Raw genomic sequence first — 144,179 nt, 5'->3', positions numbered from 1 at the left:
TCTTATCTTCAATCTTACTGAACCAATCTTAAAACATTATCACTCATCTCTTCTAATTTAGTCAGTTCAATTGCAGAAATTTGGTTATTACAACATGTTTTCTACTTACCTTTGTTAATTGTGGCCACTGGGAGATGAAGAACAATGTTTTGGACCGGATCGTCCTAGGTTGTTGTTGCTGTTCACAGCCGCTGTCGTGAGTTGACGATCCTTTGTCTCCCCCTCTCACCACATTGGGCGCCAAAAACTGAAGCAAAGTCTTTTCAAAGATCCTTTATTCTGTGGGTTCTTGTTATTGAGGTAAAGTAGGAGACTTAGCCGATCGTCATAAGTTTAAAAATTTAATTCCTGACAACAAGTCTAATACAGATACGCTCTCTCCTCCCTGACTGCCGGTACTACACAGGTCTTACGTCAGACGCAGCTGAAGAAGAGCAAATTCTATCTTGGCCTGGTCAAATTTAAACAATTCAGAATAGGAATATGCATGAGGGGTGTCTTCTGATCCAATCAGATCGTGACAGGTTTTTAGTCACATCTTCTCGGCGTAGTTTCCGTTTCCGGTCTCATCCTGTAAGCCATCCTGCCTACATCCTGATCACCCCATAAGTATGAAAACTTCCATAAATGGAATTGCTACCTTGGGTGTGTTTGTGTGTCTGTGTGTGTCAGACTAGAGAGAACTGAGACCGCCGTCTATGTCCTATGTGTGTGTGTATGTGAACGTGTTTATGCGTCAAATTAGATGAGTTCAAGTGTGTGGAAATTTACTGGGACAGAGTGATGGAAAAGTTTATTGCATGATTAACACAAAATGCATTGACTAAATACATTGACTGATCTCTCTGTGCATGGCTTCACCGTAGCTCATGTTGATTTCCTTAGATTTTCTTCAGCTTGTCTCTATTTCGGTCTATTGAAGGTTACTTGGTGAACTTGTTTGTTTTGTTTTGTTGCGCAAATGCGGTGCATTTGACCAGACAGAGCTGAAAACTGCTCGTGTTGCTTCACCTCCACTCTAGTCGCTTTTTTTTTACCTGCTTGCTCTTAGTTTGACACGTTCTCACTTCAGTTCACACTAATAATTTACCGTATTGGCCCGAATAGAATACGGTGTTTTTTGCATTGAAATAAGACTGAAAAAGTGGGGGTCTTCTTACATTCGGGGTCTAGACTTTATATCAATTCACAACTCTAGATGACGCCAGTAATCTTTAAAGCGAATGCTGAACTTAACTCCCAGGCCAAAGCGAACCCCTGTCACGAAGAAAAAAAATAAAAATAATGGTAGCAAGAAGAAGAAAAATAAAAAATAGCAGTAAGAAAGAAGAGAGAATAAAATAAGAGAAGAGATAACAGAAAATGGAGTCTCTTATAATCAGGGTTGTCTTATATTTGGGCCAATACGGTATATACTGTATAGATATTATAACTGTTACATAGCGCACGCACACACGCACGCACAGACACACACACACACACATTCTCCATCTTTCTCTTGTTCCCTCTCGCAGTCACTCAGTCACACACGCATGCACAGACAAACACAAAAACACACGCACACACACCTTAACACTCGGCCTCCCGGAATTATGCAACTACTAAAACTCCCATAGACGGTGATTTTGACAGCTCGAGCAATATTTGTATATAATTTGGATTGCCATTGAAAATATCTAAGAATAAATTGGTGGAATAGATAAAAACAAATCAGGACACTAAATTAAAACTAATGATTGAATGGTTTATTTAATTGACGCAACATAACTTCTTTGCAATTACACATTCAAACACAAATTGTGAAATAACAAATGTATCTCTGTGAAATTAAAACAACTGTGTCCTGCTAGATTGGTGTGATCATGAGACCTTAACAATAAAAATTATTAACTATTATGAACATTGAATAATGCTGTGATGGCTGCCAGCCAGCTGGAGACACTGTTGTCACACGCCAAGTTGTTGCTTATGCCACACAAACACTCAGTCAACACAGGTAACTTGTGTTGAGGGGGGGAATATCATCACTGATAACTTATTTACTTCTCTTGAACTTTCCAAGGCACTAGAGGCCCAGAAAACCAGCCTGATTGGTCCAGTAAATAAGAGTACACAAGAGCTTCATCCATCTGCAGAGGAGCAAAGGGCCCTGCACACTAAAATGTAACAGTACAACCCTAACAATCTATCAATGCTAACCAAGGAAAAATGTCTTCATTCTAATTACAATCCACATAGCTGTCAACATCACAAGTGGCCATGAAGCTAAACTGGAGACTGTTACATACGGTAACACAACACAACCAACGTTGGAGTAGATGTGCTTGATCAAATGGGGAAGAAATATTCAGCTCCTACATATGGCCATTGGTGGTGTTGTGGTGGAAAGTTTTTAATACAATAAAATAATAATATAATAAAATAATAGCATTTCTTGACCCAAAAATCTAGAGTGTGTGTGTCAAATCTTTCAGCACTTGGGAGAAACTGCCCCAGGAAGTCTCGAGGTCATGAAAGATTCTGCAAGAATCTAATCTGTTTTTAGAAGAGTTTGCGTAAATGTCAGTATCTGTTAATAATTTTGTCTGCTCTAAATGTCTGTGTGACTGATGATGTTATTGGACTCAAACTCAACCTATTGATGATATTATTGTACTGCTACTCAACCTATACATGATTTGAATTGACAAATAAATATCTTGTATTTTACACTGTCTCCTGTCCTTAAGAAAAACGAAATCCCCACCACAGTGTTTAATATTTTTAACCTGGCTGCCATAAATGCTTTGATCCTGTTCAAGAAGAGCACCAATAAGATGATGTCACAGAGGAACCTCATAATGTGACCCGCAAAGGAACTTTGCGAAATGTAAAGGAAAGGATAATTGTGTCAAATGTCATAAGGTAGTGGGAGCTGCACAAGGAAGGTACAAGTTACCTGTGTTGATTTCCTATTGCATGTGTATTCATCAATGCACTTCATGTTCTGAGTTGATAAAAAATTGTTCTGTATATAGTTCTACTTTTCTGATCAAAAACATTTTGAGGCTGTTCTGTAAGTAGTTTTACAATAAACAATTACTATAGCAACTTCTGATCAATCCATATCAATTTCAGACTTAAAATAATGTAGCAATTTAAGCCCCACCCTTTCCAGTCAAACCACACCCACTTCCGGTTTAAGCTCCGCCCATTGAGCACAGATACGGATACAGGTAATTTAGATGGTTGAACAGATACAGATAGAGGTGTACTCGCTCATCCCTAGTTCCACTATCACCGTACAGGTAACATAGGACAATCACTGGGTAGCTTACCCAAACAATTAGTTCTTATCTGGAAGGAAGAGTTACTGAGTTTGACTGTGCCAATTCTGTCTGGTGATGCTTCACCCCTCCAACGTGATGTACTTGCCATCAAATCCAAAAACTACTCACACTCAGGAGACACTGACAGATTGCAACTGGAAATAAGCCACCAATAGTCATCACTGGTTTTCAACTGCCGCATGAAAAACTTGGTCACGTTTCTGCCAATGATAAAATCATCTCGCTGACCTGGCACAACAAGGACTGGAACGATGCAAAGCTGCCCATAAACTTAGTTTAACATTGTACATACATTTTGGTTTTGTAAGTTTCCCTCCACATCCTACTAAAACTACATCCTGTGTTACCTGTGTCATGCACTCCAGAGAGGAAATTCTGTCCATGAAGGTTAGAGGAGAACCTGGGATTCGCAATCTCATCCCCACCGAGATTCAGCGGAGGTACAGAGGGAGCTGGGGTGGTAACAAAAGCAGGCTAGGATAGCGGCTAGAGCTAACAGCCGCCGGTGGGTCAGACCCTCGGTTCCCTTGGTTCCCAGGGCGGCAGTGGCTCAGTGGTAAAGCAGGCGGTAGAGCAGGTCGTCCTATGATTTAAGATCGGCGGTTCGATTCCCGCTCCCGCCCCCCCAAAAATACCCAGAGGTGAGCTGACAGTGGGAGGTGTCAACTCATCTCCGGAGCACTGCCGAGGCACCCTTGAGCAAGGTGCCGTCCCCTTTACAAATTGCTCATTTGAGGCGCACCAAGAAGGAGCTGCCTGCCACTCTACCTCCCCTGCATGCCTACAGGCCCCCTTGTGTGTGTGTGTGAGATACAGGGGCCTGTACTCACAAACATATATGCATGCATGCGTTTGTATTCAGTAGCTAGAGTGTGCGTTCTTAATTTCCCTTCGGGGATCAAACCAGTATATAAAATTAAAAATTAAAAAAAAATCATGGGGAATGTGGACTCGCTGCCCAACAAGGATGACTAACTGATGGCGCTGTACAGGACTGAACAGCGCTACAGGGAAACCAGCTTGTTGGTGTTCTGAGACGTGGCTAACGGACTTCATCCCTGCTAACGTTGGACTGATCAGCTTTTCCTCGGTGCAAGCGGACCGGGACACGAACACCGCTGGCAAGAAAGGAGGTGGTCTGATCATTTACACAAACAACAGATGGTGTCATCCAGGACATGTGACTGTGAAAACGACTCTGTGAAAGCGGGATCTGGAGCCAACAGCTGTTAGCATCAGGCCCTACTACCTGGCACGCGAGTTTTCACACGTCATTGTCCCCCCACATGTAGACCCAGAGACGGCCCGAGAGACCATCTGTACGACCACCTCTGCTCTTCGGACCCGCCACCCAGAGGCGCTTATCATCACGGGGGACTTTAACCAGTCACCCTGGACTCATCCCTCCCCACAATGTCCCAGTGTGTGAAATGCCCCACATGGAAGAACAGAACCATCGATCTGTTTTACACAAATGCCATGGAGGCATACACTGCCATCAGGGGGCACAACCACTCTCTCAGAAGGAGGGGGGTCGAAAAGGAAGCCGCAGGGTCATCAAGGTCGGCCGAGAAGGGATAGACTAGGGGGGCCTGGGATGCATTGGGGATGCACTGTGGGATACTTTGTGGGGGTCCTTAGTGTCAGTTTTACAGCTCGGTTCATCCACGTGTTCTGATCCCAGGTTCCTATGCTTCCTTTTTTATGTTAGGTTCTTCTGTTTTTCTGTTGTTGTAATTATGTCATTATGTTATGTAATTTATGCAACGTGTTTTTGTCTGTGTCAATCACTGTTATGTGTATTTATTTTATCTTTTGTGAGCAGATGTCACCCTGAATTTCCCTTGGGATTATTAAAGTATATATCTATCGGCTTGGGTATCGATAACACATTTACTTTGAACATTCTTTTCTCCGCTTCTTCACTGAAAGTACACACCATGGGGCCTGAATCAAGAATTCCTCTCATCTGATATACTTACTGGAGCATAGAACAGTTCATCGTAAGGCTCAATTCTCTGCATGTTCTGTACCATAACCTTAGCACCAACTGGAACTGCCTTACACATATGCAAATATCGCTGTTCAAGCTCACTTTCGAGGGTTTGCTTATCGTCACCCACATGTCCCCTCCTCAAATGTGGGCCAATTAGTTTAAACCCTGCTGCTCTTGTGATGAATGCTACGCCTGGTGGCCTCGTCTGGAATCAATACGTGGCGAGTTTCTCTTAGTATGACCAGGCTTAAAAGCAAGACAAGCACAGATACTCCTGTCTGCAGTATGTGAGAGTAGAGTGCTCTACAGATTTGCAAACCCTGCAGGGTTTCCTCTGCACCTGGCCAGGTGGGTGCTGTCTACTTTCTGGTTGGTTGTTTTGACCAAGTGTGTGGTCAAGCAAGTTAATCAGGGCCTTGATGCAGTTATCGTCAGACTAAAGAAGGGGACAAACACTCACCATTACTTGAGCTGTAGGGGGCATAATATGGCTATGAGGAATTGACTCTTCAGATGCAGCTGTTTGAACGTGAGCCTTCACCTGTCTGGGGCAACTTTGTTTTGTGAGTAACTGCTCCTTCATTTCAACCTGGTAATGGTCAACATGCTCCTGCATTTCACTTGCTGTCCACTTGTCTGGCGCTTTGAACCACAACACTGAAGCAAGAGAGGAATCTGGACAATATTTAACAAACACCATGGCTACCTCTCGACTGGGATCATTAATGTGCTGTCCTTGTCTGTTCAAGCCTTCCCCAGCTGTGTTAATAGCCTTATTAAGATGGAGCCAATACTCAACAGGATTTTCTGCGACTACAGGCACAGTGTTATAGAAGTCAGCTTAAAGCATGGTTGAACATGCCACTTCATTGAAATGTTGTGTCAAAATGTCCGTAATGATTTTTGGGTTCTCATGGGGTTTCAGCGACGAATTGCTGCGGAGTGTTATTTTCACTATGTCTCTGGCTCTACCCATTAACTTCTTCCTTCTTCCTCAAGTAAGTTTCCATAAGCTCCTCCCACTCAAAGCACTGAAAACTTGTTTGACCCATCACCCTAAACACAAGAGGTTCTTTCACATCGAGCTGCATGACTCATTTTACACCAGTCAAATTACTGTAAGTGTGGAGTCAGTTAGCGACAGGCCTGCACCTGGATTATGGACACATGCACCTTTGCCTTCATCTGCTTTAACCTCTCCTATTAATGGAGATGATATGGTTTGTCCCAGCTGCTGGGCAATGTGTGATGAGGTGACTTAAAGCCGGATCATTCACATCAGGAGTGATTGAGAACATATCAGACAATCTATGGGTTGGAGGTGGACACATAAGTATACAGGTGGAGCTAAAACGTGGTGAGCCAACATTGCCTGAAGCTCTAGCTGGGGTTTCACACACCGCCTTCAAAAACCTTCCCCTTCCAAACCAAAGCTGTTACTAGCATGAGAAACATCCTCTCCCTTTCCAAAATTGGATGCCATGTTTTACTGTTATTCACTTGAGTCAATGTTACACAATCAAAATAGAAATTCCCTTTTCACAGTGAAGAAATTCTTGAAAGAAAAGTGTCCTTTGACAACAAGCATAAAGGAAAAACTAAATTCAAATAGTAATCACTTATAAAACAGTGAACTTTAAAACGAAACTAAAATCACTATCCAACTGAGTGAAAATGTCACTTTGACATGACTCACTGAAGAAACCCTTGCATTGATACCCAGCAACCTCCGGTGATCAAGCTGATGTCAATCCACGAGGAATCCAGGCCACGGCACCAATGTAGCCGGTTTGACCTAACTTGTCCATTAAATATCTCTGCGTTGTGTAATGAAGGACCCTGGACGTGATGGTTTGAGCCGTAGAGCTGAGTATATATTCTCTGCACAAAGCGGAGTGACCCGGTCACAGATTGCTGTGCTCTGTCCAGCATTGTGTGCACAATCTTCTTCCGTCACTACGAGAGCGTGACTGAGGAAGCGATGCACATCCCCAGAAGCGACGTCAAGGGTTGAAAATAACAGAAACTCCAAAATAAAAGCTTAATATTCTCAAACAAATTTGAAATAAAATGAATACCAAACCACTGCGTGAAACAAAAGAATGAAGATTAATAAAACAATAAGCGGAGGACTTTTGGTGGACTGCAACACTGCCTCAGGACAGGTTCAGATCGTAATTGGTGTCTTTCAGGATCATGAACACTTGAATCCTGTGACACATTACATGCTTTAATTTAGGAGATTTACATCCCAAGACGTCTTAATAACTGACACCAGCTGGCCAAACGGAAAATAACTATGTAATTCACTGGACAAATATAACTATTTCTTCCATTTTTGTCTTTTATGATGGCAGGTAAGGCCGTGCCTCACCTACCTTCCCTGTCCGCAAGTCACTGCTGTGTTGCTACTCCTTTCTCCACCACCTCGCCAACCCGTGCTTTTCCAGAAACATGACGATCGCTCCATTCATTCGGGCGGTGGACTTCACGCTGCTGTGCCCGATCACTTCTCCCACTGCCAGCCCCGCTTCCTCCACGGAGCACTGCACGGCCAGCACGAGTTTGATGGCATGACTTTCAAAGTCGGCCAGAGCGGCCTCCATATGGGGTGTGCGCACGCGCACCCAACCCCACACACACGCACACACACACACAACTATTTACACACCACTATGTACAGAAACCCAACATTCACAGAGAAAAAAGATAGAAAAATGTTAGAAAAAGTACAACTCAAAAACAAAAATTCACTACGCTCTCAGCTCCACACTGTCTGCCATTCTCACAGATAAAGCGAGACACAAAAAGACAGAGATTTTGATTTTTCAAAAAACATGTACATATTTACAAAAAAGTGCAACTTCTCCTGTTTTGATCAAATTTTTAAAATCAACCAGTAAAAACATATAAATTCTAGCTGATTTCCAACAACAGAACAGATAATCTCTTTGTCGCACCAAAGCTGTTCATAGGCATCCACATTGTTTAAAATAACTATCCTACTTTCAGTCTGGATGATGTTGCAGTGAAAGACTGAGCTGGCCTTGTGTCCCAGTCTGATCTCCACGTGTTTTTTTTTTCTTTTGTAGCCAACTCCCATGATAACAACACTATCAGTAAAAACTACACCAAACAGACTTAGTGAAGAATGAATAACTCAGTGAGTCTCCGGCTCTCTGTAAAAACATGAAAGTTTCCCTGAGGTCACAAACGAGACACTTGTAAAAAACAGCAGGATTAAGAACAGACTGTACGGTGTTACCCCAACAATAAACTGTAGATCACCCCTGACATTAAGGCTCTCCTTAAGGAGAAGGGGGCCTTTAAATCAGGAAACAAGGTTGAGTTAAAGGCTGTCCAGAGGGAAGATTACTTTTTTGTTTTACATACTGTTATCATCCCCAAAGGGAAATTAATAGCACACTCTAGTAATTAGTGAGTCAAACGCATGCCTATGTACTGTATATTTGTGTGTACAGGCCCCAGTAACACACACGCAAGGGGGCCTGTAGGCATGCAGTGGGAGGTAGATTGGCGAGCAGCTCCTCCTTGCTCAGGGGTGTCTCGGCTGACACCTCACACTTTGAGGTGGCTGGGCAGGAGCGGGAATTGAACTGTCGATCCTGTGATTATTGGACACGGACGGACGGACGGACGGACGGACGGACGGACGGACGGACACACACACACACACACACACACACACACACACACACACACACGTTGCCAGCAGGTGGCACATTGACACTGAATTTCAAAGCGCCATTTGTGATGTTTTTCTATAGACTGTGGTGCAGTGGGATCTTGTCACAAATAGCGGAGGGAGAGGATGTCATACCAGCTTTGAACAGGGTCAGTGATCTTCTAATGTCAGATGGTATGTAAATGAAGACACTTTTTTTTCACTAAAAAAACGGATGCACTTCTTCAGGAACATTCATGCTAGTGTCTAAATGGAAATATCTGTAAATCGTGCATATGCAGCTTCAATATTGATGTAAACAGTTGATCCAGAACAAGATTAATACAGATTTTATCGTTAGCCATTTAATGATAAAAATTTATTTCAAATTCTTTACACAAAAACGATCAAAATAGTGAAATACTGCATTCATTTATAGTGTTATTCTGGAAAAAAAATATGTCAAGTTGGGTCTGGAATTTTCAAGACTCATATGGATTGATTTGTCTACACTGCAAAAAGCAGCTTCAGTAAAAAGAGTGCATGACATGTTTGATTTTCTTTTGCATGGATTGAAAAGACTTCCTTTCCTTGTTAACAGTAGTTTATAGAAAAAAGTGGGTCAAAAGCATCATGAGGGACCAGTTCATCCTAAAACAAATCTTCAGTTTTCATTTGCTCAAATTATTACAAATTATTTCTGGAGTCTCACAGATAAACAGTGCTGTAGTGTTCTACAGAACTGAATAAAAAAATTAAAACACTTTGTGACTCTATGGTGTCACTATGTAACAAGCCAAATATCTGGAAGACTCAAGTTCCCAAATCTGTTCGATATGCCAATTTTTATACTCTTTCCAAAGAGAAATCTTTATCAGAACCTATTAGATAACACCTGCTAGCTACAAAAATTTGTACATGGAATTTTTTGGTAAGTAAATTTGGAAGGGCTGGACTTCTGTACACATAGATTACTTCTAACAAAAGATATGGTGTCATTTAGTGGAAGACCAAGGCTGGTTTGCTCTGATGCTGCAGAAACATTTTGGGGGCTAAAATTTTAGAGGGCTAGAACAAGGAAGATCTTTGCACACTTCTGTTATCTGTCAAGTCTGGGTTGATTTAGTGTGATGGGGCGTGGCTATCCTGCTTTTGCACTCAAAGCCAGCTTTAAACAGAAATGCCTTTTAAATTGGCCATTTAATGTGTAAAAGCTTGATTTGAAATTGATTGAAAAATGAGCATTTTAGAAAACAAAAAACAAAGCAAAAAAACAGGCGTGTGATTGGCTATCTCTGGCTAAGTCTGAGCAGAAACGTTCGGATCTCCATTGGCTTCAAGGTCACCTCCCACACAGAGAAGTCTTGAAAGTCTTTCAATGAGGTTCTCTCATCTGGAATAGGTGTGACAAAGTAGAGGTGAAATAAGCAACATCAATAATGTGGGTGACAATAATACGTAGGGGTGTGGAAGAAATATTACAATCCAACCATTGCTTGCATCATTTAGTAGCATTAGGGCAAAACAAAATTAAAGATTATGATTTGTTTTTATTTTTTCCCTTGCTGGCAGATAATAGTACCATCCAGAGGTCATTATGGGAAATACTCACTGGAAAGCTTATGAACAGAATGGACAGTAATCCCATCTGCTTTCTATATCAGCTGTTTCTTCCACAAAGAGCACAAGTCTTAATGAAGAACACCAATTACGCAATGTTTATGAAATTTAAACTATTACGGTACTTCACAGACAACAAATGAAACGGTAATGGTTGTGGGCATATGTCCAAACTAAACACTAAGCCACATTGTTCTAAAACACAAACACAATTGACATCAGCTGTCATCAGTTTACATTTAATTTCATGTTCAGATGTGTTGCAGTAAATTTAAAGACAGTTGTAGGTGTCCTGTACCTGTCTGTGGTGTCCAATTAAAACGCGTCATCTCGTCTTTCCACTGATTGGCTGAAAGGTTCAGTTCAGAAACGCCCAGGATGTTCAGAGTGGAAAACAGCTTCTACAGGAACAAAAACCATGTTAAAATTTACATTTACCATACATTCTACGTATGTTCTCTATATTTGGATTTTCCAGGTAAAAACAAGAAAACTAATTATGCTTTCTTGGCTTAAACTACAAAATTAGTTTAATAAAACATCAGCTATGTCAAGATGTATGCTAAACAACTAGTAAGAAGTGTGACTGAATATTCAACCTGTAAGTTGACAGTGACTGGCTGTGAGTTCAGCTGAGTTTCCCAGCTCTGAAACTGGTGCTCCAGTCTCAGAAGCACAGAGTCTTCATCCCACTCTGCCAGCGTGAGCAGGTGGATAGCAGGGGGGAGCGCAGCCTGCAGCCCAGAGAACTACACACACACACACACACAATTTACACCATCACCTGGAGAAAGACCTTTCACATGTTACCAGTTCTTTCGTTGATTGACACGTTTGAGGACATTTACATAAATGTCTTTTTGTAAATGTTTACTACATGAGGACAAATTTTATTCTTCTCTACAGAGGCATTAAAATAAAACTAAGAAGTGTTATTTTTCTCTAATATGAATATTAGACAAAGAAATATAAGACATTTAGACATTATCTGCAACTTTTTCAATTTCCTTAATGCCAACAAATGTTCCTTCTTTGTAATCTGGACATTGAATTATTGTATTTGCTATGCTGTTTTATTATACAATGCTATTTTATACCAGAACTCTGAACACACCTGCAGTTGAGTTTTTGGTGGCAGATACCCATCAGTAAACGTCAAGAGTGGCTGCAGCACCACCTCTTGTGCCAGGGGGCGGTGTGTGTCAGCCGCACTGGATGGGTGGTCAAGGGAAAGCAAGAAGCGACCGCGAACAACCAGCCCCTCTGGGAAGATACCAGATGTCTCATTGAGAGGCTCACCAACACCACGGACATCATCGTACAACAGCCGGCGGTGGAGCTGCCAGGGGCGGGGGGCATCAAATTCATTATATTTTATGAGATTATATATACTGTGTGTATATATATATATATATATACATACTGTATACTGTACTGTATACTGTATTATAGAGAGAGCAAGAGCAAGTTATGGTCATAATAGCATTGTGTCTAAAAATGTGAGTAAACCTCAATTCTTCCAATCATTTTTATTTTATGTACACAATTGCATTGGGACACTACATATCCTATTTCAAAGTAAGAAAAGTAGAAAAAGTCAATAAATATGATATTTTACAGAAAATCAACAATGTTCAAAACAATAGCAGTGCTGAGTTTATTTAGCGACGTCATTGATTATGTGAAAAAAATAGGTGTTAAACAGGTGGCCCTTAGTTAAGGATCAAGGCAACTGACGCTGTATATGCTGGCTGTGCATTTGTCCTTGCAAATCAGTAAAATGGGTCGTTCAAGGCATTGTTCAGATGAAGAGCGTTCTTTAATTGAGAAGTTAATAAAAGTGGGGAAACCTATAAAGAAGTGCAAAAAATGGTAGGTGTTCAGCTAAAATTATATCAAACACTTTAAAATGGTAGCCAAATCCAGAAAGGTGAGTAAGAAAAACGACGACTCAAATGGATTAGAGAATAATTAAACTGGCAAAGGCTCAGCCAACAAACAAGAGGATCAGAGAAGATCTAAGGTGGTCTCTGAGTACTGTACCAATCAGATGACATCTATGTGAGGCCAAGCTACCAGCGAGAAGCCCCTGCAAAGTCCCATTGTTAAAAAAAAAAAAAAAAGACATCTGCTGAGGCAGTTAATATTTACTAAAGACCAAATCCACTGGCCCCAGGAGAATTGGTGTAAAATTTTGTAGACTTATGAAATTCAGATTGATCTTTGTGGGTCTACGGGCCACAGTCTGTCAGAAGTCCACCAAACAGTGAATTCATGCCACAGTACAAAGTGAAGACAGTGACACATGGTGGTGCAAGCATCATGATATGGGGATGTTTCTCATACTATTGAATTGGTCTTATTTATCAAATACCAGGGATCATGGATGCCATATGCTGAAGAGGAAATGCCTTTGAAATGTGTGTTTCAACAAGACAATGACCCCAAACAGCATCCAAATAATTTAGCGCCATCTAGCGTTGTGAATGGGTATAATGTCTAGCCTCCAAATGTGAGATGACCCCCACTTTTTCAGTCTTATTTCAATGCAAAAACACCGTCTTTTATTCGGGCCAGTACGGTAGTTGTCTTATGGTCAGATTGTCCCACCTCAGCTGTGTATGTCTGCAGGTCATCCAGCGTGATCATGGGCCTCTTGGTTGCTTCTCTGCTTAGTTTCCTCCTTGTTTGGGCTGAAAGTTTATAGGGATGGTCAGGTTTTAGAAGGTTTGCAGTGGTTTTATGCTCCCTCCATTTTGATATTATTGCTCGCACAGTGCTACAGGAGACGTTTAGATATTGTGAAATCTTGTTGTATCCCATTCCTGCTTTGAACATTTCCACAACTTTATCCCAGAACTGCCTGGTGTGTTCTTCGGTTTTCATGATGCTGTTTTTTCTCCAGTGTTCCTTTCATAGACCTCTGAGACCATCACAGAACAGGTGCATTTAAACGGAGACCAAATGACATACAGGTGGACTGTCTGTCATTGTTAGTCATTTAGGTCAACATCGGATCATTCAGAAGTCATCAGGAAACTTCTGGAGTTACCGGAGTATTGGCCCCCTGAGAACAGGGGGCCAATACTTTTGCACGTCCTACTTTTCAGTTTTTTATTTGTAAACACAATATAAAATGTTTAATAAATTTGGTTCCACTTCACGATTGTGTCTCACATGTTGTTGATTCTTGAAAAATATTTTCAGTTTGTTATCTAAGTGCAAAGCCTAAAATGTAGCAAAATGTCAAAAAGTTCTTGGGGGGCCAATACTTTCACAAGGCACTGTAGGTCTAATCCTCCTCTCCAGTACCCTGGAATGGACTTTCCCCTGGAGGCTGAGGAGTGGGATCACCCTATGGTTGGAACACACCCTCCGGTCCCCCTTTTTGAAAAGAGGGACCACCATCCCGGTCTGTCAATCCAGAGGTACTGTTCCAGGCTGCCATGCGATGTATTTTGTGGATCTGGAGAAGGCATTCGATCGTGTCCCTCGTGGTATCTTGTGGGGAGAGCTTTAGAGGTGTGGGGTCCAGGGCCCTTTGCTGAGGGCTGCCCGGTTCCTGTATGACCAAAGCCAGAGCTTGGTTCGCATTGCCGGGAGTAAGTCAGACCGGATCCAGGTGCATTTCGGACTCCGGCAGGGCTACCCTCTATCACCGGTTCTGTTCATAATCTTTATAGACAGAATTTCAAGGCGCAGCCAGCCTCCGGAGGGAGTCAGGTTTGGGGATCAAAGGATTTCATCTCTGGTTTTTGCAGACGATGTTGTCCTGTTGGCCTCATCAAACTTGGACCCTCAGCGTGCACTGGGACGGTTTGCTGCCGAGTATGACGCGAGTGGGATGAGGATCAACACCTCTAAATCCGAGGCCATGGTTCTTGACCGGAAGAGGGAGCTGTGCCCTCTTCATGTCGGTGGAGAGTCCTTGCCCCTAATGGAGGAGTTTAAGTATCTTGGAGTCTTGTTTGTGAGTGAGGGAGATATGGAAGGTGAGATTTACAGACCAATCAGTGCAGTTTCCGCAGTGATGCAGTCGCAGTATAGGTCGTGGTGAAGAAGCGCTGAGTCACAAGACGAAGCTCTCAATTTACCGGTCAATCTACGTTCCTACTTTCACCTTTGGTCATGAACTTTGGGTCATGACCGAAAGGACAAGACCCCGGATACAAGCAGCTGGAATGAGTTTCCTCTGTAGATTGGCTGGGTGCACCCTCAGAGATAGGGTGAGGAGCTCAGTCACAAGGGAGGAGCTCGGAATAGAGCTGCTGCTCCTTCGCTTCCAGCGAAGCCAGCTGAGGTGGCTCGGGTACCTGTTCCAGATGCCTCCTGGACACGTCCCTGGGGGGTATTCCATGCATGTCCTACCGGGAGGAGACCTCGAGGAAGTCCTAGAACACGCTGGAGGGACTATGTCTCTCAGCTGGCCTGGGAACACCTCGGGCTCCCCCCGGAGGAGCTGGAGGAGATGACTGTGGAGAGGGGAGTATGTGCTCCCCTCCTGACACCGTTACCCCCGCAACCCGGTCCCGGATAAGTGGTAGATGGATGGATGAACATATTCAATAACTTTTTCCACTTTTCTTGCTTTGAAATAGAATGAAGTGTCCCCAATGCATTTGTGTGCATTAAAATAAAAATTATTTGAAGAATTTTGAGGTTTACTCACATTTTTAGACACATTACTATCATTAAGCATAACTGTACTGTATGTATATATTTTATAGACAGTACGCCCTCGGTCTTTCTGGTTAATGCATATCAGGAACCACACACGATTGAAGAATCCACCATCAAGATCGCGATCTATTTATCAAAGTATTTACGGTAATTTAAACGTTTATGAACCCTCCTCATACTAATATTAAACCACCTTCTGTTTAATGCACTTTTGTGTCTCATAAATGACTGAACAGAGCGCAGATGCTGTCAGCCAACAGAATACGTATACGGTATCACGTGACTGCCTACCAAAAATCTGCGATGAGGTGGAGTCGTATGGTGGAAAGTTTTTAATAAAATACTATAATAAAATATAGTATCATTTAATTGAACCAAAAATCTAGATTGTTGTTTGTGTGTCAAATCTTTCAGCACTTGGGAGTAACGGCCCCAGGAAGTCTCAAGGTCATGAAAGATTCTACAAGAATCTAATCTGTTTTTAGAAGTATTTGAGTAAATATCAGTATCTTTTATTAATTTTTGTCTGCACTAAATGTCCGTGTGACTGATTAGGTTATGTCATCAGCCATGTAAAACTGTCGACTAGATGTCTCTGCTAACTTCTTGAGGTCATGATGTGCCTACTGAAACTGGAGGACAGATTAGTGGAGAGCAGAGGGGCCGAAGTTAAAACATCTGATTCGCACCTCCCCTAGTCACGCCTTCAGGGTATAAAAAGAGAGGTGATCCATTTCCTGGTTTGTACTTGAAGTTTTTTTCCTGTACCCAGAATATTCTGTAACAACACATCGAAGGACTTTTTCATTGTCTCCAGAGCTCTCATCATGCTTAGATAAGTATTTGTTGAAATTGTCATTATCATCGATGATGTTATCAGACTCATACTCAACCTAGTGATATTACTGTACTGCTACTCAACTTTGATTTGAATTGACAAAATATCTTGTGTTTAATACACTGTGTCTTGTCTTAAGAGAAAGGAAACCCCCACCACAGTCGCAAGCGTAGATGCGCAAATGCGCACTGTATAATGAGTTATTGATCTAGAACAGTGATTCTTAACCTTGTTGGAGGTACTGAACCCTGCCGGTTTCATATGCTCACTCACCGAACCCTTCTTTAGTAAAAAAAAATGTTTTCTTTCTTCAAAATTTAAGACAAGTATATGTTTTACTGGTATATTTAATGAATTGTGCATTGTCACCTTTTTCAAAGAAAAAAACCAAGACAGTGCATGAACTTCATTGAAATGATCTAACTGCAAATCAGTGTGACTTCTGCTGTTGTTATTGAGAGACCAGTTCAGATATGCGTGGCTTCCCCTTGACAAGTGCTACACTTACGTCATCTTCACAGCAAAGTCTGTTTCTTTTGTTTTCCATGCAGCTTAAGGAAGTGTTTTTATTTTTGCCAGACTAGAGTTGCTCAAATTGACATTGCAAATCATGCAGAAAGCTGACTCCCATCACGTTGTTATACAGTACATGTAAATTCACGTTGCACATATTCATCCGACCACTTTCTTTTTTTGCTCAACATAGTTACTATGAATTAAAATATTAAGAAAGCAATCAGATGATGTACCATCATGACAGGCATAAATCGACTACTGAGTGCGCAAAAATCCCCTGTAGCACAGGTAGGCTAATCGATGTAGCGTGATCACCTGCAGCCAGTGATGGCTAAGGGGGGCATGTCATCACGAATTGACACGATGTGTTAAAAGTACACAGTGATTCGTGTTTGGCAAAAGCACCTGACACGTTTCGGGTGTTTTGTCTTGATCTCAGTCTTCGCCGAACCCGAGACCGACTCACCAAACCCCTAAGGTTCGATCAAACCCAGGTTCACTGATCCAAAACATTTCCTTCTGTGACGATCAGTACAACTTTACTTAAGAGAGTAATGGTAATTCATGAAGCTCAGACAAACATGACAGGAAGATTAAAATAAAACTAAAAAAATGTGACAATGAGAAGCACACAAAAATTTACTCTGGCATCACCAATTTTGGCATCATCACTTCACCTGATCATGATTCTCGAGGCGTGACGAAGCCGAAGAACCCGGAGAGAACCCATGCAGACACGGGAAGAACTTGCAAACTTTTAATCTGACCCAAATTGTCAGCAGTCTCGAAATTCACAAACATTCCCATGCACATAAATATATTGTCCGTTTGTTCCCTGCTCAGAAATTTGCAGAGATATGAATAAAAGGACGAAACGCTGCACATGACGTGCGAACAGGAAATCTAAAAAGACTGGTCTGACATCAAAGCAAACTGGTCACCTAGTCTTATGTTTGCTGAGCTATTTTGACATGACCTGAAATCTGAATCAATGGGGTGTTTATCTTACTGTACGTTTCACAGAAGACCATTCGCATTAAGCTAAATCCTCTTGCCATGTTGGTGTGATCAGCCCTTATCCATGGTCCTGAAGCCTAATTAGGTCATCCTCCACATTATGGTCATCACAGAAAATAAAATGTCTCATGTCTTTTTCTAAGTTTGTATAAAACATGAATGTTAAACCTATTGGAATTTAGGCTCATAGGGCCTAACATTAACCTCAAAAAGAATTAGGCCTGCCAATTGCTTATGTTTTTATGATTAAAACTAAAAACACCACTTTGTTTTTTTCACAACTCACACCCCGTCTACACATAAGACACCACATTTGATTGCCTTAAACCAGATTTGTAACAGCTTGTATTTTATTCAAAATTTTCACATATAACTTTTATCTATTTATTTTACATACTTGTTTTTGCATGTTGTGTTACCATACTTCAATGAAGAAAGTGGAAAAAAAACTCAACTCAGCAATTAGTTGCTTGTTCTTTCTAAAGCTTTCAGCAGTTTTCAAAAATATAGCTGTTTTTTGTTGATTTCTTTACTTTTGCTCCTTTTATTTCCTCACTTTCTTCGGTTGGAGTTTTTATTAACCAAAAGTGTGTGTGAGAGTGTGTGTGTGTCACCATAATCTCCAGTGAGCCGTTGTGGATGCTACCTCCCCCTTGAGAGCGATCTGTCACCACAGTGAGTTGGTTCAAGTCATCCTGAAAAGATAAAGATACATGCGTGCACACAAAATGAAACACACTCAATGAATGTTCTTTGGATGACCAATGGAAATTTGTTTGAAGCTTTCTACACCAAAAAAAACAACCCTTGTTCCATAAAACTGAAGTCACACACACATGCACACACCCTGATGAAAGCACGGGAGTTGATGGGGTAGTAGTTTCCAGCAATGGGCTCTGACTGTTTAAGATGCCAAGTGGGTCGGAAATCTGTCCTTTGAGAAAAAAAAAACATAATTAACTACATTTCCAGATATCCCAGAAGGGCAGATCTTACTGATACTGCTAAACATATTGGGCAAATTTTATGTGTTATTCTGCATTTTTGAAAATATATTTATTGTTTACTTTCTCTGAAGAACCTCTCTGCCATTGGAATCTGTGTAGAAATACTGAGAGGTTTGGATGCTGGTATCCAGACGTGTGATCACCTCTTTCCCAAGGTCATCACTAAAGGATGCAGAGAGTGAATGAGAGGGTGTGAAGCATTTTGGGCTAAGTTCTGCAAATGACTATAAATAAGAGAATGAAATGTTTAAACAATGTAAGCAAAAATAAGACGATTCTGAAAAATGCAGCCTCTTTCATACATTGTTTTACCACTTATATTGGCATGAACCCACACACACACACTTACTCAATGGGCAGTGGTCCAACTGTCCACTCGAGCTCCAGAGCTCTGCTGTGACAGTATATACGAACCACTTGAGAAACCCAAGGGGCAAACCACTGCCGAACCTCCGTCACAGTGGGGGTCTGCATGGAGGGAGTGGAGGGGAGGGATGGGGAGTGGAAAACAAAAAAGTTCAATCATTAAGTCTTGGGTGGGTTTTGGTTGTTTGGATTTTGCTTTATGAATTCATTTTCATACACCGTGGTATAAAAAAGTTTGAGCAGCCCTGATAATTTTTCCATTTTTCCTTTACAAATCACTGACATGTGCGCAGAAAAGTCTTCTTCCGCATTCTTCTCCCATAGAGCATCCCCTTGTGCAGGGCTTTGAACCGGTTCATGGAACAAAAATGAAAACCGGAAACTTTTGGTATTTTGGCAGGAACGAAAACAAAACCGAAAACATTTTTTAATTGTAAAATTACCAGGTTTTTTTCATTCATGAAAAAAATATTTGACCTCATGTTTCACTTCCTGTCATTCACTGGACGCGGGATGAGAGCAGAGGGAAGTAGCGGCTATCAGCAGCAGTTAAGAAAAGGACAGTCTCCCAGTCATAATTTAATCATAACAGGTAAACACTGCAGTGTGTCAATCTTAAAAATGTATGGATTAGACATTAACTCATTGGCTGCAGTCATTTTCAGAGCAGTGTGTTCCCGTACTGCGAGCGCTTTGTAGCAATACTGAGCTATGGGAGAAGCACAATGAAGATCTGTTGTTCAGCACAAATGACACGGCGGAAATTATTCTAGTCTTATTTCATGTAGTGTCTAACTAGGAGGCATAACCCTTAACTACAGTGATACAACTGTCATAAAGCAGAGGTGTAGTGCTGTGGTAGTGTTTACTGTAGGGTAGGGACGTATCTATAATTATAGTCTATAGTATGTAAACTAATTGCTTCAATTGCCAATTTAAAAGTCCTTAAGTTACCGTATTTTGCGCACCATTCAGCTCATTGTATAAAGAGGCGCAGTCTAAATAACGGAGTTTATTTCTGTACTTTAACCGGACACATGGCGCACCTTATTGTCCGGTACATGCTTGCTGACGGAAGCAAAAAGGGGACTGTGGTTGAACTGTGTTGTACAACGTATTTAAATTTAAAAAAAATACACCGACATTCATTTTTAAATATGTTTATATTTCTTTATTTTTTGATAAATCTGTGCTAAATCCTTCAAAGTCATCATCTTCGGTCTGCATTGAATAGCTTTAGCGAAACATCGGACAAAAGTCGAAGCAGACACGTTAGGGCATCCGCAATCCACCACATATTGTGGGGGTGTAACCTGCGGTGTAACTCGCTCGGCACTGCCTCCAGTCCTGGTAAACATGCATTCACAACTCTCATCCATCACTCCACGATGCACGCAGCTTAACTTTAAAGGCTCTGTTTACACCGATGTTCAGCAGTTGGAGTTCTTTCGTTAATCCTCTAGGATGATCACAAGCTCCGAATTCAGCCGCTTGACGTGGTTTTTGACAGAAGTGGTGGCATGGAGTCACAGATCAAGAGAGATGGCGAAGCGTGAAAAAAGACACCCAGTCTCTTTACGTGAACTGGAACTGATAGCCTGGAGTTTACATGTTGCGTCGTAAGCGTGTCTCTTCGCTGACGTCCTTGTCCGGGGTCTTTAGCCAAACAAATATGGTTAACAGCATACCTGCGGTACAGTACCGGCATACTGTACACCGGTACCGACCGGAGGCGTGCTGAGCGTAGTTTCGCGTCATGTTCTCTAATTGGTCCATCGCTGTTGGCGTACGTAGTGACGTAATACGTCCTGTATCGGTGGACAATGGCCGATCTGGCGGAGTGCTGACTAATGTCACACAAAAACATTTTTACAGATTTTGGAACTCAGTGTACACATAAGACGCAGCGTTGATTTTTGAGAAATTTTAAGGCTTTTAAGTCTTATGGTGCGGAAAATACGGCACCTACATATTTATATTTACAAGGAACGTTATTAGCTTAGCAAAAAGACTCGACTGTCAAATAAATTCACTGTGGAATAACAACTAGAGTTGTTATTAATTCCACACAGTACAATAATAATAAACGGCGGTTAGCTCAATGCTAAAATAATATGGACAATCCCATTGACGGCTAGCGCGATACCTTCCCAGAAGGTATTCTAAAGAACGACAGGTCCTTGTCTTCGCATCTTTTTGCTGTTCTGTTGACACAACCGTTCACCGCATAGGTAACCATGATACTGTACATTTGGTGTTAATCGTGTCTAGAATTGCATTGTTTCTTATGGCTGCTAAGCTATGTTTGGCCCCAGTATGACGCCCACGTGACCACTGAAAGCGAAGCTGCTGCGGCGCAGATTTTAAGCTTTTTTGACCAAACAGATGATACTACACACATAAAATTTATTTTTTCTTATATTTTTCATAATGATGAATACCATATATGTCACTTAAAATTAACTTTACTGTCCCTTTAAGAATTGTTGCAAAAGGTTGTAAATGAGCAAAACAGCTGACATGGTGTCCTGACATAAACTACCAAATTTAACTAAGAGCATGGCTCAGCTTTGTGTTACAGACCCTGGTCAGTTTCACACCTATAATTGTGGATCATATGAAGCTGAATGGTGCTCACTCTCTACCTGAATGCTCTCCGTCTTGGCCGTCTTGCTGATGGTGAAAGGTGTGGAAGAGTTAGGCCTGAATATGTAAGCACCTGAAGGCTGGTTACTCCTATTGTTGTTCCCATTGCTAGCATTGTACCTGGAATTTACAATGCACAAATACAAAAAAACCGTCAGTCTGACATGTCATCTGTTACTGGTTTGGTGTGTATTTCTGTAACTCTAACCAGTAGAAGTTCTGCGTCAGTTTAATGGTCTGCTTGGTCTCTAGGTTGCTGAGGCTGCTCAAGAGGCCGGTGTCTGGGTCAAAGGTCACTCTTAGGAACTGGAGCAAGAAGACATACAAATACTCAAGAGACCAGAGAAATGTTGCTACTTGTTCACATACAAAATTACACAACATATATACGTATTTTAAAAGGTAAGCTCCATATTAGCCCCAAAGTTAGATGCTGTAAAGTAAATGCACCAAGCAGTGATTTCCAATCATAACTTCATTATGTGACAGTCTTATATGCTTTAAACTTGCTAATTGTTGCTTATTGTTAAAAAGCCATTGCACTCAGTGGTAGAGCAGGCGGTAGAGCGGGTCGGCCAATGTTCCAAGATCGGCAGTTCGATTCCCACTCCCGCCCAAAAACACCCTGAATGTGAGCTGACAGTGGGAGGTGTCAGCTCACCTCCGGGGCACTGCCCGCCCTTGAGCAAGGTGCCATCCCCTTTACAAGTTGCTCATTGGAGGCGCACCACAAAGGAGCTGCCTGCCACTCTACCTCCCCCTCACCTTCATGCCCACAGGCCTTGTATGTGTGTGTTATGGGCCTGTACACACTATAGAGACGCATGTAAAACAACTAACCTGTGTGTAGAGTGGAGTCTTAATTTCCCCTTGGGGATTAATACAGTTAATAAAATTAAATTGAAATTTAAAAAAAATAAGAATAAAACAAAGGGATTTTATTAAACCCTTTTCCATTTTAATTTGAACCAGTCTTGTTAATTTGAACCACTCTTGAAATAATTTGGTTTTCCTGACTACAGTTTATTGACCATGGTGCGGCAGAGTGGGTGTATGTTACAGACCTTATTCTGGATGGCTGTGGGTGTGCGGAGCAGTCTGGAGGCAGGCAGAGGTCCATCTCGAAGTAGCGATACGGAATAGGTGGTGAAGCCCAGAGGAGGAGCCTGCACCTCGAACACCAGCTCATTGACAGCAAAGCCTCGGCTTCTCCTCACATTTTGAGTGGCTGCAGACACTGGAACCACCTGGAAAAAAGGCACAGAGGAACTGCTGTCTTGAGTTTTTTTCTCCTTTAACATTTCCAGGTTATACAGTAAAGGCATCCCTAACATCTTATTTCAGTCAGAAAAAAACCACACCATAAGTAGTACAGCAAGAGGCTCATTTAAAATCCATGGAATCAGATCCTTTTACAAATTCCTGTAATCCCAACATTAATTTTGATCAGTATTGATGGGTATCTTAAGACATGCTTTTTTTATATCTCAGTCTTTTAGCCACAGCAACTATCCAAATAAAATTAGTTTTCAATGCTTCCGATTCAAATGTTGAAAGCTGTATCAGTTTAGAAGGATAAGTTATACTATGGTCACAGATGTCTTACAGTTGCAAGTAATTATTATTGTAACCCTGATAAAAACTAAAAGAATAAAAATTTTCCCTGAAACTGTTCAAACAAATATAATACAGTAGTTCATATTGACTGGAACATCATTATTATTGTTGTTAATACGACAGGTTCAAAAGGTTGCTGTGGATAATCTCATACTTGACCTGGCATTCCACGGATCTGTTACTGGCATCCAAAATGACATATGCCGTCCCGTTCACCGGCAGCCTGACTGGCCACGTGACAGGGCGAGCCAAAGGGTTGTACACATTGACTGAGAACTGAGGGAAAGAAGCACGACTGTAAATCATTTAATAAATAAATACTGATTTATGTCTAAATAAAAAGTTAATATTCTTTCAATGCATAACTGGTTTTTTAAAGTGAATTTGTTTTGATGAGAGTTGCAGTTCTCAGGAAAAACTGATTATAAAATGAATTTGATTTTGAAAAACAACAGTAATCTCTAATCTCTCCTTTCCTAAATCACGAACTGTTTAGTCCTCATAACATCTTGCAATAAGTTTTATCCAATAAACCATTGTCTTTCTGTATCACTCCACAGGGGGAAGCAAACACTATAGCTCAGCCTTATTATTTCATCTGACTCCCTCGAGAGAAAGAAAGCTCTTTCTTCCTTTGCTGCACATTTCCTTCTGAAGTAAACAACAGAAAGAAAATAGTTTCTGAAAGGAGACATTGCTTTTGAGTTGTTCAAGTAAGTACCTTTATATGTAGTGTGTGTGTGTGTGTGTGTGTGTGTGTGTGTGTGTGTGTGTGTGTGTGTGTGTGCGTGCATACGTGTGAGAAAGTTACATTTTTACTGGACTCTGTGAGAGGACATATACTGATGTTGAGGCTGTCACAGAAGATCCGCTCAACAGATGAACCACTCAACGCAGCCAGACTATTACTGACCAAAACCTGAGAGAGATATGAAACAGATGTTATGTCCTGACAATCATATCTAAGAAAACACAAAACATAATAAAGGTAAATTCAGTCAAACAACCATCAAACTGCTTGGAATAAGTTATTGTCTGTGGTAGTTATACAAAGTGCTTTACAGCCGAAATTAATACATAAAACAAATTATATGTTCACTTCCTGGTGTTTTGTGAATTATTTGTTGTCTTTATCAGGGAAGTTCACTCAGTTAGTCAGTCATCTTCCGATTACCACCGCTATATCCGCCGCAGCGGGTCATGGGGAGCCGGAACCTATCTCGGCAGCATAGGGCGTGAGGCAGGGGACACTCAGGGCACGACGCCAGTGCACCGCGGAGCCACACACAAAGACATACAACCATGCACACACAAGCTCATTCCTACGGGCAATTTGGAAGGGCCAATCAACCTGAAGCGCATGCTTTTGGAGGTGGGAGGAAGCCAGAGTACCCGGAGAGAACCCACGCAGACACGGGGAGAGCATGAAGTTCACTCTGGACTACATCAAAACTTCCAGCTTGCTGCAAATAAACACTCCTCTCTTCTGACTCTGTGTGCTTGACATTACCTGACAATGTTGCCACCCATTTGCCAGTCTCCTGGCATAATCATTCGCTACATGTTGCTTCTCCGTGCCAGACACTGCATCATGGTGCTGAGCCACAGCCATGGCTTTCTCTGAAAAGAGAACAGCAGCAGCCAGTGAGTCTTTTGTTTTGTGTGGAATGACAATTGGTATCAGTATTCTTTTTATTTTTGTTAGATTTAAAAATAGGAATTTGGATTTAGGTTTCATTTACTTAATTGGTGGTGATATGTGTTCTACTGAGTGTCCTTCTAGGTTGGCTCAAATATTTGTGGGCTGTAATGGTGAGAAAGTCAACGGATTCCCCTCTAACCAGATGCCATTAATGGTGTTTCACATAGAGAAGTAATAAAAGCCAACTCTCACTCAAGGTCTGGCTGTCACCCTCTCCAAAGGGTCCTTTCCTGGAGTCAGGACCACCAAACACCTCCAACTGGTTGCATGTCTAGAAAAAAAATATTCACACATGCTTAAATTTAGCATGTTAATGATTGTAACAATGCTTAAGACCAAAAGCTTGGAATATATGAATCAAAGAAAATTCTGAAGCTGTTACTAGAAATCATTTTACAAACGTTTTACATTTTTTAAGATTATGGCACTTCCTGCACATTAACTTAAACCAGGAAAAACAGCTTCTCAGATGTGGTACATTAGCTCCTGTCAACCTTGATGAGTTAAATAACCTGGAGGTTGCTGTTGCTGATTCTCTCATATCGTTTCAGCGCTGGTCGGCTGGTAAAATAGCCAGTCCAAAAATCATGAGCATCATCGGCATAAGGAAAGAAATCATCCATCTTCAAAACCCTAAATTGAAAAAAGGACAGTGGATCAATATACTACACTCTCTCTTTAAGCTGTCATTACAGGTATAATTCTGACACTGGCATTTGAAGAAGCACATCTAAAGTCTATCCTACCAAGTGAGGTTTGCTCTGTGAAGCTCCTGCAGGTAACATGATGGGGTGGAATACAGAACATTAATATTGCTGCCATTTGCCTGCCGTGCATTGACATTGTGGATAAGCTTGTCGAGGTTTTTGTACCACAGGTTGGCATTCTCATACTGAAAGTCTGAGCCCATAGTCATAATGATGTGATTGGTCTTATAGACAGAAGCCTGAGAGTAAAAAAGAGAATACATCGTTACAATGAGGAAGAAACATGAGAATGTGCAGTGCAATTTTTAAAAACGTCAAATGACTCAAAATTAGTTGGGGTAAAATATTCTTTAAAAACACTGCACCTATGCAGTATGCTATGGGCAAGTTCGTGCCATGCATTCGAAGTAAACACAAATGTCCTAATGTGCTATATCAACAGTAAACATTGGGTTTTATTCAGTTGTAGAAATGAAGCTAGACAAATTCTATTTTGTCCTTTTCTTTACACTTTTTTTTTAAGTCAAGCAGGTTTTAAAAGTAACTTACACAGTTAAGCAAGCAACATTAACCACTGGTGGTGCAGTGGATTAGTTTTCCTAAATTTTACAAAGGAATAAAAAGGCAAAGGGAAAAATGTTTCAATATAAGTGAATACAGTTTTGTAGATACTTTGTTACTCTTGTGCTGCACCTAAAATAACTTTTGTTTCATTTGTTTTGGAAGAGACTTTTTGTCTTTGTTGGTATTCATAGCAAGCACACTGTTGGACAGATATTTTCAAGCTGCCTGCGAGCCTATATGGGCATTTGAGAATGGAGAAATGTGTGAATTCTGGATTTTGTCTTGTCGATACAAACCTTTCAGATGAATGAAATAGTTTGTCTTGTGTTTTCTCTGTTGATATCATCTAAAAATGTGATTTCTGGATTTATCCTCTTAGTAAAAACGTTTCAGCTGAATAGAACGGTACCTTTAAGTTTTCTGGGGGTTTTACTGGTACTTTCAACAAATATACTCATTGTTTCCTTTTACTTGTGCAATTTCCTCCGGGATTAATAAAGTATCTATCTATCTACTATTATGCACAATTGGAAAATCTGAGTTCTGTTTTGCTGTGCACAATGATAGATTGTGATGATACATTGTATAAATGTCACAATCAGCCATACTATCCAGGACATGCTGGTATGCTTTAGCCCGATTCCCTCTTTAGGGCTTGAAATTAAAAGAACATGAAAGAACAAGAAAGCATAGAACAAAGCACTACCTCTGATCTATGGTCTCAGTCACACTGGCCTTCTCCCTCGTCTTTCTATCTTATCTGGTTTCTGAGAGTACAACAGTTGAAAATTGATATTGACCTACTTTTCTCAAGGTCAAGATCATCGTTTCATTTTTATCCCATTTGCCGCCCGAGTAATGTGATTTTTGTTTCATCTTTCTATCTGCAACGGTTGCAGAGATATTTGGTGTACTAACAGACGAACGACACGACAGACACACAAGCACTGACAATTACGATGCATCACTACTTTGAAGCTGGACATAATTATTCATGGCCTGAATTGAGAGTCCATCTGGTCCAAGCTACACTACAGCCTTCCAACAAAGAAGGAAGGCCTTGTATATTTTGTGCTATTTCTATATATTCATTCATTGTGCACTGGCGTCGTACCCGGAGTGTCCCCTGCCTCTAGCCTTATGCCAGCTGGGATAGGCTCCAGCACCCCGTGACCCGCTATGGCGGATTCATGACAATGAATGAATTTCTATATATACACTCAACAAAAATATAAACGCAACACTTTTGTTTTTGCTCCCATTTTTCATGAGATGGACCTAAAGATCTATATTTCAGTCCAGATACACAATATTACCATTTCTCTCAAACATTGTTCACAAATCTGTCTAAATGTGTGATAGTGAGCACTTCTGCTTTGCTAAGATAATCCATCCCACCTCACAGGTGTGCCACATCAAGATGCTGATCTGACATCATGATTAGTGCACAGGTGTACCTTATACTGCCCACAATAAAAGGCCACCCTGAAATGTGCATTTTATTTTTGCTTTATTGGGGGTCTGGGGACTCAGAAAAAGTCAGTATCTGGTGTGACCAGTATGTGCCTCATGCAGTGCAACACATCTTCTTCACATAGAGTTTATCAGATTGTCAATTGTGGCCTGTGGAATGTTGGTCCACTCCTCTTCAATGGCTGTGCAAAGTTGCTGGATATTAATGGGAACTGGTGCACGCTGTCGTAAACACCGGTCAAGCACAACCCAAACATGCTCAATGGGTGACATGTCCGGTGAGTATGCTGGCCATGCAAGAAATGGGACATTTTCAGCTTCCAAGAATTGTGTACAGATCCTTGCAACAAGGGGCCGTGCATTATCTTGCTGAAACATGAGGTGATGTTCATGGATGTATGGCACAACAATGGGCCTCAGGATCTCATCACGGTATCTCTGTGCATTCAAAATGCAATCAATAAAATGCACCTGTGTTCTTCGTCCATAACAGATGCCTGCCCTTACCATAACCCCACCACCACCATGGGCCACTCGATCCACAACATTGACATCAGCAAAGCGCTCACCCACACGACGCCACACACGCTGTCTGCCATCTGGCCTGAACAATGTACACCGAGATTCATCCATGAAGAGAACACCTCTCCAACGTACCAGACGCCATCTAATGTGGCATTTGCCCACTCAACCTGACTCCAGATCGTTGCCGTAACAGACTTAAGACCCTGATGAGGACGACGAGCATGTAGCTGAGCTTCCCTGAGCTGGTTTCTGACAGTTTGTGCAGAAATTGTTTGGTTATACAAACCAATCGTTTCAGCAGCTGTCTTGAGTGGCTGATCTCAGACGATCTTGGAGGTGAACCTGCTGGATGTGGAGGTCCTGGGCTGGTGTGGTTACGTGGTCTGCGGTTATGAGGCTGGTTGGATGTACTGCCATCTTCTCTGAAACGCCTTTGGAGACATTCCTGCTGTCAGCATGCCAATTGCACGCTCCCTCAATGCTTGTGGCACCTGTGGAATTTTGCTGTCAGACAAAACTGCACATTTCAGAGTGGCCTTTTATTGTGGGCAGTATAAGGTACACCTGTGCACTAATCATGATGTCAGATCAGCATCTTGATGTGGCACACCTTTGAGGTGGGATGGATTATCTCAGCAAAGCAGAAGTGCTCACTATCACACATTTAGACAGATTTGTGAACAATGTTTGAGAGAAATGGTAATATTGTGTATCTGGACTGAAATATATATCTTTAAGTCCATCTCATGAAAAATGGGAGCAAAAACAAAAGTGTTGCGTTTATTTTTGTTGAGTGTACATGTAATTTGTAGGGCTATCAGTTTGACACTTTATTAAACTAATTACGCTGCAAATTAACGCGCTATAAAAATTAACGCAATTAATCGCGAGTGGCAAGTCACTGCGCAAGTATTTTAAATTTGGCCCATTGTGGGACCCGTAGGCTGCAGTGGCACGTCACTTCGTACCTGCACCACTAGTCAAAAGCAGGGTGACTGACAACAGAGATGGACGCGACACAGGAGAGCGAGGCAAGCCCACTCGGACCTTTAGGTGGAAAGTTTATTTATAAAAAGAACAAAGACGGGACTATCTACAAAAACGCAGTGATTTGTACCTTTTGTAAAAGAGAATTTTCATATCACCGAAGCAGCTCCAGCCTAACGTATCATTTAAATGCAAAACATGTCAAGGACACAGAGTTGTCTGTTGTCAGTTCCTGTAACGTTAGCTTACCCCTTTAAAGGAAAAGCCTGTTGGCATCTTGCTATTGATGTTGCCTTATTTAGAGGCACGTTATACTATTCATTTTGAATTGCTGTAGAGTCAGCTTAAGTATTCATTTTGATTGAGAGTCTGCTTATGTGCCTATTTGAGAGTCAGCCTTGTTTTATTTCTGAATTTTATTTAACTTTACTTGTATTGCATTTTCGAGAAATACACCTGGCCTAATTGGTTCGCTGATGTGCTTGACCTTTTTTCTTTTGAATTTCATTTATACAGCACACTTAACCTATAAAAATGTGGATTACAAATCTTCTCTTCTTGGTGTATTCTATTGATTAGTCATGCACTACAATTTTGTAATGTCCTAGAATTCAAATTTTTTATTTGGGGGCCTTTAGCAAGTATGAGATTACAATGCGATTAATTAGATTAATTTTATTAATCGCCTGACAGCACTAGTAATTTGACAAACTTCAGAAGCTGATGAAGAAATTATTGTCGAAAGGAAGTTATAGCCTGTTTTGAGCAGAAAATCATAAGAGCAGCTAAAAAAAAATTACAGTTCAGTTTTCCTAGATATAACAAGCATAATGTTTCTAATCTTTAAAAAAAAAAAATTTGGTCTTGCCTATCCATAAACACAACAATTGTGTTCATACACCACAGAGTTGTGGAGCTATCCTTTAAATATTTTGGTACGTAATTTAGGTGAGACTTAACCAAGTAGCTCTCAGTGGCCTCAACAGATTCAACAGGAGTCATCAGCAGAAGACATAGAAGACATTTGGGGCGGCAGTGGCTCAGCGGTAGAGCAGACGTCTTGAAGACGGTGGGAACCATTGGTGGTTCGAGTCCCACTCCTGCCAGGACATCCTTTGGAGTGTGATCTGACTGTGGGAGGCGTCGGCTCACCTTCCAGCCACTGCCGAGGCGCCCTTGAGCTAGGCGCCATCCCCCCCACAAGATGCTCTTTGGGGCGCGATCCCCTATGCACCACTCTGCCTCCCCTTACATACTGTTTGCTGTGTTTGCATGCCTACAGGCCCTGAGTGTGTTGTATTCAGGGGCCTGTATTTTACAATGCATGTCTAAATGTGCATGTGATGTAATGAGTGTGTAATGCAAGAGTGAGAAAGACAATTTCCCCATAGGGGATTATTAAAGTTGTCTTTCTTTCATTTTCATGTACCGCCACTGTATCCGCCGTAGCAGGTCACGGGGAGCTGGAGCCTATCCCAGCTGGCATAGGGCGTGAAGCGGGGGACACTCCGGGCACAACGCCAGTGCACCGTGGAGCCACATACAAAGACATACAAACACGCACACACACACTCACTCCTACGGGCAATTTGGGACCTGCCAATCAACCTGAAGCGCATACTTTTGGAGGTGGAAGCCAGAGAACCTGGAGAGAACCCACGCGGACACGGGGAGAGCATGCGAACTCCGCACAGAGTGGGACTCAAACCCGAACCTGCCGTGTTGTGAGGCGATAGTGCTAACCAGTGCATCACCGTGCCGCCCTACTATTTAGAGTGTGCTCTTAATTTCCCTTGGGAGATCACCCAAGGAAAATTTAAAATAAATAAATAAATTGGATTGGATTGGTCGTGGTCAGTTCATGACTGACATATGTACGGTCTTACCTGAGCACAGACTGTAATGTGGTAAGTATCGTAAAGGTTTGCAATCCTTATAAAAAAAGGTACTCTACAGCAAGTTTTTAACCCAAAAAAAACAAAAACCCCATCAAAAGGTATTATGCATAATTATTTTAATTATAATAATTACAAAATATAATGTTTTCTGAAAGTAGAAGATATAAGAGATTGATACCATTAAAAAGTCTAAAAACTGTAAAGTTTTTACAGTGTAAGACAGCTCACCAGTAGAGCAGTGCCACCAGAAGAAGACAGGAGGGTTAGTTTTTATACTGAAGACAACTTAGGCAAGACCATACCTTTTCTACTGTATATTTGTAAATTTTCCAAAATTATTAGCCAAACCTAGCCTACAATAGACGATTATAAGATTAAAAGAAGGTTACATCACATAAATGAGTGGTGCATTCTAAAATCCTCAGACTGAACATTATTTTCCTATTGCTGAGATCTTTCATGTACAGCACTCGAGTATGCCGGGTTTGCATTTATGCAAAGCATGCTTTACACACTGTCCTGTGAGACATAGAATGTTGAGGTGAGTCAATGTTCATTTGTGTTTCTAACCTGACGGTTGGCGATGGCAATGAAGCGCTCCACAACGTCATTTACATTATAGTCCTCCAGGTCAGGGTCATCTCTGATTGGTGGGTCATCACAGGACTGGTCCCAGCAGAAACCGTCAGGAGGGTTGTAGCCGTTGGGAAGGATCCCTGTTGTGTTCGTAGGCAAAGGTCAAGGGTTATGGTCAATGACAAGCTACTGAAATCATGCACCCTGAAAAGAATGTTTTGTTACCAGTCCAGAGGTCAGCTACAGGGGGCATTAGGCTGTCAGACGCCCTCCAGAGAAGCTCCTGCTCCTTATCACTCATCCTGCGAGCCCGGTCCTGGTAGTCCAAACGACCAAAGAAGAAACCATCAAAGCCCATCTGGAAGAAACCACACAAATAACAGTTACTGGTAATCCAAAGGTCAGTCTTCAGCTTGAGGGGTGTCTGACTGAAGCCAGTAATACTATTGACCAGTATTTTGTATATGCCTTTTAGATATATGCATTTTAAGTCCCTTGACAGAGCAAAGGTTTTTAACAAAAAGGGCCAAAGGATGCTGCTCAAACAAAGGAATGTAACCAAAAGCTGCATTCGTCTGTAAATTACAAGTGAAAACAAAACCCATAAAGTCCTCTTATTACAGTTAGTCTTATTACAAAAATTGGTGAGCAGCACCCCTACTCCTAATGCCAACAGTCAAGCGCCTACCTGCAATTTACACTTGGCCCACTCTTGAACAGTATGGTCACAAATTTGGTCATAACATTGCATCTCGCAGGAGCAAATGAGGCAAACTGTCCATGGGGAAACAGTCGCCACATCTGAACAGCTGAAGTGTTTTTCAAGGCTCCCGCTCTGATTGAGGATCTGGGATTGGAGCACTCCAAGGGAAGCACACTGCACTAATCAGGAGCTGGGGATGAAACTGGTGGAGTGGGAGGAGCCAGGACTGGAGGGAAGTGAAGCGTTGAGAGGAGGGAACCAAACAGAAATACACACACACACACACACACATATAAACCCTGCAGGCACGTAACACCCCTCCCCTTAAAAAAGCTATAAGATTTTATAAAAACAGACACCCTGCAAAAATTAATTTGTGTCCTGGACAGACAGATCATTACAAGAAGCACCATGATAAAAGTCGCGACAGAAATACCTTCAGGTGAGTCATGACAGAAAAAATAGTTTACAAAACATGACATAAACATACGAGTCATAACAAACGTACGAGTCATTAGAGAAACATGACACGGACACTCACCTCAAGTGTCCTAAAGGGGCAGGTTGAGCCTTCTCAATCAGCAAAGCCACACCACGGCCATCAGTGCCCAATTAGTTCAGCTGTGGCATGGGGACATTGCTAAATGGGCGAAATTAACCCATATATCTTGGAAATGATCTGCAAAGGCAGTCTGCTATTTTTGGCTTAGTCATCAATATGAGTAAAAGATGGATCAGAATACACTCCAAATCAAAAAGCAACTTGACTAGGCCAAACCATCTCCCCTGCGTGAGGTCAATTAGTAATTTGCGAGAGGTCGAGCTGCGAGAGGGGTATCGTAATGTGCAAGAGGTCCCGTGTTCGATTCCCGGACGAGCCCCCATTTGTTATGGCCCTTAGCTCGGAATGGAAAAGGGAACGCAACAAAAAACCAGATTGTATTAATAACTTTGGTTTAAAACATCTTCAATGTAGTTTAATTGACAAATGAACGAAACAAGGTGTAAAAACCAAACTAAGAGATGGACCGACAGGTGCTGCTCAAAACAAACAAAGAATTGAACAAAAGGAGACAAACAATGGAGCTAATACCTTCTAAAGACTAACTAGAAACAAAGTTGACTAATCCAAATTCCGAACAGTTACTCAGTTGATCTCCTACAAAAAAACAACAACAAGAATACAAGGGGGAGCCAGCACCGATAAACCTAATGTTTTTAGGATGTTATTAGGATTACCTAATAGTGTCCATTGCGACATCAGTTTTTAAAACTTATCCCTGGCCAGTCTCATCACAAAACCTAATGATCAAAGTGCCTCAGCTAACACAAAATCAAATAACAGTAGTACAAAATCGAGAGGCACGTGGCAAGCTGCGAGTCTAGAGTGGTAGCTGCCCCGACTTTCATGCTTGTGGGACTTTTAAAGCTGAGACTCCACCTGCATTCCAACAATTGGTGGAGGGATGCTGGACCAGACCAATCAGCAAACCAATGGGTATTGCAATCAAATACCAAACCTGGAATAAGCATCTGCCATGATGTTATCCGACCCCTTTTTGTGGCACATTTCAAGGTTATAATCCTGCCCAATCAGAGCCCACTGCGTGAGCCTTTGGTAATGGTTTTACATGCAGGATAGGAAAACAAGGGGGTTTATGATCGGTCAGGACTACAACCTGTGACGAACTGGAACCCACATACACCTCGAAGTATTGCAGAGTCAACAACAAAGCAAGGGTTTCCTTTTCAATTGTAGAATAATGAAGCTGGTGCTTGTGGAGAAACAACACACAGGATGGTCAACACCGTCGCCATCCTCCTGCAATAGAACTGCACCTGCACCCACCCCACTGGCATCAACCTCCATTTTGAATGGCTTGGAGGGATCAGGAGCTGCGAGCACGGCAGCATGGCTGAGGAGTGACTTCACACTCTCAAAGGCATGCTGGCATTCAGGAGTCCACACAAACTCTACTTTTGGGCTAAGCAGATTCATCAGTGAGTATACTACAGTAGAGAGGTTGCAACAAAAATTCTTGTAATAGCCCGCCATGCCTAAGAATCTGCTAAGAGCTCGCCTGGTATAGTGGGAACCGAACACTCAGTTATCGCAGTTAACAGAAATACAGGTAGTCGCCGACTTACGACCGCGATTGGGACCGACAGATCGGTCGTAACTCGACTTGGTCGTAAATCAACTCTTACGTAAAAATTCAATCCAGCAGCGCTGGTTTTTGGCTGGGGGTCGTCCGGATCGTCAGCTGGGGCAGCGTGTGGGTTGGTGGGAGCGGGAGACGATCTTTTCATAATCATTGTGAGCTTTGTCTGAATTGTTCGTTTCTTTTTCTCCTCATAAATTTCACGATATGGACGGAAAGCGTCGTTTGCCATCCGTTCAATCTTTGCAAATGTTTCTATGTTCTATGTCCATTTCTTCAAAGTGTGCACGGAGTTTATTTAACAGGGAAAAGCCTTCTGACAAGCCTTTGGTGGTGAACATTTTTTCTGTTTCCTCCTCTTCTTTCTCTGCTTCTCTTCTCTCTTCTTCTTCCACTCTTTCTTCTTCCAGCGCGATCAGTTCTTCATACAGCGCGATCATTCGTGAGTTCTCCAAGGAGAGGTTTTTTGCCAGTTTCACTATTTTCTCCCGAATCTGATCAAGTTCTTCGTCACTTTCAAATCCAGCAGAAGAGTTCACGTAACGCTTGACAGTTTTTCCATACGCCATTCATACATTTCTCCGTCACAGACTCCTAAGCAGCCCAGCCCATCAGTAGTGGGCTGGGCTGCTGATCTCAGTGTGACTGAACAGCATGTGTGCGCCGTGGGGACTGGAGAGAGCGCGGGAGCCTCAGAGCGTGAGTACTGTGGCTGGAGGGAATGCCCCGCCCTACCCGGACATTGTGGTCGTAAAGTCGGTCGGTCGTAAGTTGCACAGGTCGTAAGTCGGCGACTACCTGTACACACACACCCATACAAACCCATGCAGGCCCATAGCAACCATTCTGTTATCTCTTCTGCAAGTAAGAATCTACAGGCAGATAGTGGTTAGCTTAGCATACCAAAAAAGAGAGAAGTTAGTTTTTTGAAGGGACAAAATCTCACCAGCACTTGTAATATTCACTAATTAAGGTACATGCTGTCTTTTCCTTAAGATTGAACTGCTCATCCAAGACAATACAACACTTGTAACTAGTGCTGTCAGGCAATTAAAAAAATTAATCTAATACAGGATTTGTAATTAATCACATTTTAATCTCTTACCTGCTTAAGGCCCTCAAATAAAGAATTTGAATCCTAGGACATTACAAAATTGTAGTGCATGACTAATCAATAGAATACACCGAGAAGATTTGACATTTTTATTGGTTAAATGTGCTTTATGAATGAAATTCAGAAGAAAAAAGGCGAAGCACATCAGCAAACCAATTAGGCCAGGTGCATTTCTAAAAAACGCAATACAAATACAGTTAAATAAAATAAATAAAATTCAGATATAAAATAAGGCTGAGTCTCAAATAGGCACATAAGCAGACTCTCAATCAAAATGAATACTAAAGCTGACTCAATACAGCAATTCAAAATGAATAGTATAACATGCCTCTAAATAAGGCAACATCAATAGCAAGATACCAACAGGCCAGTGGTTCTTAACCTTGTTGGAGGTACCGAACCCTGCCGGTTTCATATGCTCTCTCACCGAACCCTTCTTTAGTAAAAAAAGTATTTTTTTTTTTTTTTTTGAAAATTGAAGACATAAGTATATGTTTTACTGGTGTATTTATTGAATTGTGCATTAATGTCACCTTTTTCAAAGAACAAAACCAAGACAGTGCATGAACTCACATGAAATGACCTACCTGCAAATAAGTGTGACTTCTGTTGTTGTAATCCGAGAGGCCAGTTCAGATATGCGTGGCTTCACCTTGGCAAGTGCTACTCTTATGACATTTTCACATTTTTTTGCCAGTGCAAGACTAGAGTTGTTCAACTTGACAGTGCAAATCATGCAGAACGCTGACTCCCATCACGTTACGTTATACAGTACATGTAAATTCACGTTGCACATATTCGTCCGACCACTTTCTTTTTTTGCTCAACATAGTTACTATGAATTAAAATATTAAGAAAGCAATCAGATGAAGTACCATTATGACCGGCATAAATGGACTACTGAGTGCGCAAAATCCCCTGTAGCACAGGTAGGCTAATCGATGTAGCGTGATCACCTGCAGCCAGTGATAGCTAAGGTGGGCATGTCATCATGAACTGACAGGATGTGTTAAACGTACACAGTGATTCGTGTATGTTCGGCAAAAACACCCGAGTGGGCTCGCCTCGCTCTCCTGTGTCGCGTCCATCTCTGTTGTCAGTCACCCTGTTTTTGACTAGTGGCGCAGGTACTAAGTGGCGTGCCCACTCCAGCCTACAGGTCCCTCAATGGGCCAAAATTTAAAATGCTTGCGCATTGACTTGACACTCACAATTAATTGTGTTAATTTTTACAGCGCGTTAATTTGCAGCGTAATTAATTAATCTAATTAACACATTAAACTGACAGCCCTACTTGTAACATTACTCTGGTCAGAAAAATCTGAATGTGAACTACCGTACCTGTGCAAACATGGAGGCATGCTCGCGGGCATGGCCAAAGGGGTCGATGTGCCATGCAACACGGGGGCGACCGCAAGTCCCAAAAGTCTCATTGAGGAATCTCAGACCCATGGTCATCTGATCAATGACGGCACTGTAGTGGGTTGTGGCCTCATCACTCATACACCAACCACCATTCACAAACTCGAGGCGGCCTGGAGAGAATGTGAGAGGAAAGCAGGTAGAAATATTGTCTGAGATTATGAAACTAAATGCTTCCAATGTTAAAGGGACAGTAGTTAATCTTAAGTGACATGTGTTATTCATCATTGTGAAAAATAGAAAAAAAATGATGTGTTTAGCATCATCCGTGTGGTCAAAAAAGCTTCACCCTTAAAGCCCGATGATCACGCCGGCTTCTAACATAACTACATATAGTTATGTTAGAAGCCTATGGCAACCTTTTCTGAGTTCAAAATCAATTCAATCAGAATGTTTGTGGTTTTTATGTTCAATAACAAAATGTTTCCATTTCCGAATTTGACTGTCTGTCTATTTTGCCCCAATATGTCAATATTCTAAGTTATAGGGAAGTAAAAACTCTCTCTTCATATAGCTGAAGTTGTGCTGAAGATAACCATACCAAGCATGGTTATGTTAAATCATTTTTAATGTGGTAGTAGAGACAAATATCAAAAGTACCAAAAAACAGGCAAAATAGCTAAGGGTTAAAATCTGCACTGCAGCAGCTTCCGCATTCAGTGGTCATGTGGGCGTCATACGTCACTGGGGCCAAACATAGCTTAGCAGCCATAAGAAACAGTACAATTCTAGACTCGATTAACACCAAAAGTATCATGGTTACCTGCGCGGTGAACGGTTGTGTCAACAGAACAGCAAAAAGACGCGGAGACAAGGACCCGTCGTTCTTTAGAATACCTTCTGGGAAGGTATCGCGCTAAACATGCTAACGTGCAAGCCCGTCAATGGGATTGTCCATATTATGTTAGCATTGAACTAACCACCATTTATTATTATCGGACTGTGTTGTTATTAATTTCAGTGAATTCATTTGAAAATTGCGTCTTTTTGCTGTTCTGTTCACACAACCGTTCACTGCGCTGGTAACCATGATATTTTTGGAGTTAATCGCGTCTATAATTGCATTGTTTCTTACGGCTGCTAAGCTATGTTTGGCCCCAGTAACGTATGACGCCCACATGACCACTGAATGCGGAAGCTGCTGCAGCGCAGATTTTAAGCTTTTTTGACCAAACGGGTGATGCTACACATATATAATTTATTTCTTCGGTTTTTCATTATGATGAATAACATATATGTCACTTAAAATTAACTTTACTGTCCCTTTAATGTTGTGTTGTTCATGCACCTTCATTAACCAGCTTCTTGACTGCCTGCTGCATGTCAGGTTTCTGCTGTTTCCACCAGCGGTAGAAGAACGCCGTTTCCACATAGATGAACCTCCTGTCTGGGTTCTTCAACAGCTGATCCACTACTGAGTCAAGGATGTACTGGACCCCTGCATGCTGGATATCATTACGATCTATGTAGATATACAAAAACACATTTTTTGAGGGCAAAAATAACATGTCTTATATAGTAATTGTGACTGGTAGCTGCTATATGGCAGTGCTACAGGGAAATCTAGGTAAATTATTAGAACACAATTCCTAGAAATGTCTATACAGTCTGCCTGGCAAATGTTCTACTCCACAAATTTTTGTAGAAATCGCTTCGAAAGACATTTTTTAATAATGATTATTTAACCCCCCAAAAAGGGAATGATTTAGCATGTGATAGCTACAGCTTTCATGTGACCTTTCTTGATGTTTGTGTTTTGCTAGTGCTATTGTGGTTACTGGCAGCATTAGGTGGTACCTGCAGCCCAGTCAGCATGGCTGATCCGTATGTGCCATAACAAGAAGTTTTGTTGTGCCTCCCAGTATAGTCTCAGGAGCATAGAGGGGATACCAGGAGACCAACTAATATAGGAGAAGAAATGGAATGGTAATCAACTAAGCAGAATTACTAGTCTTTGCTCCTTTGTATGAAGAGAAAAACTGCCAGAGCTCCAACAATGGCTTCCACCAGTATACTACCGTGTATGTTTTTGACCAAACTATCAGAAACAGATTCCAAGAGGGTGGCATGAGGGTCCAGGGTCCTCATGTGGGAGTTGTGCTCACAGCCCAATTATAGCTCAACTGACGTTTACCAGAGAACACCAGAATTAGCAGATCAACCATTGGTACCCCATTTACATACCGAGTATGTGACAGGAGTACATCACAAGTCTGCAGACGGATAACATTTTCTTGCATGACCATTTGGCAGTGGGTCAGCGATGGCCTGGGGAGGCCACAGGTCACAGTTACACAGGTATTTGAGGTAACAGTTGACTGCTGTTAGGTACCAGGTTGAAATCCTGTGTGATGGACCACATGCTGGTGCAGGAACTGGAATGATGAAGGTACTGATGCCATTGTCTGGACCTACAGTAACATTCTGTTGGCCACATATTGTCCAGGAGTTCACAGACACCCTGATCCATATCCGAGAGGAAATCCTCCTTCACTATCCGTTGAATCAAGTAACATGTCCAAACGTCGTCAGGAGTGCATAATGGTGCCATACACACCACATAGTCACTTTTTGAGACGTTGTACCACATTTCATGTGAGTTTTGAGCTTGTCTACCTTGATTTTCAGTGCAATTTTGAATACAGCCTTGATTATTTTGGTATCCACTAACTGTTACATAATTGTGCTCTCAAAAAATATTTCTTTGCATGTCAGCGAATATTTTCAAGTAGAATAAATTGATAATCAAGACACATTTTGTGTTTAAGTGCTTGCTTGATTTGACAGAACTGAATATTTACATTTTAGAATCTTTGAACATACGCTTTTCTGCTATATCATGGGATCAACAGGAGGACCTGGAAAGCATTGCTAAGGAGTGAGTTGTCTAGACTACCCAAATTAAAAAGTTTGCACCTCAAACCAATCCCAATAATGTATATCAGGGGTCACCAAATGGCGGACCGCTGTCCGGATCAGGACCGCGTGATGGTTCTGTCCGGACCCGAGACCACTCCATGATAAATTCACGTGTAGATTTTCTTGGCGCATTTTTACTGACAGTCGCAGCTACAGACGGCAGGTGCTAGTCTTTCAGTTCATATGGTAATAGCTCTACTCAGTTCAGCTAATCAGATCGTTTGTTTACCTGCTCTGTCAGCGTACCTGGAAGTGAGACAGCTCGCTCCCACTACTGCTGTGAGTTTACCGCTACAGCGGAGCACAGACGGAGGAAGACTGTGAGGACAGCATAGCTCCAAATGAAGGGAGGTTAATGAGGAAAACTGCTGGTTAACAATGAGTGGACGAAATTTATGTTTATTCTTCCGTCAGGCAGTTCAAACCATTTTACCTCATACAGTCTGAACATGTAGCATTAATTAACAACGTGAAGCACCACTACGAAACAAAGCACAGAGCTGTTGCGCAGAATTATCTCCTGAAGTCCAAACTGAGGGCAAAATGACCGAGAAAAATGCAAACGAATGTTCACTAAAAGTATGGTGGATTTTGGGGCAACATAAACATCTTTTAGTGATGGGACAGTTGTGAATAAGTGCTTAAAAGCTGCTGTTGAGACATTGTCTGAGGGAAAACAAAGATGAGATGTGTGGAAAAACTCCCAATGTCAGCTTCAACACAACCAGAAAATCAGAAATATTAAAGCTTGATGCAGCTATTCAGAGAGCACCATGCATATCTGTGGCCATTGATGAATTGTAGCTTGTGTGTCAGGTTCCTTCACAAAGATAAGGAGCTCTTTGCTGAGTGTAACACCACCATGAAACACACAAGAGGAGAAGACATACATGCAGCAATAAAAGAAATGCTGACAAAGTCCATCGGTCTCTTTCACCACACATGACAGAGACCACCACAAGGTGACCACCACCACCACAAGGCGTGCAAAGGCACAAGGTGTGCAGAAGGTTACTTGTGCACAAGTAAAGTACTGGCAGGCCACATACCCCTTTCTCTCATGAAGAAAGTTTTTGTATTTTTCCCCAGAAAGAGCCAGTTTTTATTTATCTTTCTGAATATGTTCATGTTTTTTTAATTGAAGTCTAGGCCTTCAGTTGTTTTACGAGTAAAAGCATTATTCAGCTCTTTTTGCACTTAATTTTGCATTCTGAGGGGTGTGTGTTCTTCAATCTAACAAAGGCTTGAAATTTATTTGCCTGGGTTTATTCTTATTTATGGTGAGGTGAAAGCGCTAGCTGTGCACTCACCGAAACATATACTGCATTGAAAATTCATAATAAATGATAATGTGGACATAGGGCCCAGCTATAAGACACAAACTGGACTTGGGTTCGGACCTTTTACGAAGAGGAAATTTTTATAACTGGACCTCCGTGACTTTCAATTGAATACCCCTGATGTATATAAAATCCACATCGAACCATCATCTATCCAAAATGTAAAGAAATATCAAATAGCCAGAAACTTCTGAGTGAATAGGTGAGTGAGGGAGACAGAGTTTTAGAGTTTTTTAAAAATCACATTTATTCACAGACAACAAATTAACAAATTAATCACACTCATACAGAAACTACGAGATTCATGAGAAAAGGGATTCACGTACAAGAGAAACAACCAAACAAAAAATAGATGAATAATTGAAAAAGATAAACAACGACCCAACACAAGCTTCTCTCTGAACACAGAATTTAACACATCTTTGACAAACCAGATATTCTGGAAAAACTCCCTATCGTTCATTGCTTTGTAATAATTAAATCAATTATTAAAATAAATTCTTGTTTGGACCAATCTTTTTGAAATTACTTCTGCATTACAGTCTGAAGAGCCTCCGACCTTGTTTTTCCTGCATAAAGACTTTTTTTTTGACCCAGAAGGAAGTTTAAAATCTGCCATTCCTTTTTTTGAGTTTTCCTGCGTTTAGAACTGATTATGTGGACCTGTTTGTTAAAAACAAGACCAAATGAGAGACTCTCTCTAAAAACAGGAACAGGTTTTTGAGCTTCTGACAGTCCAGGAAACAGTGGAAAATAGTTTCTCTGCAAACAGAACAGTTTTCCGACACATTTGGATTTAAAGTTGAAATAAAACTTGACGGCCATAGCACTATGTAAAACCCTTCATTGGAGAGCTCCAACGTTTTTTAGAAAATGGTGACCTATGGAAAGAAGGGTTCACCCCCGGTGCAAGACCAAGGTGAACCCTCTATGGAGTATCAGCCTGATCCTTAACTTTTTCTTTGTTTAAAATTTTTACCATCATTTTGTACATGTTTTTACCATTACTGCCACTGAGGCTGATCAGGTCTGACAGAGTCCTTAAAAAAAGGAGATAAGCTCTCTATTGATAAGGGACCGGCAACATCGGGATTTAAAAGACCTGTTCAATAGAAACTGATGAAATTCAGTTGCTGTGGGGTGAGTAACCTCCTCCAGCTTCGCAGCAGTCTTTCGACGAGCCTCACCAAGGTCACACCCACAGCGGAGGACAGACCAGCAGCATCGTCTAAAATGGGTCCACAAAGTTCCACCACAGGCCCAAGGGTGGACATTTTCACCGCGATGAACTTGTTTTCTACTGCAATGTCTTTCACGTTAAAAAGTCCTCCTATGATGACAGGTTCTTTTAAAATCCAATAAAGTGAGTTAAAATCCTTTGGTCTTTTCTTTATTAAAAAACTCCAGATTTTAAAACAGTCTGTTAAAACAATGGAAGGTCTTTCAGTTTGACGCTCCACAGGTCCATTAAAAATAAGGCATGGTTGAGTCACTGACCTCAGCAATGGGCCAGGACTGCCTGCGTCGTGGGCCGCCACACCAGGTCCCAGTCAGGAACCGCTGGATGAACTGTGCTGAGACACCTCCTTCTCCAAGACCCCGTTGCTTATGAACGGTGGTGAGTTCAATATAATCACCTTCTTAGTGGAGTTCGCCAGGGTGAGAAGAGGGTGAAGGTGTTCTGAATCACCACACCGCTCGACTGCCTGGTTCACCTTGTCAGCACTGTCAAGGAAAATAACCACCGCGTTTTCCATTTGGAAGGCTGACTTTATGCTGCTGTCCCCGACCTTCTCTCCCACTGCTAAACTCACCTCTTCCACCGAGCAGCTGACTGTTGGTGCCAGTTTAACCTCTGATGAATGCACCAAGAACACCTTGGTCAAGATTTTTTTCTAGTGTTTTTAATCTTCATGAAAAACAATGTTCAACTTTTTGTTTTCAAAAATATTTTTTCATAAAGTTAAACATTCAGTGCACTACATTCCCCTGAGCACTCAACATAAATCATTATGAACTTACGGTAAAAATGAAGTAGCTTATGTTATATTGTAAAAAACAAACCCTTGTATCCATTTATGCTTTGGAAAACATTTCAACAATTTGTGGGAATTGTTAAGTGATATTTTAATCTCTCCATCTCTGTAAACTCCTATGTTCGTCACACCTACGCTATATGAAAGTCTGCAAAGCATCCAGGGCACAGAGTGGTTCACAACATTGGATGCAGATGCATTTGGTCTTCCATGTGCATGCAGCATCATGGCATCTGTTGGCAGTTTTCACCTCGGTGAGTTGGGGCCAGTGATACCCTGACCTCACGGGCTACTTGGTGACTGTTCTCCGCGTCACAGGTGGTATGGTCCCACTCTTTTGCTTTGCTGGAGGGTGCCACTATTTATCGGTGCATGAGCTACAGAAGCTTTGAAGGGGAGGAGTCTCATCTTTTCCAGACCATCAATCAAGTAGAGGAACCAGGCATTCACAATGGTCACATCCAAAAAAACATCTCCATCTGTTGTGGTAGATTGGTCAACAAGATCAACCCCACCCACGTGTTGATTGTAAAGGGCCAAAGAGAAGAGTTTTTGGAGCATCATCATTGTTTTTTCCTTCTTGATCACTTCTGTTGGCAACACATTCAGGGGACTGGCCGGCACAGGACCAGACCTCACTGGACTTTTGAGCTAACATGCGACAGTGATGTTTGCATTATTGGTGGCAACACAGGAAGCTCCTCTTCCCATTTCTTTCAGTTGTCGCTTCTGATTAGCTCCATTCTGTCCGTTTGCTCTACATGGCCTTGGACCAAAGTACATGCAAGATTTATTACAGTATTTGCCGCACTATAAGGAGCACCTAAAACCCTATAATTTTCTCATAATCCCGTAGTCCATCCATCTTCCACAGCTTATCCGTAGTCGGGTCACAGGGGCAGCAGCTTCAACAGGGAGCCCCAAAATTCCCTTTCCGTGGCCACATCCACCAGCTCTGACTGGGGGATCCCAAGGTGTTCCCAGGCCAGTGTTGAGATATAATCCCTCCACCTGGTCCTGGGTCTGCCCCGAGGTCTCCTCCCAGCTGGACGTGCCAGAAACACCTCCCTAGTGAGACATCCCAGAGGCATCCGCACCAGATGCCCAAACCACGTCAACAGACTCCTTTCCACGCGAAGGAGCAGCGACTCTGCTCTGAGCCCCTCGCGATCAGCAGTGTTTTTCACCTTATCTCTAAGGGAGACACCAGCTATCCGCCTGAGAAAGCCCATTTCAGCCGCTTGTATCCGCGATCTCGTTCTTTCGGTCATGACCCATCGCTCATGACCATAGGTGAGGGTAGAAACGAAGAGTGAACAGTAGATGGAGAGCTTTGCCTCTCTGCTTAGCTCCCTCTTTGTGACAACAGTGCGGTAAAGCGACTGCAAGACCGCTCCTGCTGCCCCAATTCTCCGTCCAATCTCACGTTCCATTGTTCCATCACTCGTGAAGAGGACCCCAAGATACTTAAACTCCTTCACTTGTGGAAGGACCTCATTCCCCACTCCCGTAGTGCGACTTATAATCCGATTCGCCTTGTATATGGATTAATATTACTATTTGTATTGATTAAAAACAAGATTGCTGAAAAAAAGCCGGCGGTCTGGCCAGCAGTCATGACGCACTATGCCACCAGGGGAACCCTCAGACAGTATTCGGGCCGTACTACGCCCCCTAACAACGTTAGTCAAGGGGTGTTGCTGAAGTGCCGACTCTCACTGACCTACTGTTTGACGGCAGAGCAGCCTGCTGAGAAGAACACCGGTGACGGGCTACGATAACGTAGCAAAACATTTCAACAACTCCATTAATAAAGTTTGACTGATTGACTGATCTCAGTATTTCCCAACCACTGTGGCGGTGGAAATAACCCACTTTAAACTTAATTGGTCTAAAAAATGCCATTGTGCTGTAATCTGGTATCTAGTGACAGTCCATTCTATTAGTCTGCGGAAATACACGGAGAAACTGGCATGAAGGTGAATGTAAGAAACCCGAAGCTGAACTTCCAGCCTTTTCTGAAACTTCACGAAAGAGTAACTGCTAGACAAAAATGTTGCCACAAGAGGACACAAGCCAGTGTCTTATTGGGCTGGTCCGGAGCCCGGATAAATACCGAGGGTTGCGTCAGGAATGGCATCCGGCGTAAAACTTTTGCCAAATCAAAGATGCGAATCAAACCTATGACTTCCATACCGGATCGGTCGACCGCCATCGGTGCTGTTGACCTACAGGGCGCCCGGTGGAAATTGGACTACTGTTGATAGAAGAAGGAGAGGAGGAAAATGTGCCCGTGAGAAAGAACGCCAAGAGTATTGGACCCTGAGTAGGGACGTTGAATGTTGGAACTATGACAGGAAAAGGTAGAGAGTTGGTTGACATGATGCAGAGAAGGAAGGTAGACATGCTGTGTGTCCAGGAGACCAGGTGAAAAGGTAGCAAGGCTAGAAGTTTAGGAGCAGGGTTCAACTTGTTCTATCACGGTGTAGATAGGAAGTGAAATGGAGTAGGAGTTATCTTGAAGGAGGAGTTTGTTAGGAATGTCCTGGAGGTAAAAAGAATGTCAGACAGAGTGATGAGTCTGAAGCTACAAATTGAAGGTGTGATGTTCAATTTTGTTAGTGAGTATTCTCTACAAGTAGGATGTGAGCATAGAAGTGAGAGAGTTGTCATTGGAGCAGACTTCAATGGACATGTTGGTGCAGGAAACAGAGGTGATGAGGAAGTGATGGGCAGGTTTGGTATCCAGGAGAGGAATGCAGAAGGACAGATGGTAGTTGACTTTGCAAAAAGGATGGAAATGGCTGTAGTGAATACTTTCTTCCAGAAGAGGCAGGAACATAGAGTAACCTATAAGAGTGGCGGTAGGAGCACACAGGTAGACTACATCTTGTGTAGACGGTGTAACCTGAAAGAGATCAGTGACTGCAAAGTAGTGGTAGGTGAGAGTGTAGCCAAACAGCATAGGATGGTGGTGTGTAGGATGACTCTGGTGGTGAGGAAGATCAAGAGGGCAAAGGCAGAGCAGAAGACGAAATGGTGGAAGCTGAAAAAGGAAGAGTGTTGCATGACTTTCAGGAGGGAGTTAAGACAGGCTCTGGGTGGTCAGGAGGTGCTTCCAGATGACTGGACAACTACAGCTAATGTGATCAGGGAGACAGGTAGGAGAGTACTTGGTGTGTCATCTGACATGAAAGTCGATAAGGAGACTTGGTGGTGGAATGAGGAGGTACAGGAGTGTATACAGAGAAAGAGGGTAGCTAAGAAGAAGTGGGACACAGAGGACTGAGGAGAGTAGACAGGAGTACAGGAAGATGCAGCATAAGGTGAACGTAGAGGTAGCAAAGGCCAAACAGGGGGCTTATGATGACTTGTATGCTAGGTTGGACAGTAAGGAGGTGGAGACTGATCTATACAGGTTAGAAAGGCAGTCGGTCCTGATGATATACCTGTAGAGGTATGGAAGTGTCTAGGAGAGGTGGCAGTAGAGTTTCTGACTGGGTTGTTCAACAGGATCTTAGATGTTGATGAGCCATACAATGAAGTTATGGGAGAGAGTAGTGGAAGCTAGACTAAGGGCAGAAGTGAACATTTGTGAGCAGCAGTATGGTTTCATGCCAAAAAAAGAGTACTACAGATGCAGTATTTGCTTTGAGGATGTTAATAGAGAAGTACAGAGAAGGCCAGAGGGAGCTGCATTGTGTTCATCATCATTGATCACATCATTGATGTGGCAACCCCTGAAGGGAAAAGCCGAAAGGAAAAGAAGAGTCACTGCGAGACAAAGGTGCATGGTTTACAGCATTGATCTGCAAATGTAGTTGATAGCTCTGGGTGGGCGGCAGAGGGGCGCATATAAGCTTGTGTATTTTGTCTGGCAGCGACGTGCGGTGAGATTCATGGCGGTGAGACACCGACGATAAAGTCAGTTCTATGAGTAAAAAAGTGTCACATTTGTCAGTAAATTAGCAGCCTGACATTAAAAACTGGTTAAAAATTTGTTTAGGCAGTAAATAGCTGCACCTCACCTCCGACTGGACTACCGATCGATTGAAACAATTTTCAATTAATAAACGAAGATGAACATCAGAGCTTATCAGGAAATAATCCGCCCTGTTCGAACTGAGTGCACTCGTAATGGATTTAACTAGTTTTAATGTCAGGTTTTTTAATATGCGTGTTGACTTCTTTCTAAGATGGCAAAGTGAAAAAGTTTCCTTGATGAGGCTCAGAATGGCTCACTGAAATAACAATAGCCTTTCACAGCTGACTAAAGGTATTCAGTCATGAATGCCCTAGCTAGTGGACAGATAGCGCAACTACAGCCACTAGTTTTTTACATCTATTTTGATATTTTTTATTGTATGCGCCTTATAATCCGATGCGCCTTATATATGAAATAAATTTAAAAGTAAACAATTCATTAAAGGAGCGTCTTTTAGTGCAGAAAATACTGTAATTCCTTATGAAGCCTCTCGACCCCTTCGGTCATCTGGGACAGGTTTACTGTGTGTTCCCAGAACCAAACAAAGTGAAGCAGCATTTAGTTGTTATGGTCCTCACCTGTGGAACAAAGCACCTGACTACCTCAGATCTGCTCAAACAGTCACTTCATTTAAATCAGGGTTAAAGACATTTTTGTTCACATTTTTGAATTCGTTTTTTAATTATCTGCATTTTTTTAATCAGTGGTTTTAGTTTAGATATTTTATTCTCCTGTTTAATTAACTTTTCCATCTAATTGCTCTTTTATTGATATTTTATAGTCTTGTTTTAATCCCCTTTTATCTTTGAAGTGTTCTTGTGTTTTGTTGCCTTTGTAAAGCACTTTGAAATTCCCTGTGTATGAATTGTGCTACACAAATACACTTGCCTTGCCTTGCATGTACCTGTGCCATAGATGCTTTGTTCTTTCAAGGCATTGATGAGTGGAATGCTGCAGAAGTTATCAAAAAACACCTTGGGATTTGTCTGTATCTCCATCATCCTCAATTCCTATGCCTCTGTTCCTCTCTGGCAGCCACTCATAATCATTGTTATCACTGGAGCTGGACAGAATTTCCTTGATTATTTTGTAGGCCACCTCATTCTTTGCTGCATTTGATGTCTAAATAAAATAATTACTATAGTAACTCAAACTACTGTATTTTCCGCACTACAAGGCGCACCTAAAAGCCTAAAATTGTTTCATAAACCCGTAGTGTGCCTTATAATCCACTGCGTCTTATATATGGATTAATATTCATATTAATACTGGTTAAAAACATGCTGAAAAAAAGCCAGCAGTCTGGCCGCCAGTCATGCCGCACTCCGCCACCAGAGGAAAACCCTCACAAGGCACCCAGGCCTACGCCCCTTAACAAACGGTAGTCAAGGGGCGTCGCCGAAGTCCCGGCTCTGACTGAGCTGCTCTCAGATGGTAGAGCAAACTGTAGGAGCACCAGTAATTACGTAGCAAAACATAAGGAACTTTCAACAAATCTATTCATAAAGTTTGACTGACTGACTGATCTCAGTATTTCCTAACTATTTGGCGTCGGAAATAACCCACTTTAAACTTAATTGGTCTTAAAAATGCCATTGTGCTGTCATTTTGATCTAGTGAAGGTTTATTAGTCTGTGGAAACACACGGAGAAACTGGCATAAAGGTGAATGAAAGACCCTCAAAGCTGATCTTCCAGTCTTTTCTGAAATTTCAAGAGCAGAGTCACTGCTAGACAGAGGTGCCAACGGGTGTGCTGCAATTGATTTACAAATGTAGTTGATAGCTACATTTGCAAATCAAATGTAGCTATCACAAGCCTGAATGCGCCCCTCCGCCGCCCGCGGAGGGGCGCATTCAGGCTTGTGTATTCTGTCTGCAGCAACGTGCGGAGAAATTCACGGCGGTGAGACACCGACGTTAAAGTCAGTTCTAGGAGTAAAACAGCGTCATATTTGCCAGTAAATTAGCAATGTAGCCACAAGAGGACACAAGCCAGTGTCTTATTGTGCCAGTCCCAAGCCCGGATAAATACAGAGGGTTGCGTCAGGAAGGGCATCCGGCGTAAAACTTTTGCGAAATCAAAGATGCAAATCAAACCTTTGACTTCCATACCGGATCGGTCGAGGCCCGGGTTAACAACGACCGCCATCGGCGCTGTTGACCTACAGGGCGCCGGTGGAAATTGGATTACTGTTGGTCGAAGAAGGAGAGGAGGAAAGTGCGTTCGCTCGAAAAAAGAGAAGAGTAACACCAAGAGTATAGGACTAAGAGTAGGGACGTTGAATGTTGGAACTATGACAGGAAAAGGTAGAGAGTTGGTTGACATGATGCAGAGAAGGAAGGTAGACATACCGTGTGTACAGGAGACCAGGTGGAAAGGTAGCAAGGCTAGAAATTTAGGAGCAGGGTTCAAGTTGTTCTATCATGGTATAGATGGGAAGAGAAATGGAGTAGGAGTTATCTTGAAGGAGGAGTTTGTTAGGAATGTCCTGGAGGTAAAAAGAGTGTCGGATAGAGTGATGAGTCTGAAGCTAGAAATAGAAGGTGTGATGTTCAATGTTGTTAGCGGGTATGCTCCACAGGTAGGATGTGAGCTGGAGGAGATGGAGAAATTCTGGTCGGACTTTGATGAAGTGATGCAGAGCATGCCTAGAAGTGAGAGAGTTGTCATTGGAGCAGACTTCAATGGACATGTTGGTGCAGGAAACAGAGGTGATGAGGATGTGATGGGCAGGTTTGGTATCCAGGAGAGGAACGCAGAAGGACAGATGGTAGTTGACTTTGCAAAAAGGATGGAAATGGCTGTAGTGAATACTTTCTTCCAGAAGAGGCAGGAACATAGAGTAACCTATAAGAGTGGCGGTAGGAGCACACAGGTAGACTACATCTTGTGTAGACGGTGTAACCTGAAAGAGATCAGTGACTGCAAAGTAGTGGTAGGTGAGAGTGTAGCCAAACAGCATAGGATGGTGGTGTGTAGGATGACTCTGGTGGTGAGGAAGATCAAGAGGGCAAAGGCAGAGCAGAAGACGAAATGGTGGAAGCTGAAAAAGGAAGAGTGTTGCATGACTTTCAGGAGGGAGTTAAGACAGGCTCTGGGTGGTCAGGAGGTGCTTCCAGATGACTGGACAACTACAGCTAATGTGATCAGGGAGACAGGTAAGAGAGTACTTGGTGTGTCATCTGGAAGGAAAGTAGATAAGGAGACTTGGTGGTGGAATGAGGAGGTACAGGAGTGTATACAGAGAAAGAGGTTAGCTAAGAAGAAGTGGAACACTGAGAGGACTGAGGAGAGTAGACAGGAGTACAGGGAGATGCAGCGTAAGGTTAAGGTAGAGGTAGCAAAGGCCAAACAAGAAGCTTATGATGACTTGTATGCTAGGTTGGACAGTAAAGAGGGAGAGACTGATCTATACCGGTTGGCAAGACAGAGAGATAGAGATGGGAAAGACGTGCAGCAGGTTAGGGTGATTAAGGATAGGGATGGAAGTCTATTGACAGGTGCCAGTAGTGTGATGGGAAGATGGAAAGAGTACTTTGAAGAGTTGATGAACGTGGAAAATGAGAGAGAACAAAGACTAGAAGAGGTGTATGTTGTGGACCAGGATGTAGCAAAGATTAGTCAGGATGAAGTGAGGAGGGCATTGAAGAGGATGAAAAGTGGAAAGGCAGTCGGCCCTGATGATATACCTGTAGAGGTATGGAAGTGTCTAGGAGAGGTGGCAGTAGAGTTTCTGACTGGGTTGTTCAACAGGATCTTAGATGGTGAGAAGATGCCTGAGGAATGGAGGAGAAGTGTGATGGTGCACATTTTTAAGAACAAGGCAGATGTGCAGAGTTGTGGCAACTACAGAGGAATAAAGCTGATGAGCCATACAATGAAGTTATGGGAGAGAGTAGTGGAAGCTAGACTAAGGGCAGAAGTGAACATTTGTGAGCAGCAGTATGGTTTCATGCCAAAAAAAGAGTACTACAGATGCAGTATTTGCTTTGAGAATGTTGATAGAGAAGTACAGAGAAGGCCAGAGGGAGCTGCATTGTGTTTTTGTAGATATGGAGAAAGCTTATGACAGGGTGCCCAGAGAGCAACTGTGGTATTGTATGAGGAAGTCTGGAGTGGCAGAGAAGTATGTGAGAGCGGTGCAGGACATGTATGAGGACTGTAAGACAGTGGTGAGGTGTGCTGTAGGTGTGACAGAGGAGTTCAAGGTGGAGGTGGGACTGCATCAGGGATCAGCTCTGAGTCCCTTCTTGTTCGCTATGGTGATGGACAGGCTGACAGACGAGGTTAGACAGGAATCTCCATGGACTATGATGTTTGCAGATTACATTGTGATCTGTAGTGAGAGCAGGGAACAGGTGGAGGAGAAGCTAGAGAGGTGGAGGTTTGTCCTGGAAAGGAGAGGAATGAAGGTTAGCCGCAGTAAGACAGAGTACATGTGTGTGAATGAGAGGGACCCAAGTGGAAGAGTGAGGTTACAGGGAGAAGAGATCAAGAAGGTGGAGGATTTGAAGTACTTAGGGTCAACAGTCCAGAGCAATGGAGAGTGTGGAAAAGAGGTGAAGAAGCGTGTACAGGCAGGATGGAACGGGTGGAGGAAAGTGTCAGGTGTGATGTGTGATAGAAGAGTTTCAGCTAAAATGAAAGGAAAGGTGTACAAAACTGGTGAGACCAGCGATGTTGTTTGGTCTAGAGGCAGTGTCACTGAGGAAAAGACAGGAGACAGAGCTGGAGGTAGCAGAGATGAAGATGCTGAGGTTCTCTCTGGGAGTGACCAGGAAGGATAGGATCATGAATGAGTACATCAGAGGGACAGCACATGTTAGAGGTTTTGCAGATAAAGTCAGAGAGGCCAGACTGAGATGGTTTGGACATGTCCAGAGGAGAGATACTGAATATATTGGTAGAAGGATGCTGAGTTTTGAACTGCCAGGCAGGAGGCCTAGAGGAAGACCAAAGAGGAGGTTTCTGGATGTAATGAGGGAAGACATGAAGGTAGCTGGTGTGAGAGAAGAGGATTCAAAGGACAGGGCTAGATGGAGGAAATTGATTCGCTGTGGCGACCCCTGAAGGGAAAAGCCGAAAGGAAAAGAAGAAGATTTGCCAATAAATTAGCAGCCTGACATTAAAAACTAGTTAAACAATTGTTTAGGACATACAGCAGCAAATTGCTGCACCTCACCTCCGACTGGACTACCGATCCATCAAAACAATATTTAATTAAAAAAAGAAGACGAAAGTCAGAGCTTAAATATCTGCTTCAAACTTCAGATCAGGAAATAATCCGCTCTGTTCGCACTGACTACACTCGTAATGAAATTAACCAGTTTTTAATGTCAGGTTTTTTAATATGCGTGTTGACTTCTTTCTAAGATGGCAAAGTGGTCAAGTGATCAGGTTTCCTTGATGAGGCTAGGAATGGCTTATTGACATAACAATAGGAGCCATTCAATGGTAGTCAGGAAGTCATGAATGCAATCATGACTGCCTGAGCAGCACGGCTCTATCTAGTGGACGGATTGAGCAACTACAGCCGCTGCAGTTTATCAACTAAATTTTATTTATTTTTTATTGTGTGCGCCTTATAATCCGGTGCGCCTTATATATGAAATATATTATAAAACAAAACAATTATTGAGGGTGCGCCTTATAGTCCAGTGCGCCTTAAAGTGCAGAAAATACTGTACTGCTAATGTCCACAAAAAATTATATTTTAAATGAATAGCTTATAAATATAAAATTTATGCACTGACTTACAGTTACGAGAGACAGTGACCTAATTATACAACATGTTAAATATACGTCATATAATTGGGTCACGACCGTCGACTTCCATGGATATTGGACATAAAAATTTCAGATTTCAAAGAGATAATATCCTTCCCTGGATGCTACTGTATATCATATTTTTTTAACCACTGGGGCTCTTCAGCATAGAAGGATTGACAGGATATGTCAGCAGTGGTCAGCAGGGGGAGCTGATTAATGACCATCTTAATTTACCCCTACACTGACTCACCACTGAATTGACCTTAACGGACTAAGGCAGTAGAGAGCGGCTGATATGCAGTGCCATCATAGAAACCCATGCGTTAAAGAGAAAGTCACATTTTAGTAGCCGTCCACTGTAGTGACCGCGATGCAGCAGAGGGTTAATGGCATGCCGACGTGTCATCCTCTCGAACCCAGAGCTCACTGACATGTCCACCCCTGTGGGCTGCCAGATTGCCCCCTAATCCCCCCAAACTTCCAAACATAGCTGATTAAACTATATTAACAGGAATGTGAATAAACATGAAAAATAAGCACACAAAAAAACAGAACGAAAAATGCACTCAGACGCTACACACTCCTCACAATTCTTCTCACAGCATGAACCAAGAGTGAGCGTGTGTGTGTGTGTGCGCGCGCGTGCGTGCGTGCGTGCGTGCGTGTGTGTGTGTGTGTGTCAGACTAACCTCCATAGAAATACTGGTCAACAGTCTTGAGCCAGCCGACATCGTCGTGAGTGTGCGGGACCAGGTGGACATTCAGCAGGTTGGACTTGGTGGTATGACATGACTGTACACACACAAATACACAACTAAGTACACGTAAACACTCTACCACACCGTAAAGCAATAAACACCTGTGTTTACAGGATTCACACCGGCTACTGTAACCAACAATGTAAAGTGAGGGGGAAGTGACAGGGAGAACAGTAAAGTAGTTTAGCCTTTAGCTAGCTAGTAATGCTAAACAACAATGAAGTTCAAGCCGTCGCCGGAACTCACCTCGTATCCGCAGGTACCGAACCGTTTCGTGTCCGGACGGAGAGGAAAACTTGAAACGAGACTGATCAGTAAGAGAAGACAACCAGCCAAGCGCCCCAAATCGGTCGCCATATTGGATAGCAGACTCTTAATCATATGACTTGGATTTATAGTAAGGAGCGTCACGTGGCAGAACTTCCTTCATGATGTTTGGAGTTGTTTCCCTCAGTTTTGACTGTCAGGCGGTGCTGAAAAAACAAAACAAAACAACAAACGAAATAAACAAAAAAAATGCATGAAAACCTCGCAGTGACTGTGTTCACCTCAAGGGGCAACTTCATTCATACCCACCAACACCCGGGTCACTCCTCTGGCGGGATATGTGTCAATATGTGTACAGTTATGAACTCATTACTTGTCCAAAGGCAATACAATATCTTGGAAAGGAAAATCATTTTGAGAAAATGGATGCTTATATATTATTTGTAATTCAGAAATTGGTCAGTGTGTTTTACTGTACACAATTACATGAAAAAGCATTAATCTGAAGATTCTCACACACACACACACACACACACACACACACACACACACACACACACACACACACACACACACACACACACGAACACACACCACAACTCTCCAGTTTTCATATACTCAGGCAGGGTATTGGTTTATACCAGATGTTAAGTGACGCTCTTATTTTGGGACTTCCTATTGTGCCCGGAAGTGGTTCTATGTGGATGTAGTACTCTTGTTCGATTGAGTATGACGTGTAATTTACGGTATGTACAAGTGTTCAGGTGAGCGTGGCAGGCTCCGGTCTAATAAAAAGAAGATAAACTTGACGTTCCGATTGTCGTTCGTTACGCCAATTCCGTATGAGCATTTCTGATATGTTAACAGGTTATGGCCCCAGGGCTGAAGATAAGCGAGCGTGAGTAGTAAGTTAGAAGTTCATCGCGACGTATTACGCGATAAAGTTTAGAGCTGAGGAGAAAATTGGCGGGATACAAGATGGCGAGCGACTGGACTTTCAGCACCGCAGCTGCTATTCGACGGGTCTGAGGAGAAATACGACCTGTGGGAAACACGGTTTTTAAGTTGCCTACACATCATGGAGCTGCATGTGACACAGAACGAGGACAATGTCACTTTTGCCGACTTCAAGAGAAGAATGCGAGTTTATGAAGAGTCTGAGAAAATGAGAATGACCGAACACAGTACAGATAACTTGATGAAAACGCACGCAAGACAAAGCAAAGGCCAAATCAACAGAAAAGATTAAGATGCGGATATCAAGTGCTACAAGTGTGGGACAAAGGGACACATGGCGCGAAAATGCTATAGGAAAGTGTGGTGCAATTACTATAAGAATGCCACGCATGCAGAGTCGATGTGCAAGAAGATGAATGGATGGGATGGCGCCAGAAAGTTTGTGGAGAAGCACGACTGTGATGCTGTACATATATGTTAACGCACTATTTTTGACACTTTGACTCACAACTTATAATTTACTATTGTAAATCACCACTTTTTAATTAGTGTGCCTGTTAAACCATCTTTACCTTGCAGATAACAATAACTCATAACATTCCTAAATGTGACCTCTGACTGAAGAATTATGTGATTCTCCCAGCATGTCCTTGAGTGGATCCTGCAGCTGCTAGATAGTAGAGTGAGCCTCCCCAGAACATGAAATAATTGCCACAATGTGGGAAAATGGAGAACATCTTGCGGTGGCATCTTCTGATAGGATGAGAGTTAGATCATCTCATGTGAACACCTACTAGAAACGGTATAAATATTGTATATAAATTATGGCTCTTTGCACACAGCTTGGAGTTTCTTTCCTGTTAGTCTCTGTGCCCAGAAATTTCTGTAAATAAAGTACTTTGTGTTTTTGCAACTTTACTTGGTTTTTGTCCTATTTAACTTCGAAAAGAAATTGTCCTAGTTCAAGATCACGCCGAAAGGCCACGAGGTCAGCCGTCCTCCAGGACCAGGTTTTCCGGCCTTTCCTTCAACAGTGACCGCGATTCCCTCTTCATGGCCAAATACGTCCAGAAAGAAAGACCACCGGATAATGTCAAGATGAAAGGGATTATGGTGGACGCAGGAGCAACTTCACACATCGTGAACAACATCAGCAAATTGGAGAGCTTCGACCACTTGTTCCAGCCAAGCTCTCACTCCGTGGAGTTAGCAGATGGGAGCAAGTGCAACGGGATGGCGCAACAAAGAGGCACCGCGGGGATCCACCTGCTAGACAGCAATGGACAGCAACGCAGAGCGCAGCTACGGGATGCGCTCTACATGCCTTCATACCCACATGATATCTTCTCAGTGTCAAGAGCAACCAACGGAGGTGCAACGACGATCTTCGAGAAAGGGGACAGTTGCATACTTACCAAAGACGGTCGCAGGTTTGACATGCATGAGAGTGGTAACTTGTATTACTTCCCAACTGTTGAAAATTATGCTGACCAATGTAAAGTGTGCCATGATGTACAGACCTGGCATCAGATATTAAGTCATTGTAATTATGAGAATGTGAAAAATTTACAAAGAGTGGTGAGAGGTATGGAGATTAAGGAAGGTTCATCTGGATTGAAACAGTCATGTGAGGTGTGCACGCAAGGAAAATTCACACAGATGTGAAATAGAGAGCCAGATAGGAAAGCAAAGAAGCCCCTAGAGCTAGTACACACTGATTTAGCAGGCCTGATGCGTTCGGATAACGGCACTGAATTTACATGTCACGATTTTCAGACAGTGTTAACCAAAAACAGGATTAGACATGAGACGTCAGCGCCTTACTCGCCCCACCAAAAGGGTACTGTAGAAAGAGGTTGGCGAACACTTCATGAGATGAGTAGATGCCTACTAATTGAAAGCGGGTTACCTGATAACTTTTGGAACTACGCTGTTCAGACCTCTGCATATGTGAGGAATAGGTGCTACAATAGACGCACAAAGAAAACAGCATATGAGCTGTTCACAGGTAATGTATCCAACCTGTCCCAATTACAGAAATTCGGATCTACGTGTTTTGCTTACAAGCAAGAGAAAGGCAAAATGTGAGTGTAGCCAGAGGCTATTTCCCTCCTCGTCACTATTTGGCACTGTGCCAGCTTTTACGCACAGCTGTGGCGCACTGATCGGGGGGACGGTGCTACGCGCACTGTTATATTCAGGTGCGTGTGGTCGTGACTGATTAGGTTATGTCCTCAGCCTTGTGAAACTGTCGACTAGACGTCTCTGCTAAACTTCTTGAGGTCATGATGCACCTACTGAAAATGGGGGAAAGGTTAGTGGAGAGCAGAGGAAATTAAGTTAAACAACTGATTCACACCTCCCATAGTTACGCCTTTAGAGTATAAAAAGAGATGTGATTCATTATTTTAGTTTGTATTTGAAGTTTTCATCTACCCAGAGTACTCTGCAACAACACTTCGGAGGATTTTGTTTTCATCGTCTCCAGAGCTCACATCATTCTTAGATAAGTATTTGTTGAACTTGTCTGTTTGTTGAACCTGTCTGTCTGTCAACCTTTTGACTATGTTATTGGACTCATACTCAACCTATTGATGATATTATTGTACTGCTACTCAACCAATACATGATTTGAATTGACAAATATCTTGTATTTTACACTGTCTCCTGTCCTTAAGAAAAACGAAACCCCCACCACAAAACTAACAGAAATGCATGCATGAGAGTGTAAAGAGAATTTCCCCTCTGGGGATCAATAAAGGTTTGAATTATTATTATTATTATTATTATTATTATTATGTGATTTCGAGCCAGGGGGTCTCCACAGACCCCAAGAAAATTGAAGCGGTGGCCAACTGGAGGCGCCCCAGCCATGTACCTGTTGGGGCATAAGTGTATTGTCTACACTGATAACAACCCATTGAGTTATCGTTGGGCTGCGAAACTTGCTGCTTTTGATTTCAACATCAAGTATCGTTCTGGCCGTAGCAACAAGAATGCCGATGCACTGTCACGACAGTACGTGCCTGGTTCCCTCCATGGGACTGAGTCTTTGCCTGGTACTGCAGTTCCAGCTGATTTTCAGCTTGACTCGTACCAAGGTCCTGTAGTGTCAACCACTCAGTACATGGTTTCTGTTCTTCCCTCTCATTCTGTTGCTGACCTCCAGGGGATGATCCCCTCCTAAAGACTGTGTTGCCATTTTGGCGACGTAAGGTTCGACCAAACTGGGATGAGCGCCAGCAACTTTGTAAGGAAGCCCTGGTTCTGTTGCATCAATGGGACCGTTTGGTGGAAAAAGATGGGGTACTTTTTCGTCAGGTCTTCCGCCCAGATGGGGGAGAAGGGTGTCTCCAACTTATCTTGCCTGCAGTTCTAAAGCAGGGGACCTTGAACCAGCTCCACCAAGAACACGGTCACCAGGGCATTGAAAGAACAACAGAGTTGGTCAGACAGCATTGCTATTGGCCAAACATGTCTGCTGACCTCAAGCAGTGGGTCTTGGCATGTGAGCGCTGCCAGGTCACTAAGGACTCTGGACCTAGGTCACATAGCTTCATGGGCCGCTTGCTTGCCTCCCGACCCAATGAGATCTTGGCCATAGATTTCACACTGTTGGAGCCTTCTCGAAACAGGTATGAAAATGTCCTGGTTATGACTGACGTGTTCAGTAAATTCACTGTGGCTGTCCCAACACATGATCAGCGGGCCTCCACTGTTGCACAGGTGCTGATCTCCGAGTGGTTTTACAAGTTTGGTGTTCCGATCCGCCTTCATTCGGATCAGGGAAGGTGTTTTGAGAGTTTGTTAATTAACCAGCTCTGCTCCTTGTACAGTGTTGCAAAATCCCGTACTACCCCATACCATCCGGCAGGTAATGGCCAATGCAAGCGGTTTAACCGAACTCTGCATAACTTCCTTGAGACTCTTCCAGTATCACGGAAATGTGACTGGGCCTCCTGTTTGCCTCAGGTACTGTTTTGTTATAACACCACTCCTTACCAGGGTAGGGGCGAGTCTCCGTTTTACTTGATGTTTGGGAAGGAACCTCGGCTTCCTGTAGACTTCCTCCTTGGTAGAGTTGATGATCCAGAACCAGGCAATGTACAGGATTGGGTGGTGGAACATCAAGCCAGACTCAAGGTTGCTTTTGAGGGTGCTTGTGAGCGGTTGCTTGCAGCGGCTGACAAACGAAAGGAGCGACACGACCAACGTGTTCGGGAGGCACCTCTTTCAGTGGGTCAGTTGGTGTATGTGAGGGACCACAGCAGTAGGGGGCGCCAGAAAATCCAAGATCTCTGGAGCTCAGTCGTCCACCAGGTGGTAAGGGCTCCAACTAGTGAAGGAACAGTTTACACTGTTGCCCCGGTGAAGGACCTGCACAAGGTTCGAAACGTGCATCGGGACATGCTAAAGGCAGTGGTCCGGCCTGAGGCTGCACCTCCTTCATTGGAGGTGTCCACTCCACCTGCCCTGGCCGCACCAGATGAGTCTTCGAGCGATGATGAGTTGTGGGTCTTGCTTCCTGAAACACCCCGTCCACCACCTGTAGCCGTCGCTTCATGTCCCTCAGGCACCCCTGTCGTGACCCATTTGCCAGCCCCGCTCGCGCCACCAACCTCTCCAGCACCTGAAAATCCCTGGCTGCCAACTCCTTTGTCTCCAGATGATCAACCAAGTACAAGTCAGCAAGCCCTGCGCAGGACTGCTCGCTGCACCGCTGGTCACCATTCAAATGTACATAATCTCCCCAAGTCTGCTGGTCGCACTGACAGTGCTGCTGGTGTTGCCGCAGGTCCAGTGTCCAACGCCCAGCTGGCTATTTTCCGGCCTTGGTGTTAACTCCAGCATCTTGCACACATCGTCGGGCCGACGATGCAAAAAGTGGGGGTAGATGTAGCCAGAGGCTATTTCCCTCCTCGTCACAATTTGGCACTGTGCCAGCTTTTACGCACAGCTGTGGCGCACTGATCGGGGGGACGGTGCTACGCGCACCGTTATATTCAGGTGCATGTGGTCGCGCCCGCTCTCTCCCGCTCCTCGCGCACTCCCGTGGTGGCTGTGGCTCGGCGTGGCCGCAATTTGTTTGGCGTGGTATCGGCAGCTCTGTTTCATCAGACAGCTTGCCATTTGGCGTGGCGTGAACCCGTCGTGTGGCCGCCATCTATGTACACAATCTTCTTGCCCAGGTAAGCACCCTGCCGTCTTTCCCTCTTGTGTGTGCGTAATGCGCACTGTGGTGACACGATCTTCAACTGTTTCAGTGTGGCTGGCTGTCGGGGACCGAGGGAGAGGGGCTGACCTGTTTGGAGCCCTGCTGTGTGCGTCTCTCTACCTGCCCGCTCTGGCTGTGTACTCCAGGCGTGTTTTGAGACACACATCCTCCGGTTGCCTGGGGTGTGCTGTGCTTGCGGCGCTCCGACCATTAAGGACACCACAGACCACTACTCCTTGGGCCACGCTGCTGTCCTGGCTCTCTCTCTTAGTCCTGGCCCTTTTATACTGGTTTTCTCTTATACCGGCTCTCTTAATCACATTGTTTGAAGTATGGTACATTTAATTTTGGATTATTTGGCTCTTTGAGTTTCCTTTTCTTGTTCTTCTCCATTTGGTTCTTTATTTTGGTTCTGTTCTTATTTGGTCAATTAATTTCTTAGTTTAATTGTTATTTCGTATTTTGTTGCCATGTTCTGCTAATTTTGTTTCATTTTAGTCAGTGAGCAGAGAGCGGACTGAGTCTTAGTCAGCGGCTTATCACCCTGATTTAAAGGTGTGGTTGGTTCACAGGCGGCTTTAGGGCCTGCATGGTCGCCCACGCCTAGTGAACACCACTTTACAATTAAGTCTGTTTATCTCTGTGACCATTCAACATTCAGTTTATTATACTTTGATTGTATTTTGATATTTTTCTACACTGTTACATTTTCGTTATCTACCATTAGTTTATTGAATTAGTTTGTTTATTTAAATCATGTAAATCATTATTTAGTCCACACCAGTTTGTGCTGTTCTTGGGCATGTTGTATTAATTGTTTTCTCCTTTTCTGTTAGGTGCTGCGGGCTGACAGCGGCAGTTTTATCCCTGGTGGTGGCAGCTTCTCCTTGCCATGAGCTTATGGCCTGCAGTACGGAGTGCGGGGTTGTGTTCAGCCAACTCCTACTGTCACTTCACAGGGTCCAGGTTTCGGTGAGCTGATGGACCTCTTTGAACGCCAACAGGAGCAGCTTAATCATCTCACGCAGACTGTAGCGTCCCTTGGGGCTTCTCGCCCCCAAGGTCGGGCTCCTTGCAATGGCCCTGTAATCTGCAGGAGGTGCCAGCAGCCCGGCCATTTTGCTCGTGAGTGTGATGTTGAGCGGGCTCCCCCTCGAGCCAGGGCTAATTCTGTTGCGGGGTTAAATGCAAATACTGTGGGACGCCCACATTCTTCCCATCTGTCAGAAAACTGAAGCCCGCTGAACTGTCAAGCCACAGCTCAGCTGGGGAGTCTTTAGGCTCACAGGAAGGTGCAGCAGCTGAATTGGTTGCTTCTTGTCCTAACATTGATGTCTCCATTAGGGGAGTCACTGTCTCCTGCTTGGTGGACACAGGATCCATGGTGTCTACCATTACAGAGAGCTTCTTTCTGGAGCAGTTTGCACCTTGGGGCCATGATCACCTTCATTCTTGCCACTGGCTACAGCTGCGAGCAGCTAATGGCTTGGCAATTCCATACATCGGCTACTTGGAGCTCGATGTAGAACTTTGTGGCAAGGTGATGGCTTGCTGTGGGATCCTTATTGTTAAAGACCCCCCAGGTGCCATCTCTTCTGTTCCTGGAATCCTGGGAATGAATGTGCTTCGCCGATGTTATAGAGAACTCTTTGGTACATTCGCTCCTTCTCTTTTTGATTCTCCTTCGGTCTCACAGGCACCTGGCCCAATCATTGCAGCTTTGTAGAAGTGCCATCAGTCTGTCAGCCCAGCCCCAGAGAGCCCCACAGGTGGTGTGCGGGTTTGGGGCAGACGAGCCGTGCGCATACCTGGGGGGATGATGAAGTTGGTTGCTAGCACCTGCTCTGAACAGTTTTCTGGTCAAAGCGTATTGTTCGAGCCTCCTGAAGGTGGTCTGCCTGCTGGTCTGCTGGCATCTCCTTGCCAGGTACAGGTTGTCAGGGGTACAGTGTAAGTCCCTATAGTTAATGTTGGGACAACTGAGGTTCTTCTTTACCCACAGACTGGTCTTGGCACCTTAGGAGTTGCTCAGGTTGTCAGCTTGTCTGCTGGTGTGACAGAGGAGGAGTCCATGTTGGTAGAGTCACTTGACCTGTCTGCACTGACTGATCAGAAGCAGATCAGTGTAAAGTCATTGTTGCACAAGTACCACTCTGTGTTTTCTGCCCATGATGGTGACCTGGGCTGCACCAACCTCATTTCACATGAGATACCGCTACTGGATAACGTTCCGGTTAAGCAGAGGTATAGGCGCATTCCTCCATCGGAATACGAAGCCGTGAAGACTCATATTAACCAACTGTTAGAGTCTGAGGTCATTAGGGAAAGCAGCAGCCCCTATGCATCGCCCATAGTTTTGGTCCGGAAGAAGGATGACAGTTTGCGTCTCTGTGTGGATTACCGCCTCCTGAACAGCAAAACCAGGAAGGATGCATTCCCCTTGCCTCGTATCAAGGAGAGCCTGGATGCACTTTCAGGGGCCCGCTGGTTTTCCACGATTGATCTGGCCAGTGGTTATAACCAGGTTGCCGTATCTGAGCCAGACCGGCCCACAACCGCCTTCTGTACACCTTTTGGCCTTTTCGAGTTTAACTGCATGCCTTTTGGTTTGTGTAATGCCCCAGGCACCTTCCAGCGGCTGATGCAGAGGATGTTTGGTGATCAGCAGTGTCAGTCCTTACTGCTTTATCTGGATGACATCATCATATATTCCTCCTCTGTTGAAGAACATCTGCAGCGGCTGGAAATGGTGCTTGGGCGGCTTCAGAAGGAGGGCCTAAAGGCTAAACTTGAAAAATGTGCATTCTTTCAGCGGCAGAGGGGCGGCAGTGGCTCAGCGGTAGAGCAGATGTCTTGAGGACGGATCGCCCGGCCATCGGTGGATCGTTTCCTGCTCCCGCCATGACATCCCTTGGAGTGTGAGCTGACAGTGGGAGGTGTCAGCTCACCTCCCAGCCACTGCTGAGGCGCCCTTGAGCAAGGCGCCGTCCCCACCACAAGCTGCTCATTGGGGCGCGACCTCCGAGCGCGACCCGTCACTCTTCCTCCCCTGGACTGGACTAACTGCATGATTACAGGCCCCTAGTGTGCTGTGTTTCAGGGGCCTTGTTCACAACACTGTGTGTGATGTGCTGAAAAAATGTGGTGGAAAGTTTTTAATACACTAAAATAATACAATAAAATAATATAATAAAATAATATAATTTCTTGACCGGCGGCACGGTGGCGCAGTGGTTAGCGCTGCAGCCTCACAACACGGCGGACCCGGGTTCGAGTCCCGCTCTGTGCGGAGTTCGCATGCTCTCCCCGTGTCGGCGTGGGTTCTCTCCGGGTTCTCCGGCTTCCTCCCACCTCCAAAAGCTTGCGCTTCAGGTTGATTGGCCGGTCCCAAATTGACCATAGGAGTGAATGTGTGTGTGTATGTTTGTTTCTATGTGGCTCCGCGGTACACTGGCGTCGTGCCCGGAGTGTCCCCTGCCTCACGCCCTGAGACTGCCGGGATAGGCACCGGCTCCCCGCGACCTGCGTTAGCGGATTAAGCGGGTTGGAAGATGAATGAATGAATTTCTTGACCCAAAAAATCTAGAGTGTGTGTGTCAAATCTTTCAGCACTTCGGAGAAACGACCCCAGGAAGTCTCGAGGTCATGAAAGATTCTGCAAGAATCTAATCTGTTTTTAGAAGTGTTTGCGTAAATGTCAGTATCTCTTAATAATTTTGTATGCACTAAATGTCTGCGTGACTGATTAGGTTATGTCCTCAGCCTTGTGAAACTGTCGACTAGACGTCTCTGCTAAACTTCTTGAGGTCATGATGCACCTACTGAAAATGGGGGAAAGGTTAGTGGAGAGCGGAGGAAATTAAGTTAAACAACTGATTCACACCTCCCATAGTTACGCCTTTAGAGTATAAAAAGAGATGTGATTCATTATTTTAGTTTGTATTTAAAGTTTTCATCTACCCAGAGTACTCTGCAACAACACTCCGGAGGATTTTGTTTTCATCGTCTCCAGAGCTCACATCATTCTTAGATAAGTATTTGTTGAACTTGTCTGTTTGTTGAACCTGTCTGTCTGTCAACCTTTTGACGATGTTATTGGACTCATACTCAACCTATTGATGATATTATTGTACTGCTACTCAACCAATACATGATTTGAATTGACAAATAAATATCTTGTATTTTACACTGTCTCCTGTCCTTAAGAAAAACGAAACCCCCACCACAAAGTGGCGTCACGAACAGCGAGGGTTTCAAGACTCCATCCGCCGCCCATTTGCCCCTCCTTCAGGCAGACAGACTGCACTGTGCACACATATGAGGTAAGCTTTTTGGCTTAAAAATTGCATTACTGTCTGTCTGGAAGAGATGCTATGGTTTCTGGTGAGATCTGTTTTCTAAACATAATTTTAAAATGAATTTGTTTAGTTAGTCTTCCCAAAACTACCTGTGTGGGTCATCGTGGGTTGAGTATTTGTCTGAATACATGTTTGTCTGCTTAATATCTGTTTGCTTTGCATGAAAATATTTGTCTACTCTTTTCTCTTATTAAATGGGTGACTTTCAATAAACTTGAGAAAACAAAATAAAAAGTTGAAGGTTGAGGTTTTAAAAGACAGTCTATTCGGCGAGAAAGTTTTGTGAAGATGTCAGATCCAATATTGAATCGGTAAATTATGGGTCTTTGGTGATTGGCTGACAGTCTATTTGTACACATAAATTATTTGTTTGACTGTTAATGTCCGACGTTTTCCGTCCTGGTGGGACACAGCGGTAAAAGCCCAAGGGTGGCCTTTGTTTGAATCGTTAAAGAACAAACAAAGCTTCAAAAGCCACAATAAAATTAGAGACTTGTTTGCTGTGGAGGACGGAAGTTCAGATTGGGTGCCATACGATTTTCTAACTTCAGGGTTGGTGGAATCGTGTGGAACTGCACCTATGAGGTCATAACGTCTTGTCGAGCTGATGATTGATGAAGAGTTTTTGACGCCGTTCAGGCCGGTTTCCATAGGTGACGGGGTGATGAACACATGGAGTGCGTCAATGATCGATTCATCTCCGGTCGTTGCGTAGAGCCTTGAGCTTGATTCCCATGTGGAGTGTGAAGTACGGCCGGTCCACCTGAGATCTCTGTAAATATTTGTCTGGACTGGGGTGGGATAATTTTATGTTCCTATTAGACTGTTTCTAGTGCCATACAAATTGCTTAAGTGTTTGTGTAGGTTGATAAATTGGTGATTTGCCTATAAATACCTGTCTATTTGTTCTTTGTCTGCTCTATTCTCTATTCGTCTCTCTCTCTCACCCCCTCCCATTGGCCTCACACTCACTATTTCTCTGTTTATCTGAAAAGGAAGTTGTGTGTGTGTGTGTGTGTGTGTGTGTGTGTGTGGATTTGTGTGTGTGTGTCTGGATTTGTGTGTGAGTGTGTGTGTGTCTGTGGATTTGTGGGTGTGTGTGGATTTGTGTGTGTGTGTGTGTGTGTCTGGGTGTGTGTGCGGTTGACAAGGACGGTCAGAAGTGAGATAATTGCGGTAGTTAGATCTATGTGTGTATGTGTGTGTGTATTGTTAGTGCGAAGTGATAAACCGTCATATTTTTATGTGTAATACTTTGGTGAGGTGGTATCGAGTGTGTAAAAGGTTAAATAGAATTTGAGTTGTTGGTAACTAAATTTAAGATTCTTTCATGATAACTATGGTGTGAATGAGCAGCGCTGCTATTTTTTTATTTTTTTGTTAGAGAAAGCCCATTGTTGCCTTTCTCTCTTTTTGTTTGAGTTTTATTGCGTTAGACGCAGTTAAAGATTTCTCCAAAAGCCCCCAATAATTGATATTAACTGTTATCTCTAATATTTTTATTTGTTGCACAATTTATTTTTCAATTTTTTCTTACTGAATATTCAGAGTAAGCGTGGGATTAAATTATCTAATAGTGGGTAAGGATTAGATGTTGGGGGTGGAGTCCATCTAGCTTCAGAACACTGTTTTGGTTCATATTGGAGGTTATCCAGTTTACAAACACCATCTTGTGAAAAACATTAATGTGGAGTTAAAAGTCATTTTTGTCAGGAAATTGGGTTGATTGTGTCACTTCATAGATGCTCACTGAAACAATTCTGACTGAGTTTGACACAAATTAGCATAAACTATCATATATTAGCATAGACTAGCATACATTAGAGTGTTAGCATATTAGCTTAGCATGTCAGCATATCATCTTATCATATTAGCTTAGAATGTTAGCATGTTAGCTTAGCATGTTAGCTTAGCATAAAATAGCACATTTAAATAAAAATACTATAACCTAGTAGCTTTGGATAACATAATAAGCTTAGCATTACTTAGCTTATCATTGCTAATTGTGAGCGGTTGGTTGTTTCGATGTCTGGAGGAGCTGTGCTGGCGGCGTGTGTGCAAAGCTAATACAGAAACATCCTAGATACGTGTAAATTGACAATTTGTTCTTTGTCTGTGGTTGGCTTGGGATATCTGAATACTTTTTTTTTTTTTTTTGTAGTTATTATCGTGTGATTTACATAAAGATTTGATACTATAGTGATCCTGGCAGTTTAATAGTGTCTGGTTGATTGTGACTAATACGGTTACCCTCATAAAAAAAATAAATAAATAAAAAGGGGGGGTGCGGTAGATACAGAGTCACACAACACAGAAATATACACCAAAATACACTATAATGCTTATACATAAACATCATATAGACACATACATGCATTATTCTACATATTGCTTTTGAAAATATTAAGACTTTGCTACAGCAGGCGCCGGCTTTGACTCTTCCAGACTATGAGAAACCGTTCCTGTTGTTTGTGTCGTGTCGTCGGGGACATGCAATAGGGATGTTAGGCCAGAAAACAGGTATAGGTACACATGCTCAACCAATTGCCTATTATTCTGTTGCACTAACACCGGTAGAGCTAGGTTTGCCAGAATGCTATCAGCACCTGGCTGCCGCTCATTTGTTGTATGAAAAAGCATCCGCTCTTACTATGGGCTATTTGATAGAGATTTTATCACATCATAAGTTGATAAACTTAATTGAAAGAGGAAAATTTGTGTTAACCTCACAACGGTTGACTGACTATCACCGACTTCTTGACTACCCGGATGTGACATTGCATGTCTGCAGGGTGAAGAACCCAGCAGACTCCATTCCACTCCCGTTTGAGGGAGAACCACATGACTGTGTGGCTGAGGCAGAGAGATATGCTAAACTAAGGTCTGACCTGAGTACTATCCCTTTGGAGTCAGCCGACATGACTCTGTTCGTGGACGGCTCCTGCTACAGAGATGGGGAAGCACTCAGAGCAGGTTGTGCAGTTATTGAGTTAAAACATGGCAGAACTGAGATTGTTCGAATGGAAGAGTGTGTGCAGCCGTGTTCCAGCCAGTTGGCAGAACTAAAGGCTTTGACGTATGCATGTGAGTATGCAGAGGGTAAAAACGCTAACATCTACACAGATTCTGCCTATGCAAATGGGGTGTGTCATTTGTTTGGTGCAGCGTGGAAGGGAAGAGGTTTCAGAAAAACTGACGGCTCTCCCATTCAGCACCGTTATCAGATCAGGAAATTATTAATGGCAATGATGAAACCAAGATCCTTAGCCATAATAAAGTGTGCTGCACATCAGAAAAATGATTCATGGGTTGCCAAAGGAAATGCAGCAGCAGATGAAGCAGCTAAAAGTGCAGCTTCAGTGAACAATAAAGCTATAATGGTAACTCATGCTGTGAACCTTGAGGAACAAATAACAAATCTAATAAGATTTGATGTTGTTACAGGAAGAGGCTCCAGAAGCAGAGTGCCATTTATGGCTTCAAACAGGAGCTTCTAAAGATGCTGAAGGATTGTGGAGAAACCACGAGGGGCTATTTGTTGCTCCTAGTGGACTCCTACCTTTACTGATCAATGAGGCTCATGGGGTAGGCCATGAATCTAGAGGCGAAGTGATGAGAAAAATTCGAGAATGGAATTTTTGGGCTCCTAAACTACAACAACATGTTGATGGAGTGATTGGCCGATGTGGAACATGCTTAAAAAGTAACATTCGAAAAGGGGAAACACCTCCTGCTGGACTATTCCAGCACCTGAAGGACCTTTTCTACACCTGGTCATGGACTATGTTGATATGGTGAGACCAGTGCAAGGGAAGAGGTATATGTTGGTGGTGATTGATAGATTCAGCAGGTGGGTTGAAGCGACACCGTCCAAACACAAAAATGCAGAAACAGGTCAATGCCTTCTCCAATTTACAAAACAGCTAAGGGACCTTCTCTTGAAATTTTGACAAATGACATGCAGTCATATGTCAGACAAATGACTAACATCCACAGGAGCATCTCTGCTCGTGTTATCTCATTACAGACAAAAGCTGACCATGAGGATACTCCACCTTCAGTGACACCAGGAGACTCGGTGTACATAAAGGTGTTCAGACAGAAGTGGAACATCCCCCGACGGGAGGGTCCATACGAGGTGGTGAGAGCCACTTCCACTGCAGTGCAGATCAAAGGATCCCCTACGTGGTATCATTTAAAGCATTGCTTAAAAGCACCCATTGAAATTCTCAGTGACGAAGATGAAGGCCAGGGGAAGGACTCCCTGGAAGGGGGGAATGCTCCTTCTTCTTCTCCTCCTGGCTATGATGGGGATGATGATACAGCACAGTTTCCAGTTATTCAATTCCCCAAAGAGAAGTGATACCAATAATGATGTTAATAACCTACAGAGCAGAACTAGAAGGGAGATAAGGAGTGGTCCTGGACGTCACTGAACTCTTCCACAGGCTGGATTCACACTAACAGACCTTTTCCAGCTCCTACAGCTCCATTGACGGCCAAAGGTGCTGAAGGCCCACCAGGCCTGAGACAACTATCACTTTCTCCCATCTCACAGAAAAACAGGTGGATGTCTCCAGAGAAATGGATGTGTGTGAAAGTGTTGTGGCTGACAGTAACAAAACAAAAATGCTCTGAACCTAGGTGGACAGGTCCCTTCCAAGTGACTGAGCGAACGGGAACTGCAGTCCGTTTGCTGGGAAAGGGGGGACACATGTTGCCACACTTCATCTACCAGACCAGCCAGAGCTGACCAAGGATCTGCTCTCCCTCCACCAGCTGGTGAAGGTGCCACTCCAGACCCTGATCTGGAAACAAAGGTTGCAGCTCTTGCAACCCCAGAGAGTTGCTCGGCTGAGGAACCAACAAAGGCAACGGCCTCAACTGAGGACATCGTGTGTTGAGTCGTTGAGGACGTTGGTTGTTTTGGTGTGAGAGGAAAAGATCCAGACAACTCATCCCAGAGGAAAAGATCCATACAACTCATCCCAGAGGAAAAGATGAGTGAGGCGTCCTTCTACAACGCGCACAGCGGCGGTGGGGACTCCTGCCAGAACTCACCCACCGGTGTGAGGGGAAGTCTGACTACAAAGGGGGGTGGATTTATAGATTCCACTCGTCTCGATGTCAGTGAAGCAGGGAGATCCTCACACCATTAGGGGTTGGGCTCTGGGGGAATGTCCTTATTGCCATGCAGCCAAGTACGGGACGAGGACACTGTGAAGGACTGATAACTTTGTGTCACCAAGAATTTTTTCAGTGATAATTCATAAACTCACTACTACATATTGTTCAGTTTTTCAGTAATCTTTGTTTTTTAGTAATCAGAATGTCATAATTCATATTAGAAGTGTGTTTACTTGATTGATCAGTTGTTTAAAACCTTTTAAAAATCTTTTTTAATAATGAAATAAAATGAATCATGAATTATTTAAAAAATTTAGCAATGATACATCTATAGATGAAAGGGTCATGTTCAAATGTTTTGGAGGCTACTAATTTTGGATTGTCTTCTCTGCAGGCTAAGAAAGCGATCGCTCAGGAGGGTCACGGAGGAATTTTTCCCCATGGGGTTTTCGCCTCCGTCTGTAGTGAAGAATAGTGAGACAGTAGCCATAGATCTGCGCCATTTTTGTTAAAAATTGGATTGTTGCATTTTATTAAAATTCCAAGTTTTGGTCCATGGCTTAAAAGCCATGGAAGGGGGGTATGTGGTGGAAAGTTTTTAATACACTAAAATAATACAATAAAATAATATAATAAAATAATATAATTTCTTGACCCAAAAAATCTAGAGTGTGTGTGTCAAATCTTTCAGCACTTGGGAGAAACGACCCCAGGAAGTCTCGAGGTCATGAAAGATTCTGCAAGAATCTAATCTGTTTTTAGAAGTGTTTGCGTAAATGTCAGTATCTCTTAATAATTTTGTATGCACTAAATGTCTGCGTGACTGATTAGGTTATGTCCTCAGCCTTGTGAAACTGTCGACTAGACGTCTCTGCTAAACTTCTTGAGGTCATGATGCACCTACTGAAAATGGGGGAAAGGTTAGTGGAGAGCAGAGGAAATTAAGTTAAACAACTGATTCACACCTCCCATAGTTACGCCTTTAGAGTATAAAAAGAGATGTGATTCATTATTTTAGTTTGTATTTGAAGTTTTCATCTACCCAGAGTACTCTGCAACAACACTTCGGAGGATTTTGTTTTCATCGTCTCCAGAGCTCACATCATTCTTAGATAAGTATTTGTTGAACTTGTCTGTTTGTTGAACCTGTCTGTCTGTCAACCTTTTGACTATGTTATTGGACTCATACTCAACCTATTGATGATATTATTGTACTGCTACTCAACCAATACATGATTTGAATTGACAAATATCTTGTATTTTACACTGTCTCCTGTCCTTAAGAAAAACGAAACCCCCACCACAAAACTAACAGAAATGCATGCATGAGAGTGTAAAGAGAATTTCCCCTCTGGGGATCAATAAAGGTTTGAATTATTATTATTATTATTATTATTATTATTATGTGATTTCGAGCCAGGGGGTCTCCACAGACCCCAAGAAAATTGAAGCGGTGGCCAACTGGAGGCGCCCCAGCCATGTACCTGTTGGGGCATAAGTGTATTGTCTACACTGATAACAACCCATTGAGTTATCGTTGGGCTGCGAAACTTGCTGCTTTTGATTTCAACATCAAGTATCGTTCTGGCCGTAGCAACAAGAATGCCGATGCACTGTCACGACAGTACGTGCCTGGTTCCCTCCATGGGACTGAGTCTTTGCCTGGTACTGCAGTTCCAGCTGATTTTCAGCTTGACTCGTACCAAGGTCCTGTAGTGTCAACCACTCAGTACATGGTTTCTGTTCTTCCCTCTCATTCTGTTGCTGACCTCCAGGGGATGATCCCCTCCTAAAGACTGTGTTGCCATTTTGGCGACGTAAGGTTCGACCAAACTGGGATGAGCGCCAGCAACTTTGTAAGGAAGCCCTGGTTCTGTTGCATCAATGGGACCGTTTGGTGGAAAAAGATGGGGTACTTTTTCGTCAGGTCTTCCGCCCAGATGGGGGAGAAGGGTGTCTCCAACTTATCTTGCCTGCAGTTCTAAAGCAGGGGACCTTGAACCAGCTCCACCAAGAACACGGTCACCAGGGCATTGAAAGAACAACAGAGTTGGTCAGACAGCATTGCTATTGGCCAAACATGTCTGCTGACCTCAAGCAGTGGGTCTTGGCATGTGAGCGCTGCCAGGTCACTAAGGACTCTGGACCTAGGTCACATAGCTTCATGGGCCGCTTGCTTGCCTCCCGACCCAATGAGATCTTGGCCATAGATTTCACACTGTTGGAGCCTTCTCGAAACAGGTATGAAAATGTCCTGGTTATGACTGACGTGTTCAGTAAATTCACTGTGGCTGTCCCAACACATGATCAGCGGGCCTCCACTGTTGCACAGGTGCTGATCTCCGAGTGGTTTTACAAGTTTGGTGTTCCGATCCGCCTTCATTCGGATCAGGGAAGGTGTTTTGAGAGTTTGTTAATTAACCAGCTCTGCTCCTTGTACAGTGTTGCAAAATCCCGTACTACCCCATACCATCCGGCAGGTAATGGCCAATGCAAGCGGTTTAACCGAACTCTGCATAACTTCCTTGAGACTCTTCCAGTATCACGGAAATGTGACTGGGCCTCCTGTTTGCCTCAGGTACTGTTTTGTTATAACACCACTCCTTACCAGGGTAGGGGCGAGTCTCCGTTTTACTTGATGTTTGGGAAGGAACCTCGGCTTCCTGTAGACTTCCTCCTTGGTAGAGTTGATGATCCAGAACCAGGCAATGTACAGGATTGGGTGGTGGAACATCAAGCCAGACTCAAGGTTGCTTTTGAGGGTGCTTGTGAGCGGTTGCTTGCAGCGGCTGACAAACGAAAGGAGCGACACGACCAACGTGTTCGGGAGGCACCTCTTTCAGTGGGTCAGTTGGTGTATGTGAGGGACCACAGCAGTAGGGGGCGCCAGAAAATCCAAGATCTCTGGAGCTCAGTCGTCCACCAGGTGGTAAGGGCTCCAACTAGTGAAGGAACAGTTTACACTGTTGCCCCGGTGAAGGACCTGCACAAGGTTCGAAACGTGCATCGGGACATGCTAAAGGCAGTGGTCCGGCCTGAGGCTGCACCTCCTTCATTGGAGGTGTCCACTCCACCTGCCCTGGCCGCACCAGATGAGTCTTCGAGCGATGATGAGTTGTGGGTCTTGCTTCCTGAAACACCCCGTCCACCACCTGTAGCCGTCGCTTCATGTCCCTCAGGCACCCCTGTCGTGACCCATTTGCCAGCCCCGCTCGCGCCACCAACCTCTCCAGCACCTGAAAATCCCTGGCTGCCAACTCCTTTGTCTCCAGATGATCAACCAAGTACAAGTCAGCAAGCCCTGCGCAGGACTGCTCGCTGCACCGCTGGTCACCATTCAAATGTACATAATCTCCCCAAGTCTGCTGGTCGCACTGACAGTGCTGCTGGTGTTGCCGCAGGTCCAGTGTCCAACGCCCAGCTGGCTATTTTCCGGCCTTGGTGTTAACTCCAGCATCTTGCACACATCGTCGGGCCGACGATGCAAAAAGTGGGGGTAGATGTAGCCAGAGGCTATTTCCCTCCTCGTCACAATTTGGCACTGTGCCAGCTTTTACGCACAGCTGTGGCGCACTGATCGGGGGGACGGTGCTACGCGCACCGTTATATTCAGGTGCATGTGGTCGCGCCCGCTCTCTCCCGCTCCTCGCGCACTCCCGTGGTGGCTGTGGCTCGGCGTGGCCGCAATTTGTTTGGCGTGGTATCGGCAGCTCTGTTTCATCAGACAGCTTGCCATTTGGCGTGGCGTGAACCCGTCGTGTGGCCGCCATCTATGTACACAATCTTCTTGCCCAGGTAAGCACCCTGCCGTCTTTCCCTCTTGTGTGTGCGTAATGCGCACTGTGGTGACATGATCTTCAACTGTTTCAGTGTGGCTGGCTGTCGGGGACCGAGGGAGAGGGGCTGACCTGTTTGAAGCCCTGCTGTGTGCGTCTGTCTACCTGCCCGCTCTGGCTGTGTACTCCAGGCGTGTTTTGAGACACACATCCTCCGGTTGCCTGGGGTGTGCTGTGCTTGCGGCGCTCCGACCAATAAGGACACCACAGACCACTACTCCTTGGGCCACGCTACTATCCTGGCTCTCTCTCTTAGTCCTGGCCCTTTTATACTGGCTCTCTTAGTCCTGGCCCTTTTATACTGGTTTTCTCTTATACCGGCTCTCTTAATCACATTGTTTGAAGTATGGTACATTTAATTTTGGATTATTTGGCTCTTTGAGTTTCCTTTTCTTGTTCTTCTGTATTTGGTTCTTTATTTTGGTTCTGTTCTTATTTGGTTAATTCATTTCTAGTTTAATTGTTATTTCGTATTTTGTTGCCATGTTCTGCTAATTTTGTTTCATTTTAGTCAGTGAGCAGAGAGCAGACTGAGTCTTAGTCAGCGGCTTATCGCCCTGATTTAAAGGTGTGGTTGGTTCACAGGGGCTTTAGGGCCTGCATGGTCACCCACGCCTAGTGAACACCACTTTACATTTTAAGTCTGTTTATCTCTGTGACCATTCAACATTCAGTGTATTATACTTTGATTGTATTTTGATATTTTTCTACACTGTTATATTTTCGTTATCTACCATTAGTTTATTGAATTAGTTTGTCGCCCCAGTGGTATATCGGACCTGTGTGATCTTGTCAATTTAAAATCTGAGTTTAGGATTTCCTGGGGTGCAATTCCCCAGGTGGCGTTGTCGACACATTAATTCTGGTATTCCTCACCACCCAATACACCGCTCCCGCCACATGAGCAAGGAGTTTTCATAGGCTATGACAAAAACAGCCCAGCGTATCTAGTGTACTACCCAGATGCAGAGAAGGTCCAAAAGTATAGGTTGGTGAAATTCACAACTAAAGCGACAAATGAAAAGGGAACGCAGACAGCTGAGTCACAAACAGCTTATGGGGATATATATACCATGGTTGACAACACCGATGAGAGGGTTGATGAAAAACCTCAAAATGCACAAGGCCAAAGTGTTCAGAGTGGTGGTGTTAGTGCTTCACCTAAAAAGATTGAACAGATGCAGCCAGGTGAAGTCACAGATATTGTAAACAGAAGGAACCCACCAAGAGTCAAAATGAGACCAGCTGACCTACAGGACTATGAGACAGGTAACATAGAGGACAATATAAACACTTGCATAGACTTTTGCTACAGGGCAGTGTGCGATGTGCCTCATACTTACCAAGACGCTATTGCGTCAACCAAAGCAAGACAGTGGAAATCTGCTATGATAGAGGAGATGCAATCTCTCAAGGAGAACGAAGCCTTCACCCTGACACAGTTACCACCAGGCAAACAGACAGTGGGGGGTAGATGGGTTTATGCATTGAAAACAGAAGTAGATGGGTCTAACAAATACAAGGGTAGGTTTGTAGCAAAAGGCTACAGTCAGAAACCGGGTACCGAATTATGACGAAACATTCTCACCTACAGCTGACATGACGAGTGTAAGAGTTGTGATGCAAAAAGCAGTCCAGGATAACTTAGTGTTACACCAGATGGATGTTAAAACAGCTTATTTGCACGCTCCAATTGACGACGAAATTTATACGGAGCAACCTGAAGGTTTTGAAAAGGAATCAGAAACGGGTGAAAAACTAGTATGCAAGCTACAGAAATCCATTTACGGGTTAAAACAATCTGGGAGGAATTGGAATGCATTGTTGCATACATGTTTAGCTGAAAATTATTACACATGGGAAAGAAACGACGAGAAAGTAATACTAATCATTTGGGTTGATGATCTCATCATTGCTGCCAACAGTAAGAGTGTGATGAAAAATGTGAAACGGATGCTTACTGAAAAGTTCAAAAAGAAAGATATGGGGAAACTGAAACATTTCCTAGTGATTGACTTTGAACAAACAGATGGTGTGGTGAAAATGTCACAAGAGAGGTTTGTGAAAAATGTTCTAGAAAGATTTGACATGCAAGATTGTAAGTCTAGAGAAACACCTCGTGAATCAAAACTTGAGTTCACAGAAGATGCAGAAAAAATGCAAGAGCCAAGAGAGTACAGGGAGGCAGTAGGAAGCTTAATTTACTTGTCCACATGCACTAGACCAGACATTAGTTTTGTGGTCAGTAAACTTTCTCAGCACTTTGCTGAACCAACTGTGGAGCACTGGAACACTGTTAAACATGTGTTCAGATACCTCAAAGGTGCAATGGAAAAGGGATTGTACTTCAGGAGAAATGATAAAGAAAAACTAGGCCTAAGAGTCTACAGTGATGCTGACTGGGCATGTGATTCGGCCGATAGGAGAAGTACATCAGGGTATTGTGCCAGTCTAAATGAGGATAGCTCTTTGATTTCCTGGAAAACAAGAAAACAACCAACCGTGGCTTTATCAACTTGTGAGGCAGAATATATGGCATCAGCGATACAGGAAGGTATTTACCTTGAGCAACTGCTTAGCGGTATTGACAATTATCAGTATGCACAAATAAAGGTGTATGAAGACAACCAAGGTGCAACAGCACTGGCCAAGAATCCAGTGAACAAAGTTGCAAGCATATTAACATCAAGTTCCATTTCATAAGGGAAAATTTTAATAATGGAAGATTCATTTTGGAGTACTGTCCCACTGAGCAGATGAATGTGGATGTTCTGACCAAGCCAGCTACAACGCTGAAGTTGAAAATTTTTCAAAAAACAAATTTGGTAATTGAATGTCATAGATGTTTTACTTTTGATTGAATGAGTTGTTTTTGTTTTCCAATTTGATGTGGTAAGAAAAGAGCAAGTGTTAAGTGACGCTCTTATTTTGGGACTTCCTATTGTGCCCGGAAGTGGTTCTATGTGGATGTAGTACTCTTGTTCGATTGAGTATGACATGTGTGATTTATGTACAAGTGTTCAGGTGAGCGTGGCAGGCTCCGGTCTAATAAAAAGAAGATAAACTTGACGTTCCGCTTGTCGTTCATTACGCCGATTCCGTATGAGCATTTCTGATATGGTAACACCAGATATGTCAGATTTTAGCAAATCACAAGGTTTATTGAACAGACAGAATGAAATTAGTCATAAACTCTGTACAGGGTTCACTCAATGGCATCACAGCTTACCAGAAGGAATCATTGAAGAACAAAGACTTTAAACAATACCAAGAATTTGTAATCTTTCAGGAGGCTCTTTTCACCTTTTAGAGACAATGCAGAATGATGTCCAGAGGAGAGATAGTGAATATATCGGCAGAAGGATGCTGAGTTTTGAACTGCGAGGCAGGAGGCCTAGAGGTAGACCAAAGAGGAGGTTTATGGATGTAGTGAAAGAGGACATGAAGGTAATTGGTGTGAGAGAAAAGGATGCAGAAGATAGGGGTTGGTGGAGGCAAGTGATTCGCTGTGGTGACCCCTGAAGGGAAAAGCCAAAAGGACAAGAAGACAGACAATGCAAAATGACTCTTTGATATTTTAAATATTGGATGGTTGCTACTATCTGGTCTGAACACTCTGACATTCAAGATTTACAGGCCTTTAGCGTGTGAGGAACAGGGCATTCAGAGTTACACATGTGAGAACACAGTATACAGAACCATAATTTTACATGACTTCATTATACTAGCTTAACAGTGAATGACATTTTAAAGTTTATGTAAAATATTAAGTGATACATGATTGAGTAAGCAGATATCTGAGGAAACATTGCAATTATTTGACTAGATTGGTGATTGATTATGGCTTAACAATGTGTATAGATTAATTATTGTTGAGTAACTATTTTAGCAGATTAACTAGTGTCCATCCATCCATCCAGTTTCTTGTAGATGAAAGAACTGTAATTGTCTCATTTACAGCCTCTTCTTCCTCTTCCTCTGCTACAGGAGTCTGAAGTCCAGGCTGGACTATAGTTTGAGTTCCCAGAACTTTGTCAAATGTAATGCGAAGCCCTTCTTGAAAGAAAAAATATTTTCCATTGCAGTTATTTTTGAAGTGATTGCTGTGCTAATTTTTGCATGATCGAACAGGTTTAATGGCACTGTAATAGTATTAATACTGTTAACTCTTTCACATGTGTTACTTTAACGCTGAACCAGTGGTTGCCATATATACACTGCTTGATTGTCAATTCCAACACCGGGGCTATTGATTTTGCATTTTCAAATTTGCTGTTTACCTGTTTGCTGTGCATATGACAATAAAATTCTTGAATCTTGAATCTAGAAATGTTTTCCATGTTTTCCTATATGTCCAGTGGACTTAATTCAACACAAAGATGCTCCTGACATGTTTATTTTTCTTCAGGAGCAGGTTAAGGCTATGAGAAAGGAATAACTGAATATCAGGTAAATATGGAAAACTGTACATTTTGTTTTGGATGTGATTTGTGGGGGGGGTTGCATTTCCACCCTTACTGAACTAATTTTGCCCTCTAGGGGACAATCCCATCAATAATTAAAAAACAAAAGAACTAACAGGCAGGCTGTGACAGAGTTTTCTTACAGGTAACCCATAGTTCACATTGCTGGCACTAACTTTCAACCTGACATGAACTGTCGGCTGTCTCAATGTTCACGAAAGTACAAAATGAGTTCCACAGCATTTCAAGTCTTCCACAGTGTTCATAGAAGATTTCAGTGCCACCAGCCTCTCGTTCTAGTGGTCCCGCAGCAACAGTGAGACGGCATCGCCATGACAACAGATCACTGACACCAACCAGCAGCCAGGCATGATGGGGTGGAGACGACTGTGTGTGAGGAGTGCTGTCCCAGTCAATAAAGATAATTTTTATTGAATTCTGGCTCTGGTAAAGAATACCTGTCAAAATCAGTTACTAGCTCACGTAACAGAGGTGGTGTATTCCTCCAGTTAAAGAAACTCCACAGCAACGCAAAGACTTCTGTATGGTAACTTTGGGTCTCTCACCTTCCTCCTTCTCTTCCTCCTCTTTTTCCCGCCCTCCTCCTCCTAATGAGTTTTGTACCACCTCCTGCTTCAATACTCCTGCTGGGACAAACAAACCCTATGCATAAGTCACCATTAAAACAGGCATCACTACAGATTAGGTAAACAGAACATGGATTGTATGTCCTGTTTCTTAAATAATTTTAGACTTTTCGATCATTTTTACACCTAGCTGTCCAAAGTTCAGTTTGTCTTCAAGTCTGAGCAAGCATAATTCTTTATGTGTGTCCTGAATACAAGTGATGGAGAGAAATGTCCTATGTTGCTATAATAATTAAAAACCACTGGTGAAAATGATAAAAATGCATTTTTAGGATGTCAAAAAACTTTCATTACCTTTAAATTGAAAATCGAAACTTTTTTTTCATTTTTCTCGGTTTCTCTTAATTATAACTAAATTAAAAATAGTAATAAAATTCTGCATTCACACAGCTAAGTTTTCAATGAACAGATGCTCAAAACCAGTGTAATACACAAACTGGCCAGTAGATAATGGTGTAGGAATTCAGAATACAGTAAACTAAATGACCACGCCTGAGCACACTGATGAACAACAGTACACATCTAGCCTCAGTCCAGAATTTGTCAGAGCATTTGAATTATACAAAGTTGTATTCTAGCTTATCATTTATTCTTTGTATGCTTCATTGTATTTTACTTTGTCTATGACTATTTCATCTGTTATTTTTACTTTTTCCTATAAACAGACACCAATAACAAGTACAGCACCTCCCTTCTAATAAGTGTACTGTTCAACTATGTTAAGTATTGGTCTAGAACAGGGATGTCAATGTCAAATACACAGAGGGCCAAAAAAAACAAATTTGCTGCAAGCCGAGAGACAAACTGGTTCAGTGTTTATTAAAATATATTGAAATGATAGATGGATGGATAGATAGATAGATAGATAGATAGATAGATAGATAGATAGATAGATAGATAGATAGATAGATAGATAGATAGATAGATAGATAGATAGATAGATAGATAGATAGATAGATAGATAGCCAGACAGACAGACAGACAGACAGACAGACAGACAGACAGACAGACAGACAGACAGACAGACAGACAGACAGACAGACAGACAGACAGACAGGAGATAGATAGATAGATAGATAGATAGATAGATAGATAGATAGATAGATAGATAGATAGATAGATAGATAGATAGATAAGACTACAGAGTGATAGAACATGAGAAGGAGCTTAGGACAGATGTTGAAGGAGGCCAGCCTCCTTAGGAAGTACATCCTGCTCTGCCTCTTCTTGTTCACACAGTCCGAGTTGAGTGACCAGTCCAGTCTGCTGTCTAGCTGCAGTCCCAGGTACTTATAGTTTCCTACCACCTCCACCTGACTGCCCTTGATGATCACTGGTTGTGGAGAGGGAGGTGCCCGCCGGAAATCCAGCACCATCTCCTTGGTCTTGGAGACGTTGAGCTGGAGCTGGTTCTGTTGGCACCACTCCATGAAGTCAGCCACCAATGCCCTGTACGCCCCCTCATCACCCTCCCGGATACATGCCACAATCGCAGTGTCATCGGAGTACTTCTGTATGTGAAATGTATCCGAGTTGTGCTTGAAGTCCGATGTGTAGAGGGTGAAGAGAATGAGGGAGAGCACGGTCCACTGTGGCGCCCCCGTGCTGCTGGTCACCATAGAAGAAAAACAGTCCCCCATACGGACGTACTGGGGTCTGTCCGTTAGGTAGTCCGTGATCCAGCTCACGAGGTAGGGGTCCACAGCCATGGAGGTCAGTTTGTCCTGCAGGAGCCGGGGCTGGATGGTGTTGAAGGCGCTCAAAAATTCAAAGAAGAGCACCCTGACGGCACAGACCCCGGTGTCCAGGTAGGAGAGCACACAGTGGAGGAGGTACAAGACAGCATCATCAAACCCAACCTTGGCCTGATAGGCGAACTGGAGAGGGTCCATTGCACCCTGCACCTGTGGATGCATGAGCTCCAGGACCAGTCGCTCTAAGGTCTTCATTACGTGGGAGGTAAGAGCAAGCGGTTGGTGGTCGTTAAGCTCAGTAGGGCGTCTTTTCTTGGGTACCGGGACAATGCAGGAGGTCCACAGTGATGGGACCCTCCCCAGCCGCAGACTGAGGTTGAAAAATCGTTGCAGGGGGTCACCTAGTTCCGAAGCACAGGCTCAGAGGAGTCTTGGGGAGATCTTATCCGGTCCAGCCGCCTTATAGGGACGGAGCCTCCACAGCGTTGTCGTCACCAGGTCTGCAGTGATGACGGCCTCGGTCGTGGTGGGAGCAGGAAGTCGTGGCGAGGTTGGAAGTCCAGTGGTTGAAGTGGGGCCGTTGAGCTTCACAGCTCTTGGAGTGGGCTCGGGAGAATTGGCAGGGGCAGGGATGGAAGGAGAAATGGCAGGGGTGGAAGGAGAGGAAGCACAGGAGGAGGGAGCATCAGTGGAGCAGTCTGCAGGGCCGGGAGAGGCCTGGGACGAGGAGCTGGAAGTGGTGGGGGAGCTGAACCGACTGAAAAAGCTGTTTAGTTCATTCGCTCGTTCAATATTCCCCACCACAGTGCTGCGCCCTTTCCCGTGTCTGGTGATGGTTCTAATCCCATTCCAGACCTCCCATACCTGGTTGCGCCCCAGCTGCTTCTCCAGCTTCCTCCCGTACGCCTCCTTGGCCTCCCTCAGGCAGAGTCTCACTTCCTGCTGGGCCTTCTTCATCTCCTCCTCGTTCTTGCTCCTGAACGTCCGCTTCTTTCTGTTCAGGACAGCCTTGACTTCCTTTGTTACCCAGGGTTTGTTGTTGGGGTAACACTTGACTGTCCTGACAGGGGCCACGGTGTCCACATAGAAGTTCATGTAATCTGTAAAACACTGAGCTGCCCCCTCAATGTCCTCCCCATGTGAGCCCATGATCACATCCCAGTTGGTGGTCTGGAAGCAGTCCCTCAGCGTTTCCTCTGCTTCCGGGGACCACCTCCTGACCTGTCGTTTTGTTGCTGGCAGCCGTTTCACCAGTGGAATGTAGGTAGGCTGTAGGTACACTAGGTTATGATCTGATTTACCTAGTGGAGGGAGGGGGGTGGCGTTATAAGCCTCCTTAGCATTAGTGTAGAACAGATCGATGGTTCTGTTCTTCCGTGTGGGACAGTCTACACACTGGACCATTGTGGGGAGAGATGAGTCTAAGGTGACATGATTAGTCACCGGTGATGAGGAGCGCCTCCGGGTGTCGGGTCCGAAAAGCGGAGGTGGTGCCACAGGTGGTTTCTCGTGCAGTCTCAGGGTCCGCGCGAGGAGGGATGTAGACGGCGAGGACAATAACGTGTGAAAATTCAGTAGGGTCTGATGCTAACAGCTGTTAGCTCCAGATCGCGGTTACACAGTGTTGATTTCACCGTCACATGTCCTGGATGGCACCATCTATTGTTGGTATAGATGATTAATCCACCTCCTTTCTTCTTACCGGCGGTGTTCATGTCCCGGTCTGCTCGTACAGAGAAGCCGGTTAGTCCTGGCACGTTGCCAGTTAGCCATGTCTCAGAGAACACAAACAAGCTGGTCTCCCGGTAGCACTGATTGATTGCACATAGTCTAGTGAACCAAGAGCGAACATATATTATTGAATGATTAGATAGATATATAGATAGATAGATAGATAGATAGATAGATAGATAGATAGATAGATAGATAGATAGATAGATAGATAGATAGATAGATAGATAGATAGATAGATAGATAGATAGATACTTTATTAATCCCGGAGGAAATTGCATATTAAATGAAAACAATATTTTAAAATGGCTGTCAGTAATTTCAAGTGAAAACATTTTTCAACAGGCACACAGACAAAAACAAACTTCCTTCAAAGAACAATCACGCTCTTGTGTGTTTGAGACGTTTGATGGTGCCTTCTAAGGTAATATTCTTTCATTACAGCCAAACTTTCTCCACACAGAAGACACACAGGTGTGTCTGTTACCTCTGTGAACATGTCTTCTGCCTCCCACCTGGCTTGAAACCTCCTGTTCTCAGTCTCCATCTTCTGTATAGCCCTTTTAGAGGAGGGGGTAGCTGAAAGTTGACCTCTGCTCTGACTGCTGATGAATAATGAACCGGCCTGCAGGCCAGTTCTAATGGTAACTAGAATCAAGGAAGTAAGAGACTGCAAAATCCCGCGACTTACCCTGACCTACTTTCAGGGTAGGTCAGGGTATACCTGAAAGTAGTACCTGTCTAGTGCATAAACTAGTGCACATGGAGAAGGCCAGTGTGAGTAACACCATAGATCAAAGCTAGTGCATAGGAAGATCAAAGCACACGCTTTGTTATAGGGTCTTACACTTCTCCCTCGTTTTTCTATCCAAACTGGTTCCTGAGTGTACAAAAGTTGAAATTTGACCTTGACCTAGTTTTCTCAAGGTCAAGGTCATCATCTCATTTTCATCCCCTTTGCCGCCCAAGTAATGTGCTTTTTGTTTCATCTGTCTATCTGTAATTGTTACAAAGATATTTGGTGGACAGACGAACGAATAAACGGACGAACACATGAAAACTGACAATCGCAAAACATCACCGCTTTGAAGCGGGATGTAATTAAATATTATCCAGGAAGCCATGGTTAATTCACTCAAGGGCAAGATTCGACCCTTCGGCCTTGACTTTGATGTATGTGCTCTAGAATTAATCCTTGTTTTGTCAGTTTACTACTGTTTCTCATCAACTGTACACAAACAAACAAACAAAAAAAAGAGCCCCATACAGTTCCCATGAATTTACTGTCAGCCAACATGAAATGAACTCCTTTTAGAAAACCAAAATAATGCCAACATGTTTAACAGCCACATGAGGAAATGCACAGTGAGTCCTAGGTAAGACAAATAATGTTGCATCCTATAAACTGCAGAAAGTGCAATCTTAATTGACAGGTAGATAAGTAGATTAATTTAGAAATATCATTGACCATGCATGGTGTTGGAAAGTCAAAGATTTTGCATAATATAAATGCAATGCGGGACTCTGTTAGTAATATGTGTAATATATAAGTATAAAGTATGTGTAAGTTTTACTATTGTTTTAATGAGACTTATCATCAAAAACATTGTAAAAATAAGATTCATATGTAGTACTTATGTGACAAAAGTAAAATTGCTGATCCTTGTTTCATATTTTCATGTCAGTCTCAAAAATAATATAGTTCAAAGTCCTCACACAGTGCTCTGTCAAATAATTACAATCCACGAGAACAGCAACATAAAAAACATTTTTAAAAAAACAACATTTCAAAGGGAAAAACATAACAAAAAGATAACCTCTTCATCCGCTATTGTGGGTTGCTGGAGCCTATCCCAGCTGACTAACGGGTTCACTCCAGATGTGACGCCAGTGCACCCCAGAGCCATATGTAAACAGACAACCACACACGCACACACTCACACCTACAGTCAATTTGGTATCACCAGTTCATTTAAGCTGCATGTTTTTGGAGGTGGGAGGAACCCCGAGAGAACTCACGCAGACACGGGGAGAACATACAAACTCCGCACAGAGCGGGATTTAAATCCAGAACCGCATTGCTGTGCGGCGACAGCGCTACCTACTGTGCCACTGTGCTGCGTTTTTTTTCCTTACTTCCCTTAATTCAGCACCCACATGACATTAATTCATTCCATTTGAAAGTCAGTTTTTAAAAGCCAAATGTACAATAGATGATAAGAACACGACTGATTTAATATAATTGGGCATGTGATAACATTTGGTTGTACAAATGTTATCACAGTTTATGATGCACTATTTAAGTGCATCATAAACTTAATGTTGGCAAATTAATTTTGGTTTAGAGGTTATGGTGTATATGCTTTACATCTTTAGCGCAGTGGAGACAATCTTCTATTGTCTCACTTACATGTTGTACACTAAGTAAAACTGAAAGTGAGCCCAGCGACTTTAATGCAGTCCATTGTCAAATGGCATTGAGTCATGGGAATTGTCATCTTTCTTGAACAAACCACCATTTCTGATAGTGTTTCCAGCACAAAAAGTCATATATAAGGTCATGTTTTAGTTCATTCATGATATGCGTTGATAATATTCACCGACTTTCTTCTCTTTGACGCATTATCAAAATGACAATCTAAGCACACAACAACACATAAGGCAAAGTGGTTTTCAGATTTTTTAAAAATGGTAGTGCTACATAATATACCTTAAAAGAAATAAATGTTTCAAAACAAAGCATCATTATTTTACCAAGAGTCAAATGAGAAAAGCTTTTCCTGACTGGAGAATCATTAGAAACACATCACATTTTTCTAGCTGCTTTTACACACGCATATAGGATCATAAATGTTTTTGTGCAAAAGTCAGAGTCACACCACTTTTTCACATTATTACATTTCATCATCTGGCTGCTTGCACAACCCGCTCCATCTCAGTACCACACTGTTTCTGGACTGGGTGCACGCATAGAGATAAGCCATAGCATGATCAGTGCATTACCCTCATCTCAGAAAAACAGGTGGTTAGCTTAGCATGGAAACTAAAAAGTTTACGGTTGCACAAAACTATTTATCAGATTTCTGCTGAGCTAAACCTATCTAAGATAAACATAATTTGCCTGAAACAGAGGTTGCTCTGCAAGCAATAGGAACTCTCCATGTCACATGGCAGTGACGCTGAACAGAAAGATCTTTGCATTTTGTTTTTCAATTATTTGCACGAAATATTCAAACTGTTGTCAGTAGAATTCTCCCAAAGATTGTTGTTTGTCAAAGATAAACAAGGATTAACACATCAGCATGTTACTGAAAATTTCTTGTTGTTCTGCAAATTTAAAAGTATTGTTCTGGATAAAAACATGGTACTCAAATTTATATCAAGCACAACTCAGACTGACTCTGCCTGAAAGGTACCCTTTTGCCTATTGACCTGTCCCAGTAAGAAATAGACTTCTGAAAATTTTTGTGTCCTGTTTCATGTTGGCTCACTATAACACTTCAACAAATCCCACTTCCCCTGCTGACTCAAACTATTAATGTCTATTATCCGATTCTGTGACTGCTATAACCCTTGTCCTAAAAATCTTATAATTCTACATTCTCATGTTTTTTTAAACCTCCTGATCCTATTGCACTGAGCTCCGAGCTCTCATATCCTGCAAATTAAGAAATCCTTATCAAAACAACCAATGAGCCGATCGCTGTTGATTATGGTTGTCTCCAGATTCTAATACACTACAGTAGTTCCCTTAAATCTTAGTGCTGTGTTCTGTTATAGTATACTCCATCAGTTACGAGAAAGATTTGGCATCACCGCTACCACATTATTCAGTAGCTTCTTGACCATCCCATCCCTGAGGGCACATTTACGGATGAATGCTTCAGCTCAAAAACCGTTGAGTTTTTGTTAATATTTTTGTTGTTTTAAAACCTTCTGTGTTCACCTGCCATCATTTTCAATATTAATGTAGTGTATATGCAAAAAATGAAAATGATATATTTATGCCAAGGCAGCATTTGGTAATGTAGCTTTCAAAAATCAACATTACAGAATAAGATCACAGTAGCGGATCAGCAAACGTACACTGAAGGAGTGTAAATAAAATGAAGAGAGTCTGTAGGAAAAAACAAACAGACCAACATTGTGTTTGGATGTTGTTCTGGTCATTGTCAGTTTGCTGTCTATGTACAATAATAAGACGGTCAGTAACCATCTTCGTTTAAATTGTTCCTGATGAACAAAAGTTTGTTTCCATCAGGTAGCCCACATCATCTCTTAAGCGTCATCACAATATACAGTAGCTTCTACCAGATTCTGCACTAGGAGTGAGTTTTCAGTGTGACTGGCCCAACACACTGAAAACTCTGCACAACCGTTTCTTTCAAGTCCCAATTGAAAGCTAACGCGTTTAAATCAGTTATTCCCAGCAGTTTCTAATTACCTATGTAATTATATGAGATTGTGTTCTTTATTTATAACATATTTTATTAACAATTGCTTTTCTTTATTTTATCACTATTCTTTTATCAAGTATTAAATGTTGATTGATTTTAAGTGTCCATGGATGACAAAAAATTGCATATTATTGAAACTGAGTCATTGCTAATGCTTTCACGAATCCATATAAGTACAGTAAGCTTGATAGCTGTCTCAGACAATGATTTAGAGTACCTTCTATAAGAGAAAAGAGAAACAAAACAGAAATATCTTTCTTTGCCAAGACAGACATTCACAGAATGAAAGACTATGCATATAAATTAATGAAAGAATAAGTTTTTCATGACTGTAGCATCTTCCTGATGTTTTTGTTCTGCACCAGAAACCTCTTCATTTTCTTCATTTTTTCTGTGTTTACAAGCAGAGTGAGATCTTCCCTGAAGTAGTTAAATAAAGGGTTCAAGATGAGGAGAAAATTAGGCTAAGCTGAATTTCCATTGCCTCAGTCGGAGGGACAAATGAGAAGGGTGGAGTCCAAATCCAGACGGAAGGCAGGGTACAGTGGTTGAGAAAATGGGCATCGGAAAGTGTGCAGGAGCATCACTGTGTCCGACACACTATAGAAGGACAATGCTCCCTTCTGACGTTCTAGGAACACACCGATTCTGGGACAGGGTGGTGCAGCTACTGTGGTCTTACGGTTCTCATGCCAAGCAGCATACCCAGTGTGTGTACATCGCAGCCGCCATGAGTTCTCATTTCGCCCCAACAGGCAGGGTTTTCCACCACCTTTGCGTCCGATACCTCGGTAGGTGACACCAATGTCAACCCATCCCCTGCCCCTCCACTCCACCTCCCAGTAGCTGGCACCACCAAACTGGCCCTCTTTGCACAGAACTTGAGCCACTGAATCAAAGCGCTGTGAGTGAGGGGGGTAGGATTGGGGGTCCTCACCACAGTGGGCACCCTGGTGCCCCTCCAGGAGAACCAGAGTAGGATGGGCTGTGTCAGCATCCAATGACAGAGGACATAAAACTGTAGAGAACAAAAAAAACAAGAATACAGAGTAGCTTGAACAGTTGTCTTTTTGAGATTTTTACAACCACAAACAAAACAATAACTGATGTTGAGCTAATGGGGGGGTCCTTAAGGAAATGAATAAATACTAATTGCTGGCTTTATCTGAGGCTAACCAAATTAAATACTAAAGCTTAACCCAGTGAGGGTACACTGTCGTCCTTTCAGCTATTCTTAGCTGTGGAATTGAATGTCATAAAAACACTATGACAGCAATTCATCATGGAAGAAGCTTTGGAGTGGGCTCTCAGGTTTCTTATTCTTGAAGGAACTGGAAGCATTGAAAGTATAAAAGAGAAGGATGGAAAATTACAAAGGTCAAAGTCAGAGAGCAGAAATAATGCACAGAGGAAGACAAAGACACAAAAAATGAAAGACAAGGTGGAGCATTTGGGGAGAAGGATGAAGGCTAGAGGGTAGAAATACGATACTTACACCTGAGGAAAAGTGCCCTCATCCTCTGGTCAGCTGGCTGTAGAGACAAAGAGGACAGAGGGAACGACACTGGCACTGCTGACGAGGGACATGTGAGAGAAAGACACAATGAAAAACCAATGCATTTGTCCAAATCATCAGACTGATTATGGAAAAAAAAATCAGTTACAGTGAGAGGGTGGCAGAGGAAAAACGCAAAAACACAACCAAAAAAAAGAGCAGAAGTGAGACACAAAGAACAAAATGATGAAAGACTGAAAAAACATGAAAGAAACAAGCACCGTAACCTGCACAGCAGTAATGATGAGTCCATAAGTCTAAGTCTGATTACTTATCAGCAACAAAAAATTTACATCTTCACATTGTTATTGGAGCTCATGTCAGCATTTTAAAATCTGCAACGAGGTTTGGATATTTTAGAGAAAATACAACGTGGGTTAAAAAGCAGTTAAGATCTATTTCAGTATTTTCTGCACTAAAAGGTGCAATGGATTATAAGACACACCTTCAATGAATTGTTTATTTTATCATTTATTTCATATATAAGGCGCACTGGATTTTAAGATGCATATAATAAAAATAGATTAAAAAAACTGGGGCTATACTTGCGCTATCCGTCCACTATCCAGAGCATTCATGACTAAATACCTTTAATCAACTGTGCACCGCCCCTATTGTTATGTCAATGAGGCCATTCTGAGACCCCGTCCACACGATGACGGATTTTTTTGAAAACGCATCAAAAACGATTCGCGTCCACACGACAGCGTTTTCAAAAAATCTCCGTCCACACGTAAACGCATCAGTGAGGTGGAGGTGAGATCAGTGAGATCAAGGAGGTGAGGCACTGACATAAAAGTCACTTCTATGAGCCAGACAAAGTGGCATACTTGCCACTGTCTGGCAAAATACGCCATATTAAAAAACCAGACATTAAAAACTGGTTAAATCCATTACGAGTGGACCACTCAGTTCCAAGAGGGCGGATTATTTCCTGATCTTAAATTCAAAGCACATATTTAAGCGCCAACATTCGTCTTCGTCTATTAATTAAATATTGTTTTAATCGATCCGTAGTCCAGTTGGAGTTGAGGTGCAGCTATTTGATGCTACACTTTGTGCCCTAAACTATTTCTTAACCAGTTTTTAATGCCCGGCTGCTAATTTACCGGCAAATACAACGCTGTTTTACTCATAGAACTGATCTAATGTCGGTGCCTCACTGCCATGAATCACACAGCACATCGCTGCCAGACAGAATACACAAGCTTAAATGCGACCCTCCACACACACACACACACACACACACACATACTCACTTATACTACCTTACCAGGTCTCACTCATCTTTGCTACTTTGTGGGGTCCACCCTTTCCACTGGTGCTACAACTTTGTAAAAAATCAGGCAAGCTGGAAAAAAAATCTATTTCACAAATATCACTTGAGTTTAACATATTTCCAAACTTTTGTCTCCAAGTAAGTTTTTTGCTGCATTGTGAGGCCCAATTTCTAGCATTTACTACCTTAGACGTCCTTTTTTACACACCTGCACACACATTTCTAGCTTTTATATCATAGCGTGGTACAAGACATGTGACAAAGACATGAATGCTTTACATTAACCCAACTTTATCAACAAACAAGAAAAAACTTGAATAAATATGGCCTCATTACAACAAAATGCAAAATAAAAAACAGGCAGTGACAAAAACAAACAAAACCTTACTGCCTTGCTCTCCACTGGGTTTTTTTTCCAAAAAGGCCTTCTTTTGAGCCATAACTTTATAAAAGAAAAAACAAGTGGGCCTCATTTCAAAAATATAAAATCAAAAACAGGCAGTGAAAAACATAAAACAAAAACTTTCTACCCTGAGGCCTTCTTTTAGCCTTAGTTCAATTTAAAAAAAAAAAAACCTTAAAGAAAGATAACTTTATAAAAGAAAAAACTGAAAATAAAGTGGGCCACATCTCCATCCATCCATTTTCTGCCACTGGGTCCACCGTGGCGGGTCACAGGGTGCTGGAGCCTATCCCATGCTGGCGTAGGGCGTAAGGCGGGGGACACTGCAGCTGTTGGAGTGGGAGGCTGCTTGTTTATCACCTATGAATTCAGATCAAAACAATCATTTGCAAGCTGGTAAAGATAAAATCTGCTATTTTTAGATATTTCTGTGTTAAAAGCACTAGTTCAAGTGAAAGCAGCTTCTGAAATGACATGTGAACTCAAAAATAACAGCATTGTTCAGTCTATACTAGAGGAACAAGGAAATAAGACAACAAATGAAAGAGTAACATGGGTTACATTCAACATAGCCATGTCAAACCTCTAATACTTAATAAAGTGCTATTTTATGACAGTAATGACTTCACTTGGTTGTTGACAGGTGTTGCCAATTGTTTATAAAGTAATATATTATCAGTTACAGACGGAAGGGCCCCACAAGGATAAGACTAGAAACGGAGTGTGTAAAGTTAACTGGCTGCAACAAAGGAGAAAACTGTGTGTCCAGGATTTCAAGACCCCACAAGGACAAGACCAGGGACACATGAGTGTGTAAATGCATAGAGGTGAATGTAGACAGAACTAGAAATATGACTAAGGTCAAGTCTGTTACTTCAAATAGGACACAAATCCAGGCAGTAACCATTAGTGAAACACAAGCAGCACTAGCCCTTCTTATTCTGGTTAATGTACAAGTTAAAATAACTGGGAATGATGGCTTCTGCATTGCTACTTTACCTGTTTGCTGTCACAGGCGCTGATGTAATCAGTCTGAGATTGTAGATCCAAGGGTACCAATTTCAGGTGCGGCTGGTGGAATGGGAGGCTGCTTGTTTATCACCTGTGAATTCAGATCAAAACAATCGTTTGCAAGCTGGTAAAGATAAAACCTGCTATTTGTAGATATTTCTGTGTTAAAAGCACTAGTTCAAGTGAAAGCAGCTTCTGAAATGACATGTGAACTCAAAAATAACAGCATTGTTCAGTCTATACTAGAGGAACAAGGAAATAAGACAACAAATGAAAGAGTAACATGGGTTACATTCAACATAGCCATGTCAAACCTCTAATACTTAATAAAGTGCTATTTTATGACAGTAATGACTTCACTTGGTTGTTGACAGGTGTTGCCAATTGTTTATAAAGTAATATATTATAAGTTACAGACGGAAGGGCCCCACAAGGATAAGACTAGAAACGGAGTGTGTAAAGTTAACTGGCTGCAACAAAGGAGAAAACTGTGTGTCCAGGATTTCAAGACCCCACAAGGACAAGACCGGGGACACATGAGTGTGTAAATGCATAGAAGTGAATGTAGACAGAACTAGAAATATGACTAAGGTCAAGTCTGTTACTTCAAATAGGACACAAATCCAGGCAGTAGCCATTAGTGAAACACAAGCAGCACTAGACCTTCTTATTCTGGTTAACGTACAAGTTAAAATAACTGAGAATGATGGCTTCAGCATTGCTACTTTACCTGTATGCTGTCACAGGCGCTGATGTAATCAGTCTGAGATTGTAGATCCAAGGTTACCATCTCAGGTGCGGATGTTGGAATGGGAGGCTGCTTGTTTATCACCTGTGAATTCAGGTCAAAACAATCATTTGCAAGCTGGTAAAGATAAAACCTGCTATTTGTAGATATTTCTGTGTTAAAAGCACTAGTTCAAGTGAAAGCAGCTTCTGAAATGACATGTGAACTCAAAAATAACAGCATTGTTCAGTCTATACTAGAGGAACAAGGAAATAAGACAACAAATGAAAGAGTAACATGGGTTACATTCAACATAGCCATGTCAAACCTCTAATACTTAATAAAGTGCTATTTTATGACAGTAATGACTTCACTTGGTTGTTGACAGGTGTTGCCAATTGTTTATAAAGTAATATATTATCAGTTACAGACGGAAGGGCCCCACAAGGATAAGACTAGAAACGGAGTGTGTAAAGTTAACTGGCTGCAACAAAGGAGAAAACTGTGTGTCCAGGATTTCAAGACCCCACAAGGACAAGACCGGGGACACATGAGTGTGTAAATGCATAGAAGTGAATGTAGACAGAACTAGAAATATGACTAAGGTCAAGTCTGTTACTTCAAATAGGACACAAATCCAGGCAGTAGCCATTAGTGAAACACAAGCAGCACTAGACCTTCTTATTCTGGTTAATGTACAAGTTAAAATAACTGAGAATGATGGTTTCAGCATTGCTACTTTACCTGTATGCTGTCACAGGCGCTGATGTAATCAGTCTGAGATTGTAGATCCAAGGGTACCATCTCAGGTGCGGATGTTGGAATGGGAGGCTGCTTGTTTATCACCTGTGAATTCAGATCAAAACAATCATTTGCAAGCTGGTAAAGATAAAACCTGCTATTTGTAGATATTTCTGTGTTAAAAGCACTAGTTCAAGTGAAAGCAGCTTCTGAAACGACATGTGAACTCAAAAATAACAGCATTGTTCAGTCTATACTAGAGGAACAAGGAAATAAGACAACAAATGAAAGAGTAACATGGGTTACATTCAACATAGCCATGTCAAACCTCTAATACTTAATAAAGTGCTATTTTATGACAGTAATGACTTCACTTGGTTGTTGACAGGTGTTGCCAATTGTTTATAAAGTAATATATTATAAGTTACAGACGGAAGGGCCCCACAAGGATAAGACTAGAAACGGAGTGTGTAAAGTTAACTGGCTGCAACAAAGGAGAAAACTGTGTGTCCAGGATTTCAAGACCCCACAAGGACAAGACCGGGGACACATGAGTGTGTAAATGCATAGAAGTGAATGTAGACAGAACTAGAAATATGACTAAGGTCAAGTCTGTTACTTCAAATAGGACACAAATCCAGGCAGTAGCCATTAGTGAAACACAAGCAGCACTAGACCTTCTTATTCTGGTTAATATACAAGTTAAAATAACTGAGAATGATGGTTTCAGCATTGCTACTTTACCTGTATGCTGTCACAGGCGCTGATGTAATCAGTCTGAGATTGTAGATCCAAGGGTACCATCTCTGGTGCGGATGTTGGAATGGGAGGCTGCTTGTTTATCACCTGTGAATTCAGATCAAAACAATCATTTGCAAGCTGGTAAAGATAAAACCTGCTATTTGTAGATATTTCTGTGTTAAAAGCACTAGTTCAAGTGAAAGCAGCTTCTGAAATGACATGTGAACTCAAAAATAACAGCATTGTTCAGTCTATACTAGAGGAACAAGGAAATAAGACAACAAATGAAAGAGTAACATGGGTTACATTCAACATAGCCATGTCAAACCTCTAATACTTAATAAAGTGCTATTTTATGACAGTAATGACTTCACTTGGTTGTTGACAGGTGTTGCCAATTGTTTATAAAGTAATATATTATCAGTTACAGACGGAAGGGCCCCACAAGGATAAGACTAGAAACGGAGTGTGTAAAGTTAACTGGCTGCAACAAAGGAGAAAACTGTGTGTCCAGGATTTCAAGACCCCACAAGGACAAGACCAGGGACACATGAGTGTGTAAATGCATAGAAGTGAATGTAGACAGAACTAGAAATATGACTAAGGTCAAGTCTGCTACTTCAAATAGGACACAAATCCAGGCAGTAGCCATTAGTGAAACACAAGCAGCACTAGCCCTTCTTATTCTGGTTAATGTACAAGTTAAAATAACTGAGAATGATGGCTTCAGCATTGCTACTTTACCTGTATGCTGTCACAGGCGCTGATGTAATCAGTCTGAGATTGTAGATCCAAGGGTACCATCTCTGGTGCAGATGTTGGAATGGGAGGCTGCTTGTTTATCACCTGTGAATTCAGATCAAAACAATCGTTTGCAAGCTGGTAAAGATAAAACCTGCTATTTGTAGATATTTCTGTGTTAAAAGCACTAGTTCAAGTGAAAGCAGCTTCTGAAATGACATGTGAACTCAAAAATAACAGCATTGTTCAGTCTATACTAGAGGAACAAGGAAATAAGACAACAAATGAAAGAGTAACATGGGTTACATTCAACATAGCCATGTCAAACCTCTAATACTTAATAAAGTGCTATTTTATGACAGTAATGACTTCACTTGGTTGTTGACAGGTGTTGCCAATTGTTTATAAAGTAATATATTATCAGTTACAGACGGAAGGGCCCCACAAGGATAAGACTAGAAACGGAGTGTGTAAAGTTAACTGGCTGCAACAAAGGAGAAAACTGTGTGTCCAGGATTTCAAGACCCCACAAGGACAAGACCAGGGACACATGAGTGTGTAAATGCATAGAAGTGAATGTAGACAGAACTAGAAATATGACTAAGGTCAAGTCTGCTACTTCAAATAGGACACAAATCCAGGCAGTAGCCATTAGTGAAACACAAGCAGCACTAGCCCTTCTTATTCTGGTTAATATACAAGTTAAAATAACTGAGAATGATGGCTTCAGCATTGCTACTTTACCTGTATGCTGTCACAGGCGCTGATGTAATCAGTCTGAGATTGTAGATCCAAGGGTACCATCTCTGGTGCAGATGTTGGAATGGGAGGCTGCTTGTTTATCACCTGTGAATTCAGATCAAAACAATCGTTTGCAAGCTGGTAAAGATAAAACCTGCTATTTGTAGATATTTCTGTGTTAAAAGCACTAGTTCAAGTGAAAGCAGCTTCTGAAATGACATGTGAACTCAAAAATAACAGCATTGTTCAGTCTATACTAGAGGAACAAGGAAATAAGACAACAAATGAAAGAGTAACATGGGTTACATTCAACATAGCCATGTAAAACCTCTAATACTTAATAAAGTGCTATTTTATGACAGTAATGACTTCACTTGGTTGTTGACAGGTGTTACCAATTGTTTATAAAGTAATATATTATAAGTTACAGACGGAAGGGCCCCACAAGGATAAGACTAGAAACGGAGTGTGTAAAGTTAACTGGCTGCAACAAAAGAGAAAACTGTGTGTCCAGGATTTCAAGACCCCACAAGGACAAGACCAGGGACACATGAGTGTGTAAATGCATAGAGGTGAATGTAGACAGAACTAGAAATATGACTGTAAGGTAAAGAACTTAATTATTTTACATTGAATAATTAGCAGTTGAAATGAAGTTTGTTCCCAAAGATATGTTTGTGCTATGCATCCTAAATATCAACTTAATAACAGTGTATTGTGCACCCAAATAATGCCCTGTACCTTTATTGGCGTCAATATGTCATTCAATAAATGCTGGTTTGTCCCTCGCAGACAGAATGTATGATTTTGCATCATCTGCAGGCCGTATCCTGGTTCTCCTTGTTGACATTAGGCCTCTGTGAAAATATTGTTAAATTGTTTCAAATGTATCCAACAACACAAACAACATCCTTCCAAACTAATAACTGATTTCAAAGACATATTCATAATCATAGTTCATAATCATCTGGAATAGTCATGTTGATGTATACTTGGAAGTTGCACAAATTTTAAGGCACTGTGATAGAGCCAGCCTGTCCTTACCACAATTTTTTCCAATCTCCTACATTCATTACTATTAGTTTAGTGTATTCTAATTCATTTGAACATTTTTTATATCAACATGACCTTGTATTACAATGCGTACACTACAACATCCAATTTAAGTCCTAATTATTTCAGTAGGTTGCTCCACATGGTCAGCACCTCACCAAACATTTGTTTGCTCCCCATGGCACACCCTGAACATTTGATGCTGCTAGGCCAGTTATGTATTACATTTTTTTCAGTTTGTCCCAATTTTTATTATGTTACAGGTATACCAAAGTATACCTGGCCCTCATCAAAAGAACTTTACAGGCACTGTCCTTTATAATGGTTAAATATCTGTTTTGTCAAGGTGCAGACATAGGGAGACACAAATGTAAACACATTCCAGCTTCAATAGATCAATATTCAGAACTGGATTCACTCAACCCATAACCAGATATAGTACATTCCCTGATAAACATTTCTACTTATCCCCCAAAAGAGAAGGCAATACATGTTCTTGTTGATTGCTCATATCCATTTTGTCAAGCAAAGATCAATATACTTTTATAGGAATTTCCACCTCAATGCTTCTCACAAGCAAAATGCCACATCATCTACAAATTCTATTGTTGTCACCAGAGCATCTGTATTCACCCAAAACCACAATTTAAAGCAAAATGAATATTTTCTCCTTTTTTTCCCAAAACTGCACTGTAACTCAAAGTACAGTTAGAGAAAAGTCAGCTATATATATAATCAAATGATGTCATTCAAAAAGCATTCGTAAGTTGAGAAGTGCTCCTTTGGGGTAAAAACATGCATGTAGAAGGGTCGCTGAATCAACCATTCTGAAATCACCACAAACTCAAATTTACATTTCTGCAGTTTGTATGATGGGCTGTATCACACACAAATGGACAGTATCCAAACACCCTGAATGCATCACTAACATTGCATACGGCCTCAAGTCAGTAAATTAAATTACTACAATCACTTTCTGCATATCTCCAAGAAACTACAGATGTATCCAGTAGGATCAGTCACCTGAACATCAGCCTCAGACTCTGGATGAGTGTGAGCTACGTTGACACGCCTTCCAAAACGAGCGTTACATGCATGCAACACACGTACACGACACGTGCACGCAGGTTAAATATATAAAAATAGCATTAATATTTGTATTATTCTGGCTATCAGTCAAAAATAATGTGTAATTACACACATATCCGACCAAATACCACACACAAAAACTTTTAAAACGTGATTTACGCACACGGGTACATACACTCATCGCGCACAAAAACTAGCATCAGTACTGGTTATTATTCTTGCTGTCAAAAACCGTGCAGTGACGCATCGCCTGTCTGACAACTTTCTGTTAAAGCCATGTTAGATTCGTGACGTATTAACACACTTACCTCGGATTTCACCACAGGAATGTGCTTTCAGCCACAACAGAAACAGAACTTCCGTGTCCGCTGCTCTTCATCCAACTTCTCTCCGTGACTCTAATGAGATGCGGACGTCTGAGGAGTTGACTGGCAGCGCCGGCAGTCGCGCGCGTCTGAGCGTCACGTGCCTGTCACGTGTCAGCGGAATGGCTCCCTGCAGCCACACTGATCACGTGACAGCGGACCGGCTCCCTGCAGCCACACTGATCACGTGACAGCGGACTGGCTCCCTGCAGCCACACTGATCACGTGACAGCGGACTGTCTCCCTGCAGCCACACTGACGCCTTGAATACATGAAGGAGTTCAGGAGGGAAACCAGGTCTGGTAGCCCAACAGCTACATGACCTCTGAATGTATGCTCACAAATTAAACGCGGTCTTGTGGTCTGTGTAATATTGTAAATTCTGTGATTGTATGACAGCAGATAGTAGATAATTTCTGCCCAGGATTAATAAAGTAAATTTATATACTTTATTAATCCCTGTAGGAAAATTATTAGTAGCACAGTATAGACCCCACTATTAGTTCTGGTGTTCTGCATACAGGCCCGTAACACTCAGAGACACACAAGGGGCCTTCCTGCATTCAGTGACATCTCCCGCTGTCAGCTCACACTCAGAAGTGACCGCCAGTCTCTCACAGCGGAGGGGGGGAGCGGGGGTGGGGGAGGGGCGGCGGCAGCTCCACACAGCAGGTCAGGACAGCAGAGTCAGGGGAGGCCAGACAGAGGAGCAACAGGGAGGGACAAGGATATTCCTAAACACGGTAAAAAGTAGTGCTGTCAGGCAATTACAAAAATAATCTCATTAATACCAGGATTTGTAATTAATCTAATAAATCACATTTAATCTCATACCTGCTAAAGGCCCCCAAATAAAGAATTTGAATTCTAGGACATTACAAAATTGTAGCGCATGACTAATCAATAGAATACACCAAGAAGAGATCACGTGTACAACATTCCAAGCATGAAAACCCTCTCTCAAAAAAATCATCCCTGCAAGAGAGGGTTAATAAAGCCCTCTCTAACAACCAACAGCTGGACATCCTGAACCCCCACATCCTTCTCGTCAGTTACCTGTCATTTTATTGAAGACGATAAAATGGTGTCCTGCCTTCTGAATTGTTTTGAGTTCAGTGACAGACACACATCTGAGAACTTAGCAGGGGAACTGCTCAGAGTGGCAAAAGAGTGGAATGTTATAAACAAAGTAGGTGGTTGTGTTATTGACAATGCAGCGAACATAACCAAAGCAGTTAAAACCCTGAAATGAACCCAGCACAATTATGAAATGTCTTGCACACACAATTAACCTGATTGTGAGAGATGCTCTGAAGGTGATGAAGCCTGCTGTGGAGAAAGTCAATAGTGGAATATTTCCACAGGAGCACAACAGCCACACACAGGCTCAAAATAACACAACGACAGATGGACATGCCTGAGCTGAAGCTCAGAGAAGATTGTGTGATAAGGTGGAACTCCACCTTTCATATGATAAAACGGATTCTGGAGTCCAAGGATGCAGTCATCTCTAACCTAGCTGTTATCAATGTACCGGTCGATCCTCCGAGCCAAGAGGAATGGGAGGTACTGCAGGAGGCATGCACTGTTCTGGAGCAATTTGAGGAGGTCGCTGTGGAGATCAGTGCAGACAGGTGCAGTATACAAATGTTGTTACATTATTATTAGTATTATTACTAGTAGTAGTAATTGTTGTTGCATTACTGGAATAAAAGGCTGAGTAGACATGAAATAATTTTAATACACCTGCACATAAAACAAAGCGTAATATTAACACCCATTGTTTATTCTTTTTCAGCTATGTTACAGCCTCCAAAATGTTAATCCTGCGCAGGGTTCTGCAGAGAGTGACAGCTCAGAACCAGACCAGCGTAACCACAGCATGTGAAAGAGCTAGTAGAGGCTCCCTGTGCATCCATGGACAGAAAGTTCCATAGAATGGAATATAACACTGTTCTGTCAGAAACCAACATTCTTTATCCAAGATTCAAGAAGCTGACCTTCAATGACACTAAAGCAGTTGATGAAGCTATTCAGAGAATAACTGCAGCAGCAGCAAGGTTCAACCAGCCAACTCCACTTCCAGGGGGCCAAGATGGAGCAGAGGATGAGCAAGAGGGGCCACAAGCATCTGCTGTTTGGAGATTCTTTGAAGAAAGAGCAAGTGAAGACACTACAAGAAGGAAGCCTTCAGCAGATGCAATACTGGAAGTGAGACCCTACCTTGAGGAGCCCCTTTGCCAGTTACGTGCAGATCCACTAAACTGGTGGGAAAACAAGGCTTCACTTTGCCCACACCTCACACACGTGATGACATGGTGACTGTGCATTGGTGCAACGTCATTTCCCTCCCAGAGAATTTTCACCAAAACCGGGCAGATCATGACTGACAGAAGAAGCCGAATCAGTCCCTCAAAGCGGACACACATGGTGTTTCTGAATGCCAATCTTTACTAAACACATTATTTGGATGCTGATCTTTTTCTTTTGTTTTACATATTTTCATTTATATTTTGTTGTGTTGCGAGTTTTTAAGGGATTCTGTGTTGTTTGACTGTCGATTTGTTTTATATAAAATAAGTTTTAAGTTTAAATTCATTTAAAGTGCACTGTAGAGTGAAAAAATAAAGGCATACTTATATAATAAACATATATAAATAAAAAGTATAACGAGATTTTTACATTATTAATTCATTTGTACATAATTTTACATTATAATTTTATATTATTGGTATAATATATTGATGAAAAGCAACAAAAAAAAGAGCTGGAATTCCCATCACTTAAAGGGACAGTAAAGTTAATTTTAAGTGACATATATGTTATTCATCATTATGAAAAATAGAAGAACATTTTTTATATCTGTATCATCATCCGTTTGGTCAAAAAAAGCTTAAAATCTGCACTGCAGCAGCTTCCGCATTCAGTGGTCACGTGGGCGTCATACGTCACTGGGGCCAAACATAGCTTAGCAGCCATAAGAAACAATGAAATCCACATCGCGATTAACTCAAAAAATATCATGGTTACCTGCATGGTGAATGGTTGTGTCAACAGACTTGACACAACAGACGCGACTTTCGAATAAATTCACTGTGGAATGAATAACAACTAGAGTTGTTATTCATTCCACACAGTCCAATAGTAATAAATGCAGTTAGCTCAATGCTATCATAATATGTACAATCCCATTGACGGGCTAGCGCATTAGCATTTTTAGCGCGATACCTTCCCAGAAGGTATTCTAAAGAACGACAGGTCCTTGTCTTTGCGTCTTTTTGCTGTTCTGTTGACACAACTGTTCACTGCGCAGGTAATCATGATATTTTTGGAGTTAACCGCGACGTGGATTGTATTGTTTCTTATGGCCGCTAAGCTATGTTCGGCCCCAGTGACGCCCACGTGACCACTGAATGCGGAAGCTGCTGCGGTGCAGATTTTAAGCTTTTTTGACCAAACTGATGATGCTACACATTTAAAATTTATTTTTTCTTCTATTTTTCATTATGATGAATAGCATATATGTCATTTAAAATTAACTTTACTGTCCTTTAATAACTTTCATTTTCTGGCGCTGGTTGTGAGCTCTTATAAGTTGACACTAGTTTAACAAGTTAAGAAAGTTTTAAATATTGAAACAGAAAAATTATAACTTCTAACCATTAATGTACCTGCAGCGTTTGTCTGTCTCCCCATGTCCCCTCTCGCGTTACCCGACTGACTTTCTGTAACACCACTTTAGGGAGACAGATAGGCTGCGCGCGGTTCACAGATAGGCTGTGCACCTATTTATAATCAGGTCCTTTCGAAACTCCAAAAGATTGTCTCAGCAGATTAACCCAGGTGATGTGTCTCATGCTAATGACCCTCAATAGCATACAAAGGCTCGGTGAAACTAGCATTTCAACATTTTTGTTTATTTATCATCTATCCATCCATCTATCCATCCATTGGTCTGTGTCTGTTTCAACAATGTCTGCATTTTACATAAAACCACTGCGGAGGATTTATTATTAGACAACAGTTGTCCTGGCAACATTAACAATTATCGAGCAAATGAAGACCGGTCTGTGAAAATATTGTCTTAGATGAAACCGGTCAGTGGCGCAAAAAAGGTTGGGGACCGCTGCTCTAAAGCATAAGCAAGAGATCCATGTATTGTGGTTTTGGGGCGGCAGTTGCTCAGTGGTAAAGCAGGCGGTAGAGCGGGTCGTCCAATGTTCTGAGATGGGGGTTCAGATTCCCGCTCGTGCCCAAAAACACCCAAAGTGTGAGCTGATGGTAGGAGGTGTTAGCTCACGTCTGGAGCACTGCCGAGGTGCCTTTGAGCAAGGCGCCATCATCTTAGAAGTTGCGCATTGGATGCGCACCCCGACGGAGCTGGCCGCCACTCTACCTCCCTCTCACCTGCATGCCCAAAGGCCCCTTGTGTGTGTTACAGGCCTGTACACACTATTTAGATGCATGTAAATACTAACCTGTGTGTAGAGTGGAGTCTTAATTTCCCTTTGGGGATTAATACACTTAATAAAAACTTCTTTTTTTTTAATTAAAATAAAAACCTTTGCATGAGAGTTCTAATGAAACATTCAACCAGCTATCCACCCATCTATCTATCATCTGCCCATTTATCTATAATCCATTCATCCATCCATGTATTTGTGTTTTAAAAATCATGATCATCATGCCCGGCAGTTAACAAAAGAAAGCGGGCCAACCTTAGCTTGTAGCTAGCTAAAAAGCTCTGAAGCACAGGCAATAGATCCATTTGAAGTTGTGGTTAAACATGTGCTGCAGAGGTTTATTGAAATATCCATCCATCCATCTGTCTATCATTGTCATTTAACAATCATCAGCATGACCAGCAGTTAGCAATACAAGCTAATGCTAACGCTAGCTAACGTTAGTTAACATTAGCTAACATTAACATTTGCTTCAGAGTTGGATTAAACACAATGGCATAGAAAAACTATCAATGTACAAATGTCATCCATCCATTCATCCATCTTCTGTTTATCTATCATCCATCCATCTATCAATCCATCCATCCATTCATCCATCCATTCAATGATCATCAAGACCAGCAGTTAACAATAGAGTGCTAACACTAGCTTGTAGCTAGCTAACATAAAGCATAAACAAGAGATCCATGTATTGTGGTTAAAACATTTGCATGAGCGTTCTATTGAAATGTCCATCCATCCATCTGTTTATTTTTATGTCATTTAACTATCATCATTATGACCAGCAGTTAGCAATAAAAGCTAATACTAATGTTAGCTATTTCTAGCTAACGCTAGCTAACGCTAACGCTAGCTAACGCTAACGCTAGCTAACGCTATTTAACGCTAACGCTAGCTAACGCTCGTTAGCTAGCGCTAGCATTACTGTTGGCATTAGCTAACATTATCTAACATTAACATTTGCTGTAGAGTTGGATTAAACACAATGGCATTGAAAAAATATGTCCATATATGCAGCTCAGCAGCACTTCCTGCTTTTCCTGCTCTGGCAGGAAGTTGGGATACACACTTCCTGGAGTGTGTGTGCGATGCAGTACCATTTTCTACCACCAGGGTGAAAATGCACACACACCTGTACCCAACTTTTGCTACCTTATGGGACATGTCAAAAAAAAGGCAGGGGGCATATCAGGAGTGTCCCCTGAGCCTTTTGCAATGAAAAACCTTGTGGGGCCCACCATTTTGGGGTGCCTAAGGTCTTTGGGCCCCTCAACGTTGGTCTAATCCAGGTCTGAAATCACCCTAAGGTAATATAAGTTAGTTCACACACACACACACACACACACACACACACACACACACACACACACACACACACACACACACACACACACACACACACACACACACACACACACACACAGTAACGTGTTGTTTCAGGTATCAACTACATTTGCAAATCATTTGCAGCACACCAGGCAGACTAAGGCCCCGTCCACATGATGCTGGAACTTTTTGAAAATGCAAATTTTTTTTACCCGGTATCGAAAACGATTCGCGTCCAACATGACAGCGTTTTCAAAAAAATCTCCGTCCACACGTAAAAGCATCAGTGCGTTGATCAACACATGTACAAGAAGAACAACTCCGAGAACGACAGGAGAGAGGACCGGGACGTGCGGAAATTCATGCTGTTCCTCCTGGAGGAGGATCTCTATCACAGAGTTCTCCAACAGCAGGCAGTGCATCCCGGTCTGACCCAGAACTGACGTCGGCGTCTTTGGCGAGGAATGTGATGAATAAATAAATAAATATATATATAAACTTTATGAAACATAAATAAAGGAACAACAAAAATTTAAGTGCAAAGCATGTTTATCAACGCTTCTTTGACGTGGAGCTGTTATACATCAGAAAATAGCCAGTTTTAGCTCCGTTTGTACAGGTAGATACGGATCACATGCATGATGTCACAGCGGTTTTTGTCCCAGGGACATGCCCCTCGGATAAAAAAAAGTTGCGGATACAGTGTCTACACGACAACGCAGATCTTACAAAAAATTCCAACTTGACCAGCATTTTCAAAAAGTTGCGTTTTCGTTCCGGATATCTGCCTCGTCGTGTGGACGGGGCCTAATAGAAGGGACCGTCACTGGATACCAGATTACAGCACTTACACTCAACAATGGCATTTTTTTAGACCAATTAAGTTTAAAGTGGTTTATTTCCGGCACCACAGTGTGAGAGAAGAGGATTCAAAGGACAGGGCTAGATGGAGGAAATTGATTCGCTGTGGCGACCCCTGAAGGGAAAAGCCGAAAGGAAAAGAAGATTTCCGGCACCACAGTGGTTGGGAAATACTGAGATATGTTATCCTAGCTAGGAACCGGTAGTCTCCGCAGGATGCTCTGCCATCAGACAGTAGGTCAGTGAGAGCTGACACTTGGGCATCCTGTCCTCTTCAGCATAAATAATTAACACCTCCAACTATACGTCGCAGTGTTACATAAGTCAAAACTTGCAGCCTGGAAAAAATGGGTCACCTCAGACCTGACACAGTCAGAGAGGGGGCTGGTGTGTGTGTGTGTGTGTGTGTGTGTGTGTGTGTGTGTGTGTGTGTGTGTGTGTGTGTGTGTGTGTGTGTGTGTGTGTGTGTGTGTGTGTGTGTGTGTGTGTGTGTGTGTGTGTGTGTGTGTGTGTGTGTGTATCTGCATGGGAGGTGTTTCTCATGCTTACCTTTAACACATTCTCCACCAGACACATAGTTCTCGTTAACTGAAATGGAAAAGTTAAAACTCAGCTAAATTTGTATTCACACCAGGTACTTATACATTTGAGCATTTGCTCTATTTATTTATAATCACATCATCCTTTATGACCATTCTCCCACCTAGAGGTCACCTGTTTTACCTGTGCGACTAATCTTGTCCATCTCCTCCCTGCAGACCTCTTCCATGCGGCTGCGGAGGTGACACAATGCTCTCCTGGTGCCGCTGAAAGCCTCAGTGGGTAGGCTTAGTGCCCTGGAGTGAAGACCGGTGGTGAGGGGGATGCAAAACAGAGAAGCTGCCTGCGTTGATAAAGAAAGAGAATGGAAAATGCTGCTTGCAGAGCACCGACAGACCCCCCCCCCCTCTGTCAATTCCTTGTGCAATTGAATTTGAAAATATCTTTTAATCATGTGCCATCTGTTTCCAGTATCCTCTGCAAACTCATTTCTCATCCTTTCCTCTATTTACAGACTCTATCTGGGTATTTGTTGGTAAGTGTATCGATGGATTCTTTCGGCTCCCAGGACTCATTAGATATAATAGAAGAATGACAAAAGCAAAATCATTTGATGAGCAGCAGTGGGAGGAGCATAAATATATTTCCTGCATAATACAATAAGTTCCTGCTGCATATTTTATTTAAGAGCAATACATCCAAAAATCTAAAATTTTGGATTGATTATATGAGGGTGGTCAGTGGCGCAGTGGGTAGCGCTGTTGCAAGGAGATTTCCATTTCAAGTCCCCCTATCTGCGGAGTTTGCATGTTCTCCCCATGTCTGCGTGGGTTCTTTCCGGGTTCTCCGGCTTCCTCCCACCTCCAAAAATATGCAATACAGGTCAACTGGCCTCAAATTGTCGGTAGGTGTGAGTGTGTGCATGTGTGTTTGTCTGTCCTTTGTGTAGCTCCATGGTACCACGGTGTTGCGCCCGGAGTGTTCCCTGCTTGATTAGGCTGCATAAACTATATGAAGACATTTTATATTAACAATTGGTTGTTTCTTTATATTTCAAATTGATTAGCAAAATGCTAATCAAATGTTCTGCGAACCTTTTTAAGAACATGTATTTTTTGGGCCATTATGTGAGAGCGCAGCAAGAAAGTGGCAGAAAAAAGTGAGACAGAGAGGGGTACCCCTCTCCATCTAAAAATACTGTATTGGTAAAATTTAAGAAACGTTTACCGTTAACAGTATTTTCAACCAAGTACTTTTTGCTTGTTACATTTTTTGCATAAGATGGCCCCTGTGACTGATATAAATTATTTATGGTAATTTTTATTGATTAGATTGTGAAATATAAAAAGGATAGTTATATTGTAATAGAGTAGAATACATAATGGTCAGGAGCAAATCTTTCACAATGCCTTGTATTTTGCATACTGTACACAATCTTTTTCTGTTAAATCTGTCAAATGTACATAATTACATGAAAGTTTTGTTACTTTTCAGCATGGCTAAGACGGATCTGTCTTTAAGAGGGATAATTGATTGCTGCATTTGGTGGGCATATGTGACTTTACTTAGATGTGAAGCTACTCCTACAAGCATTTCTTTTTACTGAAACCCATTAAACATCTGGTGGTTTTATACAGGCCAAAATATAATTTCCTGTGATACAAGCATGGTCTTTGTGACAAATGTAGGTGCAAACTTCACAAAAACACCTGATCAACAAATTATCTCAGTATGGTCAGTAAATCAAATTCCTAAAAGATTTAATTTTGGTTTTCTTTGATTAGTACAGGTATTCCTCAACCTCAGAACACATTTGGTTCAGAAAGGTTGTTCGCGAGTTGAATTTGTAAGTCCTTATTTAATACATTTTTAAATCAAAAAAGGAGGAGGAGAAGGGGGAACAACCATGTCAATAATTTCTCCATCTCACCTGTAAGAAATAGGAGTTGTCCTCAGTCTGCAGGAGTTCACTGATCTCCTTGTCTTTCATCCTCAGCTCCTCCAGCTCTTTGTCAAGCATTTCGATGTCTCGCTCAGCTCGCCCAACCACAGCTCGCTCCTTTGCCTCCAACCTCGCTCGAACCTAAAGGACACAAAAACTTAATAATCATAGCATGGGTACATTCAGAAGTGTACAGCTTCTTCAAGAGCGAATATCTAGTATCTCCTTCTTCTCCTTTCAGCTTTTTCCTTCAGGGGTCACCACAGCGAATCAGTTGCCTCCATCTAACCCTGTCTTCTGCATCCTTAACCCTGCCTTCTGCATCCATCAAAAGCAAATATCTAGTGCACTGTTGTCAAAAACATGATGGATTCCTCCAAACAAAAAGAACTGTGTATCACATAACACTGTGATAACTACATCCTGCAACATGATACGCAAAACAATATTTCTAAAACTAAAATATAAATTCAAGCATGAATATTCATGTCCACATTTTCAAATAAAACTATTCAATTGGGGCGGCATGGTGGTACAGTGGGTAGTGCTGTTGCCGCACAACAAGGCAGTTCTGGGTTCGTGTCCCGCTTTGTACGGAGTTGACATGTTCTCCTCATGTCTGCGTGGGTTCTTTCCGGGTTCTCTGGCTTCCTCCTACCTCCAAAAATATGTGGTTCAAGTTAATTGGCCGGTCCCAAATTGACCGTACGTGTGAATGTGTGCGTGCATGTTTGTCTGTGTGGCTCCGCGGTGCATTGGTGTCATGCCCGGAGTTTACCCCTCTTCACGCCCGCAGTCAGCTGGGATAGGCTCCAGCTCCCCTTGACTCAAGACAGGGGATAAAGCGGTATCAGAAAATGGATGGATGGCCAATTCAATTGAACAACACTTTATTAACACCACCTCATTCCTGCTGGTACCATGACTACAAAGTTTTTTTAAAGAGAATAGCTGTTACCTGTTGCGACCATTGGTCACACGACAGCTCACACTTGTGGCTGCTGGTCCTTACCTCTGCCTTTGTTTTCTCCAAACGTAGAGCCATATCTGCAAATAGAGCTTCACTATCTTCTAAAACAGCTGCTGCAGACACCTGAAACACACATAGCAGGAAAAAGAGCAGTTACAGGGAAGAAGAAATCTCAAGATGCAGCTTCATGAGTTTCAAACACTCTTAAACTGTCAAAACTATTTTTTCAATGTGAAAAATAATACTCCTAATTCATTATTAAGACAATCATTTCTCCAAAAGCAACAACTTCCTCCAACTCTCCAACTCCCTGGACCCCTAAAGCTTGAGTCCTAAAAACAATCCCACAAAATGAAAGTGCTGGGCTATCCAGGGATGAACCAATGGAACAATGATTTTCAAAATGTGATTTGTCTTTCAGGAGTTCATCTAATGGCTTTCCATCCTGTACTGGATGGATACAAATGTTACTCATGACAGGAAGCAGAAAATGCCTTCCTGCAAGAGTCACAGAGTGATATAGTAACTCAAATTAGCCTACAATGGAAACTGATACAAAGAGCTTCTGTGATGTGATTATGTATGGCGTGTTTGTATGTGTGTGTGTGTGTGTGTGTGTGTGTGTGTGTGTGTGTGTGTGTGTGTGTGTGTGTGTGTGTGTGTGTGTGTGTGTGTGTGTGTGTGTGTGTGTGTGTGTGTGTGTGTGTGTGTGTGTGTGTGTGTGTGTGTGTGTTGTGTGTGTCCGTGCGTGTGTGTAAATGTCAAGTCTATTTACCGGTATGTTACTCTTTGTCAACCATGATAGAGAGTGAGAGCAGACGTCAGATTCCCTGGACTCCTCACGTACAGTAACCCAGAATGAAAACATAAATGAAAAGCTCAAAGGAAGGAAGGAGGTCTCCTCCCTGACCATGATGTCTGCTAGATGCCCATGTGACGTTACCACTCAACCTACTAGTTTAACCCTTGCCATCAGGAAAGAGATTAAAGATTCAGGACCGTAAAAGTCAGACTCAAAAACTGTGGAGGAGTTTCTTTTCCACGAGCCGTACATTCACTGCCATCTCCTCCACACCATCCTTGATTTTCAAAGCACTTTAACCTCCTTCACTTTATTTATCAACATACTACAAACCACCCTGTGTTGTTCATCACTTTTTCCATTTCTGTATTTACCCTGTTCTTATCGTGTCTTGATGTTCTTTTAAGTTCAAGGATCAGATCTTCAACCAGAATTTAACATGAAACCCTTGCCACTAAGGGTTGACACATTTAGAGCTTGCAGTAGACAGTAAAATATACTGAAGCTAGATTTGGTAAAAACACTATTTTGGATTGTACACATGTAGATGTGCTACATTCATAGATGCTCTTATACAAGTAGCTATTTACTCCCTGAATACTGTATTGGCCCGAATATAAGACGGTGTTTTTTGCATTGAAATAAGACTGAAAAAGTGGGGGTTGTCTTCCATTCAGGGTCTAGACATTATACCCATTCACAACGCAAGATGGCACCAGATATCTTTAAAGCGAATGCTGAACTTAACTCCGCAGGCTAAAGCGAACCCCTGTCACAAAGAAGAAAAATAAAAATAGTGGAGGCACGAAGAAGAAAAATAAAAAATAGCAGTAAGAAAGAAAAGAAAAGAAAATAAGAGAAGAGGTAACAAAAAATGGAGAAACGTAGCAACAATCTGGAGAAAAGTGGGTCGGAGATTGGCCAGGATAACCTGCAGCTGAGAAGTTATGATGCAAACTTCAAGATGATGGTGATAAATGAGGCAGAGTCTTCAAATAATCGCAATGTGATCAAATATATTAAATATATTGTTGTAATCATATGTTTCAGATGTACTATAACAATTTTCTGTATAAAAATTAAATTTGGTGTTCAGAAAGTTGAGTCTTGAAAAAGAGGGGGTCGTCTTATAATCAGGGTCGTCTTATATTCGGGCCAATACAGTATTTTCTACCACCACCAATAACAATCAACTTAGTGAACTGGTCACTCCAAAATGTCTATAGGTATGAGCATGAACGGCTGTCTGTCTATGCCAACTCTGCAATGCACTGACGACCAGGGTGTTCCCCAGCTCTCGCCTGTTGCCAGCTGGGATAGGCCCCAGCATCACTTGTGACCGTACTTCAGATGAGTGGCTGAAGACGACATGATTTTGATCGTCTCCTCTTCAAGAAGATGAATGAATGAATTTGACATTCTCTGTAAACCCTTGAGATGGTTGTCTGTGAACATACCCGTTTTTTAAACTGTGGTGAGACCAGTCAGGTGTACGAAACTGGTGAGACAAGCGATATTGTTTGGTCTAGAGACAGTGTCACTGAGGAAAAGAGGTAGGTAGCAGACATGAAGATGCTGAGGTTCTCTTTGGGAGTGACCAGGATAGATATGATCAGGAATGAGTACATCAGAGGGACATCACATGTTAGAGGTTTTGGAGATAAAGTCAGAGAGGCCAGACTTAGATGGTTTGGACATGTCCAGAGGAGAGATAGTGAATAAATTGGTAGAAGGATGCTGAGTTTTGAACTGCCAGGCAGGAAGCCTAGAGGAAGACCAAAGAGGAGGTTTATGGATGTAGTGAAAGAGGACATGAAGGTAGTTGGTGTGAGAGAAGAGGATGCAAAGGACAGGGTTAGATGGAGGCAATTGATCTGCTGTGGCAACCCCTGAAGAGAAAAGCCCAAAGGAAAAGAAGAAGAAATACAGTACTCAGAATGTTGGTCAACAACAACCCTTCCATGTTCTAAGTCACTAGAATCCTCTGTCTTCCCCACCCTGATGCGCAATTTGAACTGCTGTGGATCATCATGTCCACATCCTTAAATACACTGATTTGCCGCCAAATGAGTAGAAAATTTCTTTAATGAGCAGTGACACAGTGCCTTTGTAGTCTGACTGACAAAACAGAGACATTTGCAAGACCAGCCAGCATAGTTCCATTCACGCAAACGTTCATATAGTTGTAGCCAACCTAACACAAAATTAGATCAAAGTTAAACAGGGCACAAGTATATGCATACATGCACTGAGAAATGATGTTAAGACAATATTGTACAAAACTTATACATCAAATACCAGAAATCCAATTTTTTTTCTATTTCATGAATAAGACCAAAGCAAACAGAAGACCATCAACAACATGAGGAGGTTTTTACACTTGATCTGGTTGAATGGGACTGGAAAGCACCCACTACTCCCCTTCTCATTTGATGCCCATAAGAAATTTTGTTTGTGTTCAATGGGAGTTTGTATTTAAAACTCATCCAAATATTGAATTTGGGACATCTTTCATGTAGTAGAAGTCAAAACTATTATAAAATTAGTTCACATTCTCTAATGTGTCCAAATACAAACTCAATCAGAAAATGTCAAAGTCATGTTTACATCAGGATCTTGCAGTCCTAAATCTATGTTGGCTTAATACTGATAGCAGCAGGGATTAAATACAGTATTTTGGAATAAAATTACATGGAGACATGGAGGAAAGTCTAACATTACATTCAAAAAATTAAAGTAACAAAAACAAAAATAAAACACAATCAAAATTATGCTTTCAGAAAAGGTTTATGTAATAAAATGGTCATTTCACTACATTCAATTACATATTAAAGGTACTCATACACAGTCACCACTATAATTTTTTATGGGAATTAGTGGACAATGTAAGCCTTGGGCTCCAAATTATAGATTATATCTTATTGTCCCACAATTCAATGAGTTTTTTTTAAAAATCACATTAAGTCTTAATCAAAGACAATCCATTTTAAGATGCACAAAATATATTATGTATATGTATCAGTGCAAGATTGAGGAGCCGATCCAGGACATTTCCTGGACTTTTACCACAGTGACTTAACAGGCAGGTCACACATAAATTTCACAAATAGTGAAAAGCATTAACTACAAGGGTAGCACAGGGTGTGTGTGTGTGTGTGTGTGTGTGTGTGTGTGTGTGTGTGTGTGTGTGTGTGTGTGTGTGTGTGTGTGTGTGTGTGTGTGTGTGTGTGTGTGTGTGTGTGTGTGTGTGTGTGTGTGTGTGTGTGTGTGTGTGTGTGTGTGTGTGTGTCGCCGTCTCACCTTGATGGACTCCAACCTTTGTTGAAACTCCTCCAGTTCTCTCTCTCCTTTCCGTGTCCTCTCCTGTAGCACCCTCTTGGACTCCTGCAGCTGAAGCTGAGAGACAAACAAAATTTCAACATTTCAGAGAGTTACAGCAGCTGCCTGAAAAAAATATCTCTTGATTATTTGATAGATAGATAGATAGATAGATAGATAGATAGATAGATAGATAGATAGATAGATAGATAGATAGATAGATAGATAGATAGATAGATAGATAGATAGATAGATAGATAGATAGATAGATAGATAGATAGATCGATCGATCGATCGGACCACTGAGCCGGCTCAGCGGATGAGTCTGTTCAGACGGTCCATATCTCTTTTCCTGGCCCCCCCACCCCAACACACAATGGCGTATGACAGCACGCTGGAGACTACGGACTGATAGAACATGAGAAGGAGCTTAGGACAGATGTTGAAGGAGGCCAGCCTCCTCAGGAAGTACATCCTGCTCTGCCCCTTCTTGTACACACAGTTCAAGTTGAGTGACCAGTCCAGTCTGCTGTCTAGCTGCATTCCCAGGTACTTAGTTTTCTACCACCTCCACCTCACTGCCCTTGATGATCACTGGTTGTGGAGAGGGAGGTGCCCGCCGGAAATCCAGCACCATCTCCTTTGTCTTGGAGACGTTGAGCTGGAGCTGGTTCTGTTGGCACCACTCCACGAAGTCAGCCACCAATGTCCTGTACCCCGCCCTCATCACCCTCCTGGATACATGCCACTATCGCGGTGTCATCGGAGTACTTCTGTATGTGGCATGTATACGAGTTGTGCTTGAAGTCTGATGTGTAGAGGGTGAAGAGAATGGGGGAGAGAACGGTCCCCTGTGGCGCCCCCGTGCTGCTGGTCACCATAGAAGACAAACAGTCCCCCATACGGACGTACTGGGGTCTGTCCGTTAGGTAGTCCGTAATCCAGCTCACGAGGTAGGGGTCCACAGCCATGGAGGTCAGTTTATCCCGCAGGAGCCGGGGCTGGATGGTGTTGAAGGCACTTGAAAAGTCAAAGAAGAGCACTCTGACGGCACAGCCCCCGGCGTCCAGGTAGGAGAGTATGCGGTGGAGGGGGTACAAGACAGTGTCGTCAACCCCAACCTTGGCCTGATAGGTGAACTGGAGAGGGTCCATCGCACCCTGCACCTGTGGACGCATGAGCTCCAGGACCAGTCGCTCTAGGGTCTTCATTACGTTCTAGGGTCTTGATTACGTAAGATTTAAAGATTTAAAGATTTAAACTTGATTTACAGGATTGGAAATGAAAATATATTGACCTTGTGCAAATGTTCTCCATTTTGTTATGGAAAAACCTCTAAAGAAATCCACTTTAAACAAGTCAATTTCCACTCTGACCAGACTGGTCATGTGAAATTGGCTGGTTCTGAATGTTTTGGGGGGTGTACTATGACATTATCACTATCACCCTGTGGTGCGCGAGCTGCCGCTGGGGGGTGCACCAGTGTAATAGCAGCTGAGCACCTTGAAAGACATAAATAATTAAATAAATATTTTAAACACTTTTTGATGGAGGATTAACAGTTTAAATATTTAAATTCATTCACTGAAATCATTTGTAATTTTCAATTAAAAAAGGTTTTGGGAAAATTTTAAATAAAAAAAATACCCAAAATGCACTTGGCTTTCTCCTAGCTACGTGCTAGCTTGTTGTGATAGCATCAACATTAATAGGCCGAAATGCATAACTGGTTAAAAACGGGCAGTCTGTCCGGGATTAAATCTGGGAGAAATGAAAGAGGACAGGATACACTGGCCACAACTGAGAGCTGTGCAGTCTACCAGGATGAAGAAATCGAGCAGGAAAAAGAGAGTGATGATGACGAGACAGGGGAAACTTAAAATGAGGAGCACAGAACACAGAAAACTCACCCGGACTCTTCATCGGGAGAAGGGGGTAAAGAACACAATGAGACTCGTACTCGAAAGAGAAAACATGATGTTGAACTTGGGCCTATGTTATTTTGATTCTTTGTGGCAGAGTAGCATATTTGTTACCATTTAATAACTGTTACAGTTTGTTAAATAGGTCTATCTGTTACATAGTAATAACTGCTGTTCATCACTCATCTGTAGTCGGCTCGCTCGGCGTCCATTTTGACTTAAAGGGGCCCTATTATGAAAATCACACTTTTTCAGGTCTCTACATATACATAGTGGTCCTCCCTAACCCGACCAACTCCTAGAATCTGAATCCCACACGTGTGTGCATGCTGGACCTACAGTATAAAACTAAAACGCACGTAAGTTGGTCTCATATTCTCTTTTCTATTATCTGTCAGCATAAATAAAGTCAACTTATGCTAGGCTACGTAGGGAGTTGTGCTTTGTTTCGTATTGTGTGTGTGCGCGCACGTATTAGTCGATTGTTTGTTGGTCGTCATAGCGACAACGCACACAGGTCTGTCCTCCTTATCCAATATCAGAACATCGGTGTCCTGAAATTAGTGTCCCTCTTCCTTGTGCATCCTTTCAGCCTACAGCTTCAAGTGTCGTGGCGTGCCAAACTGACCCAGTGGACACTCATATTGTTGGTACACAGCTGTCCTGCAGGACTCTTCATTCCCACTATTGAAGTAAAGGTATGTACAAGTCATATTCCATACAATGTTTTAATAAAATCGGTTACACAAATTTTCTAAATATAGTTGTCTATAGGTGTTAGTGAATGCACGTGTTGATAGTAGTTCAGTAAAAAATAAGTGTTGTGTATTAGAATATTCCAGCAAGACAGTGAAGACTTTAGTATAAAATTTTTTGAGACAGATTCATGTATGTCATATATTGTTTTGGCTCCTTATTTCGTTACGTTTGGTGTACCCCTCTACAAGATCCACTTTTCCAAGGGCTTTTGAAGGGACAATGCGACAATGAGTCAAACCTCACAAGAAAGAGCCAACTTTCTGTTAGTGTTGCAATATTTTAATATTTCAAACAAACATGTTTTGAAATTCTGTTGGTAATTGTTCACACCAAAACACAGCGAAAAGTAACCATACAAATAAATAAATTAGTAGCAAGTACCAGGATGTATTTTGAACACAATTTTTCTAAACAAAGAAATGAATCAAACAATATCAATAACAGTAAAGATCTATCTTTGTGTTTTATTGAACAGGTTTTGTAGCTGACATGTTGGACCTCATATGTGACAAAGTCTTGGTGGACCCCGTGCCATACACAAATGAGATGTTGTCCATTCCTCTGTCTGCCCAGTATGAGCGTCCTGACAAGGAGGAGGTCATTGCCAGCTACATGAACAGGTTCAACCAAGACTCGGTCTAAATCCAGCATAATGGCCTTTGTCTTCAGGAATCTCCTGGCGTATGTGAAGGACCACACATGCTGGGATGACAACCCGGATTCTGCGTCCTAAGTAGCCCCAGCACCAGCCAACAAAGGTGCGATAAGCCAGATGTCTGCACCATCTACAGAAAAGGACATAAAACTATTTATTTCACAATGTTTTCAATCCCGAGTATTACAACTGTTGTTGATTTCCTGATAGGATGGCCCTGTGTTCTCATTATTATTATTGGATGTATTGTTTTATGTAAATAAATGCTTGTATATGTCAACATAAATGGATTGTGAACAAAAAATGTTCAACATGTCTATTAATAAGATAAAAATCAAGGTATCGCAAATACAATATATTAGACTTTGTTGTACCTATATATGTCCTGTTACTGCATTAATGAAGGAATGCCTAATGAAGCAAAATAAGACATAACTAGTTTTTATTCCGACACTTTTAAAAGAACGACTTACCAATGTATTGGTCTCAGACGTGAAGGGCCATACTCGGCCCTCAGTACGTGACCGGCCATTTGTAGGGTGTACACGTTTAGGCACACAGGCTGGAACCCAGGATGTTGAGTCATGCACGGAACTTCATCAACCTCCTGCAGACGGCTCCTAACCTACAGTGAAAAACATGGTAAAGGTCATTTGAATTTACAGTTGTAAAAGTAGCCGAATACCGTAGAGACATAACTTTGTGGTTTAGCTGTGAGCTTGCTACTTGTATCTCCAAACAGCAGATGTTTTCTGCTTCTGTTGGCATACATTCAGTGTCCACAGGGACACCTGTACAACAGGTGAAGACACCTCAAAATAGAGTATATAAAGGCATCACTGCAACATGGTTACATCATTTCACCATTAACCTGGTGTGATAGTAGCAGGTGTTAGCTCCGTGTGTCTTGTCACAGAGGACTGCCTCAAATATTTAGCAGCTTAGTAACGGGTTAAATCAATGTGATAGAAAAATAAAGTAACTTAGCCGTGAGCAGAAGCTAGCATTAGCCACATGGTAATAACTATCAGAACCACCATCAGACTTTACTGTTACTTATTGAAATACAGCAACATTTTAACAGTAAACACATCTGTACAACATTATTACTGTGTGATAAGAGGCGGGAGTAGAAACAAAAGTAGCTACCGGACGATACTAACGTCCTGTGATGACGTAGGTTACACAACAAAACACAACGCAGAACCAACTAAGTAGCGTTCACACGTACCAACCATTCAGAAACGTCCTGCTGCACCCGCACAGTCGGTGTTTCTTTAGGAGCTTCTGGGTCGGACTCAGGGTCATAAATGTACAGCGACACGATGGGTCCTCCAAACGCCATAATGATAACAAACGTAATGTCAGTCAGTGTCCCGTTAGCCTAACGCTCTACTTCAGAGAGGCGTGGTCCAGGTGAAGGAGGCGTTGACCAGCGGAGCTCATTAACATACTGCAGCTGGAGGCCTGAAACGATGCGTTTGTGAGTAGCTCAGTTGAGCGATTTTGAAAACCTTATATTTAGGACCATATATCACTTTAGGTCAAAATATTTGCAATACAGTCTAGTTGGACATCTGGCAGCTGAATGACATTAAGTTAAAAATACATAATATGGGACCTTTAAAATATTATTATTGTCATTTTTATATTGTTACTATTATTTTCCCCACCGTTTCTAAAGTGAGAGATCATTAGGCCCATTATTGCACAATATATTCTGTGTTAACAGTCTATATTATTGTAGTAGAGTGATATTGATGTGGGATTGCAGGGGCTGTCCTTTGGGGGTGGCAGCACAGGTTGGGGAGTAGTGAGGGTGGAGCTTTAACCTTTGACCTGTATATACGTCCTCCAGGTGTTAAGGAAGTGTGTGTGTAGGTGTATGCAGTAAAGATTGAAGCTAAAAACGTACCTCCCGACTCTGTCCCCTTTTTCTTATAATATCCCAAAGATATTACAATTATTAAACTTGATACCTATATGGCTACAAAGACTACGCCTTTTCTTTCTTTTTTTCATGTTTCGGGCATTGGGGGTGCGTCAGCGAAGTCGGGAGGTAGAAGTGGGTGCGCGGACTGAAAAGTTTGGGAACTGCTGGTTAATGTATTGATGACAGTTTGGGGAATTGTATTCTTTATCAAACTCAGAAATAAGGGACTTATGTTCCTTTCTCAATACTGACATTGCAGTACGTTGAGGGTGCGTCCGTACCTGTCTCCTGGATCTCTGCGCCTCCACGCTGTGTATTTCCTCCTGATCCGCTTGGCACAGCAGACAGCACCCGGTCTCCTCTGCCGCGGTGTCTCCACCGGCAGGCTCCAGGCCCAGGCGGTGCTGGGCACACAGCTGCTCGGCCAGACACTCCACTGCGGCCACCAGCTTGTGCCGGCGCAGGGTGCTAACCTCCCGGTGCGGCAGAACGTGGAGCTCGCAAAAAGACGCAAGGCAAACCAGACACGACTTTACTGCCCTAAGCTTGCTCTCGATCGGGCAGAAGTCGCACGGCACGTCCCCTACACCCCCGATGTAAAGCTCCGGCGCCACGACAACTTCGGTCAGCTTGAGTTTATCAACTACCTCAGCGAGCACCGTGTTCCTCCGCAGCACGGGTCGAGGGCTGAACGTCTCCCGGCACTGGGGACAGCTGAACTGGCCTGATTCCGCCTGGTCCCAGTAGTTGTTAATACACAGCATGCAGTAGGTGTGTCCGCAGGGGGTAGACACCGGATCCTTCAGTATGTCCAGGCACACCGGGCACTTGAACTGGTTCTCCGTCACTGAGATATTTGCCTGTGCCATCTCTTCAGCTGTGTCTTTGGTACCGAGGGAGTGTTCGTGGTTCACTGTGTTACAAACAGGAGGAGTCGGGATTGAAGCTTCCGCGATGTCATCCATTCCCCTCTGCCGTGGGTACGTCTGTACCCTCACTTTTGCTTGTCAGGCAAATGCAGGCATCGCAGGTTCGTTTGTTAACCCAATAATTATGGGATGTATATCCATCCATCCATCCCTCCTTTTATATTCTTTGCTTTTTTTTGTTGCAGTATAGATAGATTTATTCCGATCAATTTATCCACATTTAGTGTGATGCTCGTCAACTACTCTCCAATTGGTGGAGGAACAACTATCAGTTGCAAATAAAATCAAATAATATAATCATCTTAATACACAAAATAAACGAGAAAACCAAAAAATAAACAAATTAAACAAGCAATAAAATGAATACTAAATAAATAGGTCAAATGAACCCGTAACAGGGTCATTACAATGGTTCAAGAGTATATATAAAGAAATATCATTGTAACGGTGTGGTGCGTATTCTGTGCAAAAATGTTCTTTAGGGCCTTCTGGTGGCCATTGGGGGCCTAACAGCCGCTTATTCCCCTTGGCGGCTTTGCTTGAACAGAATTTCTATTGAACGATAGTATACAACATTTCGCAATATGTCATTAAGTTATACAAACTTGAGAAGAAGATAAATCTACAAGAAGAACATTTCCTTTATTTTAGGTACATATTTCCCTGAATTGTTATTCAAAAGTAACAAACACACAAGCATCCCAACTATACTTAAAAAAGAAAAAGAGCAAAAGATGGGGACAGCAGCGTTGGATACATAATTATTTTCAGTTATGATATTAAATCTGAACTGAGGCTCTAAACGGTGTTTGCATGTAGACTTGCTGTCGAACGTCTGATGAGAAATCTGCATTAGTTTTCAGGTGCAGAATTGCACTTCAGGTCACTGGGTGGGGTTCAAGTAGCATAGCACTGCTGATTTATTGGGTGGTGGTGGTGGTGGTGGTGGGGCATAAAACTTTAAATCACTAACTTCCTTTTATTCCTGCGAAATGCATTTGACTTTTGAAAATACATAAAATATATTGCATATGATGGACACATCCAACAACAGCCAACGAGATGCGCACGGAGGTTGACTCCTCCGCTGCCTATATAATTTCAAACTTAATAATTAGTAAAAAATAAAATAAAATGTCCTTCACTGGTGTTGAGAGCTGAACTGTAAATATCATTGATGAATATCAATTCATCCCAGAAAAAAAAAACTTGAGTGACTTCACGTCACCAGTAAACTGAGCACTGTAAAAACAGATTAGCTTAAGAAAGACTCATGAAATATATTAAAGCAAGGTTTCACTTTAATAAATTTGGATTTTTGTAACATTTTTCAACAAGAATGTCATTAATCACAAAGTCATCTTTGGTACCATCTGTAACAACTCTATTAATAGTCTCCTTGTGAGAAAGGCGTAAAGATACAGCTTTGGGTTAGACCAGTCTTCAGTTAAGAAGTTTCAGAACACAAATTTACATCCCGCTTCAAAGCGGTGATGTATTGTTATTGTCAGCATTTGTGTGTTCGTCTGTTAGTCCACCAAATATCTTCGCAACTGTTGCAGATAGAAAGATGAAACAAATAGCACATTATTCTGGCGGTAAAGGGGATGAAAATGACATGACCTTGAGAAAACTAGGTCAAGGTCAAATTTTAACTTTTGTACACTCAGGAACTGGATAAGATAGAAAGACGAGGGAGAAATAGGTCAGAGCACTACCTTTGATCTTTGACCTATGCAAGTAGATCAGGGTAAAATTTTAAATTCAGGGGTGTAGTAGAACTTGTGTAACTATAAAGAGTGGATTTCTTAAGCTTTTGGAACAACAGGGAATTCCAAACATTTACTTCAGTGTGTGAATACGAAAAAGGTTGATGACAAATATCAGTTTCACACAATATTTTCAATTCAAAACTAAATCTTTGGTCATATGAATGCCCAGATATTTAGCGATACGTAAAGGAATCCTATAGGTCTATCCCTACCATCTCATCTCCATATCTATTTTGCCATCTAGTGATTCATACATAGTGGCCCCCTGCCCCCACCATTCAATCAATAATTTCCTCTACGCAGTCAATTCACAGTCATTTTAATGTCATCGTCTCCTTTTCTCTCGCTAAATACTGCACTGTAACTCACCCTGGAGTCCGGGAAAGTCTTACTGGATTAACAGGATACAACTCGACTCCATGCCTCCAGCAGGGGGAGCTGTAAGCCCGAACTTGATAGGAGATAACCTGCCTAGCAACTGATCATCCTCTCAGCTAGCACTTCAATAAAATTGGCAAAACCATTTTCTGAGCCAAAAATCTCTCTCCAACTACGTGGACAGCAACAATGCATCAACCAATCTTGTTCTTAACTGTGTGTCAGCAAGACAACAGTCTACTGTTCATACCTCAGACAAATCAGATTAGGAAAAAAAAAACCTCGCAGGAGTCAGAGCATTTCTGTCATTCCTGCAAGTGTTTTATCTTGTTTGCTTTGATCAAAAGTATAGCAGCAGCTAATTTCAGAAATGAAGAAAGAAATCACCGGCTGTCATGTAATTTAACTCACTGGCATTTTCCACCCAAGTCTACGTGTAGGCATACAAACATAATGCATATTTAACAATATAAAAGATAAATTTAATGAAAGAGAAAACCCGTTCGTGTCTTCTGTTTCTGTTGATTTAAAGCATTAAAATAACAGAATTTTTCTTATTTCAATAGTTACTTAACTGTTAGTTCTATTCTTCACCATCCAAAAATAGTTGGCACCTCTGCTAAGAATCACTTCCCTGGATCGTCTTTTCAAAAATCATTCCTTACACACAAAACTTTGAAACATATTTTTTAAAAAACAATATTACTGTATTTAGAACTTTTTGGTATGTGGTTCACCACTTAGGGCAGCAGTACTGATGTTATAATTGAAGAACAAAACAAGAACACAGTGTTTTTAAAAATGAGGCGAACTACAATGGAGTGCACATTTTTCAAACTCCACCATATACATCTTGCTGTACATGGCAAAAGACAGTCTTCAACATTTAGATTTACTAAATTTAAACATATTTGTATTTTTTCATCTGACAGCATTTAGTACCATTATTTTAAAAAAATAACTGAAAGAAAAATTCTGATACACCAACAGGGGTTTTTCTGTGTTAAACTAACAAACACGTCCAGCTTTTTTTTTTTTGGTTCTTAGAAGAGAGACGTAGGACTAGAACCAAACTTCACTCTGCAGGTGACCACTTTCCCTGCGGTGTCAGAGACGTATCGTCATCCTTTGTTGTTCCATCAGAGTGTCCATAAAGAAGGATGTCCATGTCCATCAGCTGATGTCAGAGAGTGAACAAGAGGATGAGGACCACGATCATGATGGCAACCAGCACGGCAATGGCACACCACTGTCTGTGACCTGCGCAACAAAAAGATCTTTAAACAATGCAGACTGACGAGAGAGTTCAGTCAACAATTCACCATTTGATCTTTGCTCAGTATTACCTATGCGCTGTCAGGAATTGGGCTACCGTAGATTAATGTAACCTTCAAACCATATATCTTCCTAACAACGCTATTAAGGAGTGTTAGGAAGATGTACGGTTTGTGAAAAAGGGTACTTTACATCATCAAAAAAAAAACAAGACTGATTCGACATTTAGAACCTCTCATTAACTTTGTGTTCAAGTCGACTAATGTTTTCTCAAATATATGGTCTCAAATCTGTACATAAAATTTTGCAGTATTTCGGTAACATGCCTTCATCCTGTCCAATTAATATTTCGCTGTGTCAACTGAAGGCCCATGCACAGACCCAAATATTGAACAAACACAGGGATCCAGACAGAAGGTTTCACCTAGAAAATGAAATGAAGATGAAACCAAACAAAAAGAAAAATATCACTGCTATAAAAGTCAAACATATCCACAGTGCAGAACTTGTCAGAACTTTTCAAACAGTGCATAAGAACACACATACACTTGCCCTGGTAAGCCTAAGGTTGCAGTGTTCTCATTAGCGTGTGTCCTTGTATCTTTGATGCTCATTTTTTGACATGGATGCACAATAATCAGACAACGTGCGTCCCTGGGACGCACTATCATCAGACAACATGCGCTTTAAATACTTACAATTTTAAAAAATCGATGCTACCTTTTTCTTCAATATAATATTAGGAAAAATTCACTTATATTAAAAAAAAAATTCACTTTGTATTAATTTCTCCACTTGGGTTTCAAACTTTACGAAATTTCGGAAATCGCCATTATGTTTTGTTCTCGTGCGAGTTTCTCGTCACAAGATTCATTTTTTATATTCAGTTAATGTAGTAAAATAACAACAAAAGTTGAATTACAGAAGGACCACATTTCAGTACTACTTTTTGTGCTGAGTGTTTCTTGAAAAAATATGCTAAATATTTCTTTGGTTATGCTACAGAAACAAAACATGACGGATGGAGCCAATTCCTTATTCCCTCCTTACATCAATTGAGGAGGATAAAAAAAGGACAAGAAGAAGAAAAAAAAAGGTCATTCATGGGAAGAAAAAAGCTCATTCATGATGAAATGCACCAACTGAGGTGCTTCAGATGCTTGTTGGGCACTTCCTCTAGGAGGTTTTCTGGATTTCTCAGTGGAGTCAGATGGTTTGAATACACACATTCATGAGTGTCTCTGGGAGTTTGTGTTACAAGCAGCCTGTTATTCATGAATAGAAATGATTCTTATCAGTAACAGCAAAAATTTAACTCTATTTGTAAACTTACTGCTGGTCATGTGAGACACCTTCTCCAATTTCTTTAGGACTGAGTCCATGCGGGAGGATGTCTGGTCCATCTCATCTCCAAAGTCCCTCAACATACTGAAAGGCAAGAATAGAAAATGGTTATTTAAACCTCACAAAAACTTTGCATTGTACATTTTCAGCAGAAGAACACACAACCACAGGCCACAAAAACAACTTTGGATCCACCAAGCCCAATATTGACTGGATGGGATCAGACAGCTGCTGCAGGTCCTATGATTTATAAGTTTATTTGCCAGGGATGATGCCTAACATTGTAAAATATCACAGCAAGGCAGCAGAAGACTATAGATGTAAGTAGGTTTTCTAGCAAGACCTATTATAAGTCTTTTAATGACAAAACATTCATTTTTGGAAATAGAGGGCCTTTCTTGTCAAATACAAACAACCTGATCAAAATCACAATTTGGATTACAGTATTTTCTGCACTATAAGGTGCACTGGATTATAAGGTGCACATTTAATTAATTTTTTATTTTATAATTTATTTCATATATAAGGCGCATCGGATTATAAGGTGCATATAATAAAAAAATTAAAATTGATTTAAAAAACTAGTGACTGTAGTTGCGCGGCAGTGGCTCAGCGGTAGAGCAGAGGTCTTGAAGACAGATCGCCCAGCCATCGGTGGATCGATTCCCGCTCCCGCCAGAACATCTCCGGAGTGTGAGCTGACGGTGGGAGGCGTCAGCTCACCTCCCAGCCACTGCCGAGGCACCCTTGAGCAAGGTGCCGTCCCCCTTACAAGCTGCTCTATTGGGGCGCACTCCAGGAAGCTGCTGCCCGTCACTCTGCCTCCCAATGTACAGCTTGATGTTGTGTTGTGTTGTGTTTGTATACTAACTGCATGATTACAGGCCCCTTTGTGTGCTGTGGTTGTTTCAGGGGCCTGTACATACATAGTGTGAAAAACTAACACAAAAAATGTAACAAACACCTGAGTGACAAATGTAATTTCCCCTAGGGGATCAATAAAGTGTATCTTCTTCTTCTTCTTCTTCTATCCGTCCACTATCCAGAGCATTCATGACTGTGAGTACCTTTAATCAACTGTGAAAGGCCCCTATTGTTATGTCAATAAGGCCATTCTGAGCCTACCCAAGGAAACCTGATCACTTGATCACTTTGCCATCTTAGGCCCCGTCTACACGATGACGGATTTTTTTGAAAACGCAACTTTTTGAAAACGCATTGAAAACGATTTGCGTCCACACGACAGTGTTTTCAAAAAATCTCTGTCCAAACGTAAATGCATCAGTGCGTTTTCGAAGACGGCTATAAGCATGCCAAACCATGTGGTGGCAGTAGAATCAAATTTTATCCAATAGGAATCCTCCGTGTTTTGTTGTCACAAAACGCCTGCAAGAATGCTGCCATCAACAAGGTTCGTACATCCATCATGTTTGTACACACGGGCCCATAAATATGACGTCACAGCCATTGTCGTCGCAGGCAAGACGTCAGCGTTTTTAAAAAGTTGCGGATACACCGTCCACACGACAACGCAGACCCAGCGTTTTTTTAAAAATCCACCTAGGCCAGTGTTTTCAAAAAGTAGCGTTTTTATTCCGGTTATCTGCGTTGTCGTGTGGACGGAAGGCGTAAACACAACAAAAATGTTGCATTTTCAAAAAGTTCCGGCATCGTGTGCACGGGGCCTAAGCCTCATCAAGAAAACCTGATCACTTGATCACTTTGCCTTCTCAGAAAGAAGTCAACACATGTGGGTTTTATCTTTAGCTGCTGAGATTTACTGATAAAAGTACTACAAAACACTGTAGTACAAAATTATCTAAAAACATAGTCAAATAAGATTTTGTTTCTATAGCGCTACATCCTAACCGAAGCCATCTCATGGATCTTTCCAAATAGAACTGTTAAAAGAAGTTTCTCGAGCCTATTTACAGCAAGCCAACAGAATTCTCCAGGCGCAAGCAGTGGAGAGGAGAGCACGTCGCTGCCAGACAGAATACACAAGCCACCCCCCCCCCGTAACGTGTTGTTCCAGGTATCAACTACATTTGCAAATCAATTGCAGCACACCAGGCACCTTTGTTTAGCAATGACTCTTGAATTTCAGAAAAGGCTGGAAGTTCAGCTTTGAGGGTCTTTCATTCACCTTGATGCCATTTTCTCAGTGTGTTTCTGCAGACTAAGGCCCCGTCCACACGATAACGGATTTTTTAAAAAACGGAACTTTTTAAAAACGCATCGAAAACGATTCCCGTCCACACGACAGCGTTTTTAAAAAAATCTCCGTCCACACGTCATACCTGTCTACCTTGGCCAGTAGCAGCCCTTATAAATGATCAAGATTCCCCTTATAAATCAACCAAAAACCTTACAAACACCGCACGACGCATGTGCACTCGCGACAAATCAGACAGTGTAATATAAATAATAACGACAATAAGCATAAAAAAGTCATTTATTTACAAAATACATTAAGTCAACAAAAGCACCTCTGTTCATTGCTTTATTGGTTTAAGCGCTGTTTATTGTAGGCTTATACACATGACTTTGCAGACTTTATTTGCTCTAAGGAGGGTTTCACTTTTGAGCAACGAACATCACAGTTGAGTTTCATCTGCAATACAGAAGTCAGTGTATCAGTCCCCATTGTCTGTCTGTATTCTGTGTGGATCTTCCTCACATGGCTGAACACTCTCTCACTATCAGCATTGCTGTGAGGAAGGCAGAGAAGAACAGAGAATAGTTTTTTCATCAGATGAAATAGATAATTAGATAATTTTGCTTCAAGATGGCGCTGCACTAGTGGCGACTGATTACGGCAGCTCTCCCACACCGGTCTTGTTTCCTCTTTCTAACTGTTTTTTTCTTACCTCTTTCTTTTCAATTTTTTTAAAGTAACTAAGTAGTGTGCCATGGAGACCAAGTTTGTTGTACATGCGTTGGTCTTCATGCTGTTTTTTACACTGGTCACGACCGTGTCTGTGGACCCCATACGCAGCCAGGGCCCTATTGTTTACAGTAGGGATCAGCTGTTGGCGCTCCGTGGCAACGCGGTGCTGCCCCAGGAGAAACCCGACATCCCCCGGGAGCTGAGGAGGAGGAAGCGGGGGAAACGTGCCGGAGTTGCACGCCGGGCCAGGAGGAGGAAATTCAGACCTGTCCTCCCGTCCATCATCATGGGGAACGTACGATCTCTCCCCAACAAGATGGATGAGCTGGCGGCGGTGACCCGGCATCAGAGGGACTTCCGCGAGTGCAGCGTCATGGTGTTCACGGAGACGTGGCTGAGCGCGGCGATTCCAGACACGGCCGTTCATCTGGACGGGTTCAATCTGGTGCGGGCGGACAGGACGAGGGAGAGCGGGAAGAGGAAAGGAGGAGGGCTGGCAGTGTTCGTGAATGATCAGTGGTGTAACCCTGGACACATCACTGTGAAGGAGCGGCACTGCTGCCGGGACATTGAACTGTTGGCGGTCGGCGTGCGGCCGTACTATCTGCCGCGGGAGTTCTCACACGCCATTGTGATAGCTGCGTATGTCCCCCCCTCTGCCGACGCGGACGCAGCCTGCGACGTCCTCCTCTCCCTAACGAGCAGGCTGCAGTCACAGCACCCACAGGCCCTCATCCTCATCTCAGGGGACTTTAATCACGCCCCCCCGTCCTCCACTCTGCCCACCTTCACCCAGTATGTTACTTGTTTCACCAGAGACAGTAAAATACTGGACCTGTGCTATGCCAACACCAAGGAGGCATACATATCATCACCCCTCCCCCCCCTGGGAAGAGCAGACCACAACCTGGTTCATCTCCTGCCCGTCTACAAGCCTCTTGTGGAAAGGCAACCAGCTGTGTCCCGCACTGTGAGGAGATGGTCCGACGAGGCAGAAGATGCTTTGAAGGACTGTTTCCACAGAACAGAGTGGGATTTATTCTGTGACTCTCATGGGGAGGACATTGACGGTCTCACAAACACCGTCACAGATTACATTAACTTCTGTGTGGATAACACCGTACCCACCAGGACCGTACGGTGTTATCCCAACAACAAACCCTGGATCACCCCGGACATTAAGGTCCTTCTTAAGGAGAAGAAAAGGGCCTTTAAGTCTGGAAACAAGGACGAGCTGAAGGCTGTCCAGAGGGAGCTGAGGAGGAAAATCAGAGAGGGGAAGAATATGTACAGGAGGAAGATGGAGGACCAGCTGCAGCAGAATAACGTCAGCGAGGTGTGGAGGGGCCTGAAGACCATCTCAGGCCATAAAGGACCCGACCGCCAGGTCACTGGGGACCAGAAGTGGGCGGATGACCTAAACAAATTTTTCAATAGATTTGATCAGGCATCCACGCCCCCCCCCAGCCCAGCCCTCCACGCTGTAGCCCCCTCCTCCTCCTCCCACCCTACCCCTGCCCCTCTCCAACACCACCACAGCTCCTCCCCCTCCCCCTCTACAACGATCAGCTCACGGCCACCCCCGACTGCTCAGGTCATATTACAACCACCCCCTACAGTTCACCTCTTCAACCCACCCCCCTCACCCACACCCCCCAGCACACAGTCCCCCTGCTCCACCCTGTCCCTCACTGAGTCCCAGGTGAGAAACCAGCTCCGGAGGATCAAGACGAGGAAGGCTGCGGGTCCAGACGGCATCAGCTCCAGGCTCCTGAAATCCTGCGCAGACCAGCTGTGTGGGATTGTTGGACACATGTTCAACATGAGCCTGAAGCTGGGAAGGGTTCCACAGCTGTGGAAAACGTCCTGCTTGGTTCCCGTGCCCAAGATCCCGCATCCCAAGGACCTAAACAGTTACAGGCCGGTGGCACTAACGTCTCACCTGATGAAGACCCTGGAGCGTTTGGTCCTCTGTCATCTCCGCCCCCTGGTGAGCCCATCACTGGACCCACTCCAGTTCGCTTACCAACCTGCCATCGGGGTGGATGACGCCGTCATTTTCCTCCTAGACCGAGCACTGTCCCACTTGGAGAGGCCTGGGAGCACTGTGAGAATCTTGTTTTTTGATTTCTCCAGTGCTTTCAATACGATACAACCAGCACTGTTGAGGGACAAACTGGAGATCACTGGGCTGGACCACCACCTTACGGACTGGATATTGGACTATTTGACCAATCGTCTGCAGTTCGTGAGGACCCGGGACTGTGTGTCGAACACAGTTGTCTGCAGCACAGGGGCACCTCAGGGAACGGTTCTGGCTCCGTTCCTGTTCACCCTGTATACTGCAGACTTTTCCTACAACTCCCCCACATGTCACCTGCAGAAGTTCTCTGACGACTCTGCAATCGTCGGCCTCATCACCGATGGGGACGATAGAGAGTACAGAGAACTGACCCAGGACTTTGTGGACTGGTGCCAGCGGAACCGCCTCCAGATCAACGCGGGTAAAACCAAGGAGCTGGTGGTGGATTTCCGCAGGCGATCACGCTGCCCGGTTACACCGGTGAAGATCCAGGGTACGGACATTGAGGTGGTGTCCTCGTACAAGTACCTGGGTGTTCACCTCAACAATAAACTGGACTGGAGCACCAACAGTCACTCACTTTATAAAAAGGGTCAGAGCAGACTCTATCTGCTCAGGAGGCTGAGGTCTTTTGGAGTGCGGGGGTCACTCCTAAAGACCTTTTATGACACGGTTGTAGCCTCAGCTATTTTTCATGGGGTGGTCTGCTGGGGCAGCAGCATCACTGCGGCCGACAGGAAGAGACTGGACAGGCTGATTAAGAAGGCGGGTTCTGTCCTAGGAGGCTCCCTGGACTCAGTGGGGGTGGTGGTGGAGAGGAGGATGACAAACAAGCTGTCATCAATGATGAAGAACCACTCCCACCCTCTACAGGGCACACTGACATCACTGGAGAGCTCCTTCAGCGATAGGTTGCTTCACCCGAGATGCGTGAGGGAACGCTATCGCAGGTCCTTCCTGCCCACGGCTGTCAGACTGTACAACCAGCCGTCCTCCCAGCAGACCACTCAAAGAACTCAGGGAACTACAACAACTCACCAAACTCAAAGAACACAACGTTCTAACTCCGGATGAGCAGTGTAAAAACCAGCCTGTAGTGTATATTCTTTTTTTGGTGTGTAAATATAATGTACATTCGGATAATATGATATATGTTAATATGTTTCCAATATGTGAATATGTAAATTTCATATGTTGCAGATGTTAATATGTATGTATATTATTTAACTATTTATGTTTGACCCCCCCCCCCCCTGCTGCCACGATCGCACAAATTTCCCCACTGTGGGACAATAAAGGTCTTTTATCTTTATCTTTATCTTTATCAGTGGAAACCGATCTTTCCCAAATCCAGTTTTCATTTTTAACAAGGCTGGCCAAAATGTCTCTGGCTTGACTGGATGTCCTTCTTCACTTGGCTCAGGGAGAAGATGATCAGGAATTAGTTGATAATCTTCCCATTCACCCTTTAAGTCTTCCTGATCTAACTCTGGGGTAAACCTGTCCCCTAACCTAACAATGTGGTCATAGTCCAACTGCTCTCTCTTTCTTGAGTCCAGCACCACCAAGTCACTTAACACAGTGTTGCCAAACGGAAATTTGCTCATCATTTTGGCAACAACAGCTTCGTAGAAAGACCTCACAGAGTTAAAGAATTTTGACATAATGGCTGGTGTGACAATTGGCTTGGTTTCATCCACCCCATCACTGGCATTAGAAACATCCCTTGTGTCCCAGCCAACAGCAAGTCTGCTGTACACATGCTGTAGGGTTCTGTTTGTGAAATCTACTGATAACAAGGTATCAGCAGATTTAACATGCTCCATTTTGACAAATTTTACCAGCAGCTTCTTTAACAGACGTTCCATTTCTGGCAGCAAATCCCCAATCATGCATTCCTCTGTTTGGAAGAGGACGTTGAAAAAATTTATTTCTGGCAGGATGAAGTCGAGGAAGCGGAGAGTGAGGTGAGTGAAAGGATCTTGCAGCCTGTTGTGTATTGATTTCACTTTTCCTGCCCTTTCAACATCCACATGACTTGAGAAGTAGCTTTTCAGAGCTTCATACTGGGAGATAGTTCTTGTGACAACTCTATGCAGAGACAACCATCGTGTCGTACAATGCTTGAGGATTTTTTCTTTCTCAGCATTGTAAAGTCCTGAAACTCTTTAAATTCCTCAATTCGTTTAGAGTTGTTCTTTAAAAAATAAAAAATATCCACCAGCAAGTCATCCATATTCACTATTAATGTCTTCAGTCCAGCTTTAATGCATACATTTCCGAGATGACAAATACAGCCAATACTAAACACACTCTCATTCTTTTCTTTCTTTTTCTTGAGGATTTAATCCATCCAGCATATTCACCTTGCAGTGACTCCCATTCCTTTTGGTGTCGACCTGATGCTTGAATTTTTCGTTTCTTATTTAGCGGTTCTCCCATGCTTGCTTGCTTGCTTCGACGATTTTTACTGAATGTTTCTTCAATTGCAACACTAACACAAGCGGAAATGCAGACGGTTAACGGCGCATGTGCATGTCATGCGCATGTCGCATGACGATTTCGATTTGAGCCGAAATGGTCTTAACGAGATCGGTCTACGTAAACGTCTTTTTTTTTTTTTTAATTAACTTTTTTTTTTGCCCATACAAAAGTCGGTATATGGCGTACATGATTTGAAATGATAAAAAAACGTAAATACGGGGAAAACGTATAAGTTGACAGGTCTGACACGTAAACGCACCAGTGCGTTTTCGAAGACGGCTATAAGCATGCCAAACCATGTGGTGGCAGTATTGAGTCAAATTTTATCCAATAGGAATCCTCCATGTTTTGTTGTCACAACACATGGGCCCATAAATATGATGTCTAAGCGGTTTTCGTCACAGGCAAGACGTCAGCGTTTTTAAAAAGTCGCGGATACGCCGTCCACACGACAACGCAGACCCAGCATTTTTTTAAAAATCCACCTCGGCCAGCGTTTTTAAAAAGTTGCGTTTTCGTTCCGGATATCTGCGTTGTCGTGTGGACGGAAGGCATAAACGCAACAAAAAAGTTGCGTTTTTAAGGCCCCGTCCACACGATGCCGGAACTATTTGAAAACGCTGGCCTAGATGGATTTTTAAAAAAACGCTGAGTCTGCGTTGTCGTGTGGACAGTGTATCAGCAACTTTTTAAAAAGGCTGACGTCTTTGCCTGCAACGAAAACCTCTGTGACCTCATATTTATGGGCCCATGTGTTGTGACAACAAAACACGGAGGATTCCTATTGGACAAAATTTGACTCAATACTGCCACCACATGGTTTGGCATGCTTATAACCCTCTTCGAAAACGCACTGGTGCATTTACGTGTGGATGGACATTTTTATGAAAATGCTGTCGTGTAGACACGAATCGTTTTCGATGCGTTTTTAGAAAGTTGCGTTTTTCAAAAAAAACCTGTCCACACGATGCTGGAACTTTTTGAAAACGCAACTTTTTTTCTGCGTTTATGCCTTCCGTCCACACGACAAGGCAGTTAACTTGAACGAAATCGCAACTTTTTGAAAACACTGGCCTAGGTGGATTTTTTTTAAAACGCTGGGTCTGCATTGTCGTATGGACCGTGTATCCGTAACTTTTTAAAAACACTGACGTCTTGCCTGCGACGAAAACGGCTGTGACGTCATATTTACGGGTCCGTGTGTACAAACATGATGGACATACGAACCTTGTTGATGGCAGCGTTCTTGCAGGCGTTTTGTGACAACGAAACACGGAAGGATTCCTATTAGATGAAATTTGTCTTAATACTGCGACCACATGGTTTGGCGTGCTTATAGCTGTCTTCGAAAACACACTGATATGTTTACGTGTGGACGGAGATTTTTTTGAAAATGCTGTCGAATCGTTTTTGATGCATTTTCGAAAAGTTGCGTTTTCAAAAAATCCGTCATCGTGTGGACAGGGCCTAATAGAATGGACCATCACTAGATTCCAGATTACAGGACAATGGCATTTTTTTAGACAAATTAAGTTTAAAGTGGGTTATTTCCAGCGCCACAGTAGTTGGGAAATACTGACATAAGTCAGTCAGTCAAACTTCATTAATAGAATTGTTGAAAATCCCCTATGTTTTGCTATGTTATTTTAGCCAGGTACCGGTGCTCTCAGTAGGCTGCTCTGCCGTCAGACAGCAGATCAGTGAGAACCGGATCAGTGAGTACATCCAGAGTGCCTTGTGAGGGTGTTCTCTGATGGCGTAGTGCGGCATGATTGCCGGCCAGACTGCCGGCTTTTTTTCAGCGATCTTGTTTTTAACCAATATTATTATTAATCCATCATATAAGGCGCAATACGGGTTTCTGAGAAAAATATAGGCTTTTAGGTTCGCCTTATAGTGCGGAAAATACTTTAGTTGAGAGGACACTGTACCCAAAATACAGTCCAGTTAGGGTTGGGAAGTGAAAAACTTGTGTGGCAACCCAACAGGATCAGCGAAGAACTAAAAGTCCCTGTAGAAAGTTCCCTGAAGATGTTTCAAGGAACCTTCCACAAGTCCAGTTGATTTAATTCATTTAATTTAGACTGAGGTATGTGCACAAATGAACACAGGCATTGCAAATGTGGTTTAAAATAACTAATCATAACAACGCACTTTGATTTAAAAATGTGCTGAATTCGTCAGGTCTGGTAATTTTTTCACCCTGAGTGAACTGATAAATGGACAGTTCTTAGTAAAGGACTAAATTATGCAATAAGATCACATTTCTGGTCAATGAGACCACATTCAGAGGTGGTATGGGCTACAGCGGTGTGAGCGCTAATGCATGCTGGGCCACAGTGAAGCACTACCTACGAAAACAATGCGAAGCCACTCTGATAGGAATAATGGATTGCATCTCATTTCTACACCATTACTCACTCCATCACTAGTCTAGTTATATATGCGGAACTAAGCTTGTGTTTGTACGTGTCCATTCCTACACTTACATAGCCTGCTCATCAAGCTCGTCCCCAATGCGTCCTGACATGTCTTTGAGGACTCTGATACTGCCCGACACCAACTCCAGCTGCTCATCCTGTTCCTGCACAATCAACTGGATTAAAACAGATGTAAAATTTTTTGTCAGTATGAATAATTATGAAGGACCAGTGAGGACTATAAAGAGGATACAAAGTTTGAACTTTGTGATGACAGCTAACCCAGTTTGTGACTATTGTCTAATGTGGTACCTGTATCAACCTCAACTGTAACGCTCCGCAGAGAGTGGTGAAGTCTGCTAAGCACATCACTAGGACAGTGCTGCCCTCCATGGAGGAGGTCCATACCCACCAGTGGAGGAAGGAGGCCACTGGAATCACTACAGACCCACATCACCTTTTGTACATCTATTACTTAGCTTCATTCATCTATTAGTACATTTTTAGGCATTGTACGAGGTACCCTGTGACGCAGACTGTTCAGTGGCAGTAAACTGCTAAATGTGACTGATGTGCACAACAATAAAGCCTTAATTGACTAATGATTGAGCATGGGCAATATTTTTAAGTCGCTCCCCATTGAAACCATAGCCTAACAAAGGGTGAGTAAAGAAACATTCAAAACTGTGGTCCTGCCATTTTCTATTATTATAATATGATCCTCTTAATATATCCTCTGTCATCTGTTATAACTTGATAAAAACAAATGTCACAACGTTCTGAAGCTTCACATCTTGCATATTAATGATATATTTATAACAGTATAATTTCATATATTACATGATACATGTGCAACAGCAAATAAATTACACACAACACAGAATAACCTTTTCATTTAACACCACACCCCTTTCACTTTTATTTCAATCTAATTCCACTTGCGACTCTCCTACCTGCTGTTGTTCCTGTTGCTCCTCTATGTATCTGGAGTTGGCAGACACCACATGAGGCTCCAGACCTTCTGATCTATCCTGGCTTGATGAGGTCAACAGAGCCTGAACAAGTACAAACACAAAATTGAGTGCGTATCCACAGAGTATACTCTGTTGACCCAAAAGTATAACCCTGTTGAAAATTTGCTATAAATTTTTTTAAAAATCACGATATCTCAACAAGTATGTGTGGAGTTATCACGGAAAAATATTTGATGACAGATGCAAGATTAGGGTTTAGCTCCAAATTATTTAGTACAAAAATTAATCGGAGCAATTATTTCTAGGACAAGTTTGATACTGTCACTATTTCCAAAGAAAATGTCTTTCTTTTCAATCTCGAAAATCTGAAGTCAAACCAAACCATCAAAAGCTCACGTGCTAACTAACCGATGAGGGGGTGGAACTTGCGTCAAATACAGAAAATGACGTTAACTGTTTTTCTGCTAAACAATGTGTTTACTGCTGTGACTCCTGGACACAATGAAAGGAAGCACAGCGTGGGCAGATGGGATGCATGACACCAGAATGGGGTGCTTCTTTGAAACACAACATGCATTTCTATATACTTAAATCCTCATTCTGCGGTCCCTACTAAGGTTTTGTTTGTCACTCTATTCAGGAACATTGAGACCTCATTGGGAACCCAATCAGTGCTGCTTGGAGCTGCTCAATCACTTCGCCAACCCCAAAGGTTTTTAACTCAATGGCTGCGAATGACATCTACAGACGTCAATTAGGTTTTTTAACAGGAAGGGCTGGAGGACGGTCTGGCGGAGCTCGTCAATGAAAATCAGGAATCTAATCATAGAATTTAGTGTCATGATGACTGATCCAGTTATAGAACAGAGGATGGCAAATCAGATGAAGACGGAGACGTTGCGGCAGCTTGCAATGCAACAAAGTCTGCATATGTTAGAATGCACATGCAAGCGAACACGGTGTCGCTCTGAGCAAAGCATCTTGTGATCGGTCGAGAGCAGAAAGGAAACACCAATAAATGTCTGGATCATTGGAGAAAGTACGCCGAAGGAGATCAATTGCTACAAAGTACTAACAGCGAACGGTTTAATGAGGTACAAGTCAGGGTTCATTACTGGTCAGTCCACAACTGTGATGACATTCCTCTCCAGAAAATGGACACATGCCACACTTGCATTTAGCAAAAATAGCATTTTTAGAATCAAAAATATACACAGAAAATCAGGTGCAGGTAACTTTTACAATGATAACCATCATAAAACATACAATTTGAGTTAATGTTGTGCCAAAATGAGTGTATTTTTAAATCCATTCAGCATAAAAGACCTTAAGTTTCAATAAAGCTTCCTTCTTAAATCACAAGTGAAAACCCACAATGCCTGTAACCCCCAGTCATTACATTTTAGCCAATAAAATGTATTCTACTATCATTTCTACTACCAACAATCACAAACCTGTCTGTTCTTCTTCTCTGCCTGAGCCAGAGCAGATGGGCTGGACAAATGATCCTTCATCTCCTGCACACACACATAAAAAAAATCTATTTAAAATTCCACAATGTCACAATAAAAAATATTATGAACATCTCTGTGCAGACAGCACCATTAATGACATTTTCTCAAGTTCTTTCTTTCAATAAAGTATTTTTTTTTGATGTGGCAACTCATTCTTTCCATGCCAGCAGAAAAACTTTAACAGATAACTTTACTTGAAAAACATTGTGTGTTGAAGACTGACTCATACATGCCCCTCTGCTGACAGCAACATTATTAATTGAAGTTAGGACCTTAAAAGCTGTGTTGCAGGTGAATGGGATCATTGGATAATAACTTCTTATTGCAAGCTCTTCAAATTGGAGAAGTTCTTCATGAATAAAATCTTTGACACTATTCGAACACAGTCTTGGAATTAGAAACCCAGTGGACAAGTCCAGGGATGTTAATGTCAAATACACAGAGGGTCAAAAAAAACAAGCCGAGGGCCGGACTGATTCAATGCTTATTAAAACATATTGAAATGATTGTATGTAGCCTATTGAACTAAGAGTGTACAGTACGCCCTCGGTCTTTGCGGTCAATGCGTTCCAGGAACCACACGTGATTAAAGAATCTGTGATCGAGATCACAATTTACAGTGATACCTCTGTACTCGACCGCCTCTATACTCGACCAAATCGGTGCTCGACCAAAAAATTCGAGTAGAAAATGTATCGGACCCCGAACAGATTTTCGGTACTCGACTAGCCGAGTCGACCCAAACGCGCTCCTCGGCCAGCAGGTAAGCGTCAGTTCGACTCAGACCGCCAGCGGAGTAAGACGTACGCAAATTACGTACGCAAAGACATACGGAAATATTAGCAAAATATGAAAGTGGTGTACGAGTGTCCGACTTAGCGTCGCAGTACGAAATGGCAAAGTCAACCATTTTCACTATCTTGAAGCAGAAGCAACTGACAATGGACAGGTTCCTTCTTAAATAAAAGAGGAAGGCTACTGCCCAGCCAGATTCACCTCCACGGAAGAGAGAGAGAAGGGAGAAAACCCCTGGAGGCGCGTTACCTAGCGTCATCATGGAAGGGGATTCCCCTTCCATGATGACGCTAGTGCCACCAACCACTCTCTAAAACGTAAAGTAAATTATACAAAATGGTTTATAATGCTTTATCTTTATCATGTACTGCTTGTGCACATTTACGTATTCATTGTTGTTTAGATACACGTTATAATATTTTAGGTATTTTTCTAAATGGTAAGAACGGATTAAAATACTTTCCATTATTTCTTATGGGAAAATTGGTTTCGGTGGTCGAACAAATCGGTGCTCAACCACCACCTCAGAACAGATTATGGTCGAGTACAGAGGTATTACTGTATATATGTTATTATTTACGGTATTTTAAACGTTTATGAACCCTCCCCATACTGATATTAAACCACCTTCTATCTGTATTACCTTTTCCAACACTCTTATCGACTGTTTCAACCACTTTTGCGCCTCACAAAAGTCCAAGACTGATGGAACGAGCGGACTTCCGGATGCCGTCAGCCAATAGAATGAGCGTACGGTATCACGTGACCACCTACCAAAAATCCGCGATGAGGTGGAATCGCAATCGTTGATGCGCGATCGCGCACTGTATACAGTAATCCCTCATGTATTCGCACTTGAAGATGCACGACTTCACAACTTTGCGGATTTTTAGTAGGTACTCACATTATACCACACGCACATCCTATTGGCTGACAGCATCTATGCATGCTGTGTTCCGACTCACGGTTCCTCCTGCGACTTTTCTTCAATGCAGAAGGACTTTAAACATTTTTTTAAGAGTGTGAGAAAAGGTAATACAGATGACAGGGTGCCCAGAGAGGAACTGTGGTGTTGTATGAAGAAGTCTGGAGTGGCAGAGAAGTATGTGAGAGCTGTGCAGGACATGTATGAGGACTGTAAGACAGTGGTGAGGTGTGCTGTAGGTGTGACAGAGGAGTTCAAGGTGGAGGTGGGAATGCATCAGGGATCAACTCTGACCCTCTTCTTGTTTGCCATGGTGTGATGGACAGGCTGACAGACTAGGTTAGACAGGAATCTCCATGGACTATGTTTGCAGATGACATTGTGATATGCAGTGAGAGCAGGGAACAGGTGGAGGAGAAGCTAGAGAGGTGGAGGTTTGTCCTGGAAAGGAGAGGAATGAAGGTTAGCCGCAGTAAAACAGAGTACATATGTGTGGATGAGAGGGACCCAAGTGGAAGAGTGAGGTTACAGGGAGGAGAAATCAAGAAGGTGGAGGATTTTAAGTACTTAGGGTCAATAGTCTAGAGCAATGGAGAGTATGGAAAAGAGATGAAGAAGTGTGTAGAGGCAGGAGAGTACCTGTGGAGGAAAGTGTGACATGTGATAGAAGAGTTTCAGCTAAAATTAAAGGAAAGGTGTACAAAACTGTGGTGAGACCAGTGATGTTGTTTGGTCTAGAGCAGGGATTCCCAAAGTGTGGTGCCGCACCCACTGTGGTGCACGAGCTGCCACTAGGGGGTGCGCCAGTGTAATAGCAGCTGAGCACCATGAAATACATAAATAATTAAATAAATAATTTAAACACTTTTTAATGGAGGATTAACAGTTTTAAATATTTAAATTCATTCACTAAATCATTTGTGATTTTCAAATAAAAAACATTGTGGGAAAATTTTAAATTAAAAAAAAAATACCCAAAATGCACTTGACTTTCTCCTAGCTATGTGCTAGCTTGTTGTGATAGCATCAACATTAATATGCCGAAATGCATGACTGGTTAAAAACAGGCAGTCTGTCCGGGTTTAAATCTGCGACAAATGAAAGAGGACAGGATACACTGGCCACAACTGAGAGCTGTGCAGTCTACCAGGCTGAAGAAATAGAGCAGGAAAATTAAATTTAAAAAAAAAAAAAAAAGATTTCTTTTTTTTTTACTAAAGAAGGGTTCGGTGAGTGAGCATATGAAAGCGGCAGGGTTCGGCACCTCCAACAAGGTTAAGAACCACTGGTCACAGTGTCACTGTGGAAAAGACAGGAGACAGAGCTGGAGGTAGCAGAGATAAAGATGCTGAGGTTCTCTCTCGGAGTGACCAGTTTGGATAGGATTGGGAATGAGTACATCAGAGCACATGTTAGAGGCTTTGGAGATAAAGTCAGAGAGGCCAGACTGAGTTGGTTTGGACATGTCCAGTGGAGAGATAGTGAATATATTGGTAGAAGGATGCTGAATTTTGAACTGCCAGGCAGGAGACCTAGAGGAAGACCAAAGAGGAGGTTTATGGATGTAGTGAAAGAGGACATGAAGGTTGTTGGTGTGAGATAACGAGGATTGCTTTATTATTTAATGATTAAATGAACAAAGCAATATTTTCTTATGGATATGTCAGTAATTTCAAGTGAAAACATTTTTCAACAGGTACACATATAAAACAAAAACAAACGTCTTTGTGTATTTCTGAGACGTTTGATGGGGCCTTCTTATGCTTGAAAACCCCTTCTGTTCAGCCATTTTAGAGGAGGGGGGTAGCTGAAACTTGTCCTCTGATCTGACTGCTGATGGGTAATGAAGGTGAGGCCCGCTTGCTACAGTGACTGCGGGCTACCGTTGCAAAAGACCAGCAGGTGCTGTGGCCTGCGGGCCAGTTTTAATAGTACAGTAATACCTCTGTACTCGACCATAATCCGTTCTGAGGTGGTGGTTGAGCACCGATTTGTTCGACCACCGAAACCAATTTTCCCATAAGAAATAATGGAAAGTATTTTAATCCGTTCTTACCGTTTAGAAAAATACCAAAAATATTATAAGAACGTGTATCTAAACAACAATGAATACGTAAATGTGCACAAGCAGCACATGATAAAGATAAAGCATTATAAACCATTTTGTATAATTTACTTTACGTTTTAGAGAGTGGTTGATGGCACTAGCGTCATCATGGAAGGGGAATCCCTTCCATGATGACGCGCCTCCAGGGGTTTTCTCCCTTCTCTCTCTCTTCCGTGGAGGTGAATCTGGCTGGGCAGTAGCCTTCCTCTTTTATTTAAGAAGGAACCTGTCCATTGTCAGTTGCTTCTGCTTCAAGATAGTGGAAATGGTTGACTTTGCCATTTCGTACTGCGACGCGAGGTCGGACACTCGTACACCACTTTCATATTTTGCTATAATTTCCGTACGTCTTTGCGTACGTAATTTGCGTACGTGTTACTCCACTGGCGGTCTGAGTCGAACTGACGCTTACCCGCTGTCCGAGGGCGCGTTCGGGTCGACTCGGCTAGTCGAGTACCGAAAATCTGTTCGGGGTCCGATACATTTTCTACTCGAATTTTTTGGTCGAGCACCGATTTGGTCGAGTATAGAGGCGGTCGAGTACAGAGGTATCACTGTAATTTAATAACATCCAGGGGGCCATAGATAACTCATTCGTGAGCCAGATCTGATGACTTTAGCATATCTGCTTTAAACCTATGATCATAACTTCTGTTTTATCTTAGCTTAGCTGTGAAGGACACCGTGACATCCAGGCCGTTCTAACTAAAATATTGAACTACTAACAATTTGCCATAGACACAATTACCAACACTAGCTGCTAAAACACAAAAGATGTTTAAGTGGGATATGTAAACTGGCTGAAAATTAACTTAACTTACAGAATGAACTAGTCTTCACTACAAGTGCGGACATATGATGGATGATAACATTATTGTGCATGTGTTTGGCAAAGAAATAAAAATATCAAATTATAATTTACCTGGACAGATTTCCTGGTTCGATCCACAAAGTCTCTCCGCTCCTGAAGCTCACTGTCAGACAGTTTAAACTTCCCTGGGTTTGACTCCACAATATCTGGGTCAGTTAAAGACAAAATGAACACAACTTGTCTAATCACACTTAATGTGTTTGAAGCATTTATTGACCATAGATAAGATTTAAAGAGACATTCTGGTTTGAAAAAGAAATTTATAAAGACCAAATGTCATGAAGTTGTACATTTTTATTATCTTGTCTTTTGAAGCAATAAAATTGTCAGAAAGGCCATAAAACAGCCCATGTATCCAAAACATGCATTTTGGTCTTGTTAGAGGACTACAAAAAGGATCAATTTTATATGCATTAACTTAAGAAACAAAGTTCAGACATAGGGTTGCAATCTCTAATTTAATGAGACGAAGTACCTTATTTACATTGACTCAACATGACAGTCTGCACTAATGTGACACCAAGCTAGACAATTAAATGAAAATTACAAATGTATCTGACATAATATTATTTAAAAGTTTTTGGAGTACTTGAATGAGAAAGTGTTTTCACTTAAGTGGAACTGAATTGTATGAAAACATATAGACTGCAACATAATAACATCAAATGAGTAAATATTTCTGTACATGGAACAAAATAACCTATGTATGCCCCAATAACAGGAGCCATTAAATTGGACTCAATCAGCCTCAAAGATTGAAACAGTCTAATAACCAAAAATTCCTGGCCTTTGCAGGATTATACCACTCCCGACCAAGGAACAGATGATAGAAATTGATGTGTTCTGAGGATGAAGGAACGACAGTATTTTTATTTCCTATTTATTTAAAGGATACTGATGGTTTCACTTAGATCCTCCAGATCCCAGTCTATGGCCCTCAGACAGTTCCTCAGTTCATTGGTACTCCAGTCCAGTTCATCACGGCTTACCTGTGATCACACAAACCAACATTCTTTAAAAATGACAGAAAAAATAATTGGTTTTCATGTCAGACCCGAGTTAAAGAACTGGACAAGAATGAAAATGACAGTGACTGCTACATTACACATCTATCATAAGAAGGGCACACTGTTTGACAGTATGTCCTTCTTATGAGTTTTCAAGTCTTCAGCTGTAGCTCCAGCTAACATTAAAACATCTGGAGCTTCTGCCAGCTCATTCCTTCACTCAAGTCGTTTGGTTGGAGTACACTAAACATCCTGGGCATCAGGATCAAAATTTCAGGTTTGTGCACTTGCTACAGTTCAGAAAATGTCACACAACACTATTATTCTTTAAGTAACCATGTAAAAGAGGGATGAATGACCTCAAAACAATTATTTTTACTGATTTTTTTCACACTGGGAAGGCATAAACAAAATAAATGATGGCTAAAAAAAACGTAATATACATCAGCAAAACTGTTATTTTTAATATAGGCACCACAGAAATAGCAATCTATTAAATTTTTTATTTTCCACAAGAAAAACAAATCCATCCTTCCATTTTCTTTAAGATGACATGACCGTAGTCGTCTCGTCTGCAATTGTTGTTTCACTTTGTGGGTCACGGATGACGCCGGAGCCCAACCCAACTGGCTATGGGTGAGAAGCGGGGTCTGCGCCAGACAAGGTGCATTATGGGGCCACAAAAAAAAAAGGTTTCAAAAACTGTCCGATCATAATATTTCACAAATTTTACAAATTAACAATAAGTCTGTCTCACTACACAAATAATTTCAGGTCTTTTGACGAATACAGTTGCTTTTAAGGTTTCCGTTCTTACTCTATGTGCTTTCCTGGGTGTTGTAATGTATCATACATACTTTCACTAGGTTTTAGCCAAGATCACAATTTTTCTTCCTAATACAAAAAGTCATACATGTGCATAGTTACCAGAAACAATTCTTGAAAACAGGAAGTATTTTCTGTGCAGTGGATGGTTGGTATGTTGCTTCATGTTTGAATTTCAAAAAGGATAACGTGGTGAAGGAAAATGGATGGATGGATGGAGAAGTTTGGGTTGATTTATTGTGATGATTAAGTTTTCTTCATTTGCATTTAAATAAATGCACCCATCTGACTGGACAATGAACATCTTGATCGCAATGAATCCAATGATGACATTTTGAATGAATTCACTATGTATGTTCAGCTCTCTAATGCTGTTTGTAGAAAGGCTGACCTATTTGGTAACCAAGAAAAAGTAAAGTCAAGGAGATATAAACTCAGTAAAAGTCTCCACCACTCAAACTTAAAAAAATGCCTTAACGAATGTGACAATAGACATACTTCATAAATAAACATTACACGTGGTAAAGAACAAATAAGAAGTTAATTTAAAACTAAATGTTTTCGAAGAACACAAACACCTGAGGAGACTACTTGCTTCAATAAATGTACATGTCTTATATACAGTATACTAGTAACTTAATTCTATAAGGAATATGCAGTTTTAGATAAAGTAGCTTATTCTCCAAATCCTCTGACAAACTTTTTTGTTGTTTTCATGTCTCCCAGAAAGCTTCATTGTGTTAACAGAAGTTTTAGTGCCTACATTTCAAGAACGAATGTGCAGTGCTGCAACACTAGGTAAATTGGTATCTTTATTTTCTTGTGTTTTATGGATCTGCAGTGTTTCTTTCTACATATAATGCCAGCCATGAGCTTGCCGCCTACCTTAGATATACAGGTAGTCGTCGACTTACGACATATGCAACTTACGACCGACCGACTTTACGACCACAATGTCCGGGTAACGCGGGCATTCCCTCCAGCCACAGTACTCACGCTCTGAGGCTCCCGCGCTCTCTTCAGTCCCCACGGCGCACACACGCTGTTCAGTCACACCTCGAGATCAATAGCCCAGCCCACTACTGATGGGCTGGGCTGCTTAGGAGGCTGTGACGGAGAAATGTATGAATGGCGTATGGAAAAACTGTCAAGCGTTACGTGAACTCTTCTGCTGGATTTGAAAGTGACGAAGAACTTGATCAGATTCGGGAGAAAATAGTGAAACTGGCAAAAACCTCTCCTTGGAGAACTTACGAATGATCGCGCTGTAAGAACTGATCACGCTGGAAGAAGAGTGAAAGAAGAAGAGAGAAGAGAAGCAGAGAAAGAAGAGGAGGAAACAGAAAAAATGTTCACCACCAAAGGCTTGTCAGAAGGCTTTTCCCTGTTAAATAAACTCCGTGCACACTTTGAAGAAATGGACATAGAACATAGAAAGATTTGCAAGGATTGAACGGATGGAAAACGACGCTTTCCGTCCATATCGAGAAATTTATGAGGAGAAAAAGAAACAAACAATTCAGACAAAGCTCACAATGATTATGAAAAGATCGTCTCCCGCTCCCACCAACCCACACGCTGCCCCAGCTGACGATCCGGACGACCCCCAGCCAAGAACCAGCGCTGCTGGATTTAATTTTTACTTAAGAGTCGATTTACGACCGATCTGTCGGGCCCAATCGCGGTCGTAAGTCGACGACTACCTGTACTGAAACAAATGCATTTACCACCACAACCAATTCAGTTGCAGCAGACAGTACATCCATGCAATTCCTTATTGAAACGTTCAGGCCATCGTCAAAATGCAAAAATAATACTTCATGATGGTTACAGGTCTATCAGAGGTTCATGGTGTCAGACGTTGATGTTTGGTTGAGGTGGACGATTTACCTGTGTCTCATCCTGCAACAGTTCCTCCCATCTATCAGACAGGCCACGTGCACGACAGAGGGCCTTCTGGACCTCCCTGGACACACGCAAAAAGAGGAAACATGAACAGCACAAACACGGTTAACTTCACTTTCAGTTTACCCCATAAACACCTGGCTCTCATCCATACCAAACTCGACTACGCCCCTCGTTCATAAATGAAACACAGAAGCTACAAATCACTTTCCCCTGCTGTAACTTCACAGCTTACTGTGGAATGTCAAAACACAAGGATCCCAACGTTGCCAACGTGCTTAGATCGAGAGCTACACGACGCCAAAAACCACAAAGCAAAACATAACCCGTGGGGTTCCCTCAAAGTCGAAACGACTCGCTTAACGTGAATCAACATCAACACAAACCACCCTCGCAAAACTGATAGCGCTGATGCTAGTTGGTTACTTGTAATCGTTTAGCTAACTTTGGAGAGGTAACTTAGTTCTTGACAACGCACACACTTGATGTCAACTCAACGTAAGACATTCACGTTTTTTTAATTCGCATGAATCAGCACTGGACTGGAAGTAATTATTAACTTGTTACCCTTTTACGACGAAAAACGGGTCTTCTATCGACATGTCTCTTTCCGCCTCACTACCAGCGCATGCGCACTAATAGGTAGCGGGTGTGTTGAAATTTTCCGCTCCTACTGAATTTGATCCTTGGTGCATAAGGGAATGGAACATTGCATTTTTTTTTGTTTATGATTAATGTTTACTTTTGTTCACTTGCTAACCAGATACTGGGTATACTGACGCTATTTCTTAAAATTCTTCCCAGTCTGCAGTAAAAAAGCATTTCAATGAAACAGTTCATTTCATCTCACAAAGTCACACCAACTAAACACATCATGCATGTCTCCGCGACACGGACCACGAATACAAAATTAACTGTATGCAAAATATTTAATTCCAGGGTTACATTGTAAAAACACAACAACAACGATATCGATAGAATATTTTCTGATACTAGTCTGGGGTTCTAGTCCTCCATCCTGCATTGGTTTCTC

At 42.4% G+C, this 144,179-nt stretch overlaps 3 protein-coding genes across 8 annotated transcripts; all 3 read right to left on the bottom strand.

The window, feature by feature from the left end:
- Nucleotides 1-1,723: 1,723 nt before the first annotated feature.
- On the bottom strand, nt 1,724-54,355 carry man2b1 (mannosidase, alpha, class 2B, member 1). Of its 2 annotated transcripts, XM_068321612.1 has the most exons (23): nt 54,206-54,355; nt 53,891-53,993; nt 38,439-38,612; nt 37,070-37,263; nt 31,975-32,107; nt 31,744-31,889; nt 25,766-25,965; nt 25,532-25,652; nt 25,212-25,290; nt 24,828-24,937; nt 24,129-24,236; nt 23,477-23,593; nt 22,765-22,947; nt 21,909-22,006; nt 21,700-21,820; nt 19,038-19,156; nt 18,749-18,850; nt 18,528-18,615; nt 18,296-18,376; nt 11,745-11,969; nt 11,230-11,379; nt 10,929-11,031; nt 1,724-10,403 (listed from the first exon to the last, which is right to left on the bottom strand). In XM_068321612.1, exons 1-23 carry the CDS (start codon nt 54,338-54,340, stop codon nt 10,300-10,302), a joined length of 2,994 nt encoding a protein of 997 aa, XP_068177713.1. In that variant the 5' UTR covers nt 54,341-54,355; the 3' UTR covers nt 1,724-10,299. The 2 variants fall into 2 exon arrangements, with proteins under 2 accessions (XP_068177713.1, XP_068177714.1); XM_068321613.1 differs by lacking the exons at nt 37,070-37,263; nt 38,439-38,612.
- A 24,131-nt stretch (nt 54,356-78,486) lies between these two features.
- On the bottom strand, nt 78,487-117,571 carry LOC137599788 (E3 ubiquitin/ISG15 ligase TRIM25-like). Of its 3 annotated transcripts, none has more exons than XM_068320931.1 (8): nt 116,930-117,571; nt 111,362-111,457; nt 107,302-107,382; nt 106,278-106,430; nt 104,531-104,690; nt 104,357-104,395; nt 78,666-78,826; nt 78,487-78,585 (listed from the first exon to the last, which is right to left on the bottom strand). In XM_068320931.1, the coding sequence occupies exons 1-8, from the start codon at nt 117,515-117,517 to the stop codon at nt 78,526-78,528; spliced, it is 1,338 nt and encodes a 445-aa protein (XP_068177032.1). In that variant the 5' UTR covers nt 117,518-117,571; the 3' UTR covers nt 78,487-78,525. The 3 variants fall into 3 exon arrangements, with proteins under 3 accessions (XP_068177032.1, XP_068177029.1, XP_068177031.1); XM_068320928.1 differs by lacking the exons at nt 78,487-78,585; nt 78,666-78,826 and adding exons at nt 84,922-87,729; nt 88,207-88,284; XM_068320930.1 differs by lacking the exons at nt 78,487-78,585; nt 78,666-78,826 and adding exons at nt 84,922-87,729; nt 88,207-88,281.
- A 655-nt stretch (nt 117,572-118,226) lies between these two features.
- Nucleotides 118,227-143,794, bottom strand: LOC137599792 (syntaxin-10-like). 3 transcript variants are annotated; one of them, XM_068320940.1, is made up of 10 exons: nt 143,714-143,794; nt 143,132-143,207; nt 140,305-140,398; nt 139,461-139,555; nt 134,652-134,714; nt 133,177-133,278; nt 132,293-132,399; nt 122,336-122,430; nt 121,329-121,426; nt 118,227-120,987 (listed from the first exon to the last, which is right to left on the bottom strand). In XM_068320940.1, the coding sequence occupies exons 1-9, from the start codon at nt 143,746-143,748 to the stop codon at nt 121,344-121,346; spliced, it is 750 nt and encodes a 249-aa protein (XP_068177041.1). In that variant the 5' UTR covers nt 143,749-143,794; the 3' UTR covers nt 118,227-120,987; nt 121,329-121,343. The 3 variants fall into 3 exon arrangements, with proteins under 3 accessions (XP_068177041.1, XP_068177043.1, XP_068177042.1); XM_068320942.1 differs by lacking the exon at nt 121,329-121,426 and having other exon boundaries at nt 118,229-120,987; nt 143,714-143,793; XM_068320941.1 differs by lacking the exons at nt 118,227-120,987; nt 121,329-121,426; nt 122,336-122,430 and adding an exon at nt 124,827-125,057.
- Nucleotides 143,795-144,179: the final 385 nt, after the last annotated feature.

Source organism: Antennarius striatus, chromosome 8, assembly GCF_040054535.1.
Source record: "Antennarius striatus isolate MH-2024 chromosome 8, ASM4005453v1, whole genome shotgun sequence".
Taxonomy (NCBI): domain Eukaryota; kingdom Metazoa; phylum Chordata; class Actinopteri; order Lophiiformes; family Antennariidae; genus Antennarius; species Antennarius striatus.
The sequence above is the reverse complement of the archived record's forward strand: the minus strand, read 5'-3'. Positions and strand labels throughout refer to the sequence as shown.

Bases quoted from the DNA above. Each gene is read 5' to 3' on its own strand.
- man2b1 (XM_068321612.1), bottom strand. From the start codon at position 54,340: ATGATTAAGAGTCTGCTATCCAATATGGCGACCGATTTGGGGCGCTTG. The intron at 31,890-31,974 runs GTAACAAAACAT...CGAACACAACAG, and splicing joins TGTAGCTGACCTCTGGACTG to GGATCCTTCCCAACGGCTAC. The intron at 18,377-18,527 runs GTGTGTGCATGT...TTATCTTTTCAG, and splicing joins ACTCCCGTGCTTTCATCAGG to GATGACTTGAACCAACTCAC.
- LOC137599788 (XM_068320928.1), bottom strand. From the start codon at position 117,517: ATGGCACAGGCAAATATCTCAGTGACGGAGAACCAGTTCAAGTGCCCG. The intron at 107,383-111,361 runs GTGAGACGGCGA...TGTGTGTTTCAG, and splicing joins AAAGGTTGGAGTCCATCAAG to GTGTCTGCAGCAGCTGTTTT. The intron at 87,730-88,206 runs GTAAGTATCGTA...TGTTCTCTACAG, and splicing joins GAGGGCACTTTTCCTCAGGT to TTTTATGTCCTCTGTCATTG.
- LOC137599792 (XM_068320940.1), bottom strand. From the start codon at position 143,748: ATGTCGATAGAAGACCCGTTTTTCGTCGTAAAAGG. The intron at 134,715-139,460 runs GTAAATTATAAT...GTGTGTGTGCAG, and splicing joins GAACCAGGAAATCTGTCCAG to GAGATGAAGGATCATTTGTC. The intron at 132,400-133,176 runs GTAGGAGAGTCG...GTTTTAATCCAG, and splicing joins AGCAACAGGAACAACAGCAG to TTGATTGTGCAGGAACAGGA.